Source organism: Bacillus rossius (assembly GCF_032445375.1).
Source record: "Bacillus rossius redtenbacheri isolate Brsri chromosome 4 unlocalized genomic scaffold, Brsri_v3 Brsri_v3_scf4_1, whole genome shotgun sequence".
NCBI lineage: Eukaryota > Metazoa > Arthropoda > Insecta > Phasmatodea > Bacillidae > Bacillus > Bacillus rossius.
Genome location: NW_026962010.1, coordinates 8684689 through 8795870, shown reverse-complemented (window position 1 = coordinate 8795870; position 111182 = coordinate 8684689). Strand labels below are relative to the sequence as shown.

Genomic DNA, 111182 nt, shown 5'->3' with positions numbered 1-111182 from the left:
TACGTCTGTGTTCGGGGAGAATTGTTTCTCCAGTAGGTCTGCGACTGCGTTGGCCTTGTCTTCTGCGATGTATTTAGCCCCGGTGGCTGTTATAATAGCTGGGGTTGAAATAAATTTTTTGTTGCCGCGGAGCCTGCGAGATAGTTTCCACATTTCCTGCGGTTTTGTGGCTACTTCGTTTATTAAGTTTCCGAATTGATTTATTTTTTCCTGTTTTAATTTGCGCTGTACGAGATTATTCAGTCTGTTGTATTCGTTTCTGGCTTCTGTTGTGCGGAGCCTTTGTGCTCTGTTTCTGGCTTGCCGCCTAAGAGAAATGTAATAATCCAGATCGGGGTAGTGTGTTCGAGTGAACTGCCTTTTTGTTTCAAAGCGAGAGTGTTTTTTAATGGCATTTTTTACTGTGTCCGTGAAAAGTTTTACGTGTGGATTTATTTCCTCGGGTGAATTTATTTCGGGGGGCTGATTTAGGGTGTCTATAAGTTCTATCTTAAACCCGTCCCAATCTGTAATCTTTAGTTTATTATTAAAGAGTTGTATGTTGGATGTAGCATTAAAAGTTATTTGTGTTAGCACCGGTAAATGATCGGAGTTTAGTTCATCTAAGGTTTCTGTATTTATCTGAGCGTTTGGAATGTTGGTTAGGGCTATGTCTAAAATTTCTGGGGTGCCACCATTTACTGGATAGCATGTCGGGGAGTCAGGCGCAATAATGATGTAGTTTCCTGCAACCGCGTGGCCGTGTAGAATGTTCCCGTTGGCGTTTTTTTGGGTGCAGCCCCAGTCAGTGTGTTTGCTGTTTAAGTCTCCTGCTATAAAAAATTGATCTTCGACTTCCATTAATTTATTGAGGTCCTGTGGTGTGAGTGGGTCTTGTGGCGTCTTGTATACCGCGGACATGCAAACATGCGAATTATTATTACGGACGTTTATGCTGGTGGCCTCAATGTGTTGTAGTCCATTTATTGTTATCGGGTGGTGGTGAATTCCGTGTTTTATTAGTATGGCTGTACCGCCGCCGTGGAGTGCGGGGCGGTCTGTTCTGTATATTGTGTAGCCGCATATGTACGCTCGCATGTGTGGTTTTAGAAAAGTTTCAGAGATGAAAGCGACATCGATTCCGTATACAAAAAGTAACTGTTCCAGTTCATATATTTTATTTTGGAGGCCGTGTGCATTGAAAATTAGGACCTGTAAAAGCTTCCCCGGGTTCTGTGCCATTTTAAGGTGTAGCGAGATTCAGGATTGCGGATAGTAAGATCATCTGTCGCTTCGATGCGTCTGTTTCAGCTCGGATGGCGGCGTAGTGTGGCGAGAGTGTAGCAATGAGCTGTGAGAAATTGCAGAGTTTCAGAATCTCTGCCAGCTCGAATAGATCACCGACGGTGTTACCTTCTACTCTGTTCTGCGCTGGAGTGTGTGTGGTGCGTGGTTCCTTCACGGCTTGCGAATATTTACGCTCCGATCGTGTCAGCTCGGTGGTTGTTGTTTGCGGCTGTGTCTGTGGCTTGTTGACCACCTGGGCGCGCGGCTGTGCGTGAGCGGGGCGGGTGGGGGGGAACTCCACCTGGCTGTGCGTGGCTGGCGGTTGTTGTTTTGTCTGCGCCTGTGTCTGCACGGATTGTCGCTGTGACCTACTCGTGACCATTTTCAAAAATACTGGACACTGCTTCCATGCTGCAGTGTGTCCCCGCACTTTACAGTTAAAGCAGAATTTATCTGCGTCGTCAGCTTTCGGGCAGTCCTTTCGGGTGTGATTTTCGCCACACCTGACGCATCGCGGTGGCTTACTGCAGCGAGTGTGGGTGTGATCAAATTCACCACAGCGCTTGCACTGGGCGATGTCTTGTGGGCGGGCCTGGTATTTTTGAATAGTCACTGTCGTATAGTGAAGTGTACGAACGGCGAGAATGTTGACGTCAGAGGCCGCGACTGTCGCGCAGAAAGTTCCCGACCTAAATCGTTGTTGCTGCCCTGTGGCGTCTGACCGGTTGACTTCGAAATTACGCACGTCATGAACTACGAATCCCTTCTCCGTCAGTTCCGCGGCAATGTCGGCCTCGACGACCTCCGGGTACAATCCCTTAATAACGACCTTTGTGTTGCGCTCGTCGGGATGCGCAAACGTGTGGTGGTAGATGTTGTGGCCTTTCAGGTATGAGAGAGCTTGAGAGTAGCCCTCTCTGTTCTCAAATGTCAGTCGCAGCTCTCTCCTGCGCGTGATCGTGTTCCTGAACGCGATTCTGTGTGTGTTCAGGAAAGTTGCGATCTCCTTGAGCTTCGCAACTTCCCTGACCATTATCGGTACACCCCTGTACCGTGTGCCGGCCGCGGTTGTGGTCTGTGGTTGTGCACTTGTCTGTGGTTGTGTGTCGGCAGGCAAATTTGCCAGCACGCCGTAGCTGTTCTGCAGCGGGATTGCGGATGTCGCTGCTGTGTGTTGTTGTGCGGAGCCGCGCCTCGAAATCCGCGCGTCCTCACTGTTCGCCAGTACCGTCTCCCGACGCCTACCGAGTGATGTGCTCCGGTTTCCCCTCAAGGCCTTTTTACCCGAGACCTGTTGGAAGTCGATCTCATCGTCAGCGCGTTCGCGTTTGGCGTTAGCCTGTTGGGTTTCCATGGCCTGTTCGTGTGTTGTTGGTTGGCTGAAGACTTAACAGAAATGCTTATATATTATATTTTTCCTTAAGAACTATGGGAAGCACCAATCAGAGTACAGTAGAATATGGTGTTGGCATGAAATACAGGCAGTGTTACGTTGGGAAGGCAGGTTAGTATTTATATATGAAAGTTATCTAGCTTTGATTCTAATTTGTGTATGAATTCTAGGTTTCGAGCTGAAATAGTGCCAATTTTAGGTTCAATCAAAACCACGTGTCTGGTATTTTTAAGTAGGTACAAAACATATTTCACCATGAATAAAATTGTTACGTTGAACAAATTATCAATCGGCAACAATTCCAAACCGAAATACACTTCATATAATGCAGACGATACATACAAATACAAATATTAAACTTTTTTTTTTTTTTGCTGGAATTAAAGATCACTAATTCAATTATAAACTGGATAGTGCTTAGACCCCGTTCTGCAATGACACGGAGACGGATCACACAAATGCTGACGGATCTGACGGAACAGAGTTCCTACAATAACAGGCAGACGGAGACACGGAACCGCACGGATTTGCTCGGCAATGCCCGCCTCTTCCATTTACGTTGTTCTGTCGTTCTGTGCAAACAATGGAAACCTTGTACTTGGCTCCAGTGGTAGCCATGTTTATTTATATTCTAATCATGTTAAAAACTGTTTCAATTACAAGCATATATTTATATATATTGGATTTTTGGTTTATTTTTAATATGTTCTACCCGTGCTATGTCTTGAAGCATAATATATAATTTTTTTTTCATAATTTAATTAATTATTCATATCTTTAAAATGCAATTTCATTGGTTGACATTGTGGAAGCAGCAGAGACGCGATAGTGAAAATTTTCCGGGAGATCCGTTCACGCGATTCGTCTCCCGTTTCCGTGCCGTTGCATGAATGGCCTTTTTAAACCTTTTCTGCTCGTCGGCGTACAGGTTAAGTTTATAATTATTTATTTTTAATCGTAAACCCAGCTGAAGTGATCAGACGGTGAGGTTCGGAAGCTGTCCTACATCTTGTGTGAACATTTGTTTCCCCCCACCCGCCACCCGCCACCCCCAGAGCGCGGTGCAGAAGTCGGACGCCGAATAAACACCCGCGGGCTGCCGGCTGGGGCGGACCAGACCCGGGATGTCGCGCGGGGAGGGGCGAGGCAGAGCGAAATGAGGGCGGCGACTGCTGTCAAAGGCCCTGCGGCGGGGGGGGGGGGGGGGAGGGGGCACGGGACCTCCAAAGGGCGCCTGCGCGCCAGTCGAATCCCGCGGACCTGTCTTCTGAAGGCACCGCTTCCGCTTGTCTCGTCGCCCCGTCGCCGTGGGCTTTAAGCATGGGACTTTTCGAAGTGGAAATTCTTCGGGAGTGATGAGAGTAAAAATTTCAAGGCCGAATTTCAATGCAACGTTTTTCCCGAAAAACATTGTTGTGAAACTTTTTTTTTTCCTCTTAACCCAACTAAAAACTAAGTGTATTTTGGAGGGGTCCGGGTTAAGGAGAAGACTAAATGCGTCTCAAGCCGAAGCATATACGCTCTAATCATGCAGGGTGTTAGCCATGCAGGATGGGTCACATGCATCGTGTGCTAGGAGGGGATTGGCGCCATGACTAACTCCCCTCACCAGTAGCGGATCCAGAGGGGGGGGGGGGGGGGCTAAGTGGCTCAAGCCCCCTCCAAAAGCATCTGGGTCCACTATTGTTTTAGTGCTTGCCTTGATAAAGCCTAGCCTCAGCTGGGTCAAGCCCCTCCCAAACCAAAATCCTGGATCCGCCACTGCCCCTCACTAGACTGGGTCAGATTATCTTGTAGCTTTATAGAAAATAATCATATTATAGATTATGTATGTTTACTTAAAGACTACTCTGGATATAATCCTTTTTATAAGGTTTGCAAGAGTAGTTTATTTATATTTATTGCACACATGATTATATTTTTAACACACATATATATATATATTATATAATATAATACAGTTTATATTATATAATAATTCATATCCTTTTAGCTTGCTTATACAGGTTTCCAGGGCGTTATTCTGTCATAATTCTTATTCTTATTTTCAAAGAGAGATCTGGTGTATATTTTTAATTCTCTTATTCTTAATTAATTCTTTTCAGTTCATTTATCTAATTTGATATAATATTCCGGCTGTTCGATTACACTATACACAAGAAGAACAGCCAAAGAAACTTGTGTAGGAGATTCAAAGAGTTATTTTATTTTTCTGTAGTAAGTTATTCCGTATCGGAAAGCAGATCTTCCATCAGAGATTGTTCGTGCATCCAACTATCGAAACGCTCCAGTCTCTTGGATACTTCAAAGGTGTAATTTCTCCATATGTCATAAGTCTTCTTATCTCTCACAATTTGATTAATATCCTTAATATCAACATCCTCCATAGCCATCTTCCTTGTGTACTTGTTTCGTATGTCTTCTATTTTAACGCAATCATTTAGAACATGCTCTACTGTGTCTTCTTCCATGCACACAGGGCACATAGGGCTTTCCACTAAGTTAAAAGAGTTTAATTTGTGTTTAAAATTCCCGTGACCTGTTAGGAATTGTGAAGTGTAGTGGTCAGTACTTATCCATGAAAATTTCATCCGTTCTTCTATTGAAGGGAATATATTGTGTGTATGCCTTCCCTTGTCAGAGTTTCGCCACCTTTCTTGCCAGATTTCAATATTTTCTATGTGAATTCTGCGATATTTTGAAGCAGTGTATTCCTTGTTCATCTTTAATATCACAACTTTTGCTCTTTCTTGTATTAGTAGGTCTATAGGTAAGGCTCCAGCGATAACCTGCAGTGCTTCTAAAGACGTAGTTCTGTAGCTTTTTGTTACAGCAATTAGAGCTGTTCGTTGGGATGAGTTTAACCTTCTTCTTACATGTGAATTGCGTAGTAGTTCATACCAGACTGAGCAAGCATAGGTAAGTATGCCCAGGTATACTCCATTGTACAGTGTTGTCATAGTATTAGTGCTCAATCCTACATTTGTAGGTTTATGACTCCTTATTTTTTGCATTAACAGTAGGGCCTTTTGTGATGCTTCTTGTATGTGTTCTTGGTATCCTGTTCCCGTTGTGGTTTGTACCCCTAGATACTTAACTTTTTGTTTTATCTTCACTATTCGTTCTTGAAATCTTATTAAAGGTGGTCTGTCTTTATGTAATTTTCCCTTTAGTAATACGCCTTCAGTTTTTTCAGATGATATAAGAAGTCGGACACTGCTTGCCCAGGTGTTGATAGAGCGTAGAATAATTTCTGCTGTCTGCTCTAATTCGTAGCGTGAAGTAGCGGGTATAATGAGCAAGCCATCATCTGCATAGCCATATATAATGTTATTTACTGGTAACTCAATTTTCAGAAGCTCATCAAATATTATATTCCATAGTAGCGGACCAAGGACTGAACCCTGAGGACAGCCCATGGAGAGCTTCTTTTCCACAACTATGTGGCCCAATCGACATTCACACTTTCTATCTTGCAGAAAGCCCCTTATGGCGGCATACAGGTTCTTAGGTGTGTTAAGATTCTTTAAGCGCCATAATACTTGAGGCCACCAAGCGTGGTCGAATGCTCCTGCTATATCTATCGTCACTCCAAGCACATATTTTTCTTGTAGGTTTTTAATATATTGATTTACATCGTATAGCGCTTTTTCTGTACTATACCCTCTTCTGAAGCCATACTGCTGTTTATCTATTCCCTGTATTACTTCCAAATAAGCTGTTAGTCTTGCATTAATGAGCCGCTCATAAATTTTTCCCATGTTAGGCAGCATAGTTAAAGGCCGGTATGACTTAGTTAATTTCGGGTCCTTAGCATTTCCCTTGTATATGATTTTGAGAACTCCTTCCTTCCATATTTTTGGAAATGTTCCTGAAGATAAGCATAAATTATACAGATGTAACAGTACTTCCTTGATTCGAGGGTAAGCTCGCCAAATTAACTCAGTTGTTATATTATCTTTACCTGGTGCTTTTCGTGGTTTTAACTCTTTAATGATCTTGTCAAGCTCTTGGATGGTGAAAGAAACTGTGTCTTCTGTATCAGGCAGTTCTTTCATCGCTTCTCTCTTCATCTTTTGAATATTCGTATCTTCATCTGGGTTGTCATTAGGTAGTAAATCATGTAGAATAGTTTCCAAATTTTCTGTAATGTCAGTAATTTGTCTATTTGCCATCATCATCCCAGGGATTTCAAAAGAACTTCGTACTTTGCCAGCCATCACCTTGTACACATATCCCCAAGGGTCCATATTCCCCTTGTTAAGGACAAGTTTTTCCCAGTATACCTTCTTCTTTAATAAAATATCTTTCTTATATTTCTTTCTCCTTATTCTGTACTGTTGTAAAATTAAAAGTTTATAAAATCCATTTGCCGCTCTCTTCATGATTCTTCTTAGTCTTTCCAGATCTCTTCTAGTTTCTTCTAATTCAACATCCCACCAGGGATTTCCAGGAATAATTTTCGTTTGTTTCCTAAAGCATTTCTCACAGATATTCTGTAATATAATTGTTAATCTCATGGCGAGTGCTTCTGCGGAGTTATATACATCTTCTTCATGTGATAATTCATTTATTTTGCTTGTTATTAATTCATCAAACTTCTTCCAATCCGCGTTCTTATGTATGTACCGTGGACTTATTATTATGGGAGGCATCTCAGTTCTTTGCAATTGGATTTCATAAGTCATCAATCTGTGGTCACTTGAACTGTCCAGATGAATCTTCCATTCATTGACTCTTTCTTTCATGTTGTTATCAGTCAATGTCACATAAATGAAAGTCTCAGTATTAGTTGCTGGTGATAGATATGTTCCTGTTAATGGATCATCATTAATAACATATAGATCTCTTTCCATGATAAAATCGTTCATGATCTCACCTTTTTCGTCATTCACTGGTGAATTCCAAAAAGAAGATTTTGCATTTGTGTCTGCACCAATTATTATATTTTCATGTCCAATTGTATCCAATATTGAATTAAGCTTATCAATATGTACTTCAATAGGATCTGAGAATTGAAAATAGGATGAGATAACGTATATTTTCATCATCCTCATCTGCATGATCATGCAAACATGATGTTCATTAGAAATGCCGGAGAGTAACATCGTAGTTAGAGTTTCATTTCTAATCCAAATTGCCGATTTCGGATTATCTCCTATTGCATATATTAAACCATGGATTCCTGCAACTTGCCCACGTAATACATAGGGTTCTTGTAATAAGATCACATCAAGCTTCATTTTTTCTGCAATCTTATTTAATTCAGCACTGACAACAGCTGAACGTTGTGCGTTTAGTTGCCCTATTTTTATGTTATTTTCATATTTCACCATAATTAGTTCTTTCTATTTCTCTTTCGTAAGCTCTCTTATAGGCAGGGCAATCAGTGCTATCTACCCTATGCTCGTGTGGTTTATTCTCTCGTCTGCAATTTGCACACTTATTTCCTTCATTTTTCTTACTACATTCTGTATACTTATGCCCATCAAGTCCACATATAGAGCAGATAGTTTTGCTTTTACATTTATGTGCGGGGTGTCCGTAATTCTGACAGTTGAAACATCTAGTTATTGACACAAAATCCCTAATTTTACATGCAGAAAAACCAATATACATATGTGTTCTGCTTAGCAAGATATTCCTTATTTTAGGTGTGCATTCAATGACAAGGTGCACTGTTTCTTTATTATCCTTTCTGCCGCGTCTTGTTCGCACCATGAAACCAGCTCTGAACTCCTCCAGTGAGACTTCATCTGCGCTCAGATTCTGAGCAAATATTGTGCCAGCTATATCAGGGTTATCGATAGACTGGGTCAGTGACCTCGGCGCCGTCAAGGCGTGGACTTGGCGGGCGGAGGAGTCACTAACGGCAGCCCACTGCGCCGGCGGTCTGTTTGCCCGCCGCAAACAGCGCCGGACGAGACAGTCGCTGCCCCGCGTGGAGCCGGCGTCGCCCGTCCTGCTCCGAGGGAGATAACTGCGCGATAGAGTTCCTGGTAAGGACGCGCGAAGCCCGGGGACCGTCAGAACACTAGTATCTGGCGCGCTGGCACACGCTGGATCGCTTCTATCCTCGTCGGCGTGATCGTTCGAACGGAAATAAAGATTAACGGTTCGAGCCTGCGGGATGATTATACGAGCAACACGTCATTCTGCGACACGAGACGCATTGAACGTTGGTGGAGATCACCGCAGGAAGAAGCTGCATAGCATATTTTCTTTAAACTCCGACAATTGAGACGTTCTGGCGGTATATACACCGTAACCTTTGAGTATGAACACACATTTCCGACGGTATTAATTGCACCGGTGCTACGTTTATACTGCCAACCACCGACAAGCTCGAACGACATCAGCCGCTCCCAAACATCAGTTATGCCCTGTCTGCCCATACGTCCAACTTTTCCTCGTGCGGTATACTCCGCGATGACAGAATGGCTATGTCCAACTCGGACTTGTTTTTTTTTTTTTTTTTTTTTTTTTTACGTGACGTCTAATAAATTGATGCACGCCGGCTGCACGTACGAAAAAATGTCCCGTAACGCTGTGTCCCGTTACGCTCATTGTACGCTTGCGCCGCATCTATCTCTCTTACACTCGATTGGAACAACAATCGATTTGACTTTTTCGAGGCACATTAAACTTGAAACACTCCCATTCGTTTCCTACTTTTCCTATTACCGTCCTATCCTTAACAGAATAACACAGATTGGAAGAAGTTAAATAGCAAATATGTATAAAAGTTATAGTTAAAATAATCTCTTCGTTAAAGTAATAAACATATTTGAATTAATGAGTGCAAATAAAAGTAAATTTATCAATTAAATTGTAGATTTCGTTTCACTCCTCCTTTGTATCCATACAAAATAGTGATAATTAAATAAAAATGATTCAATTTTATTCATAAAAGTATGCAATCATTTTATCAATGTTTTGTTATGACGTTGTCACGTTAAACTATCGTCCTTAAACCGACTTTACAGACAACCAATTTTTTGTTTCTCATTGGGACACTTTTTTCTCCGCCGCGTCGCGTGTTGCCTACTCCACAGGCTTTCCGAACGGCGTGGCGCTCTAAGATAATGGCTAGTAACACGATGAAAGACGCATCCACGCAAAGGAAGGGCATAACAGTTTTTTTTAAGTTGGATATGGCAACACACGGGTATTGCAACATTGACTACATTAATTTAAGTCGTCATCAGAGCGCAGCAAATATAGAGCGCCTAGATACATTTTTTTTTCGCTTGTTTCTGTTTATTGTTTTCATACGTTGTGAATGAGTACGCAGCTAAGTTTTGAATATTCGTTTTACTTGGGAAAGTTGTGGGAATTCAACAATAGTCATTTATTTCTGCTTGAGAGCACATTTCTGAAACGGTAACTGGAAACCGCAAAGGACACAGATTGGAACAAAACAGTTAAAGTTGATCGATGTATTCGGACTAGGGATATTCGTACCACTGTTCGCGCCATTCATGACGTCAGCGAGTCACATGGATCAGTCAGCGAGCAGTTTCCGTTGGATACAATCTGGGACATTGCTTATTGTAGATGGAGCTTTATCTGGCTCAACAGATCTTCGATGATAAGGCATCACATGGTCAAAATATTTTGAAGATAAAATGGCGCTACACGATATTTTGCAACCAACTGGGCCGCGCCCCACGCAGTCTCTTCCCCTAACCCCCGCCCCCGCGGCGATAGCTCGCAAGTTCGGCCCGCGTGTACAGACGTCACGTGCATAGTTAGCGATTTCACCAAAATGCTAATATAAAAACCATGTTATTAGGGTATAAGTAAATACGTCTGTAAAGTCGGTTCACGGACGATATGAAATGATTGCATACTTTTATAAATAAAATTGAATCATTTTCATTGAATTATCACTATTTTGTATGGATACAAAGAAGGAGTGAAATGAAATCTACAATTTATTTGATAATTTTACTTTTATTGGCACTCATTAATTCAAATATGTTTATTACTTTAACGAAGAGATTATTTTAACTATAACTTTTATACATGTTTGCTATTTAACTTCTTCCAATCGGTGTTATTCTATTAAGGATAGGACGATGATAGGAAAAGTAGGAAACGAATGGGAGTGTTTCAAGTTTAATGTGCCTCGAAAAAGTCAAATCGATGGTTGTTCCAATCGAGTGGAAGAGAGATACATGCGGCGCAAGCGTACAATGAGCGTAACGGGACACAGCGTAACGGGACACCTTTTCGTGCGTGCAGCCGGCGTTCATCAATTTATTAGACGTTGTCACGTCAAAAATATGTATATACAAATTTTAATGCGAATTTTGTAATCTTGTTCTTTTTTTCCCGGCATCCTTCACATCTGTGTTTGGACTGACAAATCCAGTATAATGAATAACACTAGCGAGGTACATACATTATGAGTATCTTTATCATACCTGCGCACGAACGAATACTATTTTGCTAACTGGTAAAAACGTACATATTCGTTACGCTACCTGTTTTTATCTTAACAGGTTGTCCAAACATACTATATAAATGCCTCGGTTAGCTGACATATTATTATTACACGTGAATTTTCTGCCTTTTGAAATAATCGTTTATGCCCTAAATCAAAATAATCTGGACACTGCTGTAAACTTTGTTGTAACTGGTTTGAAGTTAAAAATGTTTTTCTTCATGATTACGTATTTTGCGAGGTATTATTTTCTTTCTAGTTATTATAAATGCCTGAAGGTTTACGTCTGGTTTTAGTCTAAAGGTTCTCCAGATTTCGTTATTGAGTTTCTGAACGATGATTCACGAGAACCTTAACGACATCTCCTTCCGTGAAGTATCAGACTGTAAACAAACCATTGGCTGTTTAGCTTTGCACGAATCGACATGAACGCCGTCTGCGAGCCACTGCCATTAGTGAGTGTTCAAACAATGATACGCGCTCGACAAACAAGGATGCCTTGTCGCACGGATCTCTGATATCTGCGACTTGTGCGAGGGACGGCTTATCAGTAGTTTGGGGGGACACACAGAAGCATACACAGTTAAAGCATAAGTAAATTAAATTCATGAATGGGTTTGCTAATTAGTCACTATATTTTACTTACAACCTTTTGATAGTGTGTGATTAAAGAGTTATGGGGATTAATCATGTTTATAATATTAAAGATAATGAGACTCTGTAGACCTGTGACTAAATATATATATATATATATAAATCGATTAACAGCCATAATATGCTTGTTTCTAAAGTTAATGATTTGTAATTCAGTAGCTACATAGTTATTAGTATTTACTCTAGTCAAACTTGTTATGACCTAGTAGTTCTTAGTAATTGCATTGCCAATATTTTGTAAGCATATTCAGTGGGAGCGTAGGTTTCCTTGTTTGAGATTAAAAGCAAGAAGCAAAGAGTTCAAGGAGGGGGGATAAACGTGTGCGCGGAGTCCACGCACGAGTGAAGTGAAATGTCTTGCTTATTATATTATTAGGAATAGGAAACATATTGTCTTTGGATGAGGTCGCAGATGAAAACAAATATGTACATGCAAGTATGCGAGCGCTAAATTATCCTATTGCGCAAGTATGCATGTGTGCAAGTATGTAAGTGTGCAAATACGCTAGTGTGCAAGTATGCTGCGTCATTTCCACCTCTCCCCTACTGTCTCCTTCTCTCCCGGTCCCCCCCCCCCCCCCACGAACGTAACTATTCCCCTTATGCGATCGGAATTTTCGTAACGCTTAATAATTGTAGTCCCCTTGACAAAGAAGTTTCACTTCAAAATGTCAATTTCCTTTTTTCCCACCTCTGTTAAAACTGACTGTGCAGTGTGCAGCGTACTGCTGGGGCTACTGCTGCACTGAAGCATAAACAAAGTCATTCTCCATTTCCTGAATCAAGTCCATTCCTTACGCTGCGCATTTCAGGTTGGTAATTGTATATCCCATTTCCCTTTCCCCCCATTTTTATTACGTCAAAGATTATTTGAGATGAATATTTCGACATTTATGAACGCCTTACTGCCGATGGTCCATACTTATGCATACATCCACATACTAGCGGACGCGTAGCGTAAATATAAGTATACGTACTCACTCATATTTAGATATACTTATAGACACGTAACAAGCAATATAAAAAAATACGTGCTCAGTTGTTATTATTAGGCCAGTTCTTACAACGTGCCCATTGTGTGCAACAAGAGGCAATAACATGTAGAAGTTACTTAATGTACTATAAATCTACCATATTTAATACGAGAGCATGAGTTAGGATTCATGTGAGAGAGATAAACGTAAATATTTTATATCACAATAAATTTTGTTATTAAAATGATTCTAGGGTAAATAGGAGAACAGTAACATTCGTAGAACTCTCAGCAAATGCGTGTAATTAACTGTTCAGCATTTTGATTGTTACAGCGCTATTTCGACATTTATCACTGCAGAAATAATTTTATAAAAATTATATATTAAAATTGAGTCCATATGTAAAACAATTAAACATTTTAATTTATATTTGGTTTCAGATCGTATTTAGTTCAATAAAGTAAAATAACACCGCAGTACACAGATTTTTAGAATATGTAGTTGGGTGTTACAACGCGGAAGCATCATTTGTGTTCAGTATTTTTTTCTTCATATCTTTTCCGCTTTTATCGGAGCAGTTTTATTATAAAGTTTAATATTTCGCTCTGAAAATCTAATGATTCGATAGTTGACGTAGCTCTCCAGCAGCTAATTAAAGCGGTGGGTGAGGTAACTTCGTGTGATCCTCGTCAAGAAATATAGTTCAAAAGACAATTTTCGAATATTTGTTACTCTTGGCATTATTTTTAAGAATTTTACGTTAAACTTCGTGTCCGAGTTTTGTATTATAAGTTTATTTGCAGTTGATAACACATAAATGAGCTAGTTATCCGAAGTTAGATGTTACACATATCTGGCGAGTTCTGAGTCACTCTCACACTTTTTTTTTAAACCAATTTGCAGGTATTTTGGTTGTAAATTTACAACAGCGACACGACCGCAGCTGTCACAGCATAACTTGGAATGAAATGAATTCAATATAAATTGGATGTGATTTAAAAGTTAATGTGCTAGTGCGGAATGCCCCTAGGACGAGGCTGAGTGCACTGACCTGATTGGGTAGCAATGCACCAAGTACATGAAGAAGCAGCCCAGACACACAAAAACCAGGTGCTGTACGTTCTAAACCATATTTATGTGTAAAATACAAATAAATTTCTGTATTTCAACAAAGAGGTTTTTATGGTTTCAATGACTGTGGTCAGTCGGGAACAAGAGTGGAATGTGTTATCCGAAATTAGCTGTTCATCCCACCGATAGTTTGTAAGATCTGCAGGCAATGTGTTGAAATGTTTCAAGAAATGGTTTGCAATGTCACAAGTCACCGGAAAGTCGAAGTTACTTGTTGCTTGCGATTAATTATTACTGTGTTTGCAACGGGGCGTACGCCTGACTCTGAGTTAATGAACGTGCTGCGGGAGCGAGCATGATGGCGGGAAGCCTACGATGTACATTCTGTATTGCACAGACCCGAATACTCACGTTGGCAAGCCTTTTTTCAACAGACGAGAGAGCCAAACGCCCGATCGTGCATCTTCGGGTTTTTTCTTTTTGTTCATTGTAAATGAATAAATATACAATTCATGATAACTAATGGTCAATTAGGTTAGGTTAGCTACATTATAAATACTTTAAAACATTATGGACGGTTTATTTGGTTATGATAGCTACATTAAAGATACTGTGAAATCATATAAACAAAAAAGCGAGTATGAACTAGGGGTGAACTTCGGGTTTGGCTCTCTCGTCTGTGAAAAGAAGGCTTGCCAACGTGAGTATTCGGGTCTGTGCAATATAGAATGTACATCGTAGGCTTCCCCGCAACATCAGACCCGAGCTCAGTGAGACCTATAGCCAGCTGGCGCGTGTTTAAACACTCCAGGTCGTTTCAACCATGACCGCCGGAGCAGTATATAAGCAGTATATAAGCAGTATATAAGCAGTAGAATACGGCCTCCAAGCGGGCTGCCTGACACTCAAGCCATAGGCGTGCGCACGGTAGGTGCCACAGGTGCCTTGGCACCACCATTAAGGTTAACGTTATTTTGTTTTTTACAAGCAGAAATAATACATACTTACAAAAAATCGTACTATTTCCAAAACAAACTATTTTTTCCAATCGTTTCGAATTACAGATATGTGCTCATAACACTATCAGTATATCAATTATCAATCGAACCAACTATACACACGGAAACAAGCCAGGTGCAATTACTTGTGTTGTACACGCGGGCCGCGGTTACGAAACTTCTGAAATGTAAATACTTCTCATAGTTCTCCTCGAATTACATAGAATGCGCGCTCGGTGTCCACTGTTCACTCTACTCGGCAGGCGCACGGAATAATAGCCGCCGTCCGCCAGGGTTTATTTAAAAAAAGAGAGAGAGTTTAGTTAGTTAAGAGGATAGGCTTACTCGATGACTTATATGCAGTCGCCGACAAAACATTGTTGTTGTATTCCAAAAGTTAAAAATTTGCCCACTCTTATTTGTGTATTTTTATTATTTTAATATTTTACATATTTAAGGTATGTTACAAAAACTCCCTTGATTTGTTTATTTTGAAACTTAACATTTGAGAATGTTTTTTCTAGCATTTATTTGGCGTCTTCAGAAAACATGTAAGTACGGTTTTTCAAAGCCACCAGCATGAATTCCGTGCAAACAATTTGTACAATTTACTTTATGGCTCAACAAAGCTTAAAACTGTAAATAGTTTAGTAGTTTTCCTGGTGATTATAACGTTCAAAGCCATAATTTGTCATAAAAAAAGTTAAAATTTTTACATCTGTGTATTTAATGGTTTTGTTCGGAAACACCTTAAATAGCATTTGCGCTTTCAAATCCAAATTTTTCCGGGGGAGGACCCCCGGACCCCCCGCTTTAGGCTCGGGTCCGTGAATGACAGGGCTGTTGTGTAATCTGGCACCACCAATACTGAAGTCCTGCGCACGCCTATGACTCAAGCCCGAGGTGGAGGGACGAACGAAGACGTTATAAATCAGGGGAACGGGTTTTTAGTTCTCCGCCCACGAGTAGTTACTCGCTGGACGAGTAACGTGATCATCAGCACCCGGAGTCGACTCCAGAGCTGCCCCCCCCCCCCCCCCCCTGCGGCACCACTCGCTCAGCGAGTAGTCGCGAGCCCGGGGAGAGACATCGAGAGGGATACCCGGGCGAGTGGATAGCCCCTTCCACGTCGCGAGCTGGGGTCCCGGTACCTACCGTCTCCCAGCTCGCCCCGAGCCACGAGCTACGAGCCACGAGCCACGAGCCACGAGCCCCGACCGAGCTCGTCCGGGCTCCGAGCAGAGCTGGCAGGCGGCGGACGAGTCAGTTCCCGGGAGTCCGGACTGAGACACGCCACAATACACACGGCGAGTATCCTACCTGGATGCAGCCGCGCTGTTCGGCGGCGAGTAGCGAGCCACTTCCACAGTCCAGTCTCGCCATTCACTTGTTCGCACTTGTTCCGAGACGCCAGACGAGAAGCCTAAGATGTACATCAAGTTCTGTCCCTGCCCGAACACGCCCGGATATTCACCTTCGGCCAACTTCAGGATTTGTTTTATTTTTGCGCAGGAAAAATGAATTCAAATATTTAAAGTGGTCGGTTAGGTTAGCTACATTAAAACACTTAAAAACACTATGGACGGTTAGTTAGGTTAGTATAGCTACATTAAAATAAACAGAGAAATATAAATATATAAAAATAAATCCGAGGTTGGCCGAAGGTGAATATTCGGGCGTGTTCGGGCAGGGACAGAACTTGATGTAAGTACATCTTAGGCTTCCCGACGCCAGACAGTAACGTAACTTCAACTGCTGAACTCGCAACGGAGGAAGACAATGATAACGTCCTTTTCAATAGTTCTGAGAATGTCCGTCGTAGTGTGCAATATGCTGTTTAACTTTAATTGTATAATTTTGCTAACCCTATAAAAGAGTCTAATATGGGTCAGCATTAATAAAGACGGAAGTTAATTTCTTTTAGTTAATTTTTGTTCTCGGGGTCGTTCACTGCGAACTACTAACGCTTCAGAAGCCTCCAACAGAAATTTGTGGCTCAACTTTAGCATGGTTGACGTGTCAGTCCGTTTTAATCTACAATTGTGTAATCAGGGCCGGATTTACTGCACGTGTGTCAAGTTGGCGACCACATTTTGGAATTTCAAGGTCAAAATTTGTCCAAAATCACGTATTTACTGCCTGTGGGCCCCTAGGCTGAGTCTGTGGTGCGGGCCCTCTTTAATTGGAGGGGGAGGGGGGGTATATTGAGTATCCCCTTCCAGTGAAACAGTGGGTGCCTCTTGCCTGGGTCTGGGTGGGTAGTTTATTTTAATTGACCTACAAAACTCATAGTTTTGATCAATTTTCTATTTTGAAAAAATTAGTTTATTATTAAACTAGACAATTTAACCAAACAGTATTTATAGGTTAAGGAATTAAGTGACACCAAAACCAATTAAAATAATCGATAATTTCTAAATGCTGATACAACGCATATATCAGCTTTCCACATAAGAGTTTAGTTCGGCGCAATTAATCCACACAAAACAACTGGACACTATGTCGACGCGTATTTTAAGAATATAAGAAGATCCACATCGCAGTATAATAATTTTTTTTTCGTTTCGTGTGGTGCGGGCCCCCATTTGTGGTGCGGGCCCGTAGGCTACAGCTTAGATAGCCTGTGCGTAAATACGGCCCTGTGTGTGTAATAATGCATTGAAAAGACCCACTGTTGCTGCTGACTTCCAAAGTTAGTTGTTCTAACTTTATAACAACAAGTTTGCCATGTGAATACATGCCACAAAACGTCACATATGTTTGGCACATATGTATACATTAGGAAAATGGTAATGACATGATCCGCGGGATATTACGTCGCTTGGTACAAGGTGTTGGGTGCAAATATAAGAGTTACACGCTGGGTTTGGCTGGCGACCAGCTCAACAAATTACAATACATTGTCTGGAGCGCATTTAAAATTAAGTTACATGTATCAGCAGTGGGTGCAACTTCCCAAGTCGATTGACCCCGGTATTAGCTCCTGCAGAATTTCTGCATTAATATAAAAAAGTGTAATGCAGCTGTTACATTTCTTGTAATTGTTCAAAAGACACGCGTTTACAAAAAAAATGTATTAACTTCACAAAATTGGTATTTTTACAAAAATACTTGATTTCCAATTACAATTATTTTTACTGAGATGAGTTTAAGAAACCCGTGATCATCTTTAACAATTCATAAATGAAATATTTTTCTAGTCTCACATGTGACAGAATTTCACTTTTCATATCTTAAGCTATATTTTTGCTTCATTAACAGCAAAGCAAGACTAACCCATTTTGACTATGTGCACAAAACTCGCCATCAACCGGTGCATCCAAAACCGTTAAAACGTCATATCGTCGTTTACATGTTTGACTGGTGGTAAAGATGTCTAAAAACGCTGAGAGTTATAAAAATCAAGCGTCACAAAACCTGTAGTGTGTACTTCAATTCTCGTCGGTGGACTCGGAAGTTATCGTTTATGACGAGGACGCACCACATCGCCGAAATACCACAACGCCGACAGCTAGAAAACTGCTGTGTACCACAACGCCGAATTACCACAACGCCGACAGCTAGAAAACTGCTGTGTACCACAACGCCGAATTACCACAACGCCAAAATACACTAACGCCGAAAAATTTCATTGCAAGACTGCCACAAAGGTTAGGTTAGGTTAGACTATGTTAGGTTAGACTATGTTAGGTTAGGCTAGGTTAGGTTAGGCTAGGCTAGGATAGGATAGGTTAGGTTAGGTTATATTACGCTAGGTTAGGTTAGGTTAGGTAAGGTTAGGTTTGATTGTGGTATTTTGGCGTTAAGGTTCATTTAAGAAACACACACAAATTAATTCAGTTTATTTCGGCGTTGTGGTACACTGCAGTTTTCTAGCTTTCGGTGTTGTGGTCAATTTTGACATTCGGCGTTATGGTATTTCGGCGTTGTGGTAACGACCCGTTTATGACGTATGCCGGGAGAACAGACGGTTTGTCTTCAGCACCTGCGTCATCAGTTACGTAGGTAGGTGCGTCTAGGCGCGATGAGGCGTGTCTGGACTTGCTCTGCCTCTACATTCACTCCTCGGTGCATCCCCTCCCCTCGCCATGCAACTGCGGTGAGACGGGTGAGACACCTGGCGGTGCTGACCGTGATGACGATGAATGACCGCCACGTGACCCATTACTGCCGAGAATGAGGGACAATGAAAAAAAAAATGGGGGGGGGGGGCAAATTTCCGGGACTCGGGCTTCATGGGAGTTAAATTTTTAGATTATTTTTGACGTGACAACGTCTAATAAATCGATGAACGCCGGCTGCACGCACGAAAAAGGATGACTCATTGTCCCTTTACGCTCATTGTCCCGTTACGCTTTGTCCCGTTACGCTCATTGTACGCTTGCGCCGCATCTATCTCTCTTCCACTCGATTGGAACAACAATCGATTTGACTTTTTCGAGGCACATTAAACTTGAAACACTCCCATTCGTTTCCTACTTTTCCTATCATCGTCCTATCCTTAACAGAATAACACAGATTAGAAGAAGTTAAATAGCAAACATGTATAAAAGTTATAGCTAAAATAATCTCTTCGTTAAAGTAATAAACATATTTGAATTAATGAGTGCAAATAAAAGTAAATTTATCAATTAAATTGTAGATTTCATTTCACTCCTTCTTTGTATCCACACAAAAAAAGTGATAATTCAATAAAAATTATTCAATTTTATTCATAAAAGTATGCAATCATTACATCAATGTTTTGTTATGATGTTGTCACGTTAAAATATCGTCCGTAAACCGACTTTACAGACAACCAATATTTTTTTATGATTGGGTCCACCCATGCAGGTAAGAAGTAAGGGATTTGGTGTCTTTGCCATGTTAATACTTGAAGTCAAAATAAGAATGTCCACCCACTCCCATTTCCTATCAACATAGAAAAAGCAATTTTTGGTTATAATGAATTTTAACGCTGATTTATTGCAGATGTGTTGGTATTATGTTTGTTTAGTAATATGTTTTCACTACACGATGACATCTTCACGATTCTTCCTAACGAGTTTTTTTCAAGATATTTAACACATTTATATCATACAAGCTATAAAAAAAACGCTGCTTCGCTCGCAATATTTCTGAGTTTTACTACAATCTTGCCATTAAAAAAATTGTGTGATTTATTTCAAACTTTTTTACTGAAAAAATACACAAAATAAATTGTCAGATGAATAATATATTTATTTCATAACATAACTGTTTAAGAATGATATTTTTGGAGTAGTTATGCGTAAGGCCTTTTTTTTAAGTATCTGAATTCAAAACTTCTTTTTCAGAGTGTTGGAGGTTATATTTTACCTTGATGAAATCACACTTACCTCTTTTTAATTTCATGAGTTAGGCAATTAAAAAAAATCCTTTAACTCGCATTTAAATTACTTTAACAAAGTTTATGCCATCATTTACACTGAAATTAAAATGTGTGTAGGCCCCTATCATCTTGCTTTAACATTTTTCTAACTATATAGGCTTCGGCCTGAGACGCACTTAGGTCTTCCTTACCTAGACATCCCAAATACACTTAGTTATAATTTAGGTTCAGATAAAATTTCTGTTGAGTGTAGCTCACGACTCAGATGTGATAGCGCGGGATTCGTGTGATTGTGTATAGAGAACTGACAACACTGGGCAATACAGATTGTTGGTTCACCAAAAAACATTAATTTTGATATTATGCCTTCGGTATCTCATTTATCATATCACAGGACAATGTTAAACAGAATTTTCGTCGTAATCTACCATTTAGTGTCTGTTTTGAATTAAAATTTTTAGTACGCAGTCTATGTCTCGTTTTTATTGTTTTTGACGTGACAACGTCTAATAAATCGATGAACGCCGGCTGCACGCACGAAAAAGTGTCCCACTACGGATGTCCCACTACGGATGTGCCCTGTTTGCTCATTGTACGCATGCGTGGCATCTCTCTTCATGCTCATTGTACGCATGCGTGGTATATCTCTTCCACTCGATTGGAACAACCATCGATTTAACTTTTCAATCATATTTTCGTCGTTTGAATTATTAATATTACGTAATGTAACGATCGTCCACCGATTTTCAGCACAATTGGTACGGTTATTTTAAAGTAATGTTGAATATTCAATTACGTTTTGAACCAACAATGGTGTTTTACAGTTACACATAATAATTCAAATTACACCCGGGATCTTTTGCAAAATGTTTTAAAAAATATTGTAACACATTATAAATAAGTTTGGTGTATTTGGGATGCGTATTTGTTATGAAATCGTGTTATAAAAACGAAATAATATTATTCCCCTACCGTGAACAAATTTTTTATTACGAGTATTTACCATCTGAATCTATCAATTTTCTAGATTGGTCTCGTGGTCTTGTGATTAGCGTTGCTAATTTTTGATCCGAAGGTTGTCGGTTCAAATCCCGGCAGCTACGGAATTTTTTTTTGTTCTTGTATAAATAAATACGACGTACGCAACATTTCAAAAGTAATAAATATATTTGAATTAATGAATGCAAATAAAAGTAAATTTATTAATTAAATTTTACATTTCATTTCACTCCTTTGTATACATATAAAATAGTGATAATTCAATAAAAATTATTCGATTTTATTCATAAATATATGCAGAGGTAGAGTTTATCATACAAAAGATAGAAAAATTAAAAAAAAAATTCTTCCTCAAACAATATAACATTTTTAATGCCTAAATGGTTTGGTTGCAAAAACCAATAACGGCTCAGTCTCAGGCCAAATATGATATTTCCTTTTCTTCTGGATCAATCATTTCATCAATGTTTTGTTATGACGTCACGTTAAACTATCGTCCGTAAACCGACTTTACAGACAACCATTTTTTATTTTAAACCAATACACTAAAAGCGACTCGCTGACAAAGAAGTTTCACGTGAAACCAACGGTCGTGAGTCTCGATACAGCCCCATCGATTTTTTCTAGAAAATTGGTAGGATGGTTCCTTACTATAGGTCACGGCTAATTCCCTTCACATTGTCGCTCTACTGTGGCGTTGTGTTTTGCCGTCTGCATTGACCTCGCTATTAATATGTTTACGGACAAGCAAGCATTTCAGAATAAGGAGAAAAATAATATCAGAAATAGGCTATTCCTCTGGTAAACGTACATAAAAATGATTTCAAGGCTTTCATAAATTAATATTCTGAAATGTTTTCACTTAACCAGCTCATTACAGTATTTGTAAATGATTTCCTAGTCATAGAGGCAGTTAAAATATAGGTCTAATTTCACCACTACTTAATCAGTAAAACTTAAACCGCAAACGTAAATCGTTCTCAAGTAACGTATAACAAATATTCCGTATTCACAGTACACAGGTTGGAAATGCTTTGATTTTTTTTTTATCTATTCTTAATTACAATTGTTTTTTTCTGTACATCTATTTGTTAAAATACTCTTCTAATGGTTTTCACAGCACATGCTAAAAACATAATGCTGGAATCACAATACCCTGTAACATCCCCAACATGACAAAAACAACACCACCGCCATGAAGAAGTAAGGTAGTAGTGATGTCAGCCCACGAAAAGTTAACCCCAACAACCCATCAGAAATATAATGTGGGTATTATTAAAGATGTACTAACGTAAACATATATTTTTTCTGTGAAATAATTCATGCTTAAGTTTATTTTATCGTTCTTTTGATAGACATGACGAAAATTAAATCAATTGAATTGTCACCTCAGTACTATACGGTTATACACGTGATGGTGACAATCTGTCGTGGCATTTTAAACATATGATATAAATCATGCAATATTTTACTTACTTAACCGTCGGTTGCCAGGGAATTAAGATTTTCAGTCACTAGATTGCATTTCATTTCAACTAATGACCTGGAGTTAACACATAAATTAGAATAACAAGACTTTGTATGCTGCTTAATTCTACAAATTCTTTCTAAGATAATAGACATAATTTACTCGTGTCGTTTGAGTATTAGGACTGTATTGTCACGTTTTAACTAATGGTAGTTTTCCGTCGCCCCCAGGTGAAATTATTCCATTATGGTAGTCTTCCAGTATGGCAGTCTTCCGTCGCCCCCCGTCAAAACAGGAGGAAAATTGACATAATGGAAAGCTACCATATTTTAATTTTGAAATATCGTAGTTATAAGTATACAGTGCTGCTTCCTATAACCCATTTTTGGAAACATTTGTTTCTATTAGTGCGCGATCTGTTGAGTTGATTTATGACTGGAACTACAGAAAGTAACCGTCAGAAGCGCTATCTGTAGCCTTTTAAGTTAACCTAAGAAACAGCTAGGGCGTTAACAGTGCTACCTAGAGACGTATTCTATACACTACTTCGAGAGTAAAAGCAGCTGTACTCATTCCATGGAGTGTATAAGGAAATATGGTAGAATTCCGCCTCATCCTTTGAACTTATGGCAGATTTCCGTTATGGTACTTTACCGACTTTTTCGAAGAGGCCAGGCGGAATACTTCCATTATGGTATATTTCCGATATGGCAGTCTTCCACGCCCCCTAGGCACGTAGCGAAGCATGCTACATGGCATGCTACATGCTAGTGTAACGGCCCGATGAGGTGACGGCAGGGGAGAGATAGAAATGACGCAGCAGTGATGCTACGGAATTATCGTAACGCTGCTTGTGTTTATCTACACCTCAGTTTTTGTATCGGCTAACGATTGACGCTACCTTATTTCTTTTATTTTATTTAATGTATCTACAATTTATTTCGTATGGAAAAGAGTAATTGATTGTTGCAATTAACTTTATAAGTATCATTTTATTCTATGTGAATAGTGTCAATGAAAATGTAAAAAAAAAGACGTATTGACTTAAAATGTTAGCTTTATAAGTGTAATTTATTTTTGGTATGTGAACACTGTGATTTGAAAGTCAAAAGGATTATAAATTTATTTCGATTGGAGGTTTTTTTTGTTCTTTCGTTGTATTCAGCTGGAGATTATGATTTATCATGACGCCTAATAATAATAAAAAGACAGAAGCAGATAAGGGGTATTTTCAAAGGGAAAGTGGGTATAAATCGCCAAAAGAGGCGCCAAAAATTGCCAGTGAACGGAGTGCGAAAAAAAAAATGTGTTTTTATTTTTATTTGAGATCATACCCGCATCCTTATTATTATCTCTTGTTCAATTAAAAAATACTAATAATTTATATATATGTATACCTAATAAGCAAGAAGTTTCACTTCAGTCGCACACATTTTTGACGTGACAAAGTCTAATAAATCGATGAACGCCGGCTGCACGCACGAAAAAGTGTCCCGTTACGCACATTGTTTCGTTACGCTCATTGTTCGGTTACGCTGTATCCCGTTGCGCCTATTGTTCCGTTACGCTGTGTTCCGTTACGCTGTCGGCGAGTGCAGTAATAATAGGTTATGTTATAACTGACTAAAAAATTATGGTGATTCATATAATTGATGATAGATATTTGATTACAGTTTATTTATATGAAAACTTGTTCATAATTATTTTTAACCTACTTTATAGCTAAACGCCAGTTTTTAAAATTAATTACGAGTCATCTACACGTGAACTGTTTCGTCGACTGTTTATAAAGTGAAGTTTAAAGTTAATGTGGTTTTCATTGCTTATTACAACAACAATTTCGTAAATGAAGGTTAATTATTCTTGCATTTTAAAAATTCTGACTACTAGTATAATTTCAAGTATTTATTAAAATAAAAATGATTCAATTTTATTCATAAAAGTATGCAATCATTTCATCGATGTTTTGTTATGACGTCACTATCGTCCGTAAACCGACTTGACAGACAACCAATTTTTTGTTTATCCTGAATGGCTCGGTGACTAACGCAGCCCGCGGCGCCTCTCGGCTCGAGATGTGTTTGCCGGCGGTGGCGGTGGTGGTTGTTGTTGTCGCGCGCCAATGGCAGGCGGGCCCGGCGACGCCACGTCACGCCCCCCCCCCCCCCCCTCCCCGGGCCAGGGGGCTGGCCAGTGCTCCTCCAGGCGGCGCGGGGGTCGGTGTGTCTTCAGGGGCGGCGATGGAGGGCGTCATGGACCTGAGCGTGGCCGGCCGCGACAAGCATCGCGCCGCGCGGGCCCCGGGAGGTTAGTGTCTTACTGTTTCTGCCTAGGGTCTCCGGCTCCACGCTACTGTTAGCGTCACTTGCAGGGGCGCAACAACTACATTCCCTAACAGGCCCGGGAGGGGGGCAATATACCTTTTCATAAAGTATCATCGATCCCCCCCTATTGAAGTTTGGGGCCCGGGTGTCCTCCCCCGGGAAAAATTTGTATTTCAAGGTGGAAAATTGGTGCTATTTAAGCAGTTTTAGTATCTTAAAAATTGATTACACAGCACTTTCTGTGCCTCCGTTTGCCCCCACTTCATGTTTTCAGAAGGGGGGGGAGGGGGCAAAATACCTTTGACCCCCCCCCCCTTATGTAGCGCCCCTGGTCACTTGTAACTGTGTAATCTTCTAACTGCCGTTTCGATTTGAAATATGGCAAGTATATACGATACTATAATTTCATGATTTAATGACCCAATAGAGTGGGGAGGGGTCAAAGGGGCAAAAAAAAAACACTACTTTCATGCTATTGGCAAAAACCTTTTTTTTTATATTTTTTTTATATCCATGATTCCGGAGCATGGTGGGAAATTTGCCTGAAGTCGACTCTCCCCCTCCACCCTTCCTCAAGGGTTCAAAGCCACAAAATTTCGAAAATTTCAAAATCTTTTTTCTTTTGATTTGAAGTGTTTCCGGGCCATTAGCGATCCTCAACCTCCACATCCCCCCTGATTTTTTTTTTAAGTCGGGACAATTGAAGTACGTTAATTTTGACGTGCTACCGGGACCTTGGGGCACCATCGCACCTCCTAGGGATGGTGTGGGTCAATTGCTACCCCCCCTCCCCAGTTAACCCGCTACCAGCTTGCTTAGCTCCAGCGAGTAAATGTGAAGACTGGTCTATTTCTCTCGCTACTAAATTTTCATCGCAATGTTTTTAGTGGTCATTACAACCTCAAAAACAAACTAGGAACGAATTAAAAAATATATATATTATTATCATCAATTAACAACCATTTTAATTAAAAGCACACAGTTTTGCTCTCAAATAACTTTTTTTCGAATTTTTTTAAATTTATTTTGTATCTATTAAATTGAAACATAATGCGGTTTGTTGTTGTTTTTAAAATTCGTTCGATTGTTGATTTTTCCTCGTAACTCGCTTTTAGTTTCGAACGATATTAATACAATTTCTTTAGAAAGATTTTGTATCGAAAAAGGAAGGGGGATAATTTTGCGAAAATCCCGGCCCGAATTTTTTTTTCCCGCGCTCACATACGCAAAACGTTTCTCATTGTCGAGCAGCTAGCAAACTGGTCCGTTATTATAGAGACTTTAAGGGATAAAATATATTGCACGAGCTCACAATTTATCAAACAATATTTCTGTTTATCTTTTTCTTACAATATCGTCCTTCAACAACGAAAAATAAATAATACAGCGATTGTAAGCTCTTAGGACCATTCCACAAAGACACGGAAACGTAAAAATTGAAACAGATCACGTACCCACAAGATATTATCGTTACACTATCCGTCTGCCGCTTCCGCAGTTACGGGAACGTGACAAATGGCAACCAATGAGATTGATTTTACGGTCGGAATTTACATATTTAATCAAAATAATATACAAAACAATGAAAGAATACCAAATATTCTTGTACTTTAAATAATTTTCTATCCGTTTAACACGCGGCAAAATACTTGGCTTCTATTGGTCGCACGGATTAACGTAAACGGAAGAGCTGTGCATTGCCGAGCTAATCCGTACGGGTCCGTGTTTGCATGCCTGCCATTGTAGATCATCGGTTCCGTGCCGTTTACGTGATCCGTCTCCGCTTCCGTGTCATTGTAGACGGGGTCGTATGGAAAATAAAAATATATTTCGAGTTACCAGCTGCAGTTAAGCAAACGGCTATTTAACTAGATTCAGTGTGGTCGGGATTTTGGTAGCAACGATTGGATTTGCAAGCGTTTATCTTGTAAAATCACCCTTTCACTTTTGGCAGAAAAATTCATTCAGCTGTTAAATGTATTGCAGGTTTACAACAGCAGCTTCAAGGTTCTACAATGATTCAAATTTTCAACCAGTTTCATATAATTAAGAGGTCCATTATATTTATCTTCTACGGCCCTGAAATTCATAGACCTATGATTATTTTGATATACATGCAATACCTTTCAGAGCATTCACAATTGTACTAAATAAATATTTATTTTATATTTAACGGCATTTAACGTTGCAAAATCGTGTACACGAAGTTTTTGACGAAGTCACTTCTATTTTTTTTTATTTAAGCGTCCAGTGAACATTTTTTAGTTTTAATTTAACACGTTGCATGAATATTGATTGAATGCATTATGCACAGGCAGCATTGGCGAGAAAAAAATAGGCTTAGATAAGTTGCAAGTAAAGACAATAATTCGAACAAAAAGATATATTGACGCATCCGAATAGACGCTATTCAAACTTTTAAAAATAAACTTGCTTTCCGAAAATTGATTTCGATTCCGAAAATATAAATATAAATATACTTATTATTTCCTCGTAATTTTCCATTGCATTTTTTACATTTTTTAACTCATAGTCATGTAACATAGAGGCGGTTTAGCAAAAAGAAATATTCATAATATCTGTTCTATTTATGTTAATTATGCACTGTTCATTTGTTAGAAATTAGCGGCCGTAGGTAAGTTCATGGAGGTATCTCGCCATGTTGACTTTTTTTTAAGCTAATTCCTGATTTTTATGAAGATATGTTTAGAAATTTTGACTATAGAAGCAAGCGACGGTTGCGCAGAAAATTAACTTATAATAATTGACTATGCCGCTGTTTGTGAAATAAAAAGTTTTAGTTACGAAAACTCTCATGACCATTTTTTTTTACAAATGTCATTTAACATGTAGCATACAGTATATGTTGTGACAATGTTTGCAATAATGCAACATGCGGGGTGCACAGGAGCGGGTTGCTGTGATCTGAACGTGCATCACAATATCCTCTGGTAAACTATACGCTTATCAGAGAAGCATTCCGACAAATACGTTACATCATGTGTGATATGTTTCCAATGCTTTGCACCGTGTTCTTGTCGCAGGCACTTTAGTCACGAGAGTGGGCGTTAAGGTTGTTTTACGATAGAAAATTATACGTGTGCTTAAGATATGACTCGGCGTATACAAAGGTAGTGGTTTACCATTACCGTGTAGGTGTCGTGAAGGGTGGTGTGTGTCAATCAACTATTGACGTAATAATTAACATAAACAGTCACATTTTATCATTTTCCTTAAAAATTATGGGACGCGTCAATCGGAACACAGAAGAATGTGTTTTTGAAATAAAATAATGTTTATTTTGGGAAAGAATGTTATTATATAATAGTACGAAATGAGTGTGAAATAAATAATTGTTTGCATCATGTCAAAAAAAACTTAAGATACTTAGAAGAAAATTGCACAAAATATAAAAAAAAATTAAATCGGAAACAATTATTCTGATGTGTTTCTAGTTAATTTTCGCTTTAATGTGTATTTATACTAATGTAATATTAAGAATTCAGGAATATTATCTTTAACTGTACAGCCATTTAATGGTGTCTCAAAATAAGTTATATTAGCATTACATGAAATAGTATTTACATAATATGAAAGTTATTGGTTTGTGATTCTCATTGTGCACAATTCTAGGTTAGAGCTGAAATGTTGCAATTATTAAGACCAATCTTAGCCATGTCTGTTATTTCAAGTAGGTAACCTACGTAATCAATTTCACCATGGATGAAAATTCTATATTGGACATATTATCAATTGACAACTACTCCTAACCGAAATGCATTTCAAAATGCAGACGATACCTACAAAAATAAAAATTTTGTTTATGTAACATGGCTGCATTCTCGCCCGTTTTCATTGGCTAGAATTAACGACCAATGATTCAGTCATAAACTGGAAATTCGTAGTATTATTTAATCATATGCTCGTCAGCGTACAGGTTATGTTTATAATTCTCAAGTTTTTCAATCGTAAACCCACCTAGTCAGCTGATCTGTACGAAATGTGAGACATATATTTACAGGCTTACGTTAGAAAACCGATTAGGTTAGAAAAAAAATACAAAAACCTGAACCGAAATAAACTAATTGTAAATTTATTTGGGTGAAGGGCTATTTTTAGTTGTTGTTTGAAGTTCATTGGAAAGACGCTTGTCAATGAAGGAATCAAATACATTGTAATTTTTTTGACGTGACAACGTCTAATAAATCTATGAACGCCGACTGCACGCACGAAAAAGTGTCCCGTTACGCACATTGTCCCGTTTCGCTCAATTTATATTGTTCTTTGCTAACCTGAACCTCCTAGCATTGCGACCGAGTCCGTGGCGTAATTCTGTTTTCATGCATTTCAATGTAACATTTTCATTGCTCTTTGCTAACCCGTTCCTCCTAGCATTGCTGCAGAGTCCGTGGCGCAAATATCTCTCTTCCACTCGATTGGAACAACCATCGATTTGACTTTTTCGAGGCATATTAAACTTGAAACACTCCCATTCGTTTCCTACTTTTCCTATCATCGTCCTATCCTTAACAGAATAACACAGATTGAAAGAAGTTAAATAGCAAACATGTATAAAAGTTATAGTTAAAATAATCTCTTCGTTAAAGTAATAAACATATTTGAATTAATGAGTGCAAATAAAAGTAAATTTATCAATTAAATTGTAGATTTCATTTCACTCCTTCTTTGTATCCATACAAAATAGTGATAATTCAATAAAAATTATTCAATTTTATTCATAAAAGTATGCAATCACTTCATCAATGTTTTGTTATGACGTTGTCTCGTTAAACTATCGTCCGTAAACCGACTTTACAGATAACCAATTTTTTTAATTGTAGTAGGGCCACGTCGTGCCACCAAACAAGCCGATCCGACGGTGATTCTTGATGGTACTGTGGGCCAGGTGCGACCACTTCTATCACTCAGATCACTCAAGTATAGCGAATTTCACTTATTCGCTTATAGAGTCTAGTTTGCGATGTCGGAGAGACGCATGCCGTGGGATTCGAGTGATGATTCCGACGATGATAACATTCTGCTGGCTCTCACAGTGTTTGAACGTAACAAGAGATTGGTTCGTGAATTTAATATAAAAACAGAAGAATTTGAAGAAGAATTTGATGAAGCAGTTGCTTGTGAGGACGAAACCAACATTATGGATTATTTCAACCCAGTTTGATAGCATTCCCTTGGAATCAAATCCCAGGCATTTATCCCATAAACATGAACTTGCATTAACTTTTCCGTCGAATTGGCAATTTAAAGTAAAATACCGAGGGAATTTAAACTTCATAAAAAGCAAACGCAGAAGTACAGCACAATTCCGCGCGAAAAACATGTTTTGTTTATCTGTGCAGGCGCGTAAGTCAGCGACGTTTTAGAATAATAGAAGCCGAGAACCAAACACCTGGCAAACTCGCCAACATAGCGAACACACAGCTTTGTGTGGCCAGTGACACCTGAGATGCAACTGGCTGTATTTTACTCGCGTAGCGAACATCGCGAAGATGGCGAGCATAGCGCTTAGTGTGGCCGTAGCTTAAGGCTGTTCAAGAGGTCCAAAAATCGTCCCTACTTCAGAATTACTTCAAACTGATACATCACTCACAATAGCATGAAAACTGATGGCCGAACACCCTGACAGCGCTGTATAAGACTCAGGGTCGCGCCGCTGGGCATTCAGTGGCGAGACAGCCTCCAAAGGGGGAGGGTGTATCGCTCCGCTTCCGAACAATGGAAAGGCGACGCGCGTAAGAAAATGGACAGTGTCACTCCTAGTGGAGGGAAAGCTAACTGCTTGTAGTCTGGGAGCAGGTAGTCGCGCTGGCTTGTGGGAGCGCCCTTTGGACAAGGGGTGGGGGAGGAAGTGACAGACAACAACTCGGAGCTCAGAGCCCACTGATCGCTGGTCGCCTTGTCGTGTCGTGGCCCGGCGCCTGGCTCGCTGGCCAGCAGTGCGCGGCTTCACACGTGTTCCTGCTCCACACCTGCCATCTCGCACATATTTCCTAGATTCTTTTTAGATGCTTCATCCACACGCATACGGCCTGTGTAATATATAAGCTTATATAACTTTTATAGTTATAGGCATAAATTCTTTATTTTCTTTTTGTCTACATTCAATATTACAGAGGTGTCGTTACCCGATTTATGCAATAACTATTTTTAGATGATGGCGTAAAAGCTAACACGAAAATACATTACATATTTAATGTAATAAGGTAGTTAGAGATATCATTGATGTGTCAGTCAGTTACACATAGCACGCCGACAGTTCTCCACGGCAATCCGGGTTTCTGGACAAATACCACTTGAGATGTTTGGTGATTGAGAGACGCGGTGAACGCTGTGAGTCTGAGCGGTGACGCATCATTTGCATCTCGCCGCTCGTCAGCGATCACTGATATAGAGTGGCACATGGACAAATATTTTAAGTAAGAAAATATATTGTAAATAAAAAACAAATGCACCAGACAATTCAACATTTCCCCTCAGTGATAGTTGTGCTGCACACGGAAAACCGGTAATCATACTTGCAAAGTGAGGTACTGATATTATTCCTGCTTATTTTGGGATAACTGGCAAGATAAATCTTGGCCGTTTTCTTCAGCAATTTTTTTTGAACGCCTGCTGCGTTCACTTTTGCTGTCAGATATTTTTCCCAGGCCTGGAAGTCATTAATATCAAAGTAAAAATGATTTCAGTATTGAACGGAAAATAAAATGCTTTTGTTGGCTAACTACATTTATTTAAGTTCATATAAGTAATGATTATTCTTAACGTTCATAATATATGTGTTAATTAATGTGTCGCTATTTATTAATGCTGAGGCTATTACACTGAGTAGTTTGGTGATATTTGTTCTACAAGATAATGCAATGGAATGTAACCTGGTATTATTTCTTTCATGGAAACGCAAAGTACGTGCGCAATGCACTAGGCAAAGAAACGTAATCATCATTGATAATAATTGTAACACCTGTTCAATTGAAGTTTCGTGTTTTCAAAATTTCTCATTTGTCATAATGGGAGTGTTCATAACGGAAAATATATTTTCGAGTTGACTGTAGCCAATTCCAATGGACACAGCTCCCCAAACAGCAGCATCATTGATATCTTCAGCCTGGTCTTTATTGTGAGAAGTTATGTGTTGAACTTAGTCGCAGGATGCACATAAAAATTGCCATGTATAAAAAAACGGAACGGGTTTCTTTGTGGAAATTAAATTTTCCCATGGTACATTCCTTTTTGTGGGAGTTAAGTGATTCCATTTGTTAGATTATATGTGCAGTATCGAAACATCTATTACCACACAGCTGTTTGGTGACAGGAATGTGTGAGTCGTCCTTTTCAACTATCAATTTAGGTAAGTCACCATCAGACTCTCAGATAAGTCATTGTACCCATCTTCTGTTGTGTCACCAGTTTCTTAGCTGACATCACTACTGGATAGCAATGGCTCAACTAAAACATCTTGTTTCCCGCATGGCCTGTAAAAATAAAGGAATAGATATGAATATGCCAATATACATGTATTTAAAAGATGGTTTTGGTTCATGGTAAATAATTTGTTTTAGAGCTAAGGGTAGCTCCACTAAGACACCTTCCGGTAGTTAAATATAGCCTGTGGCACTTCTGAGTTGATGAGCATGCAACGAATCCATGAACGAATAAAATAACTAAAAAGTAATATGATTTATGTAGTGCTTATTATTAAATTGTACGAACATATTACCATTGTTATGCTGCTTCATTAAAAATATTGTAGCATATTTTTAAAGAGAGTTAATATTTAACTGAACTATTAGACCTCGTTCGATTTCTTGTAATTATCTTGTAATTTTATCAGCATCGCACGCGAAATGATACTAATAACGATATTTGTAAATGAGTAGTTCTTTAGATCCTGTTTTATTATTTTTAGGGAATAACTCAAGTACATTATAAATGTTTTACGCGATATGTACATATCTACATGTGGAAACTGCGTATTGTGTAGAAAAACTTTGATAATAATCATTAGCACAGCATTCTCACCTCAAACTTCATAACTCAAATATGGCAGAAACAACACAGATTAAATAATAATCACTTATTTATTTTATGATATATGGTGCCATTGAACAGCGTGAGACAAAAAGTGACTCCCACAATGCAGACAACATAAAGAAAAAGAATGTAAAGAAACACCCTACACACAAGATGTACTACAAAACGCTATTACTGACGTCGAAGAGACAAACAAGAGATAAAAAATATAAAAAAATATATCTTTTATTAACCAAACACACAATACGTATTTAATGTTATGTATGTGTTGATTCCAGTTAGAATTACATTTATAAGTACTTTATTAGTATAGGCCTATATAGCGTAAGTTATTTAACTTAATTAAATCAATAAACCTCCCTTGCTGGGGAACTATAATTTACTATTATTGTATTAATAATGAATGTTATAGCAACTTTTTAATGAATCATTTTTCTTTCTGAATATAATTGTGAGGTTAGTTGATTGTAACTACTCATGAGTAAGTCTGTAGATGCTTTCTTACACACACACACACACACACACAAACACACACATATATATACAGACATACACCCGCGCGTTATTAACTCCTGAAACGTTATGACCTATCTTCTCTCACAAAAGCAATCAGAATATAAAAACTCATTTTTCAAACACATGTAAGATATAAAAAAAAGGCTACATGCGTAATATTAACAAGAAGTAACTGTAATAACTTTTTCAAAGTCAGAATTATGATGTATGTCTAGGTTTTTTATTAATAGAAGTAAATTTTTCTGCGCAGTAGAATAAAAATGCATTTGTAATTTTCGCAGTGGTGGATGTAAATAAGAGACGCCTAACAGGTAATGGAACTTGAGTGTTTATTAATGCAAAGCCAGTGTTTCACAGCTGCAGCATATCGCTCGTCAGGGCCGCGGGAAGTTCGGGGGGGGGGGGGGAAGAGAAATGGTCTCGAGTCAGAAATGTTATGGGAAAGTCGGATCACAAAGACAGACATGTAGACGACATGTAACTTTCACCAAGACTGCGTTTAATGCAACATAACTTCTTCCAAGGTAATACACAAATCAGTACCACCAACTGAGCATTAAACATAAAGACAAATTCCCATACACATTAAAATTGACTAATACCAACACCTTCCCCCAATTTTGACAACCCTAACTCAGAAACAAATCTGTCAAATTGACAGTAGGGTACCTGTTTGGTTAAAATGTCACTTATTTGGTTATCTGAATCAACATACACAAGTTTTACAATATTCTCTTGTACAAGCTCTTTTACAAAATTGTTTTTCACATGAATATGCTTAGATCTTTTTGTCTCAAGAGTACATGCCATTTTTATGCAGGATTGATTATCCTCATACATAATAACTTCAATATTCCTTAATTCTGAAAGTTCTGTCAACATCTTTTTCACAAAGATACACTCTGTAGCAGCAGTAGCCAAGGCTACGTATTCAACTTCAGTGCTGGATAGACTAACACAACTCTGTTTTTTACATTTCCATATCACATTATTACCAAATATCCTAATGAAGTAGGTACCCTGTAATACTTTTCCTATCAATTTTATCATTTGCATAGTCTGCATCTACGTATGACTCTATCACATTACACACTTGTTTAGACTATCTAAGACAATACTCTGTTTTGTTTAAATATCTTAAGATGTTTTTCAAATACTTAAAATGACTGTTTCCAAAACAATTCTGAAACTTACTGAAATATACAATAGGAAAACTCAAATCTGGTCGAGTACCCAGCATTACATACATCAAACACCCAATAAGTTCTCTATACGGCAAATTATTGTCACATTCATCTGAAGGTTGCAAGTCTAATTTAATTTCCATTGGCAAGTCTGAGAATTTACACTCTTTCATTTGAAATCTTTCCAATATTTTCTCAATCAATTTACATTGCCTAATAGATATACTTCCATCTGTACAAATAATTTCTAGTCCAAGGAAAATAAAAACTCCAGTTCCCTCACTCATTTCCTTCATTTCAAATGTTTCTTTTAAAGTCACTATAAGGTTTTGAATTTTTTCTTTATCACCAGAAAAACCCATTAGATCATCAACATAGACCAAAATGTATAAGCCCTTCTTAAAAAACAAGCAAGGATCAGAGTTTGATCGCTTAAAACCAAGTCTTAATAGTTCCTTGCTTAATCTTTCGTACCAGCATCTGGGGGATTGTTTCAGACCATACAAAGCCTTCCTTAATTTGCAAACAAGATTTTTATTCTTTTCAGACCCACAAATCCCTTCAGGAACTTTCATGAAAACTGGATCATTTAGTTCTCCATACAAAAATGCACTTCTGACATCTAATTGGTTAATAACCCAGCCCATCTGTAATGATAGTGATAACAAAATTCTAATAGTATGCATCCTAGCTACAGGGGCATATATTTCTTCATCTGGTTTTGCTTCCTGAAAACACCCTCTGGCAACTAATCTTGCCTTCTTAATTAATTTACCTTTTACCTCTTTTTCTGAAAAAAAACCCATTTGGAGTATATTACTGTCTTACCACTTGGTTTTTCAACTAACTCCCAAGTGTGGTTCTTTTCTAGGGCACGTATCTCCTCGTGCATTGCATCTTCCCATGAATCCCTGTCTGTTATCTTTCAAATCAGACACTGTCAAGGGAAAATTAGGATCGAGAAACCCCCATGCATTCAATGCTATTTGCGTTGTATAGTCCTCAGTAATATAGTTTTTATGCCACACTGGAGGTACCCTAGTTCTTTCTGATCTCCTTCCTCCTTCCTCTATACCCTCATCAGACGTTCTCTCCTTTTCAATATCACATGATACTGTTTCTAACCTGTCCACACCATTTACCTTTACTTTCAATGGTTCTACATCATATTGTTATTCAAAGTACGTCTCATCCTCCAGAAACTTTGCATCCCTTGACACTACAATTTGTCTCTTGCTTGGATCAAAAAACCTGTAAGCATTTGAAGCGTACCCTACCATGTAAACCTCAATGCTTCTCTTATCCAATTTCCCCAGAGATGGATGGTTGTCCTTAATGAAAGCTTTACTCCCAAACAACCTGATCTTATGGTAATTGACTTTCCCCCCCATACCATGTGTCAGCTGGTACTAGGCCATTGTATCTAGGGGTTCTATTATACAAGAATGCTGCTGTCCTAACAGCTTCCCCCCATAGGTATTTAGATAAGTTTCCTATCAAACACCGGGATTTCTCTAACAAAGTTCTATTCATTCTCTCACTTTGTCCATTTAACTGAGGTGTATAGACAGGAGTATATTCCAGCTGAATACCTTTCCTGAAACACCAGCCTTGAAAACTTGCAGAACAAAATTCACCCCCATTATCACATCGTATTCTCAACACCTTGCGATTATCAGAAGAAAACTGCCTTTCTGCTGATTTTATAAAGCTTTTCACATTTTCACAGGCTTCATCTTTCCTCCTCAACAGAAACACCATACAAAAACCAGGATATGCATCTTTTATAGTCTGAAAATAATTATACCCATCAAATGTAGTAGGCTTAATGGGACCACACAAGTCACAGCATATTATCTCAAGACACCTTTTTCCATTAGGACTTATCGAATTAAATGGTTTTCTAGTCAACTTACTCTCAATACATACTTTACAATCTCTTACTGCTTCCATACCTTTAATTCCTGTCATCTTACCCAATGTTCTCATTGCCTCCTCACCTGGGTGACCTAACCTCTCATGCCAAGTAGTCATCCCTACACTGGGCACAGGTTCATTTCCAGTTACCGAACAATTCAGCCCTACTACATACAGTTTACCAATTTTTTGGCCTACGAGAACAGGTATACTTTCATTGCTTATTATCATCTTATCATTAAGAAAGGTTGTTTGATACCCAACTGCACACACCCTTGATATAGAAAGAAGATTGTATCTCAAGTTATTTACAATCAAAACATTTGTCAATGTACATTTATCAAAAACAATATTTCCCTTTCCATTTGCAACGAGCATTTTACTTCCACCTGCTACAACAATAGCAACAGGTTCCTTTAATGTCTCAATGCCTGTCATGAGAGACCTATAATCAGTATTTATCATATGCTCGGATGCACCTGAGTCACACACAAAAGTAATGGCGTGAGATCGTTCATCGTTACTCATCAAAGAAGTTGAAGCTATAAACACCACATCATTCTGTTCAGCACTTACCGGTGGCATTCCATCTGCAACATTTACGTTTTGTAAATCATGTCTCCTGCCACAGAAACCCTTCCGAGGCGTATAGGAAAGCGAACCTCTCCGCTTTAACACTGGACACTGTCTCTTGTAATGACCATATTCACCACAGCCGAAACACTTCACCTTTGATCTTTTCGCCGCAAACGAACAGCCAGACCCCTAGGATGGTGACATATGATCATCCACCATTCGAAGTTCTGCATCCAGGAGTCGTCTCTTCACGAACTCTAAAGTTATGTTTGAAGTCATCGTCTAAATGGCTGTGATAACACTGCTAAATTTCTCCGGCATAGTCAATAATAGATAGCAGACCTTATCTGTTTCGTCTAAAACTGCCCCCAATGCTTCTAACTCACTAAGCATAGTCTCAACTACAAGGAAATGTTCCTGCAGCTCACCTGAGTAAAACTTCAATTTCAAGAGTTTCTTCATCACAAATAATTTGGATATGGGGCTCTTCCGGGCAAAAACATTCTTTAAAGAAACCATCATTTCTTTAGCTGAGGTTGCCCCTTTCACTATCTCCAGGTGTTTATCTGATACACATTGAGCTATGACCCATTTAGCCTTTTTATCACGCACATCAAACTGTCGCCTTTCTTCCGCTGACAATTCCCCTTTGGTGATGTCCGAGACATTTATCACGTTGTCTACTCCCTCTTTGGTCAAAAACGTCTCTACTCTCCATAGCCAATTGGAGAAGTTAGTATTCGTAAGTTGTGGAAATACTTTCACATTGCGTCAATATTTCCTTCCGTTAACAGTAAGAGAAATTAATACAAATTATTTAATTATATGCCAAGAATATCTAATTAAGGTTTTAGATCAGATCGGCAAAATAAACTACCCTGTGGTACATCGCACACTTACTCCGTGTCATTATTTTTAAATTGCAGTAGTGTCTTTATTACACCTTACGCTTTTGTTTTGAAATTGTTCATAACAGTTTATTTTGCAGATGTTTTCTTGTTTCGGAACTTCTCTTGTGCCTGGATAATGTAGAGTGGATCACGGACCTTCAGATTTCTCTTGATTCTACTATCTACTATTTCTGGTAGCATGCATTGGAGATAAAACTTCTCTAATTTTGGCAGCATTGTGTTCTTCCAAAAAAATTCGTCCTTCTCTATCCTTTCAATGTAGAAATCTTTTGGTGTTGCAATCACAAAGTCGCATAATTCCCTTCCTGTAATATTGAGCTGTCCTTGAACTTGGTAGTAAAACCTATGGTTTCTCTTCAAACTAAGTTTTCCATTTTTAATTTCCAAGCATATAGATGCACTTTTGTCTTGAGCGACATCCCATAATTTTCTGTCTTTTACAGATGGCAAACATTTCACTTCCACCAACAGTTCTTCATCCACGATACCGTCCGGAGTTGCAGCGAGGAATGGTAGATTTTCATAAATGAAGAGACCACATCTGTTTACGACTACTCCTTTTTCAGAACTGTACCTAGATAATGCTTCAGGTTCGTGAACTCTTCCGTACATAACAGATGCTGTATTAAGTTCCTTAGGAAACAATAAATTTCTTACTAGGTTATGGCAAGGTGTATAATCACGGCGAAGTATGACAGTTCCAAAGTTTGATGCCGTCAACCGATTCATTCTGTACTCGTACCATTTTTCATTGTCATGCTGACCTCGCGTGGCGATCTCAACACAATCCCTCTTTTCTTTGCTTTCAGCCTCTTCTTTAACCTTAAGTAAAAGCTGATCACAACGACTAATCATTTCTTCCTCTGATACATCAGGATCTAGCATCAATTCTTCATTTCCATAATGTCGATCTGGTCCTCCACCAGTCTTCCTTTTCTTCTTTGGAGCACCATTTTCTTGGTAGTTCAGTTTACGTTTGGAAGATTTCCTCTCACGTCGGTTGCACATTTTCTTGCATGCAGACCCAGGACTCCGACCATGCATTTTCTTCCAAGGACTTGTGTGCCAACCAGGACCACAAGAGTGAGCGATCGCTGCCCCATAACAACGCCTGTAATAACTGCCGCGTTTGCCAAAATTGATGCGTTTTCCTCCAGTGAATTTAGCATTTAGAGCCATGTACCTGCAAAAAAACATTACAGAAGCTACACATGATTCATATTCGTTAAAATGCATGTATAAATTTGCATATAGTTCTTAATTTTTCGGTTAAATCGCTATCAGAACTTTAGTGCACAGCTTAAGTGTAAGAAAATAGCTCGCTATAATGTTGCTGTAACTGTAAACTCTGCAAGATGACATTAAATTTTTTTGCAAGTCACCTTGTGGTAGAATTAGTACAATACAATTAACATAGGGATATAGTTTGTGAAGGAACTGTTCGTATATTCAAATCATTTCTTAGTGTGTTTCAACATATTGTGCAAGGTTATCCCAATATGTTTATTTTCCATTGAACCAGGCGGTAATTACACTGAATTCAACATCCTAAACTTGTAATTCAACTTTCCAACCTTCCGATAGTCTGGAAATTAAGTCTACACCCATGGGCTGTGGCATACAAAGGGCCAGAGGATTTGCGTGGCTCGATTTCCAGAGGGATCAAACCAGAAGAATTTTTTCATGTTACAATCGTGCCGTTTGCCGGCGAATATTGTGGGGATCTTCCTTTTTACCCACCAGTGTATTCGAGTGCTGCTTAATGTCTGCCACATTTCACCCTCATCGGCTCTGAAAACATAATTTTTATCTGAAAGCCAAGGCAACCTCTCGATCAATCTAGATAAAGCGAAAGCTATAAAGCAGGCTAATATGTATCAAAGGGGCAATGCTGGTTTGTTTGGAAGGATGTTTAGCTGGTAGCAACACGATGCAGCTTCGTTATGTGCGTGCCGTTTTTCTGTAACTTTTCATTTTGTAGAGAAAGATCGAGAAAAGATCATAAATCAATTTGTAGAGACCTAAAAAATATGCAGTTTCCCTCCTTTAGGCTACAGCCTACGCAGTCCTATATCTTCTTACGCCACTTCATAATGTTGATTGGCTGTTACCTCTATGAAACTTTGAAATGGGATACCTGTGATTTGGCTTTCTTATTGTGTTGATCTGCTATTGGCTCTAGAGTCTCCCAGGGGGTGTGTAATACTTCATTGCCTAATTATTAAGAAACACAAACGAAGTAAAGTTTTAATTCTAGTTTGTACTGAAATGAATAAATGAAAATCTACCGCCTCTAACTATTTGTCAATATTGTAAATTTGAAGCTGTTAGGCTAACTCGTAAATTTTCTACTACCTCAAAACCAAATATGTTGCTCATCCTATGTTTTAAGCGGGCTTTACGAAAATCGTATTATGATAGTGTAGTTCAGCATAATAAGTTTTTTTAATTATGCAGGTCAAATGCGTTTGTCTTCCTATGTCACGATGTTCTTCATCAGTGCAACATCGGATTGATGAAAAGCTATCATTTATGAGATTATAAAATTGACAAAAGGTATACATAATCTTAAAATATTTAACCAACTTTTCATTAGAGGTAATTACAAAATAATAGCCTTGCGTATAAAGCGCAGCATCAGATTCATAGCCTACATATACAGTATCTGATATAGCACTGTTATCGAGATCATAAAACTACGGATTATATACAAAGCAGAAAATATTTGGGAAATATAAAACAATCCGCAATTTTAATATGAATACACAATAGTTCCATGAAAAACAATATTTTTAAACAACTGTAACAAAAAATTCGGAAAAAAATCATCAAATCAAAGGAAAAAATTATAGCTCATTACCTAATTTACCATAAGGTTTCAAACTACCTTAAATATATTAATTATATCAAAATGTTAATGTTATTATCATTTTAGGAAACAATTATTTTTTCTACAGATTGTTTCAAAAAGGTAGGATGCGGTGAAAGGTCTACGTCTTATGTGTCACTCACCGTTCCGCAGCGTTCGTAGTACTGTTCGTAACAAGTTTGTCGGCTTTTTTCTCCAAATTTGCCATTAAATTCCTGATAGGTTGTAGGAGACCTGCTTTTTCTAAATCAGGAAGCAAATTTTTTTCTCCAGATTCTTTTCTCTTGCAAAAAGTTGAGCGGCAATTCTTGTGATTCCCAAAAACATGATCGGGAACATTTCGCAAATCTTGCCTAAGGATTTCAATTGCGTCTGTCCCTTGCTTCTGAGCAGATTCTTTTATGGCTGTTCGAGTTCCTTTCACCAGTCGTTCAGATCTTGATATTTTGTTTACATCATCGGTTTGTTATAACAATTTCCTTCCTTCTAGTGAATATGTTGTGTTGGATGCCAACTTGTGGATTTTTTCACTAAATGCTCTGGTGGCATGATTCGCACACTCAACTTTAGTGACGTATCGTCCATAATTACACGTTTGCTGTATTGCTGACATAACTGCAGCATCGCCATCTCCTATATAATGTTTGTACATTATTCCATGCATTTCGATGCTGCAGTTTAACCCTTCGCAAATTATGTCCCGTTCCATTTTTGTGGAAGGGCCAGTGTGATTTTTGTAGCATGTATGTTGTGGTATGCTCTTGGACCTGGATTTCGCCACAGAACAAATGCTACAGTATCTATTTCGCACTCCCAAAAAGAGGATTTTTTGAGTTTCTTGACCAATTATGACGGCCTGTGAAACAAGAGTAAATTGTTAAAATCGTAAGTTTTATGACTGTAATTTCACACAAGAAAAAACTATAAAATTGTTAAAGTGACAATGCGAACATATGTGTTATAAAATTTTTCACATTAAGTGATATACAAATATGGCCTGACCATTTCATAACTCTTAAGGCATTTAATATTTGATGACACTATTCACGTTGAAGATTAAAAACCTGTATACATTATGACATAATTATTTAAAACTCATTACTCTACTTTTCAATAAACAATGCATTTAACCTTGAGAATAATTTGGCTCCATGAAACAAAACAAAATGTTTACAAATATCCATTGAGATAAAGTGCTCTATTTTACACCAATAATGCTATTACATACAATTTATCAAGCCCTCTATCCCAAAGAACATCATTACGCCCGACGACATTTAAGCTTGTAACAATATTTTGCTACGACATTTTTCCATTGCGTGTATAATGCACTACCGTAACATTTTATAAACGTGAATTTCAAAAGAAACCACTACAACCAGTAAATAAATACAATGCCTGGCTTTATTAATTGTGGAACAACACATGTCAAATTTTTCGCTGTATAAAGTGGATACTTACAACTCCTGTAGATAAGTTATATCCATGGCCATATGTACGTTTTCCCCAGCCCCCATCACCAACAACAGTTATATATGGCACTCCATTACAGTAATGATCTTTTTCTTCAGCAATTTTTCTCTCTTCTTCGCCGGCGTTTTTGAGTTTATCGGTAAGGTACAGTTCCCATGCCTAAAAAAGTTCAAAAACTTCATGAGTGTTTTTGCTGAACCTGGTGTTATGTGTGTGAACAGAAAAAATCTAAAACTATTCAATACAAAATTGTATTATCCTAAGGTAATAGTAGAAGCATGTATGAGAAGTGTTGTTGTAATATTGGCGTAAGTAAAAATGTCAATGTTACACGGCATGCATGATTGTGTGCAAAAGAAAACGATGGGACCTACAATACTGACCATCACTGAGAGAAAGAAATTATTTCGAGGATCAAAATTTTCCCTATCAACAAAATAATACATTGAATTGTGTGAAATAAATATATGGCTGTTTAAATTAAATTATGATTTGCCCCAAACATGGAATGTTGATTTCACACAGCTTAGGTGATGTTTATGGCTGCATTCACAAATAATTTTATGCTCATAAAATATTAAGGATTTGAACATGGCCATAAATGTTCGTACACAGTGTAAAATAAACCTTATATGTTGCATCACTTTAAAAAATAAACTGTAGGATGTTTAATCGAACTTCTAGTCTGGCACCACGTGTTTAGGAGTCAGTTTATAAGAAATAATGCCTGTTTCAAACGCTTATTAAAAATTTTATGTTATTTATGGATGTATATTATCGCTTAAATGGTATTAGCGTGTGTACTTTAATCCACGTTTCAGTCATTATCTTATTTTCTTAGAAACGATATCATCTTCCCCTTTTATTCTTTAATGAAGTTTAAATAAAAATATCGACAAACACAACAAATATTTTTATTTACACAGAAGTTCCGAACAAATCATCAATGTGTAAAGGCCTATCCGAACCAAGATACTCAAAATGACCAATACTATTTCCATGTAAATGCAGGCCGGTACTCATAAAACTGATTTTGTTGTCACCAAAAACCCTAAACAGGGTTGCTTCGTTATTTACTGAAAACAAAATATTGATTTGCCTCTACCACGATGTATGTAATTGTTATTGCAAAGATGTTTATTACGTGCATGTAACACTTATCTGTCGATGATGTAGGAACAACCAAACAGATGTTTGGATAAGGAAATTATTTTAAAATATCTTATTTCGTACAAAGGAACGGACAGAACAAACACATGTTAGTGTGTGAAACGAAGTATTGTTTGAAATTAAAAACATTCATTTCTATAAATATATATCCAATACTACTATAGAACAACGTATTTCTTATCTGAGCATCCTTTTTTGCCCTCCTACCACATTAATGTGGCAATAAAAAGTGACGTGGGATAATGAATAACATGGCACCATTAAAAAACAAACATCCTTTTTTGAAAAATAATATTTTACGCGAATTGTTTAACATTTTAATCTTACCTCTTCAATTGAAGATTCGTGAGATCGAAATTTTTCTCCAGAAATGTTAGGCACGTCCATCACAGATAGTAGCTCTTCGATTTGGCTGTGTCCAATCCCTATGGATATAGCACCCCAAACCAGTGCATCATTGATGTCGTCACAATACTCCGGTTCGTGAGATGTAATTTTTTTGGTTTGGTTGCACGCATCACACTGGAATGTCCAAGTCGAAAAGAGGCCACTGCGACTTTCTGACACGAAAACAAATTTCCCTAATGTACATATTTTCTTATGGTCTTCCAGTAGAGCCATTTCTTTCATTAGATGGGCAATATTCACACATCTGTTTCCTCGAAGCCTCTCTTCCAAGGGAATGTAGTTTGAGTCGTGCTCAACAATAAGATCAGGAAACTCGCTTTCTTCACCACTACTTTCTAGAAAACTCAATTGATTATCACACGACTCCTTTTGCTTTTCAAGAGAAACTTTTGCAGGTGACAAGATTGTTTCTTCACTGCGTAATTCTTCGTTTGACCTGTATAGTGATAAAAATTAGTAAGTTAATATAAATGTGACAGAAACGGTGTATGAGAATTCAAGCGTTCCAATAAAAAATTATTTCTAGAAAAAAGTACATTCCAACATTGAGGTAAAAAATAACAACGAAAATTTGCTTTACTCATTTATGTGTTAGGCTTCAAAATTCTTACAGCAACCATATGAGTGTGGCGTGCCTTTTTACAGAGGCATATAAAGGCTTTTTCTTTGGGAGGACACAAAACCAATGAAGTTACGCAGTTGATGATACACACTTACGTACAAGTACATTATATGCTGTAATTTAACCTTAAAAATACAAAATCAGAAAACTCTTCTGTGTAAAGGAATGCAGTTCTATGACACAAATATTTTAAAAATAATCTAATTGCTGGGTGTAAACAGTAACAACGATTTTGCAGTAATTACTTTTATATAAACTACTGCAACAGTTATCAAAAATAAAATGTTTTAATGAAAATGATGTCTTTATTACACTTTACCAAATACTTCGGTTTAAATTTGAAAATCGTCTTGTAGTTACAGCCTGATGCGGAGTCTAAGGATGCAGTGAATGGAGGTTGGCACGTTAGTGAGGCGGGCCGACCCACGCGAGGAAAAGACCTGCAGCTTCCAGCCAATCGTGAATAATGCCCGAGATAGGTCGAGGTGCACAGGATGCTAGCGCCGTAACGCAGGGACAAGGAACAGGCATATCTCCGAGAAACCACGCCGACCAATAGCGTTGTCCGGAAGGATTGCTACATGCGGAAATCCGTGTGACCAAGCCGCGACGGGAATCTAACCTGGATTGCATAGATGGTAAACCTGCGTTCTAGCGCGAGCCAACGCGGCCTTTTAATTATTTTTTTGTTCACTATGATAATTTTGTTACAAAAGGATTGGGGGGAGGGGGAACAATCCGACTCAATAGCAAACAACGCGCACCTTAATAAGTAACGAAACATCAAACGATGCCAAGAAAATATGCAGTATTTACTTTTATTTTATAGTTTCATGATTTTCGTTTCAAGCTAACAAGTTTTAAAGATTCCTGTATTTATACTCAGTAGTGTATCGCAATAATTCAAGACAAATGCCCCCCCCCCCCCCACTCCCCCACTCCTTTTACCAGGCCCTTTTTCGTTGTCATGAGACGAGCAGCGCGCATTTTGGAGTGATGAATATTTCTCCCGCACGAAACGTTTGCAACGGGAGGGGTTAGTAATTCTTGCCACGGTGACCTTGAGAGGCGGTCCGTCCAGCCCCTACCCGGCGTCAGCTGTGCAGGTCATTCACGCCGCGGGGACCTAGGCCATTACGCGTTACAAGCCAACCCACAGCTATATTATGAGACTGAGTCGTTGGCCAAGGGAAATTTGACTTGAATGATGGACAAAAAATTCAAACGAATGGCTAGGCAGTTGTGCAATTTCAACCACACATGACAGTAGTACAGTGGAGTGAGTAAAATTGTTATTCTTATACAAAAACTATAAATAGAAGTACACATAATAGTACTTTGTGTTGGACAGATTATTCTATAACTTAGATAGGGTATCTTGTATTACGTTTACATACATTATTTCTACATTGACATGAAAAATACATTGGCATTAAATGGAGCAGCAAGATTAATTCTTTCAACTGTTGCACATGTGCCTTGTAATGGGTCGCAAAATTTCAATATCACCTTAGCTGCAAACTCATTATCTTCTAGATTTGCAACCTGAAGCCTGGATTTATCTAAATCGTATCTGCTTGTGTAACGAAAACTGTGCAATTTTGTATATATATTTTTTTCAAAATCATTTTTAGACCGTTTTTGGGAAAATATCAGTTTATTAAACTCGAAAGTAGCGCTTAATTACTAAATTTACAAGTATTAAAAATAGTTTATTCACGTTCGTCTAAGTACGATACCCTTCACATTAAATTTCGATCTGATCTGATAACGTTTCAATACTGTCGTCCAATGTACCGATTTTTATGTTTTTCACTGTTGTATTTTGTTGTCTACGACATAAAATGACGTGAAACTGTAGCACTTCAATAATAATCAATAAGTATCTATTTTTAAATTATTTTTAATGGCTAAAGGTAAATCTTTTACGCAAAAAAATGCACGCGTTTAGTTTCAAAAGGATTTCAATACGATAGATAACCATATGAGTTAGGTAAATTTAACACCCTAGTCGAGCTGGTATTGTCTCATTTTTTGGATGCCCGACTTTGACTGTTCGATTTAAATACTGTATACATGAGCGTATTCAATTCGAAAAGTGTTTCGAAATCGTTTATAAAACGAAATGGAAACGTGGTAACTGGATACGTCATACGAGTAATTTTTATTCCAGTTTTTTGTTACGTAACCTTGATCTGAAAAAGTTAGCAGAGATTATAACGCGATTTGTTAATATTGTTATAATAAGGTAAAAAAATATATAACTGCAGTTTTACTCAATGAACAAATTAATTAGTTATTAAGTGTAATTACATAGTGAGATTGTGTTATAACTTAAAGATAATATTTCTACAACTTCGATAGTTACAAGCTCGTCTTCGGAATAGTTTCAAATTTCTTTACATCTTTCTTTATATATATATATTTTTTTTTTTAATTTCGAATAATTTATTGTTCTTATTGTATACAGAAAATTACGAAATATAGCATAAACATATCCAGTTACTTTTTTTATATAATTTATAAACTAACGAATACGATAAACCTGAAACACAGTTGCAAAAGAAAATTAGGCTATTGGCTGAGCAAACTGTTTTTTGAAAATTAATTAGCATACTGAAACCCTGAATAATGTATGAATAAATATACACCTCAAAACGAGCGTATGACTTACCTCGGATTTGTCGAACATGTTCCGGTTTCGGCCTTGGCTTTTTTCTTCTTCCACAACTGCCGCATGATTTTAGATTTCTTGCTTTTCTTCAAAATGCGGCTCGGCTGCTTTTTTCTGTTGGACATGTTTTACAGTTTCAGATACACTCTGCCTACAAAACCACTTCGTACGACTCACACTTCACAAAATGCGCGCGAAAGTGGAATTTTTTCCCGGGAGACTGGCTGCCCACGCGAGCGCTGGTAGTAGTTTCAAGACATCTCGCTTGGAGCGCCAGCGTACAGTCACAGGCTGACAGGTCTCGCGCTTGTAACGGAGGCGATTTCCAAGTCTCGCGCAAGACCCAATCATGCCTCCGGTTATTCGTGGACCAATACTACGTTTTCACTCGTACATTTACAAACCATATACCACTGGAAAGTATACATTCGAGGCTAGGGCAATGGCTAAATATGAATTGGAAATAAAACTCAATTAATTTTATAACGTAGGTTGAATATAGCCCAAACTTTTCTGTAAAAAATTATGTAACACTAAATATGATGCCAAAAATGATCTAATGACTTTTACTGAATCAAAATTTCACGTCACCGTCGCAAACGATATCGTACACCAGATTCTATTTTATTGTCGTCTGAAGGGAAATATTTTTCTTCATTTGCACGAATTCAATTACAGCATTGAAAATTTAATAAATCCAAAAAAATTAATGTTATAAAAATTTAAATTTTTTTAATGCATATACCAAACAAATGTGTGTCATGTATACATCAACTAGGAGTTACATACTTTTTTATTTCATGAAATGATTTAATGTCTTGACCAGCCTTAAGGGGCCCGCCTCGTCAGGGGTGTATGTGTGTTAGTTTGGCGGGATGAAAAGTGCGACGCTTGCCGGTGCTTCTAGCACTGTGTCGCCTCTAAGCGCAAGGCTCTGAACTGACGCGTAGTCTTCTCGTCGTCACAGGATAACTGTGAAATTTTAGGGGTGACCGCAACATTATATGGCCGAGAAATTAAGATAAAGGTGTAATGCAAGTCCTTTATGTGCTTTCAAACTACAAAAAAACACAAATTAAACAAAAAATTGCTGTTGTCAACAGGATATAAACACCGCATAATATTCCATAACAGGAATATGGACAACAAACAAAGAAAAACAAAGAAAAAATAAAACCGTATTCCTGTTATGGAATATTATGTGGTGTTTATATCCTGTTGACAACAGAAATTTTTTGTTTAATTTGTGTTTTTGTCTTTTGGGTTTTTTGTAGTTTTCTTCTACAGACATACATGTGCTTAGCAATGGCGTATGTCCAAAACCTTACATCAAGTCATTCTAGCAGACGTTTCGCAACCATCGATACAATTAATTGTTACGGAAAAAAACACTAGAGATAGCAGCACCATCGCACAAAAATAGAACGGCCTTTCTAATAGTTTCAAGTACTTTTAAAGTAGCGATTGTAGTTTTTATGACCATTAAAGTGTACAGGATGTATTCCAGGATAGTTTAGTTATCACGAAAATTAATTTGGCACACCAATACGCTTCATTCGTCCCCCGATGATCACAAAAATGACTAAATACGAGTTAAAAGCACCAGACGCGATACAGCCATCTGGACTAAATAAACTAAAAAAGTGAGCTCTGCGCATGCGCGGAATTTTAGCAACAGAGCGGCAATGGATTAAGACACCATAATCCGTTGCCTGAAAATAAGGGATTGGCCGTGTCCTAGGAATATGGTTAGGGGACAGGTGTAGCATATTCAACATCAACACCCATTAGGTATTTGTGTGTGTTGAATAGCTGGCCCTCGGAATACCAGCCTAAGACCTCCTCGGGCAAGGCTCGTGACGCGCATGTGTGTTCGGGAGGTCGCCGGGACGGTAAACAACTCGGCGCCGCCGCGGTGGAGCATGCGAGCTACCTTGTTTGCGAACTGGCCAGCCACCTTTGAACTGCTCCAGCGCACAAACAGCTTCTGCGGAAACTACGCCCCGGCGATTGCAGCGTGTTTACCCGGGCAACGTTCGGCCCGCGTGCCTCCTTGTCTTTCTGCAGGGGGGTTCCCGCGCTGATAAAAGAACTGGAAGCTGGGCAGAGGTTGGCAGATTCGAGGGACTGGGGGGAGCTGCTTGAAAACCCCACAATTCCCAAATCATGTATGATGACACGACGTTTCCTGGGAAGAACTGGGCAAAACATAAGTTCCCGCACCCTTGCCACTTTATGGACCCTCACAAAAGGATGGGAAAGGGGGGAAATGTATGACGCAAATTGTGCCATTGAGAAATATATTAAATAATTTTAAATTTTTTATCAGTTGACATTTATTGCAATATTTAACTTAGTATGTTAGTGCTATATTTGCATTAAAACACGATTTTGATAAAATTATTTTCAAAATTTTCCTTTTTAGGACTCATGGACAACCTGTTGCACACACTATCACATTCAATGACGAAGTTAAGTGTCTGTTGTTTTTTTTGGGGGGGGGGAGAGAGAGAATGGGGGCTGTCCACCCCTGTGTTCATGGATTCACCACTGCTCGCGTGTTTAAACAATATGGGGTTCCCTTTCATAATTCTAAACTTTAAGTTAAAACGACTGGGGAAAATGTTGTATTAACTTTCGTTTGGTCTTCTTGAGAAATTGAACATTTAAAAAAAAAAAGCTGCACGCAGTAGCTTATCCTGCTAGCAGTGTAACCCATAATGCGATAGGAAACGAAACGAAAATTCAAATGAATGAGTGGCAAACTGAAGTCAAAACATCGCATAAAGTTTAAAAATTTTGCCTTATAAGCATGTTCTTTTTGCTTGCCGAATTTATCTGCATGTTTGCACTGCAATCTATCAGTAATAGACTTGATCAATACAGACAACACGAACCTGTGGGAGAAGTTACTTGTTCTCGGACATGGTGTCGCTGGCGGAAACACACACGCATGCACCAGGAGAGGGGGGAGGGGTGTGTGAGAGTTAGGGGGAGGGACACAGGCACCAGGGATCCCGGTTGTTTTTCCAGATTTTTTTTAATGCATGAGTGTACACTCAGGGCATGACGAGACTTTGTTGCTGATGGAATTCATGGCTACTATAACGTTTACAATTTTTATTTTTTTGAAGTTAAACGTCTTTAGACAACTTATGAAGAAGAAAAAATGAGCATGAATATTTACCATGCACCCGTACCATGCAACTACATTTTCATATGTTGAAAGAAAAAAAAACGCTACATACAAAAAAAAGTTACATTCAAATACAAATTATATATGTGCTTTTAAGGCTTATAGTGATTGATATTGAATACTGGTCCATATAATTACAAATATTTATTTATCGTAGATATTAGTTATATAAATGGTGTGTTTTTTTTAACTGTTTTCAAGTGTATTTATATAAGTGAGGATATGTTCCCGTATGTATGATTTATTTTCGTTATAAATTATTTCATTCTTTTTTCAGAAATCATTACAGTTAATGAATAAGAATGAACATTGATAATATGTATTAATTCTCATTAATAATAATAATTCATCTCGATTATTTTATTTAATAAAATAATTATTTTTATACACGCGTTCATATTAATATTAAACACTGAGTATAAATTTATTATTTTTATTCTGATTGAATTTATCCTTTACCATCCGTATTTATAATATCACTACTGTCCTTTTATTATTTTATTAATTGTTAATTATTTGCATGCAAAATTAAAGTTAGTTTTGTGTTACGCCAAGCACCTACGTCTAACATCTAACGCGCGTACATAAACTACGCGCAGCTATTTTTTTAAATCGTGGAGTTATAAAAATTGTCATTTAAGAAATAGGAAGGGGACTCAACAAAATGTTTTGCTCTCGGCACCGTTGTTTCTCTCGGTGGCCCTGAACGTCTTCGAGCGGTACATATTTTTTTTTTGTTTTGTTTTATATTTTATTTTATTCTCTTTCAATACTTGTTTCTAAAACAAACGATAAAATGAGGACTATCTATCAAGGGACAAATTCCTCTGAATAGGGTATGTACAGAATCCTTGGCCGTTTCTAGCCTGTTACTGAATTATATCTTTCATTTGTGTGTAATTTATTTACCGCGTAAAAAATTGTTACCGGTATAGTAGGGAAGCCGGGTTTCTTGATTCAGCGTCGCACAATGATGACTCAGTGTGTCAAGAAGAAGAGCTCTTGTGTTGTTGTTATTGTTGTTATTTTCGCACACACCACATCGCTCCGGGCTAGAGCGACGCACTGCCGGGATTTCCTCGCCGCTGTTACCAGAGAAGATTTCCTGGAGAGCAACGACTCGGGTTTTTTCACTTCAGCCTCGAACCACCCCCTCCCCTTTCGCACTCCCGCCGTAGATGTTTCTCTTGGAACCATGTCTGTTTCGGGCTAATCTTTGCGCTGGCATTTACAAGGTTACTGAAAATATCACGCAAGTCCCAAATATCATTTTTATATATACACTCAGTTCAACAGTTTCGCAACCAGCGATTTGCGATGGGTGAAAAGGAGGACTCGTATGCAGAAACTATTATTTCTTCCAGTTTCACCAGATAATATGTATTCAAATCTACATATGTTACGATCACAAATTTAAGGAAATGTTAGGGGGGAGGGAGGTGGGGGGATTCAACATCTCGGAGCATCCCCCCCTTCCCAAGGTCCGCCATTGATTGTAAAAGGGATTTTTCTCTCGTTTTAATCATTTTTGTGTTCATTAAGGTGCGTGTACATTTTCTCACGGGCCGCTGGTGCTCATTACTGGGACGGCGCTTGTGGCGCCGAGCGAACCGCTCCTGGTGTATCGCCTGCCGGTTGTTCCGACGAACAGACAGGCGCTCTCAGTTCTCACTGGGGCGGCGCAGTGCGCAGCTCGTTGGTTTATCCCGACTCCAGGGTCTGATTTAGCTTGTGCCTGATGATTCTGTACCACAGTTCATACAATCACACAGTGGTCTGGAGAAAATTCGCTGGGACATAACTAGGGGCAGGCATTTTTCGCGAAAAGATCTGAACACTTATTAGACTGCAACAAGGTATGTCCGCACCTGTGGTTTCTTCCTTGTGATTGGCGGCCTTCTACGAGAGAAGTCGTTGCCTTATTTGACCGAGCCACTCAGGACGCGTTTACTACCGCACTGAATCACTGTGATTGGTGTTGTTACAATCGATATGTACCTGAGATACTCACCCAATCACGAAACACAGACGATGCTACAGTGTTTTAACTTCCATCTAGTCCCGAAATTTTTTCGCGAAATCTGCATGCCCCTACTGATAACCAAATCTTCACTCTGGGATCCTAAACATAAGGACCAGATAAAAAGATTTTAAAAGAAATGCCAGGAAGAGAAAAAAAAAGGTGCTGAGATGAATATATCTGCGGATCCAAATCACGCATTTTTTTTCTCACGTTAAGACTTCATTTGAGTACACGAACCGGTGGCTGCCGAATGTCTCCTGGTGGCTTGCGGTTGGTTCGTTCCCTTCATAGGAACCGCTGTGAGTTGGTAGTGGAAATAATTTCAACGAACGGTTCGGCTCGGGTTCGACTCGCAAATGTATACGCGCCTTTATCGTATTTTTTTTTTTTTTTGCAGCGAACTTCCAGCGATCCATAGGAAATGAACAAACGAGCCGCGAACCACCAGCCATTATTTATAAGCCACCGATTTATTTCCTCAAACTATGTCTTTCCATGAGAAATATTACTCGAGTTTTTAAAGGAGATGTATTCATCTCGGCACCTTTTCCCTTTCACGAATTTTCTTTTAATTTATTTTAAATGGCCCTTAAATTTATAATCCAATAGTAGAAAATTAGTTTTGTAAATATGATTCTGTTTCAACGAATTAAATACTAACGCGAATTGTGTTTTCAAATACATTTCTTGACGCGAATCACACGTAGTTTCTGCGCCCGCCAGTGGCGTGTGTGTGTGTGTGTATGCTACATATGCACACGCATATACAGAGCCACAGAGGCCTGGGTTTTCACGAGCAATGGGGAAAGCCTAATATTTATTGGTTTGTGAATGATATACTAAAATAGAGTTTAAATATGAAGGCTACAAATTAATGGTTAATACAAAATTCTTGGGCGAATGATCCTTTCTTTCAATACATGCTAGGACTGAAATGAAAATTTACTTGTTAGGCATAGATTTACAGGGTCTGAAAGATATTTTAGGTTTATGAATAAGTGAAGGGGAAAAAACTTGTTTTTAACTATTGCATATAGTTATAATTATAATTTATTAAATATCACGTGCATCTGGACTCGGGCTAGGGAAACACGGTGTGGGTTGTCCGCCCGACGATGGGAAGACTTCTTTTCACAGACGAGAGAGCCAAAACCCGAAGTTCCCCGAAGTTCATGCTTTTTTTTTCTTTCGTATCTTTAATGTAGCTATTCTAACCAAATCAACCGTCCACAATGTTTTACAAGTATTTATAATGTAGCTAACCTAACATAATTGACCATTAGTATCCTTTTATCAACACCGCCATATTTATTTACAATGAACCAAAAAACAACCGAAGAAGCACGATCGGGGGTTTGTCTCTCTGGTCTGTGAACAGAAGGCTGCCCTCGACGACAGCCGCGGCGCGCTCCTGTCAGGTCGCGCGCCGGCGCGGAACGCCGCACCGGGTCAGGAGGGGGGGGGGGAAGGGTCGTTAAAGTGCCATCTTCCCCCGTGTCGCCGCCAGGCCGCGTGAATGGCGGCGCCTCCAGCCGCTTCCTGCCGCTGCTTGCCCACGTCGACTGCCCCTCCTACAACCACGGAGACCATCCGACGGAACAGAGTGTCTACCACGGCACGCAGACGGATCAGCTCGGCGATGCTCAGCTCTTCCGTTCACGTTGCTCCGTGCAGGTCGTTACCACAACGCCGAAATACCACAACCTAACCTAACCTTTGTGGCAGTCCTGCAAGGACATTTTTCGGCGTTAATGTATTTCGGCGTTGTGGTGCGTCCCCCTCCGTGCGACCAATAGAAGCCGAGTACTTGGCTGCGGTGACGGCCATGTTTATGTTCTAAATAAGTTTTTAAAAAATATTCAAGTCTTCTGTTATTACTTTCTGATGTTGCTATTATTTCTAAACATAATATTTATTTTATAATTAAATTATTTTGTCGTAATTTTAAAATTGAATCTCATTGGTTGCCATTTGTTACGTTTCCGTGCGTTGTCGAAGCAGCAGACGTGAATAGAGAAATGTTCCGGGAGATTTGTCTCCGTTCGCGTGATACGTCTCTTGTTTCCGTGCCATCGTATAACGGGCCTAAGCGTTCCACTAGAAGTGCATCGTAGTGGACGCGGCCATCTTTGCATTGCTTCCCGAATTACCACGAGGTTACCGATGCATCCCTACATGCATCGACTAAACTCGAGATTTATAGGGATGCGACACTCATGTCTACTGCTGCGTCCCTGTGTTCTTTAACTTCGAATGTACCTACATCTTATCGTTTCAGAGTTATGGCATAATATTCGTTGAAAACATGAAATTTTTTAATTTATAACTCCAGTAGAGTCAAGAAAACCGCAAAAAGGGAGGGGGGGCACCACTGGCAGCAATTGTGATCTGCAAAAAATACATTAATATTCATTTCCCTTCCTGCGCAGTTTAGTGGACACGAGGCGACCCGCGCTCCATTCCCGGCGCGAGTCGAATTCTGATTTTTCGCAAGCGGCGGACGTTACCGTGCGCCGGTGAGTTGTCTCAGGATACTCACCCCTCCTCTTCTGAATGCGTCTCCCTCATTAATTCATAAAAAAAACATTGGGACTTCCAGTCTTCCTGGTTAAACAACCAATATTTCAAAATTCAATAGCACAGTTGATACGGCAAGAGTTGAGATTTTTATTAAAGTAGGCCATTGCAAGATAAAACCACTGGAGCAGATACTCCTGGAGATAAAGTAAGATTTGTCGGTTAGATTTTAAATTCAAATCACTGAATCATACGGAAGAAACCTGGCTCGGACTGCCCCGTGGACAACAGATGGTATACTAACCGGCGGCGTTTACATTCGCCGAGTGCTGACCGAGCCTGTATTGTGTTGTGCGTGCACTTGCCCGGAACATACATTGCTTCCTCTGCCACGACTAACACTCTCCCTTATGGACCTGCCGCGTTGTCAAGTTTTCGCTTCCAAACGCCTTCCAAATAATGTAAGAGGATTATAACGACACCGACAACCTAGCTAGCACAGCCGAGTTTGTTTATCACGTTGGATGGAATTATTTTCTATCAAATATATCTGGTTCTAAAATACGGTGGAGTTTGACGAAATCAATCAGAACCGTGACCAGCTAAAACAGAAAACGCTTGGGTTTTCGTCACTACGAAATTTTAAAATGGCGAAGGCTACATGGAAAATTAAAGAGGTTATGGACGTAAAATAATGTTAGTATGAATGTCGTATATGAAAAAAAAAGTAAGTTATATGGTACTAAAAAGTAAATAACGTGTCTGTACCTTATAAAGATCGCAGAACATTTATTTCATTATGTTATGAGTATGGATATTGTTTTGAATAAAGATTGCCTTTGAAGTATAATAAATGCATACAAATCTTTACAATTTCACAATTTATGTCTAGCACTGTGATGCATTATGCTTGTCTTAACATAAGATTAACCTTTAAAATTTGGAGTTAGCTCAGTCAAACAATAAACTTTGAAGTAGTGACAGGATTCAAAATATTATTCAGGGTGGGGATTTGATGACGTATTTCGTCCAATATTATCTCTAGCTTTGTTGTGTAATGAAGTTGGAGACGTAAACTCAACAGCGTGACGTGGCCTTTACAGAAAGCCTTATGGCCGGTTTCACCAATGTCCCCTAACTTTTAAGAGCTGCTTAAGGCATGTGTAAGGGCTGCCTAGCACATTGAATCGTTTCACCAACAGTTAAGGAACTCTTAAGTAATCTTAAGCATCCCTTAGTTTAAGTGGTGGAAATCGGGCCCCTAACTATTTAAGCGGCACTTACCGTCACAAAACAAGAAAAATAAAATGGATGCTGTGGAGGAATACGAAGAACTAACCGAAGGTGTACATTTTATTTTTGATATAAATGTTATTGCTGAAGTCGTGGAACATTTTTAAGGTGAACTTAATGTGAAATCCTTTATTATAAATACATTCGAGAATGTTCGCATACTCCACTTTTATTTAAGAACTCATTTAATAAGGAAGTAATTAAAGGTTTTTCTTTTGAAAAGTCTTAAAAGAACATTTATTACAAGGAATTTTGTATGTTCTAAAGGAAAAAAACTGATATTTTTTTTTTCATCTGCTATTAAAACATAGTTTAAACTTAGACAAAATTACAATAGCGATAAATTCTCCCATGCTGCGTCCTTTTCTTTGCTCGAAACAGCATCCGTCCTCTTATTTTCTATTATATTTTTATGCCTCTCAACTAGGCTCAACACCTTCATTTTCTCATCAGAAGAAAAGTTTTGCGTTTTCATTCTCTTTGTTTCAAACATTTTCACACTACTTTGCAACGACCATATAGCTACTACTTTCCGTGAAAATACACTAACATCGTAACATCCAATTACCGCGAAATTAATATACATTCAGATATTTGTTTACTGTTTAGTTAAAATATTTGATTGGCTTATGTATGTCACGTGACAAATGGCCGGTTTCACCAATGTCCCCTAACTTTTAAGGGCTGCTTAAGGCATGTGTAAGGGCTGCCTAGCACATTGAATCGTTTCACCAACAGTTAAGGAACTCTTAAGTAATCTTAAGCATCCCTTAGTTTAAGTGGTGGAAATCGGGCCCCTAACTATTTAAGCGGCACTTACTGACACAAAACAAGAAAAATAAAATGGATGCCGTGGAGGAATACGAACTAGCCGAAGATGTACATTTTATTTTTGATATAAATGTTATTGCTGAAGTTGTGGAACATTTTTAAGGTGAACTTAATGTGAAATCCTTTATTATAAATACATTCGAGAATGTTCGCATACTCCACTTTTATTTAAGAACTCATTTAATAAGGAAGTAATTAAAGGTTTTTCTTTTGAAAAGTCTTAAAAGAACATTTATTACAAGGAATTTTGTATGTCCTAAAGGAAATAAACTGATATTTTTTTTTATTTTCATCTGCTATTAAAACTTAGTTTAAACTTAGACAAAATTACAATAGCGAATAAATTATCCCATGCTGCGTCCTTTTCTTTGCTCGAAACAGCATCCGTCCTCTTATTTTCTATTATATTTTTATGCCTCTCAACTAGGCTCAACACCTTCATTTTCTCATCAGAAGAAAAGTTTTGCGTTTTCATTCTCTTTGTTTCAAACTTTTTCACACTACTTTGCAACGACCATATAGCTACTACTTTCCGTGAAAATACACTAACATCGTAACATCCAATTACTGCGAAATTAATAAACATTCAGATATTTGTTTACTGTTTAGTAAAAATATTTGATTGGCTTATGTATGTTACGTGACAACAAGTTCGAAGTACCAACCTGAAAACTATTAGTACTTATATCTGTACGAACCCTCGCTCTATGGCAAGCAAGTCCCTAACTAAGCAACCCTACATAAGTGAATGTTACGATGGTGAAAACCAATTTCGTGAGAATTGACTTTAAGGAACGCCTAAACTTAAGCAGTCCTTTGCTGAGGGTGTGTTTAGGAGGCGTTGGTGAAAACGGCCCAAAAAGTTCGAAGTACCAACCTGAAAACTATTAGTACTTATATCTGTACGAACCCTCGCTCTATGGCAAGCCAGTCCCTAACTAAGCAACCCCTACATAAGTGAATGTGACGATGGTGAAAACCAATTTCGTGAGAATTGACTTTAAGGAACGCCTAAACTTAAGCAGTCCTTTGCTGAGGGTGTGTTTAGGAGGCGTTGGTGAAAACGGCCCTTAGTGTGCGTGTGACGTTTGTTCGCAAGCCCAAAAGGGTGAACACGTATTTCCACGAGAGAGAAGAGTGTAAAAGAAAACAGCGAGCCATTATTTGCAATTTTGTTTTCTCGCCATCCCGTTAGGCTGGATGGAACCACTGGTTACTTCTGGAAACAGGTGACCTGGAAGCTTTGTTGCTGACGCGCTGTTTCCCCGCCTCCAACGACCCGATCCTAATGACTTCATTTGTCGCGTTAGAGCACCGCAGCTCGGAGAGAACCTCGTCCCGTAGGGGGACGCACCACAACGCCGAAATACCACAACGCCGAACGTACAATAACGCCAAAAACCATAACGCCAAACGTACAATAACGTCGAAAACCATAACGCCGAATGCCAAATTGACTACAACGCCGACAGCTAGAAAACTGCTGTGTACCACAACGCCCAATTACCACAGCGCCGAAATACATTAACGCCGAAAAATGTCATTGTAGGACTGCCACAAAGGTTAGGTTACGTAAGGTTAGCACACAAAATCATTCTGTTGTTTCTCATTTTGATCCTGTGCCGCCGCACCCCCCCCCCCCCCCCCCCTCTCAAGCAACATTTTTCGACGTTACTGTATTTCGGCGTTGTGGTACACAGCAGTTTTCTAGCTGTCGGCGTTGCGGTCAATTTGGCATTCGGCGTTATTGTACGTTCGGCGTTGTGGTAACGACCCGTCCCGTAGAGTTCACTCGCCGCGAAGAGACCACGGCCGTGCTGACGGAGACAACAAACAAGGCACGCCTTAGTACGTTTTCTAATAGAAAGTTAAAGAGTATTTTGCGAGGGGGAACAAACATGTTTAATCAGTTTTCAATCAACAAATGTCAGCGTAAATAAATAAAAAAATTGTTGTCTGTAAAGTCGGTTTACGGACGATAGTTTAACGTGAAAACATCATAACAAAACATTGATGAAATGATTGCATAGTTTTATGAATAAAATTGAATCATTTTTATTGAATTATCACTATTTTGTATTTATACAAAGAAGGAGTGAAATGAAATCTACAATTTAATTGAAAAATGTACTTTTATTTGCACTCATTAATTCAAATATGTTTATTACTTTAACGAAGAGATTATTTTAACTATAACTTTAATACATGTTTGCTATTCAACTTCTTCCAATATGTGTTATTCTGTTAAGGATAGAACGATGATAGGAACAGTAGGAAACGAATGGAAGTGTTTCAAGTTTAATGTGCCTCAAAAAAGTCAAATCGATGGTTGTTCCAATCGAGTGGAAGAGAGATAGATGCGGCCCAGCGTACAATGAGCGTAACGGGACACAGCGTAACGGGACAATGAGTCATCCTTTTTCGTGAGTGCAGCCGGCGTTCATCGATTTATTAGACGTTATCACGTCAAAAAAACATTTGTTTAACTACTCAAGTTATCTGACACGGTAGCTGTTTACAATTAGCATTTAATAATACACTGGGCGCGGATGAGCAGTTCTGTTTCCGTTCTTCGTTTTTAAAACTGTATTTTTAGAAGAGTGAAAACGGCTAACACGTGTGTTTTCAGAATATATATATATATATATATATATATATATATATATATATTTATTTAAAGGCACGAAACACCCGGTAGCGATTCTTGAAAACACTCAAGAGATTTTCATTACATCTCTATCTTCACTTCTCCGTCATGAACTCGTCATTAAATGGTTAACGCTCAAATCTCATAGTTGCCCTAAGCGCCAGTCCTCAGCCTTTCGCTTAGAGACGATACCGAAATAGCAACACCAGCGAGCGTCGAAACGGTCACCCAGCCCCACTAAACACATACACCCCAGACCAGGCGGGTCTCAGCCCTAGTTCATTTTTTGATCATAAGATTGCTAACGAAACTGTCCGTTTATTTTCATCAAGCAACATCCTTCTTTGTATCCATACAAAATAGTGATAATTCAATAAAAATGATTCAATTCTATTCATAAAAGTATGCAATCATTTCATCAATGTTTTGTTATGACGTTGTCACGTTAAACTATCGTCAGTAAACCGACTTTACAGACAACCAATTTTTTTCTGAAGCTTTGCGCACCGTATGTATGTGCCCAAGTAGGAGATCTCCTTAACACCGTGTGAACATCTTGGTCGTTGGAGACGCTGAGAGGCGAGAAGAGAATGAAGCATGGACGGAATGCTTCTGTGGGTAAAACGGGAGTACCTTGAAAAAATTAAAAAAACACACCGGCTGACGTGAACATCCATCCCAGCATTGAGATAGTGGTTTGTGTGTATAATCAACGAGACGTAAAGCCAAACTATAGTTCAAAAATAAACATTTCAACACCGAGTATCCCTTCACCGAAGGCCTGATACTGTTGGGACTAGCCGCCAAGACTATCGGCTCAGAATATGCTCGTGCGTACTGTCTGTTGCAACATCTGAAGTATAACAAACACAATCAGTTTACCAGTATTTAAGGGGAAAAAAAACAACAACATAGAACAAGGTCCATTAGGACATCATTATCTACTCTCTGAAGTAGTTATTTTATTTAATCGAAGATAGGGAAATAGGGCTGTTGTTAAATTTGACCTGATTTCTAACATGTGATTCATAGGCGTACCCAGGATTTTTTTCGGGGGGAAGGGGGGGGGGGGGGGTTCTTCCAGATATTTTTCTGGGGGGGGGGGGGGGAGCGACTTCTGATTTTTAAGAAAAACTGCATAAACACCAAAAAAAATAATTGTTTATAATAAACTTTTTTAAGCTTACAAACTTTTTACAGAATAATTCTTCTATTTTTTTTTTTTTTGGCAAATTCAGTAACCACATTCTCCGGGTTGATGTGGATGTTGTAGTGGACATTCATGGACCAACCACTACAATTCAGATTTGTTTACGTTAACTTACCAACTGGGCTGCTTGGCGACGTTCTCTCTCGTCGCTCGGTGTGAAACTTCAGAAAATGAGTTTCGAATTACATGAGTGTTAATAATATTCTTGCCTTTATTACGGGGGGGGGGGGAGTTGAACCCCCAAAACACCCCCCCCCCCCCCGGGTACGCCTATGATGTGATTATTACAACTATTTCATCGTTGTAGGACGTAGCCAGTAGAAGGTTGGTGGGTCCGGACACTCCCTTCAAGGATTTAAATGAAAACAAACAAAAAATCTAGTGAATACAGAATAAGAAAATTACAGCATCTTAGCTACATAATGTTACAGAGCGCTTTTATTTGGAAGGATTGTTGTAATGCTTATAGTGGGCTACAGTAAATGCATTTCCTTCCACATCTAGTCCAACATGCTTCATACATGAGGCGGCAGGAATTGTGTTTCCAAGTAGTATATGCGTAATGCCGGTTTTCAGTGCAAACCGGCATTAAACTTTGCACACGTGTTAATTGTAAGCATGTTTTTTTCATAAAAAATACTTGACATATGTGTATCATTTTTTAAATTAAATAAATATATAAGTTTATGACATGTTTTAACGAAAACATGAAACAATTGACTGAAAAATGTATTAAAAACAATCTAATAAAACCAAAATAAAAATGTTCAGTTATTGTTCCTCAAGCAAAATCATTACTTAAAATTCTATGTGTAAACGTTGTTTTTCTAAAAGTCTACTTTTCCCTTAGATTTTAGTGTGCCAATTTTCTTTTAAAATTAAACTAAAAAGAAAATTCCTCATAAAAAATAATTTTAAGGTAATATACTGGACCCCTTCCATGAAGAAATTATGGCCACGGTCCTGCAACGATTTCTTGTATTTATTTATTTTTTTAACGCGCACATGGTTTAGTAATGATGTAGTTTAGTGTTGTGTTTGTGTTCGCAAGGCCGCTGGGGAAAGGTGGAGTGTGGCGTGTGGCGTGTGGCAGGGCTGGCGACCACGTGGCACAGCGACCTGCCCGGGGTGGCGGTGACCTTGGAGAACGCCGCCCTCTGGCGCGAGTTCCACGAGCTGGGCACGGAGATGATCATCACCAAGTCTGGTCGGTGAGTGTGCGACCTCCCCACCCCCCTGCACCCTCCTCCTGTCCGCGGACAGCGCTGTCGCCGTTTTTTTCCCCAACCTAAATTAAAACTAAGTGTATTTGGGAGGGGTCCGGGTTAGGGAGGGAGACTAAGTGCGTCTCAGGCTGAAGCCTATACGCTCTAATCATGCAGGGTTTAAGCCATGCAGGGAGAGGGTCGCATGCATCGTGTGCTAGGAGGGGGATTGGCCAGCCATGGCAGCGATTGGCGCCATGACTAACTCCCCTCACTGACTATTCTAGACTATAAACTAGATAAGTTGGGCCCACGTAAAACCTGCATAGACACAGGGAAAACCCTGGGCACTTACATGCGGGATGCAAAATTTCATGCATTATTGACAAGCAGGTTGATGGATGGATCCGGAAGAAGAGTTTGACGGAGTAGAAAAGACTCTACTATGCGGGGGGGTTGGGGGCTTGCACATTGCTGTGCGCATTGTTTGGACGGTACTGGTTGTTACGGGGGCGACTTTAGTCGTTTTCCGCCATGCCGCCAGCCAGCCAATGTTGTCGTCGGGATGCCTACGAGCGAAGTGGCCGGCCGGGAAACGCAAACGTTAAAAACTTTCTGCATCTTTTCAAGTTTTCTGCTTATTGCATGCACGTAGACCAAAATACGGGCAGTAGACGATATACAAGCACCGTATCCGGAGATGACTTGTGACGTGATAACCCCCCTTTTACTATCATTAGCGCAAAAGAATGTATTTGTTTGACGTTCTTGAATATGATGAGATTCTATTTTGGTTAAGTACTATTAAAAACTTAAAAATAAAAACGAAAAAAAAAAAGAGGGGGGTGTTTGTGAGGATTAGTTTTGGACCCATCCACTAGATTCAAGCTTTCATAACATATGTATTACTAACATAGCTATATTGAACGTGAGAATTTATGCAACACTCTAATATCAGGCAAACGAACCAGTGAAAATTAATTCACTTTATTTTTTAGACATATATTTTGTGGTGAGGCATACCAGAAATGTTTTTTTTTATAGAACGTGATATTTTATTACAAAAAGCAATAAGCGTTTATCGCACATTTTAAATTTATCTTGCTAAGCAATTAGTCGTCAAGCAGTTAAATGAATTTGGTAAATCTGACTGAATTTGAACCCCTGTTCGTGTTTTATTTTTGCCAGTAGTTCTGGGTCCCGCCCGGCAGATAGCGTCACGTGTCGCGCGAAACGTGGTTTCAGACTCTACTGTTAGTCGCACTCACAGAACAAGGAGGGAAATACAGAAGTGCGACTCTTACAGTGGAAACTGAAACCATGTTTCACGCGACATGTGTCGCTATATGTTTGGCGGGCCCAGAAATACCAGTAACTAAAAAATCGGAATAGAGGTTCTCATACAAAGTTTTTTTTTTTTAATGGGGAACTCACAGGGGGTCCACCCCGCCAAAAATTAGCTCAACTTTATTTGAGACAGCAAGGTACATGGTTGGTAATACTGGATGAGTACATTAATTTACAAAGAAAAATATTTACAATTCATTACATAACACGGCTCTGGGCCCCTCCCAACAATTGAGTCCTTGGGGGCCGGTGATTGGTGAATGGTGAGGTTTTTCTTTACATGTGTTGGTGAAGTTGATGATGAGGTGGTGGTGTGGCCAGGCCCGTTTGGCTCGGGTCGTATGGTCAGCGGTACGTGTGGGGGTGGGCGAAAGTGTTTATATTTTTTTATATTAGGTTATCTTCTTGGCGGCGCAAAACTAATTTAATCGATGTGAAAATACTTAATGCTGTTTTGTAATAAACCGTCATGTAATAAATAAAGGAGTAGGAGGTGCAAAAACTCATTGTATTACACACCACAAAAGTAATGGCTACCTAAATAAAGTGAATTTTCACTGGTTTTTTTTTGCTTGATAATAGCTAATACATTACTTCTCCTAGTAAATTAATGTAGTTATGTGAGCAATATATTATGAACACTACTATCTAGCGGACGGGCCCATAACTACTTCAAAAAAAATTGGTTGTCTTTAAAGTCGGTTTACGGACGATAGTTTAACGTGACAACGTCATAACAAAACATTGATGAAATGATTGCATAGTTTTATGAATAAAATTGAATTATTTTTATTTTAATAATAAAAGAATAAATACTTGAAATTATACTAATTATCAGATTTTAAAAATGCAAGTATAATTAACCTTTATTGCCGAAATTGATGTTGTAATAAGCAATGAAAACCACATTAACTTTTCGTTTAAGTATAATTATGAACAAGTTTTAATAAAAATAAACTGTAATCAAATAGCTAATATAACCTATTATTACTGCACTCGCCGACAGATTCTACTTTTTTTTAATAATAAAAGAATAAATACTTGAAAATATACTAGTAATCAGATTTTTAAAATGCAAGAATAATTAACCTTTATTGCCGAAATTGTTGTTGTAATAAGCAATGAAAACCACATTAACTTTTCACTTCACTTTATAACCAGTCGACGAAATAGTTCACGTGTAGATATAAGTTGTGTGCTGCCGCTGTCTTTCTTCTCCTCGGACGCATAGGCCAATCGAGTGGAAGAGAGATAGATGCGGCGCAAGCGTACAATGAGCATAACGGGACACAGCGTAACGGAACAATGTGCGTAACGGGACACTTTTTCGTGCGTGCAGCCGGCGTTCATCGATTTATTAAACGTTGTCACGTCAAAAACTAGGTCTCAGTATCGGTAATTAGAGCTTCTCCCCCGTGGGTGCCGGACTGCGGAGCGCTGCCGGACTGGAGGGGGGCGGCCCGGGAATGTTGTCGGCGGGCGATAGGGGCGGGTGTTTGGCGCCGGCGCCGGGAGAAACAGCGCTCCGTCGCTGAGCGGTCGCCCCTAGGCGCGGCGAACAGCGAGCCAAGTGCTGTCTTTCTCCCGCGGACCGCACTTCCCTAGGCGCGCGCAGCCTGCAACCAAACATTTACACGGTGAATACTAAACAAAGGCCGACACACAAACAAAAATTATATGGGTGCATTTAAATCACACACACTTAAGTGACCGATCCATATGCTGGTACATATAATTCAAATTAATAAATCAGAGTAAACAGTCGGCATATTTCTTGATTTTTCATTATTAATTAAAATCCATCTCGATTGTGTTTACTAAATGAAATATTAATATTTAACACTGAGTATTTAATTAATTACTTTTTTTAATTTTATTGAATTTATACTTTACCAACCATTTTTTTAATATCACTCCAGTCCTTTTTAATATTTTAATTTAAATAATTATTTCGTTTAAAATATAAGTTTTTTTTATTACGTCAAGCAATTATAACTTCTAACAGGGGTACATAAGTACGATTACATTTTTTTTCTCGTTTTTTTTTTGTTTTGGCTTTTATTTAAAGGCTATTTATAGTATTTTAAATCGATACCTCCCTTGCATTTGTTTTTCTACCACAAATGTGTTCAACATATTGAGTAATATCATTGGTGTATGGAGTCGTGTGAATACTGATAATAATTAGTTACAATGACCTGCGCGCCTTTTACCAACCATGATATTGAACTTGGTGAATATATGTTTAAATTTTTTGGGGGACAAATCATTATAAGCCTTAAGTGGATTTTCCTGTACACATGCGTATTACGACAGCTCTTTTGCTCTTGCAGTTGGGTCACTGATATCCTCACCATATATTTGCCAAACGTTATTTTCGAGCTGTAGAAGGTCTTACGAGTGATCGTAATTATGAACACTGACGTGACTTTCCTTTTGTCCGTTTGAAACGAAACATCGAGTGCAAGTGAGCTATCGTGATGAATTCCCAGGAAATGCCCCCAAATAATAGTGATGACAAGAGAATTCTCGTCCTTTGTGGACCAGCAAGGCCCGTCCTTGGTTTTTCTGATTTTTTTAACCTCATTTCATATTTCTGAAAAGGAATATTTCGAAAGTATTAATATAGAAGTTTCGTTCGACTCTGATTCACTATCTATGTGATTTCTAAATTTTTATGTCACAGAATTTTATACAGTACTACTGATTTTCCACTAAAGAAACTTTGCCGTTTATGATTTTCAGTAAATGCTGCTGTCATATATATATATATATATATATATATATATATATATGTGTGTGTGTGTGTGTGTGTGTGTGTGTGTGATGTTTATAATAATTCAGGAAAATATTAATATACCTCGCCAGAATTTTTGTCTGACTAGGGAACTTCATAATCTTTTCATAATGTATAAAACTGTATTATAGCAACACAGATTTTTTTTGTTTTGATGTAAAACCTACGTTATTATCCAATTTTTCTTAAACAGAATGTAAATTACCTATTCCTTTGCTTCACAAAATAAATTTACACGTATCTTTAGTATTTTTTTTTTGTTTCCAAGCCGTATTTCCTGAAAGTAAAAAAAGAAAGAAAAAGAAATCACTTATAGCTTAGCCTTCATTCGCAAGCATATTTCTTAATTCATATTTATTTTGGAAATTACTGGAAACTTGGTGATTAAAAAATCCTTTATGTTCTCGAATATTACAAAAGAATCGATAAAACATTTTCGCATATCCGATCAGTGCATATGTATTTTTGTAGAATTTATAGAATATTCCTGATAACAATGAACAATTTGGTAATATTTATAGAAGTTTTGTTTCTCCTGGGGAGTACATTTTTTTTTTCTGCGACCTCATTTGGTCACACTACATTAGGGTTAATCGAATGAAAAATAGTTTCGGACAATAGTTTTCGATTATATTTATAAGGTTTATAGTAACTCTGAACGGATTTGGTACTTTGTCTACTACGATATCATACTACCCCTGTTTTTCTAAAACCTTGATAATAGTGGCTGAGGTTATCAAACTATTTTTCAAATAAATGTTTTTGGTACTACTCTTACGGAGTAAAATAACTTCAAACGGACACCTGTTCTTCATATTATTGTTGTTATAGTGATTTTTGTTTTTAAAAACCCTTCCATATTTCTACACCCGAAAGTCACATCATGGAAACATCTGAAATAAATGATCTTTATTCATAATATACCTAGAAACAAAAACATTTTCACATACAAATTTTTATTTGTAACAAACTAACTAAAAACCCGCGGCTACGCTTGCGCAGTTTCAGGGTATAGCTGATATCTTACCATTGTCAGAAAAGTATTTGACTAATTCGAAAGATTTTTACTGAAGAAATAGACACATGAACTGTCAAGCTTATAAAAGATTTAATTCACAACTAAACCGTTTAAGGATTATTTTTTCTAAAGTGACAATACGTAAACCTTTTGAATTTTTATAATAGATCAAACATTTGATGTTTTAACTCCCATTTTAGTGTGTTTAAGGATTTATCATACCTTGATGAAATCATACCTCTTTTTCATTTTATGAAGTGGCCAATTAAAAATATATATATAACAAATGACTATTTCATTATAATTAAGATTATGCCAATGTTTATACTTTTAATTATTGTTGTTATAGCTAGCCTTAAAATAATTAAGGATTTTACCATATTATAGATAATAAATTTAAAACAATCGCATTTTTTTCTTTGAAATGTAGAGTGAAGGATTCAAATTTATTTACCAACGTATTTGTTGATTCTTAGTTATGCTTATTATTACTTAAACAAAAATCCCAAGTCTTTCACCCCGCTCCTCTTTTCCCACAGGCATGCCTATGTGGAAAATGAGAACTACAGCTTTAATAAATATGGCAATATACGTTAACCAAACCAAACCAAACTCGGCTAGTTCTATTTAAACGCAGATATTATATACAACAAATTTTTAATAATGTACATTTATATTTAATTAAAATTTATCTTGCCAATAATGTTTAATTGGATCCATCAATTTTAAAAATAATTTTTACCCGTCTTACAACTAACAGGCGATATTTCGGAGAACGTTGAATAAAAGAAGGTAGTTTATGGTATGAATATTTATCAATGCCAATATATTTAGTTAAGTTTTATTTTATCAGAAGATTTAATTTTTTAATGTTAAAACCATTTTTTTTACAATTACCCGTTAAAAAGTAGAATTTCTTTTAGCAGCTACGTCGACTATAGAATCATTCCATTTGCAGAGCGAAAGGTAAAATCAACCATGTAATGAAACGGCTCCGATAAAAGCGAAAAATACTTGAATGCTTGGCTTTGCACGTGTTTTTCGACAAGAAATTCTATTAAAATACTGCCCATCTGCTAAAATTAATCAAACAATTAAAACTATAAAATTGAGGTTGGATAGCTTTCGAATGTTTATTATTGGTACCTAAAATAAATTATTATGCTTCATAAGATTCGGATATATAATTAATCCTCTTAAAACTTTATTTACCCCCATTTTAATCCTTTAGGGGTTGAATTTCGCAAAATGGTAAAAGAGCGGTTAGTTTATTTGGTATGTTTATCGTTGGTACCCAGTATAGTTATTTTACTTGATTGCTTCTTAAAACCATGCTTACCTATTTTTCACTCCATAACGGGTGGAATTCTTGAATTATATATAGCCTAGTGTTTAAGTTAACCAAAGAGCTTACTAATAAAAAAATCATCAAAATCCGTCAAGTATGTTTAGAGTGATGGCAGAACAAATAAACAAAGGGATAAACATTTCTTAAACTATAACTTGAGTTTTTAATAATGATAGTAGCCGTTTACATTCTTTTTCTTAATTAAATTTCATCTGAAGTACAGACTTTTTACTTTGAACAGTTTTATTGCTAGTATAGTTAGTTGAATGATATTTAATTTGATTTTTTAAAATATTTTACTCTTCATTTTAGTTACAAATTTTAAATGTTGCAATTATTTTACCACTTAAATCAATTAAATGTACCTAAACACAATAAATATAAGTTTTCGAGGAGTTTTTTTTTAACTTTTATATCAACTAGTAAATATTACCGCATCTAGACATCAAACAGACTAGCAGCTAGCTTGCGTGAGTGTAAAATGTCCTGTAAATTTCAAGCATTGAGATGGTTCCGTTGGTGTACCAGTTCCAGTGATGAAAGGCGTGGACAGAGTGGGCGTGGCAGCTGTCCTGTCCCACGAGGTGCACGGGCTTCGAACCCAGACCCCCGGCGTGGCTCCGAGTTGTGGGGGAGCTGAATTGTTGCCCCTTGGATGGGCAGCCCTTGAGGATTTTTCTGAAAGTGGTTAGTTTAGGTTCGGTTAGGTTAGGTCACTTTACAACCTAACCACTGTCAGAAAAATCCTGAAGGGCTGCCCATCCAAGGGGCAACAATTCAGACAACTTTTCAAAAACACTACTGTCAGAAAAATCCTGAAGGGCTGCCCTTCTAAGGGGCAATTTTTCAAGATTATTTAATCACTTAAAGAAACATTTTTTCAGAAATTGGATGGGCTGCCCTTCCAGTCGCTGTACAAACAAACCATTGCCAGAAAAATCCTGGACGGCTGCCCATCCAAGGGGCAACCATTCAGACAACCTTTCAAAAACACCACTGTCAGAAAAATCCTGATGGGCTGCCCTTCCAAGGGGCAATTTTTCAGGATTATTTAAACACTTAAATAAACTTTTTTTTTTTTCCAGAAATGGGATGGTCTGCCTTTCCAGTAGCTGTACAAACAAACCATTGCCAGAAAAATCCTGAAGGGCTGCCCATCCAAGGGGCAACAATCTTTCAAAAACACCACTGTCAGAAAAATCCTGAAGGGCTGCCCTTCCAAGGAGCAGCATTTCAGTCGCCCCCGAGTTGCCATGGCCGAGTCCGTACCCGAGTGGTTGGGAACCTACTCACATAATGAGCGAGCTTTTGCCGACTATCTGTGCCGACTAGCGTGTGTGACGAACGTCTTTCTTTGATCTTTAAGGGATGAGGGAGAGGTGTTTTGAATGCCGAAAAATATGATCTACACGAAAGTTATCGGAACTATGCTCGTAACAATGAAAGCTAGACCTACCACAATAAAAAAAAATGTGATCGAGTGTTTCAGTACTCGCCAGTGATGTGTAACATATGACCTCATGTGTTCTCATGTTGCAAATACACTTACAATACGAAACTCGAACACAAACTTTAACGTAGACTTCTTTAAAATAATGTCGAGCGTGATAAATGTACGCAAATAGTGTTTTCAACTACAATTCTGGACTCGAATCACATGTAGTTCCCTCACCCGCCGCTAGAATTCGCTGCCGGAGCAGCTACGTCGACTATCAGATAATTCGATTTGCAGAGCGAAATTTTAAACTGTGTAATGAAGCGGCTCAATTAAAAGTGAAAAAGACTTGAAAAAATACTAAAATTTTGGACCTGATTTTCAGCAAGGAATTTTATTAGAATACTGCCCGTCCTGTTAAAATTCATTAAACAGTTAAAACTATAAAATGTTCTTTTTACTTTGTGCACTTCGGTTCGCATCATACATCACAGATGGTAGTACCATATTTTTTAAACGGCATCAGAAGGATAAATCTCACCCCTTCACGAAATCTTTAACAGTCCCAACATTGCCACCAACAAAAGGAAATAAATTGAATGCAAACAGCTGTCCATGTATATCTATGCAGGTTCTGCTGTCATAATTTATTTCAATCTAATGATTCATATTTGGGTATTTTAATTCGATAGATCCTTCAAAATAAAATAATTTAATATGTGCACTAAATGTCTATGGCAAATCCTTGAATGGAATTACTATTTTGCAGCTTGAAATCGAAATTTTCTCCTGGGAGGACCTCCAACTTTATTTGAGAGGTTTGTTTTCCTCTGAAATGAAATTAACTACATTTCGTGGATTACTTGATTCGATGTTCGATCCCTTCCTGTCGAGATGAAACGATAATTCGCTGAGATAGAAATCTTGGGTTGCTGACTGTAGGGATTTGGGTAAATGTTTTAGTGGAACGGATGACGTCCTGTTGTAAAATCACTTGACTAGCATCACGGAGCTGAAGGACAGGTGGAAGTAGACTAAAATCTGTTGTAATTGCTGGCCTACGTCGGTGGAGGGGACACATTAGCCTACCCACGGAAACGTCCGTTACGTTTCCTGCTCGGCGAGCTTCGTGCGGCAGCCACTAGGGTTCGGAACCGGGAAACAGCGGTCTCGAAAGTACCGGGAATTTTCGGTACACGGGAATTTAAAATCGATTCCCAGTTCTTTCGGTAGTTTCGGGACTCGACATGGACAACATGAAATGTGGTTAGCATTGCGCACCCTGGCGAGGCGGTCTCTGCAGGCGGGGTGAGGGGAGGGAGTCTGCCGGACTGTGAGCTGGTGCCTGTATGCTTTACATGACCATGGCTTTGCTTTTAAGTTTTTTACGAAAAGAAGAAATGTTATTTTAAGTTAATAATCCTGTCATTTTTCATGCGTTAAAACAATTATTTGTTTCAATGTTCTTTTTTTTAAAGTTAAAGATTGAAAGTAAGACTGAGAATAAAGTGATTTTTTCACGTTAGTAGATACTTTTTGCAATTAAAAATTGTGACACAATTTTTTTTCCTTTTAACTGTTTGTCACGAAAACTTGTTTAATCGTTCGAAATTTAACTGTTACGACTTCAATCACCGACTGCTGCACCGTTAATAATAATAAAAAAAAAACCTACCTAGTTCCGAAATATTCCCGGTTCTGGAAATCGATTACGGTTGCGAATGCCCTAGGACAGCGGTTCAACCCCCCCCCCCCTCCTTTTTTTTTCTTCCGGCCAGGGAACCCTGTGATCGACTTTTCTTTTAGCAAAACCCCACCTCCTTCGAAGAAAATATATTTGACAGTAATTGTGCCTGCTTTGTGTGACATTCGTCCTGACTCACGGATACATATATATGTGTGTCACAGGGGTTACCCCCCCCCCCCTTTTCTTTGTTAACCCGGCGCTCTTAGCCATAAGGCCCTACCGCCCTGGGGCCCCTACGGGCGTGGATGCGGATCACGCCGCATAGCAACCAGGAAGGGCGATAGAGTTTCTGGCTATACACAGAGGCTGAGGAACCCATCCCAGCATGTGTACCACCATCGGCCCCCTACCACACTCGGCTGACCAGCAAGTTGGATGCTCCCTTAGCCCTCCGGAGTTGTCATCACTTCTGGCGCCTGCCCCAGTCTCCCGCCTCAGGCTGGGACTCCTCAATCACCCAGCGAACCCGCGGTCCGGTGGAGGCCTACCCAACCTCTCCCGGCTATCCAGGCTGAGGAAGCTGTCGCCTGATGGAGTTGGGTGGTTGTTGCCCGGAGACCCGGGCGCGGCGCGCTACCTGCACAAGGCGCTCCCGTGGCGCCGGCTAGAGTGACACCCTGCTCCGACATGGATAGCCTTCCTCCCTCCCCCTGCCCGGGGGGTGGGGGGAGGTCAGGTCTGCCAACACTCAACACTCCGGGACGGTCGATGACCCTCCTCCACCCGCAGCGACCTTCTCCCCTGTCCACCCTCGCAGTCGGGAACTAGGTCGCCAGTCGCTCTCACGCCCCGCTGATTTGTTTCTCTACATTTTCTCGTCGTTAAGGGCTATTTCTGTGAACTTAACACTATGTAATTCTTGCATTTGTTGTTCATTTTCAAACATATATTCACAAATACGTGTAAAATGTCGTGCAAGTGATAACAATTATTACAAACCTTTAACAAATATGTGTTGAAAATGTTTGCGGCAGAAGAACAAATAAAAGAAAGATATTTTACTTTTAAGTGTACAGAAATAGCCCTAAAATTAATAGAAATGTCGAGAAAAAAAAATACATGTCGTGTTAGATCCCACCTTTAAAGGCTTCGTAAATCAAGATGGCGAACTTCAATTAGATAAATGCGAGGCTTGTGAATAAAGTAGTGGCGACGTAGCCGGAGAGTCGCAGAACATCGGACATGCGCAAACAGGACATCGGAGCAGTTGTCGATGTGTAGAGTGCATACACACGTGGTTCAAGTAGAAGGGGTATTTGCTCCGTAGCGTTGGAGTGGACAGCGTCCTTTCTGCCACTCTAAAGCCTGTTTACAAAAAAGTGATCAGCGACCCGTGGCAAAAAAAATGCATCGCAATGTTATCGAGGACTGTCTGTGGCGAACAGGTCGATTGCTCGACGGGTCAAAGCGTTTCGTGCCGGTCGGACCCCACGTCAAGTCTTGAACACACAGTATGATGATAATGGTTAGAGTCCCGGAAATTTCGCGGATTCCTCTGGCCTCAGGATAGAATTCAAAGTTATAGGTGTGCTCGACCCATGTTTACTTTCCCATTGGTTGATTTCTCAGCGAGAACATTTTTATCCTTGTTATTTGGCACTACCTGATTCGCTTACTTCTCTCCTAGCTGGACATCGTTGGTTCACGGTCGTAGACGGGCGTGTCCAGATAACTGCGGTCCAATCATGAACACAGCGCGACAGTGTGGAGGTTTGCATTCTAGCTTGCGACTAAATGGATCCGCGAAATTTCCGTGGCTCTAATAATGGTACGTGATACGATTCGTTGCGAAACCGCTGTTCTGTCGTGGCACCGGAGGTCGGCTGGAATTCAAGCATTCCCGTTTTCTTCCGGCGTGTGGAGTTCCGACAACGGCGCGAGTCCGTCTGACCCCTGGCGCCTGGCGCCTGAGTGCTTCCCTCCCGCGGCGCCGAGCGGCGACTGCAACAATGGGGTCGGCTCGCAGGCGCCCCTGACAGACTCCCGCCATTGAGGAGCGACCTCTCTGCTCGCGCTCTCTCTTCATTTCACTTATTCAAGTGGAACCACGCGGGAGAAACTCTAATTGCCGAGACTGAGACCTAGTTTTTTGAAGTAGTTATGGGCCCGGCCGCTAGATAGTACGTAGTTTTCATAATATATTGCTCACATAACTGCATTAATTTATTAGGAGAAGTAATGTATAAGCTATTATTATCAGGCAAACAAACCAGTGAAAATTCACTCTATTTATGTAGCCACCAATTTTGTGGTGTGTAATACAATGAGTTTTTGCACCTCCTACTCCTTTATTTATTGCATGACGGTTTATTACAAAACAGCATTAAGTATTTTCGCATCGATTAAACTATTCCGATTTTTTATTTGCTGGTAGTTATGGGCCCGCCCAACAGATAGCGACACATGGTTTCAGTTTACACTGTAAGAGTCGCACTTATTTATTTCCCTCCTTGTTCTGTGAGTGAAACTTCTTTGCTACAATGTTCGAGCGTTACGAAAACTCCGATCGCACGAGGGGAAACAGTCAGGTGCGCGGTGGGGGAACCGGTAGGGAGAAGAGAGTGCGTCAGCGGCGACGCCACTGCAAAAGCATGCGCTAGCGATCGAAAGGGAAGACGGTAAGGGGGAGGGGATATTTAAGTAGCTTAGCATGCTCTATGCTAGTTGTAACGGCCAAATGGGGAGACGGCAGGGGACAGGTGGACATGACTCAGCAGAGATGCTACGGAATTCTCGTAACACTGTTTGAGTTTGTCTACTTCTTATTTATTTATTTTTTAGTTCTTACCCGCATCCTTACTATTCTCAATTATCATCTCTTGTTAAATAAACAATTTCTTATAAGTTATCTCTATCTATAACTAATAAGCAAGACGTTTCGCTCCTGTCGCGCGTGGACTTCATGCTCATGTTCTGTTAAAAATATCGACATTAATAGGGAAAAGGGAAATTCAATTTGTATCATCTTGTGCATTTTGAAGTTATACTTTAGACGAGTTGGGGTAAGATTTTAATATGCACCAAAAATGTAATGAAATAAGCGGGCAGTACACAACTGAAATTTGACAGGATGAAAGGCCAATGTGCATACATGAAGACATTGCTATAGCCACGAGTCTAAGTCGTTAAGATGACAGACCCACGTGCAGCAACATGAACCCGCATATACTTACTTTCGCGAACATCAGAGGATGTACTAAGCTTATTTGCGTGCCAAAGTAAACTTCATGATAGTGAAAATATTCTGGAATTCATTTTTGAAATTTGAATAATTATAACAATATATAACCGCAACTTAAAATAATACGTATTATGTATTTGCCAGGAAAATTGTGTTGAACAAACATGGCGTCAAAGATATTTCACATTTTGTTGGTTCTCTAACGCATTTCGAACCGGCGCTATCTTTGAAGTATTTTTCAAACTAAAAGCTGCAGTCCAATAGATACATTAAAACAAAATGATTCCGAAACATTTTAAAACACATAACACTAAGTGTATGTATTTTTTTTTTGCTTAAACGACATAAATCAGTCTGTAAGTACGTTATACAAACAAACCTTAACCTTATTGAGTTGGTTCAACATTTAATATTTAAAAGTAAAAATCAAAAAGTCTTGTGTTATAGTATAGCGAATGTTGCGCTATCTCTACATTTCAGTGTTAACTAAGGATTGTCAAATTTGTAATGCTAATATTTTTAAGATTTAGTTATTTCTTTTTATGACTATTAATTATAATAAAGTATTAAAGAAAAGCTATAATGTTATAAAGGTTAGTTTGGCTCACCAATACGCTTATTAAGGCGATTGGTGCAGGGTGAAAAACAGTCATGCGTCAGAATAAGCTGAAAATTGGCTTATTTGCTTCATAAACGCTTGCTTATCAATACTATATAGTCAGCCGGATCGTATATAAGCTAGCGGGTGAGATATCACAATTTAGTGGCGAGACAGCTCTCGTGGGTGAGGGGTGTCGAAGTTGCTCCGCGGCCTGCGATCTAGCGGACATCGCTGGAACGTCTTGCAAAACTATCGTAGTCTCTCTCTCTCCCCACATTTGTCCGCGGAGAGGACAGAGGGAAACAAGCCACGAAGGGCCTTCTCCCCCATCCCCTGTCAGAATCCTCGCAGCGCACAGCCGTGATGCGATAACCGGTTTTAGCCAGCCTTACTTTCGTTCGACCCTCAATGGCAAACGAAGACATAAACACAACCATTGTAAAATTCTGAACATATGAAATTTTTAACTTATTTAGAGTCGACTATGCTTGTGTTATAATATAAATACCTATCTATTTTTAATATAAAATGTATATATAGTATATTATAATATATGCCTATGTTTACTGCTGTAGACATTGTGCGTATCACCAAAAACGCGCAGTAAAGTCATCAGTCACAAACAGACTGATAATGGGAATAGATCAGTGGCGTAGCATTTGTGTGTGTGTGGGGGGGGGGAGGGGGGGCGGAGAGGGCGGCACTTTGGCCGGGGCGGCATTTCACAGGTGGCGGTAACAGAAAGTTAATGTTTTTCAAGGTTTTTCCCCGTAAATTTTTTATTGTTATTCCCATATATCCATGTACAATATTCAATGCATGGATATTGCAAGGTTTCTCAATAACTAATACTTAGGAAACTTATTTGGTTTCAATTTTAATTTAAACGAACATCTCTCCTTGCCAATTCTTTGTACTTCGCCGTAATGACTGAGCGTATCTCTTTATTTTATTCAATCGTGTTTCAATTTGATACGTCTTACAAGGTATCGATGACTTTGAGAAAAAAGCGAAAAACGAACACAAACTATTTCGCGGCCTTCATATGAAACTATACGTAGCGTACATATTGAATTTCTGCGTATCTAGTTTGCAGAGCTGTTCGTTTTATGTAGGCGATTTCTCTTTCTCCTATCGTTATTGCATTACGTTTTCTCTGTAATTTTTTTAATAGGTATTCTGCCATCTCTGTCATGTTTGTTTACCTGTAGAATAAAATGCAATATTATAAATTAATTTTTTTACAAACATGTTCATATGTCCAAAAATGTCATTTTCAAATTTAAGGTTACTGTTATTCAATAATTACCATGCCCCAATTTTTTATAATCAATTAGAAAAATAAGAGGACGGCAAATCTGGGATCCGCACCGGGTGCTAGTGACCTGTGCTACGCCTCTGGAACATAGGCCAGTTCCCGAAACGTCGCAACAGTTTTGTCATTGGAATCCTACCGTGTTAGTCGGTGTTGTCGTTATGTTGTCCATATTACCTTTTTTTTCCATCGTTGTTCGTATGTTTTGATTATATTTAGAATATTAAAACAAACATTTAAATGGCTCTAACTGTATGTACTAAGGGCGTAAAGGTGTTGTTTCGCGTGCGTATTATGGTCACCCATAGCAGTAAGGGTTCAATAATTGTGTCAGACAATATTTTTGTATAATATTTAGAACGTTTAAAAACTTTGGATGGATTTGCTGAACTATACCTGCTAAGAGGGTTAGAATTTATCAATCTCTCAAAACTTATTTTTTCATTATGTACAGCTAAAATGCGCGTATCGAAAATTGGTTTAGAAAATTTTTCGTGTTAATATTTTAAATGATTAAAAATTTTAATTGATTTGATACTGTGTCTAATAGTGGAGTTACGTTTTTTCCTCCACCCTCTCTGTTTTCTATCCGTACAGTAATAGTTAGTCGTACACAAACATTTTTTGGAAGACATATGTGGATAATATTTAAAAGGTCTGCATGAATTTTCAAAGCAACTGTTACTGTGGCTACTACGGTAATAATATTTTTTATCGTTTTCCTTTCGTCCATATTTTTTGTCTTCCCGCTGTTATTGTTGTTCGTTTAATAATTGTTTCAGACCAATTTTTTTCATAATAATAGCCAGTTTACAATATTTAACACCAATTGCAAAAGTCTACAATTAAATGAAATTAATTTAGAAATATAAAAACTGTATGCAACTATTGTTATAAAGCTATTAGTATCGAATTCAAGAAATATGGGTGAGAGCTAAGAAATTTGATATCGTAAATGAGCTCAAATATTGTTACCAATTCCTCTTTAAAGACTTTATATTTATATAATATATAACACTTGAAGACTAAATATCGAAAATAAAGGATGTTTTTTCTTTCTCACTATTTTTCTATTCACTTAACTCTTTTTATGCATAGACATAAAATGATTAGTCATAGTGGTTAAAGTTAATCCTTTGCGTGAATATTCACTTGCACCTAACTCGCTGAGCGTCGGCAAGTGTAAAATAAGTACATATTTCACTAGAATTTGATTTACTCATAATAAAAATTCATAACTACACTCTTAACCTAAAAAATTGTTTCTGTTATTGATCCATCATTAAATTACCAAACTGCGGAGGATACACAATCACTATGTTGGGTTGGAAGGTTGTTAGCGTAAAGGTTTTTAGTTTACTATTTTCTTTTATTGCTAACAACATTGGCATTCACAGGTTACAATAAATAATTAATATTGCACGACAGGTACAAAACTTGTACATAGGTATATATGCCATACACTGCCACGCATTACTAACAATTAAAAATTAAAGGACATACATTATATGAACATGAACATAAATTGAATATATGCAAGCACTCATTTTCTTTAGCCCATATAAATATATTTTCCATGATCAATTTGTAATTTATGAAGTACTTATTTGACATTGTTGAAAGTTAGATTTATTAATTAATATTGAAGGTATGCACAATTTGCATAGTAAAATAGATATTAATTATTGTATTTAAAGGCACACACGTACTTTGACATGTATAGGAATCTTAGCTTACCACAAAAAGTCGAAAATGTCATTCGCAGCATACCGCAGAGAAAAAAGTGTGAACCTCTATTAATTTATCAAGCCTTCCAAAAAATACAGTGCAGTGGTTACATAATGACATTACAATAAACAGTAAAATAAAGACTCATGTGTACTTAAATTAAGAACAGTTTTATTTCTAATTTTGTTAAAGCATTTTAATATAGTGTGCAGCACTACATGTACATCCCAAGACTGATAACACACCACTTCCAAATGTTTGTTTCTGTTTCTCCACCTTCTAGAAATTTTACATAGAATGAACTTACTTTCAGACTGTTATTTTTAACTGTAGTCTGGAGATTACACCACAAGTCCATGGAAAACATAACGTATTTAAAAGAGAAATATGTATTATTAGTCTGGATTGCTTTCTCTAAATTACTGATTAAATTTTCAAATACAACCAATTATATACTAACAATAATAAAACTAATTAGATTCAAGAACAAAAAGTGTCACATAACTAATAAATTTTAAAATGTCTTCACTTCTTTGTTAAGTTTCTTTGACTTTGCTTCTTCTATGTATTCAGGATCTCTGCATTTCAGTCCACGAACATTCCTCGGGTCAATAATCTCAGGAAGAACACAGTTAAAGTAAAACCGTTCTAACTTCGGAAGCATGTCTTTTTTCCAAAAGGTCTCGTCGCACTGAACGTGGACGAATTCGGTATCAAAGTCACAAAATAAAATCGGCACACACTGCTTCCTTTTCGAAATATTCAATTGTCCTTGAATTTGGTAGAAAAAAGGATGTGTTCTTTTCAGTTCCAACATGTCTTCACTGTTAGTGTGAACACCTATGTTTTTTACTTTGGAAGCCTCTCGTATAGATTTTACAGGAGAATTGTTAACTTTAAGGTTGTTGATGGAAGGGAAACATTTAACTTCAATGATAGTGTCGTTCTCAACTGTTCCATCCGGACTTGCTCCAAGATAAGGGTACGATGGGTGAACAAAAAGTCCACAAGGGGACACTTTTTTTTGGAACTTATTTTCGTAAGCTTTAATTGCGGTACTTTCATGCATACGTCCGTACCGTATTGCGCCTGTGTTGATATCCTTGGGGTGCACTATTGAAACCACCATATTGTGGCAAGATGTGTCACATCTCATTTTGCAAACTTTAGAGAATGACGATGCAGTCAGTCTGTTTAGTCTTGCTTCCCTCCAAACAACATTACAATGTTGGCCGACCGTATTTCTCTCCAGTTCATGACACAGATGTTCGGAAGAAACTGAACTTTCGAGCCGCTTCAAGACCTTCGTTTTCTTTCTCTCCATTTCCTCTGTAGAAATATCGGGTTGGGCAGCTTCGGGTCCATAGTCACAATCTGGCTGAGAAAATACACATTTTCTTTTGGCAGATCTACGACTGTCAGATAACCTTCTTTTGCGATTCCTTTCAACAGCTGTCGCGCGTGCATTTAAAACTCGCTTTGTCACTGAACCTGGGCTACGACCTAATAGAGTTTTTACTGGTGAAAGGTGCCAGTTCGGACCTTTGATGTGTGACAGACTAGCACCCAAGCAGCACCTTTTGTACCGACCACTGTTTGAGACATCTGTCCGTTTGCCACCGGAAAATTTTGAAATCAAACTCATGAAGCGTTCTGCTTGGTTAGTTGTTTTATTACCTAACAACTTGTCAGCCTTGGTAATGAGTGGGTCTAGTGCTTTCATTATAGCTGGCCATATAGTTGTTGCAGACATAATTGGAACATTGTTTAGCTCGCCCGTACCTTTCCTGACACAAAATGTGTCTCGACAATTCTCGTGATCGCCAAATACGTGGTAAGGACCATTCTTCAAATCTTTTTGCAGCATAGTACTATTGCACTCTTTATTTGCAGAAGCAATAGCTGCTCGTGCCCCTCTCGTCAATCGAGGAATTAACTGGGACAATTGACGCCTTGCAGTGATGACGTGAGTGGTATCCTTGGTAATGGCATGTAGTTTGCTAGTGTAGTTTCTTATCATATGGTTGGCACATTCCAATTTCACTACATGTCTACCATATGAAACACCTCGCTGAATCTTCAGATACGAACTTGAATCACCGTCACTGATAATGTACAAATAACGTACCCCATGCATCGATTCGCTTTCTTTAAAACCTTGTACAATAATTTCTTGTTCCATTCCTGTTGAAGTTCCTTTATAATTTTTGTAGCATTTATGTGGCCTGGATTTGCTGCCTGGTTTTTCTTGGTTGTTACATATATAACAATACTTGTTGCGTATTCCAACGTACAGCAAACCATTAGTTTCGGCTCCAATTATGCAAGCCTGCAAAAAAATGAAATATAAATAGGAAATATATAAAAAATACAAACATTGTCATTAAGCTCTTTGTTTGGAATAAACAAACAGAGGCGAAAGTTGCGTAAAAAAATTCATTATTGCGGCTTGTGGTACTAAGAAAAACAGATGTTTCTGTATGTACATGTGATAAAGTTTCAATTGCATAGTTCAATTAAATAACAATGCAGTTCTTAAGATTAAGTGTATTTATTGGTGTTATACAATTAATGTAAGATTAAGTGGTTACCGACTCCGTCCTCAGTAACTTTTTGAGTCATGGCTCTAACATTGAGGCCGTGACTCTATTCATATTTGTGTGAAGCTCTGGAGCCGTCGCTCTGGCCCACTTGCGAATGATTTGCGACGCCCGCCGACAGCTCTCTACCTGTGACAAACTCAATGGAAACGCATTATGTTGGGAAAATGGAAAAAAAAGGTTGAAAACAGTTTTTGTGTACCTTATGTGCGTAATTTTATTGTTAGAATGCAGGAATATAGTTATATATATATCCAAGTCGCAATTTGATTTAATTATTAAGAAGTGATATAATGATAAATTATAACGATGTAAAAGTTATAAATCTACGGAATGACTAGCATAGAGCTTTCATATGACACGAATTTCCCTTAACATTAAACGTATTTATTAAATTAAATATTTGGTTTGAAAAAAAAATTAATAGGAAACCTTTATCACATAATAGGCTATAGTCGTGCAATGAGTGTACTGTAAAGTGTCTTCTAGTGTGGAGTTTGAGATGCAGGGAAAGAGTTTTCACGAGTTTAAACACGGCTACCACCACCATTGGTCTTCACGCCGCATATGTTTAGCTATCAGACACGCCTACATTTAACACTCAGTGACCCTTCCTTACTCCGTAACTAAAAAATATAGTTTACCTTGTTTTAAAATAACATATACGATTAAAACCAGAAATAATAATGCTAGTATTATTTTGAGCTGACCTGATTCTTGACAGTAACAGCAGGAAAATTCACAGGATAGCAACAAATTTTAATTGTGTACAGAAATTTTTTAGCTTATTGCATTTGCAAAAAATATGTATTTATTACATTACAAAAAAATGTGTACGAAACAGGCGTATAAATGGGTATTTGAAATTGTTTTATTGTTTTAAAGTATGTGGATTCGAGTTCTGGGTAGTAAACACATTGAAATTAGTTAGATTTATTTCCTACGAAACTTTACTTGCATAATTTTGGCAGAAACATTATAAGCCATTACAAATAAACACTAACAATATATATAAAAATTCTAACAAATACTTACAACTCCTGATTTTGCAGTAAAACCATGGCCGTATGATCTTGTACACCAACCGCCATCTTGATAGACTGTAATGTAAGGGATTCCATCTTCATCTATGTTGCCCTTCTTTAGAGCGATTTCACGTTCTTGGACTCCATTAGCAAGCATGTATTTTTCCAGTTTGTCTTCCCATGCCTAAAAATATAAATAACAGGTTAGTTGTTGCTGTTACCTTTATTTTGATTCATTACAGCCAATGACAAAAAATATTTATTTCTGCAGAAAAATCATCTAATATGTACTATTAAATGAGCAATTATTGTGTGTGTATGTGTATATGTAGGCCCTATATATAGACACACATATGGGCAACTCCGAATCGGCTCTAATTATTTGATGAAAATTTATATTTAGTAAACGTGTTGCCTTTAAAGTTTATCTTAATAGGTATCTTCCCTGAATAAAAGCGATTTTAAAGCAAAAAATATAAGACGCGAACGATGCTCGGTCGCCCAGGTACCAATATTTATATTATGCAAAATAAAAAACAAACCATAGTGCTTTTTCCTACCTTTTCAACTCGCTGTTCATGTCTCGTCCATTTCCGTTTACTCATTACAGGGACTTCCATTACTGCCATCATTTCTTCTACTTGTTGGTGTCCAATCCCAACTGATAATGATCCCCACACAAATAAATCATTTAATTCCTCTTCTTCTTTTTCCGTTGAAATTATCCTTGTTTTTTCACACATCATGCATTTATAAGTGAAGTAGCTGACAATGCCAATTCTTTTTTCGGACTGAAGTTCAAAGCGACCTGTTGTGCACTGTAGCACATGAGTAGCTAAAGATGTGAGTTGGTTTAACATGTGACTCATATTTACAAAACGACGTCCTTGAACGATTTTTTCTTTCATTGTCACAGTTTCAGCAGTTTCATTTGGAAGAATTTCAACATTCGATACTTCTTCACTTGGCAAGAATGAGCAATCCAATCCAGAAATATCCTCGCTGAAAAAAAAAATCAGTTTAATCACACGTCTGTCATTTGAAACTTTTATTTATCACAGTGAACTGTTATGACAACATACAATTTAAAACGAATTTTACTTAGTCTGTGTCACTCCACGTTTTAACACTATGTTTATTTTAATACGCCTTGCGAGATACAGTTGTCACAACATCCGATTTCCATGTGCCTGCTTCTCTAAGTACAGTGAACTTTTTTGCTGCAGCTTAATTACTTATTTATTCGTTGAAAAAAAAATGCTAATAACCAAAAAACAACTCTTCTTATGCGTAACCGACTCGCAATTCATTGCTGTCTAAAAATTGGTTTTATTGTGTTGGCGAGGGTGGCAGACGACTGTGCTAGCTTGGTGTCATCAATGAGTGAACGGCTGTTGTTATTACATTCTTACCCAGCTTCCCACCAAAGCTTTGCATGATTTCAGATGGTTACTTTGAATATTTTAAGTGTAGTGGAATACCAGGTGATTTAGAGAGTTGGTGCTTTAGAACACTGATAATGAATTTTATAATGCTACTGTATGTGATCACTAGGAACACGATAAACTGTGAAAAAGTTGTGTAAATTTACACAATAGTCTGCGGCAGCAGAGATTCCACCGATGTTAGTGTCCTTTTGCACCTACAAAGTTCGTGAATTCTTTCACTCTATGCAGAAGTAAAAGTTCCATCAAAAGTGTTAAATTTCTATGAATGGGTAATTTTACCAGACTATTTTTATATTAACGAGTATATGTTGATACATATTTAATGCAGGGGTGAATTTCATTTTCGGCTAGTAGTTAACTTACATGAAGTGCATTTATACAGACAGTGTATGCTATTTTTTTAAACCGAGAATAAATCACTGTCAATGTATGACAGTCAACCATGATTATGAGGTTCTCTAACATTTTGTCACCGGATTATTTCATAGTTATATAACGCGATAGGAGGTTTGGAACCCACAACCACTCAATAAGTTACCTAAGAAGCATTCTGACAAATCGACCAATCTATTTACATATAAATTAAATTGCAAAATAGGGAATTAAAACATGTACAACAAAACACTTTTTTCTTTATAAATAAGTCTATGCATGAACAAGTTTGAACGAAAGACATTTAGATTTTCTTGATACACAAGGAATTTTTGAGTAAAATTACACAACCTGCAGCATTTTTTTTGCATCCGCTTCAAATATTTTTTTTGCTTGTTAACTTCTAATTTATAATGCTGATAAACTAATTGTAAGATGACTTACACACTACACACTGACTTTATCTGAGGGAGCCTCAAAATCCTCAGTCAGAGTGGTACTCGAACCCATCATCTGTGCCTTACATAACACTAACAGCACGATCCTCGCATCATGCTTAGGTAACAAGCACTATACGAAATTATGTAATTAAATTACTTACTCGGTTATATTTTGGACGTTACCGCTGGTGGTGTCGTGATCGCCCTGGCATACAGGTGGTACGTAGGCAGACGTTTCCATCTGTGTAGCAGCAGCAGGAGCATAATCTGTTAAACTGGAAGATGTCCTGTGGAATTAATTAATAATATTAGCACTTTTGCACAGCTAAAAATGTGATTTTATAATACATACATGTTGTGCTGGCAGAATTTTAGTGAAGATGAACACACTCAAAAGTTTGCAATCTTACCTTTCCACAGAGTTGAAACCAGCATTAACAAATTCTTTGTATTTTTCCTTCAGTCTTCTTATGCACTTCGACCGTTTAGTTCTTTTACGGATCTTGCTGAATGGTGTCTTTTTCGGCATCGTGTTGGTATTTAACTTCTATCAAAAATGTAACAATTAAAAATAATTTCGCTACACGAATTTTTCTCCACGAAAACCTATTCCTTGCTTGAGCGACAATAGCCTCCATCCACTACAGAGCGTAGCCTTGTCTGACAGTGAGACGCGGTGTCATCGCCCGCCTCAGCCTGCCTCCCTCTACCCCCGTTATTCTGTCCCTTTTACACTCCATTCTTCTCCCTCCCCCCTCCCTCATTACAGCGGCTGCCGGCCGGATCTCCGCCTACGTGGTTCCAAGGAGCGCCACCAGTTTGCGCCACGCCGCAGGGACATTCTTCCCGGCAAATGAAGTTTTCACGCGCAGTGCTAGGAATATCACTCCAGCGTATGTGTTTTGAGTCAGGTCATCTCAAAACCAAAAGGATACGAGAATACATGCGTGACTCAATGGTGTGTCAGATAGTATCTTTTAAACTTCATTGCAATTCTTTCGTAAAATATATTTTAAAATAGACCGGCAAAGAGCCATGGAAATTTTCAAAACTCAAATGCAAATTTAACAATTAAAAAAAGAATATTCTGTATTTCTTGGTCCGACAAATTATTTGTACAATCATTACTTGAACTATACTTAAGATAATCATTCTTTAAGTTTTCTCTTTTTTTTGGTGGTTCGGCAAGAAAAAAAATACGTTTACAAGAACATAACTTAGTAAAAAAAATTATTAAAAAAATAGGTAATTTTCATTTTAACTTAAAAAGAAGATTAAAAAGTAAATATGTACTGTTCAATATGTTTTGTCGTAATATTTTCCATGCACCAATCGCCTTAAATCCCCAGATTATCGCGAAAGTTAATATATCCTGATGAATTACGCAAGTTCACCATATTTTCGAGGTTTCTGAGATTTCCACAGATGGCAGCACCGTGTTTAGAGACACATTTCCGTTCCAATTGACTTCCGTTCCATTCACAAAAATTTTCCTACCAAATACCGTATATGTTTTAGGCCTTGTATATGAATTTTTCATTTTCTAACTAAACGGCATGAGTGCTTTTACTACCTATCTAGATACATAGAGCGAAAAATGTGCATCGTGGACATAGTTTTAAAAATATTTCATGAAAATTGGACATGGTGTTCTTTACCTCCGAGGAACAGATTTGGAAACATTACCAAGAACGTTTTCGCATCGCAGCTTCCTCCCTTGCAAGATGCGGTATTGATTACGTGTTCTCTTTGACCACTGTGCGGGTCAGCTGAGTGTAACGGCAAAATATTATACTTAAGAAAAATTTTGGTCAATGTTGTATTATCTTGGTAGCAATGTAATAAGCTTTTTTTTTTTTTTTTTTTTTGCAATTTGACGTTGTGACTTTAACGCTCATTCCTTTCTGCTATGCAGTTTTTAATTTTTGAAACGAAAGATAAAGCATTTTAACTTAGTGTTTTGATTGTTCCGAATTTCCTTAATTAACTCCACGTCAAAGCTGGAATGGTGTCTACAGGTAGAAAAATTCGTACATTATATTCACGCGTCAGAAAGTTTTTTTTTTTATTTTAATAATCACACGCATGCTTGCATTCTTATTAGTCAGTTTAAATCCTAATTTTTTTAAAAACGTTTTGTTTGTACTTTTTCTTTTGTTGTCTATATTATGAAACTAACCAATCTGACGTAGTTTCACGTCGGAAAGTTTTCAATGAACTGTTATTATTTTCCATAACATAATTTATTGTAAGTGTACTGGGTTGGGAAAAGTCCGGGTTAGGAAAGACTCTAAGTGCTTCCGTCTCAGACCAAAGCCTTATCATGCAGGAAGGGTGCAGTGTACCGGGGATTGGCCAGCCATGGCAGTGATTGATGCCGTGACTAGCTCTCCTTTCTTAATTCTAGACTATGCTAGTTAACACGGCCAAGGTGAAACCTGCGTGAACACGGCCATGCGGCTGAGTGCAGGTCAAGTACACAAAAGGAGGAAGCAGAGACAAAGCTGCGAGGAGGTGGCGGGTGTAAGGGGAGGGGCGGGGTCCCGGGCACTCTGGGGCCCACCCACCAGGACACGCCTCGCAGGACCTCCGGCGCCCGACTCCTCCACGCGCCTGCCGCGCCGCAACCCGCAGTGCTCGTCTGCCGCCGGGGCTGCGTGCGCGCCAAGGCGGGCTAATCCTCCATTAGTAGAGACCGGAAAAATTCGCGATATCAATGACCTGTATGATATACTCCATGATCCTCTATGCACGCGGGAAAATTACATTTGCTCATTGGCTACTGTCTCGTGACAGCTGTTATCTGGGACGCTCGTGATTCGATACTTCTTTTGTTAAAGGTTTTTCATTGGTCCAGAGTACTTCAGATAAACTGTGGCCCAATCACTGATGCAGTAAAAAGGCAAACTTTTTGGATTCTAGCCTATCACGAAATGAATCCGCGAATTTTTCAGGTCTCTATCCATTAGTTTGATATTGACTAGCGATCTATTACTGTTACTGGTATCCTGCTGCGCTTATTTAACAAACTTACACCACGCATTATAATTTTTAGTTTTTTGTGTCTTTTTTAGTGATTTCAACAAAAACTTTTACTATCTAAATACAGTAAATAATGTAAACGTTCGTTCAAAATTCTTAAATCTCAGAAAGTTCTTCACCGATGGCTTTGAAATTTTCACACAACATTGCATTTGAATACGCGCATGATTTTTTTGTATACCTATGTCACACCTGTGACAGGTAAAAATATAATAAAATATGGATTGCTAAAAATCATAGATTTTTTTATATTTTCATTGTTATAGAGTTACATTTATATAAATATATAGGTATATAGAGGAAATAAATAGAGAGGTAGATAAAGATATAGAGAATTAGAAAGAGAGAGAGAGAGAGATGCTTTGTATTAAAGCATTACAACCCATGCCGGGAATTAGCTAGTTATTAATAAATAAGAAAATTCCCGTACTGGACATTTGACATTCTACGGAAAAATTAATGCATTCTCTACGTGCTATACACATTGTAACGCCAAATATTATTTTTTACGAAATAAACCACACCAAACGTCACATTAGCTTTGATCCATAAAAATTACCTCGTTCTTTATTCCAGCGTTCTTCTGTTCGGCACATAGCTGTAACTCTGCTTAGTCCATAAACTGGTGCGTAATACGTAATGATGTTTTTAAGAAGAGCACCGAATCACACGTGCAGCGTGTTATTGTCTCAGAGACACACGTCCCTGTGTATTTTTTTCTTGCCTTAGAGTAGCTTATTACATACAGCTTTTACTGTTAATAAATATATCTTTAGTTCTTGCGATACAATTTTTGACGTTCGATGATCTGACGTCCCGTGCTTTTGAACGTGCAGAATCGAAGAGCCTTTGTGCGTGCGTATCGTTAGTAAAACAATCATTCTACAGTTGTCATATATGTTGACGTCGGATCACTTGGTCGTCTTGCTGGTGGACCCTGGAGACCGGGTTCGAATCCCGGCCGGGGAGGGTTCGGTACCGAGCGTCTGTGATGTGGCCTTCCCCCGCATCCCACGGCAGGTGACGGTGAACCACCGCAGGATCATCCTGCCTTTGCATCCAAGTGCCCAACCCCCGCACGGTAGACTCTTTCTACTCAGACCAACTCTTCATCCAGACCATCCTCTGTCTCCTGTACTTTCCTCCACTTAATGCATGCAAACTTGCATCCCACATGACAGTGCCCAGGGTTTTCCCTGTGTCTATGCAGGTTTTACCTGGGCCCAACTTGACTAGTAGTTTAGACTAAAGATAAGAGTGAGGGGAGTTAGTCATGGCGCCAATCGTTGCCATTTCTGGCCAATTCCCTCCCAGCACATGATGAATGCGACCCTCTCCCTGCATGGCTAATCCCAGCACGACTAGGCGTATAGGCTTTGGCCTGAGACGCATCTAGGTCTCTCCCTAACCCGGACCCCTCCAAAATACACTTAGTTTTTAGTTAGGTTAGAGGAAAAAAATCTGTCTTTGCAAGCAGGCTATCGTCACCTTGGCGTAGTAGCCTGTGCTCACGGCACCCAGTGTTGGATAAAACACTCATCATCAATGTTGTTTGTAAATGTCAACCTCCGTGCACTGTTTCAAGTATACGGAGTTTATGTCTCTTCTATTTCTCAAGTCAACTGGTTAGAAATTGGATAAAGGCTAAAATGTTTAATATCTAGAAAATAACTCACTAGGAATAATCGTAAAATTGCAATCATGTGGTGAATACAGAACAAACATGTTACCAACACATCTTCAAGGAATCAGCGTTAAATTTCATTATAACCAAAAAAATAGTTTTGTTGTAAAGATAGGAAAGGTGGGTGAGGGGTCTTCCCATATTGACTTCAGTTATTAATATGGCTAAGATAGCACACACATTGTATGCGAAGGCAGCACCTGTTTCTTTAATAGAACATTATTTTCAGTTTTGGAGTGCTGCTGTACGGCCAAGGTCACGCCAGACAGTTTTGTTCTGTGTGAAGACTGCAGTGCTCTGCGAACACTGGAGTGAGCAGTCAGGGGCAGCTGAGCAGACTGCTCAGGCGTGTATCCGTGTCGGCGAGGCGGGTTGATAAGAGCGACGCTCGCTGGTGCTTCTAGCGCGGTGTCGCCTTTACTGGCGCGCAGTCTTCACCCAGTGCATTGAGCGATGACCGTAACATCATATGGCGGAGTAATGCAAGTCCCTTAAAGTGCTTTCAAGAATCTGTACCGTTGTTTTTTTGGCTAAAAATTACTCTGAATACACTTTTTTTTTTTTGCCATTTTTACTCTTCTAAAAAACACATTGTAAAAATTTAATCCAGAAACCCGACTACTTATCTGCCCTCAGCGAATTCTTAAATGCATCTTCGTAAATAGACCCCACTCAAATGTCTTGAGTAGCCTATTTTTCAAATGGCGTTTTTCCTGAAGATCTGCGCACCGTAGGTGGGGGCCTTATGACTCGCTCGTTCTCACACACTCCGGATCGTTTTTTTTTTGTCATTACTTTTATTCAACGGCTATTTAGAAAAATTTTGAGTCATATACCCTTTGCAATTGTTGCTCCACCACCAAATATGTTCAATGAATATTCACTTAGTGTAATCTCATGGGTATAAACCTGCAAAATTCGCGGATTCATTCGGTGATAGGCTAGAATTCAAACACATATACCTCTTAGATAATTTTGCTATTGGCTTACTGTTCATCTGGACGAATCTCAACCAGTTATAAACCCTCAACCAAAGAAGGATCGAATCACAGACAAACCAGCTGAGACGACTTACAAGTCGGCAGCCAATGAACTTGCGTTATTTTCCCGAAACCGCGAATTTTGCAGGTCTCTACTCATGGGTGTAAATTGGAGCGTCAGTGATGGTAATTAACAAGGCGAGTGCGCCTTTTCACACCCACGATGTTGCACTACGTCAGTATCCGTTGAACATATTGTTTGTGGCAGAACAACAAATGCATATGGGGGGGAGGGGGAAATTGGTTCAAAAATTGTATCAAGAGCCCTCAAATAAAAGAAATGACGAAAAAATATACAATCAACATGGCATGTTAGATCGTGCCTTAGGTATGTAGTATCCTGAATCATTTTGCTTTTTTGATTTCACGTTTCCGCTCGTTATTTTTAACAAAATAATAACGTAACCATCGTTGATTGTTTACTAAAGGTTTTATCGATTCGATAGTTATTTGTTTAATGGTTTTGAGAACCTTAAAAGCAAATTTATACAAATCTTATAGCAAATTGAGAGCACGATATCGCGCGGTATACAACTTGGGATTAACTTTCCGTATAGCCTTAGACATAAAACTCTTAATTTTCAGGCAATCATTCATAAATATATTAAAAATATTAGGTTTTACTAAAAAAAAAAAAAACGCTGAAAACTCAGGTTTTAAAGCATTTTGTAAAAAAACAATAATAATAATATATGAATGGCATCATAAACATAAAGAGTTTTACGAATAATGCTACACAGAAACGGTTAATTAAAAACTGTTTACCACACGTTTGGGTGATATTAGTTCGTGCAAGGGTTGGTATATAAAAATTTGCTGTTTAAGTTTACAAGAATCAATAAACGAGCATGTATAAAATTGATAAAAACCTTCCATTCACAACTAACGAAAGTTATGTTATGAATTATTATCTTTGAAAGATTTGTGCAATGGGAGTGCATGACTTGATGTAAGCTTTTGGACATACGCCATTTCTAAGCACACGTATGTCTGTAGAAGAAAACTAAAAAAATACCCAAAAGACAAAAACACAAATTAACCCAAAAAATTGCTGTTGTCAACAGAATATAAACACCACATATTATTCCATAACAGGAATATGGTCAACAAACAAAAAAAAATGAGTTTGTTGACAACATAATTTTTTGCTTAATTTGTGTTTTTGTATTTTGGTATTTTAAAGTTTTCTTCTACAGACATACATGTCGTGAATGAATTGAAAACCCCGAGCAGGAGCACGGGGGTTGCAGAATGCGAGTCGTGAAGCGCGAGCTGGAAAGGCAGGCGGCAGTAACGAGGCGGCGGCCGGGCCGCTCACAAGGGGGTGGGGGGGGGGGGGGAGAAGTGCCACTGCCCCACAGCCAGAGGGGGCTGTTTGCCGCCTGCCTGGAGGGCGCCAGGGTTTATCTTAACCCTCCCTTTGAAGCGGGAGCCGCCCCGCGCAAACAAACAACACGTGTCGCGAGCGGTCGTCGCCGCCTGCTCTTCAGCAAACACCGCGGGGTTTCCCTTCCCGCCGCCAGAGGCGTGATTCTTAGACACGCCCCTCCTCATAGTTGGGTTGAAGGGTGTGTACGGGTCCGGACCACCCCTTCTCCACGCACTCTCAAACATTACCAACATACCAACGAGTCGTTCACTTTTATCAGATACGTAAATTCTGACCGGTTTATGATCTATAAGCATAATAATTTTTATGATTAAATTAATGTTTCGTAACCTTGAAATCAGGGGCGCAACAACAGGGGGACAAGGCTATTTTGCCCCCCCCCCCCCTTCTCTAAAACCTTGAAGTGGGGGCAAACGGGGGCAAAGAAAGTGCTGTGTAATCAATTTTTAGATAATAAAACTGCTTAAATAGCACCATTTTCCACCTTGAAATACAAATTTTCCCGGGGGAGGACCCCCGGACCCCCCCGCTTCAATAGGGGGGGATAGATGATTCTTTATAAAAAGGTGTATTGCCCCCCCTTTGGAAATTTAGTTGTTGCGCTCCTGCTTGAAATACAATCTCTTTGGTTGAAGTAGCTTTGGCTCTGGGTTGTAGTCGTGTCCTTGGCAAATAATTCACCGACTTTTTCGGTCGACATTGCAGTCGCCATCATCAGGGAGCAGGACACGGCTACAACCCAGAAGCCAGGCTACTTCGGACAATGGCCGTGAAAGCCTGCGAACATTATTAATCTCATTGGTTTGCCATTTGTGGAAGCAGCAGATGTGATAAGTGTTCCGGGATATCCGTGTGTGACGAGCCTTGCGGCCTGTGAAATTGTGAAACTGTGGTAGGCCTACGATTCACTCGTCCTTCTGGACATACCCGAATACTCACGTTGGCAAGCCTTCTTTCAACAGACGAGAGAGCCAAACATCCGATCGTGCATCTTCGGTTTTTTTTTTTTGGTTCATTGTAAATAAATATACAACTTATGATTAGGTTAGGTTAGGTTAGCTACATTATAAATACTTAAAAACATTGTGGACGGTTGATTTGGTTATGATAGCTACATTAAAGCAGAGGTGCCCACCCCCCCCCCCTAACCTAATGATGCGCCCCCCCCCCCCCCGAATTTTTTTATGACATTTTCTCAATGATTTACTCAATTATTTTATAATATTATACTTTTTAGTATTATATTTTATCACATTTTGAATTAATTAAAACTGATTTTCTAATAATAATTTTGGTCATATCAGGTAATATTTCCATCCTGAACCGACAGATGCCAAACTGCTTTTGTTGAGGAAAGTGCGGGGTTGCCAATTTGATTTACAAGGATCCCTTTGAATTATCAAAGCACCGGGAACGTATTTTCACATTAGAAGCTATAATTATGTAAATAATATATACATTTTTTCTTGTCTTTTAACCACCACACCCCCCCCCCCAACTGAAATTTTAATGACGCAGTCTGCGTCGTTAACCCCCCCCCCCCCTTGTGGGCACCCCTGATTAAAGATACTGTGAAATCATGTAAACGGTTTCCCCCAAATAAATACACGTGTTGTGGTACGGGGAAAACAAAAGCGAGCATGAACTTCGGGGTGTTGGCTCTCTCGTCCCGTGAACTGCCGGGCAGCAAGACGGCGGCTCGTGTGCGCAGGCGCATGTTCCCGTCGCTGCAGCTGCGCGTGCGCGGGCTCGACCCGGCCGCCAGCTACGCCGTGCTGCTGGACGCCGTGCCCGCCTCGCCGCGCCGCCACCGCTTCGGGGGCGGCGCGTGGGGGGAGGCGGGCGGCTCCGAGCTGCACCTGGCGCCGGCGCCGCCGCGCGTCTACGTGCACCCCGACTCGCCGGCGGCTGGAGCGCGCTGGATGGCCGAGCCCGTGTCGCTGCACCGCGCCAAGATCACCAACAACCCGGCCGACCAGAGCGGCCACGTGAGTTCCTCTTCTACTCACACGTTCAAGTCTCCGTGTTCTCAGCTCTCGGTGGGAGCGATTAACAGCTCTGCTGCCGTCCGTGGGCGTCGCAACCGGGGGGGGACGGGGGGCACACATCCCCCCCCCCCCAATAACAAAAGTCTTCAATTTCGTCCCCTCCAATAATATATTTAGTTTCGTAGTTATATATTAAAAATATGATTTCTGCGATACAACCCATAATGTTGCGCATGGTGCATTTAGTCCAATCGTGGTAATGTGAGTGAGCACTGTTTTTTTTTTTTTTTACAAATTTGTTCTCTGAAAAAATATTTTTTTTATAAAAAAAAATAAATTATATATTGCAACCAACTATAATTAGAATATTTAGGAAAGGAAAAATGCCCTAAAAACCACCTTTTTGCACCTTCAAACCCCTAATTTTCCCGGGGGAGGAACCCCGGACCCACCGCTTTTTTTTCCCCCCCAAGGGATGGATATTCCTCAAAAACTAAATCAATTGAAGTCCCCCTAAAAAAAATATATCCTTGCGACGCCCATGAGTGGTGAATTGAGCGAACCAATGTTAACTAAGCAAAAATGATTTTTATAGTCGTTTTTGCTTGTTTCTGAGCCAATTCATAATAGTTTAAAATATCCGTCTGCTAATCGAATGGTGCAATTAGTCAACGTAGTCCTTTTACAGTTCCGGTGGGTGCGGAAAATTCGGGTGATTCGCATTCAAAAATTTGTAGCTTTAAACACATTTTGCGTATATTTATCACAGTATTATTTTAAAGAGTTCTATGTTAAAATTCGTCTCCGCTATTCGTGTGTTTAGCCTGCAGTTGGGCACTGCAAACCCCTGACATGATTCAGGGCTGATGTCTCAGCAGGGAAACACTGAGACATGCAAGGGCGTCGCCAGCCGATGGCGGGGGGGGGGGGGTGGGGGGGGGGGGGCAGAAAGTTGTGGGAAAAGTATGTATTTTTTTACATTTGGCTACATTATTTTATATCTCTAAGGCTCTAGGGGGAGAATGTGCCGCCCCCCCCCCCCCCCTGGTGACGCCCTTGGAGACACGTGAGCCATCAAATGGGCTGCGCAACAAGCCGTGTATCCCGTGTCTCGCAGATCATGCTGATGTCGATGCACAAGTACCTGCCCCGTGTCTCGCAGATCATGCTGATGTCGATGCACAAGTACCTGCCCCGTGTCTCGCAGATCATGCTGATGTCGATGCACAAGTACCTGCCCCGTGTCTCGCAGATCATGCTGATGTCGATGCACAAGTACCTGCCCCGTGTCTCGCAGATCATGCTGATGTCGATGCACAAGTACCTGCCCCGTGTCTCGCAGATCATGCTGATGTCGATGCACAAGTACCTGCCCCGTGTCTCGCAGATCATGCTGATGTCGATGCACAAGTACCTGCCCCGTGTCTCGCAGATCATGCTGATGTCGATGCACAAGTACCTGCCCCGTGTCTCGCAGATCATGCTGATGTCGATGCACAAGTACCTGCCCCGTGTCTCGCAGATCATGCTGATGTCGATGCACAAGTACCTGCCCCGTGTCTCGCAGATCATGCTGATGTCGATGCACAAGTACCTGCCCCGGGTGATGGTCGCCAGGACCGCCGACGTGCGCTCGGCGCTGTGGAGTCCCGTGCACGTGTGCTCCTTCCCCGAGACGGAGTTCATCGCCGTCACGGCCTACCAGGTGACTGCCCTGCCCCCGCGGCTCCCCCCTCCTCCCTCTGCCGTCACGATAGCCAGGGGATGGCCCTGGCCGCCTGTGTTTCGCAAATACATCTCGCGTCAAGGTATTTCACAAAACACTGTAGCTTTCTCTCAGAGTCATGGCTAGAGACCTGTAAAATTCGCGATTTCAAATCCCTAAAGGATGGACTCCATGATCCTTTATGCACTCGTGCAAATTACATCTGCTGATTGGTTACCGACTCGTAACACCTGTTGACTGGAATGATCGTGATTCGCTAATTCTTCTGTTAAAGATTTTTCATTGGCCCAGAGTCCTTCAGATAAACTGTCGCCCAATCACTGAAGCAAAATAATGTCAAAAGTATTTGGACTCTATCCTATCGCGAAGTGAATCCGCGTATTTTACAGGTCTCTAGTCATGGCAAATTGTGAGGGTGCAGCAGTACGGTGACCACATTCTCATTGGCCCCGTCAAAAGCGGGACGACACCTCTCACCGACCTCAGCCAATAACCGCAGGAGAAAAGCTACAGTATTTTGTGAAATACCTTGACACGAAATGTATTCGCGAAATACAGGTGTCCCTACGGCATGATTCAAGGGCGGATCCAGAATTACTCAAATTAAATTTTCTAATATCATTTTAGTACATTTAGAATTTAAATATTTAGTTCGTTTTATTTGTGGTTCAAAAAAGTCCTGTTATATATATCATCACTGCTGTAAAATAACTCTTAAGTAAGTTCGGAGAAAACGATGGTAAGGAATTAGGAAAAAAATTAAATACATGTTCAGTGTTCAGTGGAGGGCCATACCACTATGCCCCCCCCCCCCCCCCCCCATTTTTCCCTTTCTGGATCCGCCAGTAGCTATAAGCTTACTGTATCCAAGTTCGGTTCTTGTGGATTTAGTCCTGATGTTCTCAAGTTTGCCATGTGGTATACTTTACCACTTCCCTAGAACGCACCACTCTCGTGTTATTTAGTGTATGTAGGTATTTTCAAGATGCAGAAATTCTGCGTGTCTGAAATGGGAGTCACGACTGTTTAAGCCCACATTAAACTTAATGATGCTATTTGGAAGGGTTTCATTTGAATAGACTCATCCTTTCCAGACAAGTAAATATTAATTGTTTATGTGTAACCTCTTATCTCTCGGTATACGGCATTTGGTAGGAATAATTTCTTGAATGGAACGGATGTCGATAAGAACGGAAATGAGTAAACACGATGCTGCCATCTGTGGAAGTTTCAGAAATCTCAAATAGAAGGTGGACCCGTGTGATTCATCTGTATATATTAACTTTCGTGAACGTCACAGAATTTACACCGCTCATAGGTATTAAAAAATTAAAACTTTATAATAGTACAACTTTCCTTTAATACTTTATGTTATAATTTATAGTCACAAAAATAACTAATGACAACTTAAAAATATACGTTAGAATCCTGGCATTACGACGCTTAGTTAACATTGAAATTTAACGGTAACGCAGAGTTCATCATACTGTAGAGACAGGGGCGTAGCCAGGGGGAGGGGGTGTTTAGGGTTTCAAACCCCCCCCCCCCTCCCCCTTAGCACCAAATCTTTAATTTATTATTCATCACTCAAACAAATTTCATATTAAAATTAATACAATTTTTATCATTACAATATTTAAATTTAAGTGCCGAAAACTGCTAAAATAGCACTATTTTACACCTTAAAATCCAAATTTTTCCGAGTACTGCAAGTCTCCCTCACATTTTTTTTTTTTTTACTACGCAGACATTAAAACTGAATTCACAACGCATGCTGAAGAACATCTTATCTGTCTTGGTACCACGGTAGTTGAGTGGTCATAGCACTTGCCTTCCACCTATGGCAATCTGTGTTCGAGTCCCGGTTAAGTTGGACCAGTAATGTGGCAGACGTTGCAACTGAGTCATGAGTTTTCCAGAAGTGCTCTCCCATCTCCACGCCCATAAATTCCGCCATTGCTTCATTCAAATTACATTACCACTCTGTGTCTCTTAAGACCTTGATGTCAAAGATACGTTGTATTATAATTCGTTCAGTCAAACAACATAAAGGCTATTATATTCAGTATTAGTATATGGTAATAGACGCATTATAATATTAAAACAGGCCTTAAAATTGACTGTAAATAAAAAACACATACGTAAAATGTGATTGCTTGGAATCTGTTAATTAGGAAGCCAAGACTAATTTTTAAAACTTCTGCTCTGTATCTAAGCAAACAGAATTGTTTACTTCCTGAGATGTCTCTTCTGCATTATAAACATCATTAAGTTTTGATCATGTGATCTAACACCGTTGACAATAATTAACCCAGATAATTAATTATGTTAATCAAGGAGTATGTTCTGTAAAATATGTTTGGTATCGCCACTGATGTCTACTTTCTTAAAAGTGCTCTTTTTTTCCTGTAGAACAAAAAAATCACAAACCTGAAGATCAACAAGAATCCTTTTGCAAGAGGTTTCAGAGAAGGCGGTCAGTCCAACAGCAAACGGAAATGTAACAAGGAACATATCACAGGTATAAATTAAACTTTCATTCATACGATCTCATTTCACTATCAGAGAACACCCAGCTTCATATGTTTCTGTGATATTGTGGGACACAGTTCCAACCTATGAAACATGTAATTGTAAAAATTTTGCAGGGATATGTTTTTGTAAAACATAAATTCTAAAAATGTGTTCAGTAATACATATTATACAATTGAAGTTTATAGTGGAATCCTCGACGAAAATACTAACTAGGAGTCTATTTAACCATCAAAAGAAAAGGATAATAATCAGCTACTACTTATTGTATTTTGAGAAGGTAGAAACATAAAAAAACTTCATCTTGTATTCAACATTAAGTTGTGAAAACTTTTCTGTATACTGACAAATTTCCCTTTTGAATTTAGAAAACATTCATTAGTATATTTTCTAAACCTGTAAAAGCTACAGCATACTATTAATAAAATAATTACATTTGTAGTCATTCATACGGATTATTTCAATACTAGACTAATTGCTAATAATTTCACTGGGAAAAAAATATTTCTGTCAGCCAATCACTGTGAATTTGGCCATTCAATAATTTTCATAAATACCTAGTTAAAAATTGATATAAATATTATAGGTAATACTTGAAAAGATTTGAATCCAATATGATTTATTTCTCCTTTTTGATGATTACAGAAGAGTTTAGAAGTAATAATAGTAATAGTAGTAGATACAGCCAATTCTGTGTAAGGATATATTTTTATTAAGAAAACTGGGTTTATAACTTGATTCTAAGAACGAATTCCAATTTTCTTATACAATACAAGACGTGTAATTAATGTGAAACTTGGATGCCATCAAATAGTTAAAATAATTTCACAATAAGGAAAACATTAAGTTAAATAAGAAATAAGGCAGTATCGAAGTTATGCTAACGAAAGTTATGTAATTTCCTGTTTCACTAAACTAATAACTAGTGTCACAGGGAGTTTCACTGAATATGATAGGTAGGTACAACTGTTAGCATTAACACATTCGACAGTAGTGTGCATTAATTAAATTAAACCTTTCGACAGTACAACTTACAATACCTAACGATACTAGCATCCAAATTCAAGTTTGAAACTATCCATTAACTACTGTACAAGTATTATGAATGTAAGTTATTTCATTGAGTCAATAATGAATATATTAATGACGCTAGTCAATCGATAAAAGCAATTTTTAGTGCTCTTAACTAAAAAGGGTATCCTCTGGGATAACGTTAATTTGATAGTGACAAATAAACATAGCACAACTAAACTATAAAAAAAACAATTCTTGGACAAAATTAAGTAAGGCAAAATGAAATGAAATTATCGTATACAAATAAAAGTCAGGATTCTACAGTATGGATGCTAATATTTCTAAACACGACACAAACAATTAAACGGTGTCACTATTCTAGATATACCGTTGTGCTAGCATCAGTTAATACCTGCAAGTACTTCTGTTGAAATCCTCTCTAACAATAATTATAGCATTTTGGGCAATGGAAAGGTCCTTTGGAGCTCGTTACTCTCGCTGGCAGATCCATTGGTTCTCAGCAAACCATTGCAAGGAACTGGAGCAGTGCTATAATCCTATGACACTTCGAAGAAATAGGTACAGTGTCCAAACTGGTCGTTGAAAATAAATGTTTCTGGATTTTGAATTATTGGTTTAATTATCCCACAGTTCCACTGCAGAGCATCTATTAGATGGTTTCATGATGCACAGTGTCCAGGAAATAAATGTTCGGAGTTGCAGTACTTCTGTGACTGGATAGAATTTTCGTTCATCGAAAGAAATCAAGTCCAAATCCCTAAAGATTTTTTGCCACTTCCTGTATCCTATTTGGGTATCAATGACGATTTAATACTAAATGTTCTTAATAATACAAACTCGTTAGAACCTTCTAACGAAAAGTTCTGCTCAATCAGATGTTAATCAAACAGATCATTTGGACAAAGAACCCAGAATTATAGAATTATATAAATACAGAAATGAAAGTTGTGCTTAGAGAACGCACATTTAACTAGCATAACACAATTTGTAATCAAAAGTTATAATTTTATGAACAATTAACGTTAACTACATTCACATGTCTGTGGGATATTACTCTACATCGCGTTTATATAATTATATACTACAATTCAACGCAAACATAGTTAGGTTTACATAATTTCAAGTTGGCAGCGAACCAAGGAATGGGTCCACAAATTTGTCTTATTAAACGCTATCATGGAAAGAATGGCTGGCCATTAAAAACTGTTTGTTAATCTACATTAGAAGTACCTAGCTTGTTTGTTTGTAACAGTTTAACATTTTCGCGTGGACATAACAGGTCATAGGGATACCGACAAAGGCGTTTGAATTAAAATTGATGTGAGCTGCACGTTAAACCATTTGGAGTAGTAGGAACTGAAAGAATATTACTTCTTTTTTTTTTTGACGTGACAACGTCTAATAAATCGATGAACGCCGGCTGCACGCACGAAATAGTGTCCCGTAACGCACATTGTCCCGTTACGCTCATTGTACGCTTGCGCCACATCTATCTCTCTTCCACTCGATTGGAACAACCATCGATTTGACTTTTTCGAGGCACATTAAACTTGAAACACTCCCATTCGTTTCCTTACTTTTCCTATCATCGTCCTATCCTTAAGAGAATAACACAGATTGGAAGAAGTTAAATATCAAACATGTATAAAAGTTATAGTTAAAATAATCTCTTCGTTAAAGTAATAAAGATATTTGAATTAATGAGTGCAAATAAAAGTAAATTTATCAATTAAATTGTAGATTTCATTTCACTCCTTCTTTGTATCCATACAAAATAGTGATAATTCAATAAAAATGATTCTATTTTATTCATAAAAGTATGCAATCATTTCATCAATGTTTTGTTATGACGTTGTCACGTTAAACTATCGTCCGTAAACCGACTTTACAGACAACCATTTTTTTTTTAATTTTGCTCCGTTAAAAATAGGATGTGGAAAAAAATCCATGGATGGAATTGGGTTGACGCTCATAGGAGCCAATTACCTTACACGAGGGACGGGTGGGTTATGGAGCAGAGGAACGGGAAAACCCTGAGAAAGTTCACAGGCCACAGCGACGTCCGTCACGTTTACCACTTGCAAAAAATCCGGGTTCTACTCCGCCGGGAGTCGAAGCCCGGTTGCCTTGGGGGGGGGGGGGGGGGGTGAGTGTGTTCTAACCATTCAACCACCGCGCCACATCATACGGTGTATTTTATTGGAATGTAAGCCATTAATAGTACTGGCTGCTACAGGTAGTTCTTTTTTAAGTGCAGTCATTGACATCTAGATTTGAATTCATTTGTGGAATTAATACAGCTTTGATAATACTACCATTAGACACTGGGTTATGGTCTTTTAACACTTCTTAATGTGTAATCTCAGCCTTAACGAAGCCAAACTTCCAGTAGAAAACGTTAAAAATTGTTATAACATAAAAACTACTGAAACAACTGTGGTGTCTTATGGTTCCTCTATCACTCTATTAAGGGGGTGCCTCTCATTTCAGGTCATGATTTTATATTTATATTAATCACTGATCAACATTTTTCAATTGTTTAACTTTCACGAAATGAAAAATATATACAGCGCATACTTTTTGCGTAATTATCTGCCAAAGTTACATTTTTAACGTTTTTAGGTTGTACAAATAAGAATAATTTAATTTATTACAGAGCTCAAACTTTTTAGGTTTAACTCCAATGCCACTGGCTACTTCATGATATGGTTTGCATTTCTATCACAAAAACTCATTTCATGTTTCTTGGCTGTCAAAACCGTAACAAATTTGAGATTTTTTGAATGCCAGGTAAAATTAATTAATATTTTCTGAAATAATTTCAAACCATTTAAAGCCCGATAACTGTCGGTAAGTAAACGGTTACGATAACAGTTGTGCGCCCCTCCCTTTGACTGGTCCCTCTAACGCCACTGCTTATCGAAGTTGGAATTCAAGCAAGACTACCAACAGCCGGGTCGTTACCACAACGCCGAAATACCATAACGCGAATGTCAAAATTGACCACAATGCCGACAGCTAGAAAACTTCTGTGTACCTCAACGCCGAAATAACAACTGAATGAATTTGTGTGTGTTTCTTAAATGTACCTTAACGCCAAAATACCACAATCAAACCTAAACCTAGCCTAACCTAACCTAGTCTAACCTAACCTAGTCTAACCTAACCTAGTCTAACCTAACCTAGTCTAACCTAACCTTGTCTAACCTAACCTAGTCTAACCTAACCTAGTCTAACATAACCTAACATTTGTGGCAGTCCTGCAATGACATTTTTCGGCGTTGTGGTAATTCGGCGTTGTGGTAATTAGGCGTTGTGGTAATTCGGCATTGTGGTACACAGCAGTTTTCTAGCTGTCGGCATTGTGGTCAATTGGGCATTTCGGCGTTGTGGTGCGTCCCCCCAACAGCCCACCTCCGTGGCGCTGTCTGATGTCTGATGAGGGCTTCAAGGTTGGAGTACCGGGTAAGACATGGGTGTAGAACCTGGACTGCTTGAGGTAATGGCAGCGGTGAAACGAGGAATGAAACTGTGTCTCAGACCCGGTGGACGGCGACGACGAGGCCCGCAGGAGGCGCTGCTCCGAGCCCAGCTCCGAGCACTCGGCGGACGACAGCGGCTGCGTGTCCGCCGGCTCGTGCTCGCCCGCGACGGACGACGGCCGGACGCCAGCCTGCCTGCCGCTCGCCTGCCCGTCGCGCGAGCTGTGGAGGTCCCCGTGCTGCCCGCCGCTGCTGCTGCTGCCCCCGCTGCCCCTGCTGCCCCCGCCGCAGACGCCCTTCCTCGCCTGGAGTGACCACGCGCTCAACCTGGCCCTGGACGCCAAGGGCTGCTGCGCCTTCCCCAGCAGCTGACCGCTCGCCCTGTACAGACCAACAAGTGTGAATGTGCAATAACCAGAGACACGGACATTTCGCTCGTTCACTCGGTTACAACGATCCGTCTCGTCAGTCCGTCAGTCACGTGATCAGCGGCCGATCAGATGCCCATTGGTCAGTCCATCAAAACCTTACCGGGCTTTAACTTTCGGCGGACGGACGGACAGATGAAATAACCTTCCAAATGTTAGCCGGCAACCTTTACTGTCGAAAATAGTTTTTAAAGTGTTTTTAGTTGCTTCAAATTGATGTTTTTAACGTATTTTTGAACTCATTTTTAACACAAATAAATTTTAATAAATATCAGAGCGAAAATAAAATGTGTTAAATGATTTATTGCGTGCTTAAATTTCATGATCGTTAGTCTAAAATACCTGTACAAGATATATTTTCACCACTATTTGAGCCTTCTATTCAGTTTACAGCATCAAAATAGAAAAGTATTTGATGGACCTGCGGATCATTGTTGAGTCCGCCTTTAGAAGGCAAATCTTCAAACTCTCGCACCGTGTTCATGATTGAACCTCTTCAACCGTGAGCGAACTACGCCCAGCTAGGAGAGAAGTAAGTGAATCAGGTAGTGCTGATTAACAAGAACAAAAATATGCTCGCAGGGAAATCAACCAATGAATAAAGCAAACACCTGGGAGTTTTAATTCTAGCCTGAAGCCAAGTTGAATCAGTGGAATGTCCGGCTCTCTAGCAATAACAGATTTTTATACGCTGTTAATTATACTATGACCGTGTTTTGCTAAAGAATAAATGTTTTAACAAAGTAATACTGTCTGGTTTTTATGTTCCTCATTTTCCCAAACAGCGCACCACCTCTGCCATATGTATGTTCTATGAGTGATTCTTGAAACTGGAGAGATAAATCACAAATAATTACATGGAGATACGCCACTGCTGGTTTTCACTGGTTGACATAGAAAAAACCTACAGAATGGAACAACAAATACATTGAGAACAAGCCAAATGGAGCAGACACCAGATCCCGAACCATCGTAGCTTTTTTTTTTCTTTCATACTGACGCCGTCCCCGCTGCCTGTCCTGAAATTTGATTAATTAAACTTATATAAAGTGAATTTAGTCTTAAGGGCGGGGTTCCTGGCGTCGTGGCTGCAGGCAGGGACGCGTCGACAAAGGGCCCCCCTGGCTGTTATGGCCTCCCAGGACGCCGTATTAGTGAAATACACACGTAACTTTAAGTGTTATATTCCGGTAGCACACGTTACAGAACGTTACACAAGGCACGGGCACGTGACTGGCCGTATCGTCGTCCACCTTCACTCTGTCTACACGGCCCTCGAATGGCGGCACTGATTACGTCTCACTGCGTTCCGAGGACTGCTCCACCGAGGGGTTCAGGCTATCCTGAGCTACGGTGATAACGGTTCGTGGCGCGGCAAGTCTGGTGCATAACACGTGGTAGTTCGTAATGCACTTACTACGCGGAACTGTTACTGTCTAGGCGAGTTAACAATTAATACTGACTTTGACGTCGTCCGACCGACGACCATCCCTAAGCCCGACCTGCACCCGCCAGTATACTCTCCCGCTAACGGAACGCACCCCTGGCCGTGGCCCACCCGAGTCGAGCGAGCCACCGAGCCGAACGGCCAAACCAGACATTATTATTATAAAGCACACTAAATCCGAGTGGACTAGAGACGAACCACACCCATTCCCCCTCAAACAATTAATTACGAATTTTGCGACCTTAAAGTCTCTTCCAGACGCAGTCATTTAGTTTTTAACGTAATGAGGTCAAGCTTGGCGCGGCAGGGGCCGACGCACCACCGGACGCCATGCCAGTTCCGCAGTTCAACTCGACTCGCGGGCCACGGAGAGACCACAACCATTGTCTTCATCGCAAGTAACGTCCGGTAAATATAGTCATTTAGCATAAACCAAACCTTTTTCTATTCACCTCTCCGTGCGTGCCCGGTCCGTTTTTTACGGTTCAGGACCTAATCCGACCGCGTAAACGTAAAGACGTCCCGCACCACACCTGGTGCGCAGGGTCGCTCTTCAGCATACGGCACGGGCCGTCTCCCGCAAACCACAGAACTTTTCTTAAGGCCACGCGCCTTCGCGCTGACCACAAACCCGCAAGGAAAACTTCGCCAAGTTTAGTGGCGGTGCGTGTACCACCCCAGTGGGCACGGCACCAGCGTAGAAACAATCGCTTACGGGACTGGCCGACTCCAGTCACCCACAAACTCTGTGTGCCACGTCATTTGTGCGCGCCTAATTTTCATTAAGTGTACTTTGTTAATGTAACTTTGCGCCACGTCATCTGTGCGCGCCTCTCTTGCATCAAGTGTACTTGGCCTGCATACTGTTACCCGAGAAACCAGTGCCACGAAACATTTAACATGTACCGGCCTGCACCCTGCAACGGACAAGTAGCCCTCAGGGGCATGTCTGTACTCAGTAATTGTATGGTGTGACGTCAATCCCTTGAATAAAGGCACGTCGCTACTACGGCAATCCCACGCATTCTTCTTTAACGTAAATTCCCAGGCAAGACCGCCGACGGTTCTAGCGGACCACGCTGGGGCAACGAACCACGAACCCTCATTGGTTAGACACCGAGCTAGCCTGGCGCCCTCCCGGAACATAAAACGTTAATCAGACCAGCCACCCCGCTAGAACTCGCGCCCGGACTCGAACACGAGACCGCGGACGACGGCAACTTATACATGGACATGATTATGACGACATACACTAATCTGAAACACGGCAATTAACACTGAATAATTATTAGTATGTCCCGGACTCGAAGTGGGAACGGTCTCCAGACTTCTAATGATCACGTGAAGCGAGACTAGTTCTCGTAGTGGCGTGGGCCACGTTTAAACTGGGAACGGGCGCGACGGGACCCAATGTGGTCTCTCGTTCACGTCCGTTGCACATCCCAGGGGTTGAAGCGTTCGTAAGTTCAGTTACGCGTTTGGCGCAATGCCGCCCTACGTGGGCAAAGTTTTAATTCTCCGTGGGGAGGTTTTATAGCGTGCGGCGCAGGCACCTCGGCGGGCCGCCTAAAAACACAGAATTACGTATAACGCTGAAAAACCCGTGGTCGGGTTGCACACTTTATCTAAGGACCGCACGACATGTCGTACGGCCGGTTAGGGCCGACCGGGGAGCTGTAGAAAGTGGTTTCGGAGATAATTACCTATTGATTCTAAACGTGGAAACTGGCGCGAAAACTGGATGCTCCCCGTGCGCGTGGCTGCCGGCCCTGGTGAGTGCTGGATGGCGACTAACGACTCTCTCTGGCAACTGGGCCAGGGAGGGGAGGAAACGCGCGGGAAAACGACGGAGTGCGGGAAGGCGATGCCGGCCAGTTTTGTGAGCGGAAACATTTGACACTGCTATTACTTAATTAGAGACAATTTTTATACATATTAAAAGTTTTAGTTTCTGTCTATTAAATGAATAGGTATCAGATGCGCATTGCCACACCCGGCCGGGCGCTTTGAGCGTTTAGATGGCTGTGACTGACATCACGCCGTTCGAGGCGCTGCACTACGGTACACACGCGGGCGTGTTCGTTGCACTAGCACTGACTCAGGTGTTGAGGACACATAGCGGCCTGTGCTCTCAGAGGGAGCACCGACGGTGGCGTCAATATAAAGCCTACTATGTTTATCTGTGCTGACGATAGAGTGTTTCCCAGATTGCTTGTTTAATTTCATCGTCGGGCCACTACCACCCCCACCGGCCAGATGCTGGGCTACATGGACATTCAGGTAGGCCTTCGGGAGTTCACTAATAATGTAACAGCTATTGTAATGCATGACCTGCACGAGGAACTGGTGCTAGGGGAACCATGGTTGGTCAAACAGGATGCCATGCTGGAAATGGGGTCTACCCACATCAATGTCGGCCTAAACGAGCAGTTCACCATCTACGCCATGGAAAGAGTGCCTAGTTCTACTAGCGAGGTGTTAAACCTCAGTGACATACACCCCAAATTCAAAGCCAACATAAACAAATTCCTACAAAAGAGGCAAGATGTGTTCCCAGTAGCAGACCCCTTACGATGTACCACAGTGGCCAAGCACCACATTACTACCACTACCAACCAAACTATGAATCATCACGTGGTTATGGGTTCCCCGAACAGTGTGTAATCTGCGAACAAGTAATGGAGATGCTACAAAACGGAATAATAGAGCCACCCAACTGCCCATACAATGCACACATTGTACTCGCACCCAAGAAAGACGGGTCCCTCCGTTTCTGTGTGGATTTCCGGCCACTGAACGCTCTGACTGTTTCCCTCCCCCTCAAATCAGTGTCGAGGCATCTGTAGCTGGCCTAGGTAGAGTCTATGTATTCAGTACCCTAGGCCTGAAGTCCGGCTATTGGTAAGTGCCCATACGATGGGAGGACCGAACAAAAACTGCGTTCAAGGTGCCGGATGGTAGGCACTTTCAATTTTGTGCCATGCCCTTCGGTTTGAATTGCGCACCTGCTACATTCCAGGCTATGATGACCCGGTCTTAGATGGGTACATCGGACAGTTCGCCATTGCATATTTGGATAATTTGCTATTGGCCGGGGTCTCGGGTTTGAGTCCCGCGGCGAGTCTAAGGGGCTGGTGGTGTTTTATGGTGTGTTTTTCCGGGAGGGCGCCAGGTTAGCTCGTACGTCTAACCAATGGGGTGGGTCGATCGGCCCCAGCATGCTTTCCTAGACTCGGTGGCTGTATCTTAAGGGTGGTATTAACTGCTAGTAGACAATGGTGACACTCCCTGTTCAGCATAAGGTGGCTGGTGCCTAACTACAGATGTAATACACACACTGGAACTGAAAACGTGTGGTAGGTACACATATTTATTAATGGCCATAATTGATACACGATATTACATGACACTACACTTGATTAATTATGATTGTCTCTCCCTAAGGCAGTCCGTTAGAGGGGGGAGTTCGTTGGTTGTCCTAGAGTCGGCCAGGTACGTAAAGTGACTGACCTTAAGGTGCCCTGTGGCCCGTGGCCTTAAGGCAGGAATTACGACGGCCGGGTTAAGCCCTGCACCGTAAAAACCGACCCGGGGTCGCGTGGTGAATTAACGTTACCTACAAAGGATTTGGTTCATGACTATATTTACGAGAGTGAAGAATCAGTGAGTTACTAAATTGAAGGTTCCCCATGGAACGAACACACGAACACATACACCCTGGGCCGCGAGCTGATCTGGACTGCCGGAGGGGGCTATCGCGGGTGGGAGGGGGGGGGGGAACAGTTCTGCCGCGCGCCAAACCACGAGTGAAGAAAATAAATTTTTTTAATTGAAAACTTACTTAAATGTATTATGAAATATTGATTAAAGCTTTAGTTTAAGGAATTGAACAAATATTATTTAAAAAGATGAGTCAACTTAAAGACTACTGACTAGTTTATAAACACCACTGGTTATGTTTATGTTTGTAGGTTTGTTCTGGATATTGCTTCAGCACCTTGCTTCTTACTTAAATTAAGGCTCTAGGCTGCGATGAGAATTAAGGGCGTTCATTAAACACTGTGCCCGGAGGGTGCTAACACTCGTGCTCTATGACGCACATTTCTTATCACGTGTTAATTTAAGGGGATGGCTTGATGAGTTTACTCCGTGAATTATTATCGGTTGTTTGCATCAGGTGCAGTTCCGTGACAAAATTTATACACTGGGAGTACTTGCCTATCTACTCCGAGTTTGACCCAGGTTGAATTTGCGAGGGGTGCGTTCCACCAGCAGGAGCCGATACCGGCGGGTCGAGGCCGGGCTTAATGACCTCCGGTCGGTACGATGTCAGATTTAATAATTTACTCGGAGACCTTGGAGGAACACTGCCGCCACCTGGCACTTGTAATGGAACGACTGGCCACCCACTACCCAACCGCCAACCTGGCCACATAGGGGCATGTCATCGGCGCAGAGGGCAACTGGCCCCAACTGGGCTACATGCAAAAAATCGTTGCGGCAGAAATACAGTGCACATGTAAACAGCTGCAATGGTTTGTCTGCCTGATCAATTGGTTGCGTAAATATATACAAGACTTCTCGAAAATCATTATGCCACTAAAGACCTACTGTTTCCCCAGACTTGTTACCTCTGGAACCCGACAGCACAGCTAGCATTTTTATGCATAAAGGCCATGTTTATGTGCTGTCATACCCTAGCATGCATCGACCCCGAATGCCCGTTTGTCTTGCAAACAGACAAGAGTGCTGTGCTGTTGTCTGGAGCTGTGCTGTTCTAGGTGGATGAGCAAGGGAACTGACAGGTAGTTGATTATGCGAGCGCCAAGTTTGGACAAGCCGAAAAGAAATACCACAGCAACAAACAAGAGTGTTTGGCGGTAGTGTGGGCCATCAAAAAATACCACCCACATCTTGAAGGTCGGGCTTTCTAACTTCCCACTGACAACTGGTGCCTCACATAGTTACATACCCTGAAGGGGAAGAAGCGGAAGTTAGTGTGCTGGGCACAGCACTGCTACTACAATCATTTGATTTTGTAGCAGAACATGTACTGGGGACAAAAAAAAACATTACACAATCTGCTATCCCATGAGCAAGACAGCTGCCACGAGGTACAGGACGTCGAAGAGTGGGACGAAATCTTACCACCAGACCACCATAACCCAAGGGAAAAGCACCAACCAGCTTGCACCTACACCATGGCAGACAGAGATGACATACCCCCAAGCCAGGTGGCAGATGTAGACCACTAAGTACTCATGGCGAAACAACTGTCGCCAGATGCCGCTCATCGCCATGCCCAAGTGAACACAGCCGAGGTGGCTAACCAGGGACGGCTGGATAATGAACAGAATGCCCGGGTAAACAGCGGAATGGAAAACATACATTCCTCCCGAGATTCGTAAGCACGTACTATGCTTCTTCCATGACCACCGGTTGGTCGGACATCCCTGCACGGACCAGACCTGTAGAGCAGTCGGCCTCCACTACCACTGACCCGGAGTGCCTCGGATATAAGTTAGTTCGTCCACGAGTGCGAGACCTGCTAGGTCCACAAAGCCAGGAGGAAGGACGGAAAGCAACAACAACAGTCCCACAAGCCAACACCAGCCTTTCAGACCATCATCTTGAAGGTAATGGGTCGTTATCCCCGATCACCTAGGGGCAAATGCTTCCTTTTAGTCATCATGGACATGATCACGTGGTGGACGAATGCGTTTCCATGCAATAACATGAGGACGACCACGATCACAGACATCCTGGGCTGTGAATTCCTGCCTTGGTGGGACTATCCACAGTCGGCCTTGATGGACAACAACAGCCAGTTCATGGGGAAGTGGCGCCAGGACTGGTGCAAACGAAACACCATTGACCACCATACCATGTTCATCTATCATCCCAGGGCAAACCCCACCGAGCGAAGGAACTAGTAGTTGAAGTCGCAATTGCAAATCCGGCTTGGTGATGACCACACCCAATGCGATCAACATGTGGCCGATGTGCTCTTCTGCATCACCACCAGGTGAATGCTGTCACCAGACTAACACCAGTGGAGATGGTGCAGGGACACATCCTGTCGCTCCCAGATGAATGGGTCACACATGGGGTCCCACACCCGGAGGAAGGGCTTGAGTAGTGCGACCAACGATGAACAGATGCTCACGAGACTAGTAGGTATGGATGGGAAAATCACCCCCAAGACTACTTGGACTCCCCCCCCCCCCAGTACATCCCAGGTCCCGAGTGTCTGCACAAATCCACCCACTATCGGCCGCCCACCAAAACTATTGTGTGGGGCTAGTGCCGCTCTAGGGAAGCACATACACTGTCCAGATACAGCTGGGGAAGATGCTATAGCTGATACACCTCGAAGGCTGGCAGGTGAAGAAGATTCACCGCGATGACCTGCGTCTAGCGACTATTCTGGGGGACCGACTACCATAGGGACAGGGCATCGATAATTTCGCAGGTCCAACATTCCCGAGCAATATGCCTCCATTAGATGAGCCAACTCCACCGACCGGGCAGAACCACTTCAGCCTGCAAAGCACACCACGACACCGACAGAAATGCAGAACACGCCCCTCCCACCTGAGGATCATGTATGTCTCAGACTACCAACAAGACAGTACTGAGGAACAGTCAGCAAAAGAAACAACCATACCAATGGTACTGGAAGATCTGGAAACTACACCTGTCCCATGCCGACATGTGGGACATTGCTCCACTTAGCATCCCTAGCG

The 111182-nt window shown here is 39.6% G+C and overlaps 1 protein-coding gene and 1 long non-coding RNA gene across 2 annotated transcripts; one reads left to right on the top strand and one right to left on the bottom strand.

Moving 5' to 3' along the window:
• Positions 1–24862: 24862 nt before the first annotated feature.
• Positions 24863–103736, top strand: LOC134541711 (T-box transcription factor mls-1-like). Its single transcript, XM_063385357.1, has 6 exons — positions 24863–24929; positions 62129–62246; positions 93510–93786; positions 95354–95491; positions 97925–98033; positions 102620–103736. The coding sequence occupies exons 1-6, from the start codon at positions 24863–24865 to the stop codon at positions 102931–102933; spliced, it is 1023 nt and encodes a 340-aa protein (XP_063241427.1). The 3' UTR covers positions 102934–103736.
• Positions 82199–85916, bottom strand: LOC134541535 (uncharacterized). The gene is made up of 3 exons (XR_010076654.1): positions 84804–85916; positions 82943–83384; positions 82199–82566 (listed from the first exon to the last, which is right to left on the bottom strand). It is a non-coding gene; the product is annotated as an uncharacterized LOC134541535 (long non-coding RNA).
• Positions 103737–111182: the final 7446 nt, after the last annotated feature.

Coding starts and splice junctions, on each gene's coding strand:
- LOC134541711 (XM_063385357.1), top strand. CDS start 24,863: ATGGAGGGCGTCATGGACCTGAGCGTGGCCGGCCGCGACAAGCATCGC. Junction 62,247..93,509: donor ATCATCACCAAGTCTGGTCG/GTGAGTGTGCGA, acceptor TCGTGTGCGCAG/GCGCATGTTCCCGTCGCTGC. Junction 95,492..97,924: donor TCGCCGTCACGGCCTACCAG/GTGACTGCCCTG, acceptor TTTTTCCTGTAG/AACAAAAAAATCACAAACCT.